The 118406-nt window shown below is 47.6% G+C and overlaps 1 pseudogene; it reads left to right on the top strand.

The window, feature by feature from the left end:
• Nucleotides 1-17106: 17106 nt before the first annotated feature.
• On the top strand, nt 17107-97400 carry LOC149469381 (uncharacterized; annotated as a pseudogene).
• Nucleotides 97401-118406: the final 21006 nt, after the last annotated feature.

The following is a 118406-nucleotide window of genomic DNA, read 5'->3' as shown; positions in this document are numbered from 1 at the left end:
GGGGGGGGGGTAGGTGATCTGTGTGGGGGGGGGGTAGGTGATCTGTGTGTGGGGGGGTAGGTGATCTGTGTGGGGGGAGGTAGGTGATCTGTGTGGGGGGGGGGGGGTAGGTGATCTGTGTGGGGGGGGGGGTAGGCCCATCAATTCACTGCTGTCTATAACTTCAGTGGTGTGTGTGTGTGGGGGAGGTAGGTGATCTGTGTGGGGGGAGGTAGGTGATCTCTGTGGGGGGAGGTAGGTGATCTGTGTGGGGGAGGTAGGTGATCTGTGTGGGGGGGAGTTAGGTGATCTGTGTGGGGGGGGGTAGGTGATCTGTGTGGGGGGAGGTAGGTGATCTGTGTGGGGGGAGGTAGGTGATTGTGTGGTGGAGGTAGGTGATCTGTGTGGGGGGAGGTAGGTGATCTGTATGTGGTGGAGGTAGGTGATCTGTGTGGGGGGAGGTAGGTGATCTGTGTGGGGGGAGGTAGGTGATCTGTGTGTGGTGGAGGTAGGTGATCTGTGTGGGGGGAGGTAGGTGATCTGTGTGGGGGGAGGTAGGTGATCTGTGTGGGGGAGGTAGGTGATCTGTGTGGGGAGAGGTAGGCCCATCAATTCACTGCTGTCTATAACTTCAGTAGTGTGTGTGGGGGGAGGTAGGTGATCTGTGTGGGGAGGTAGGTGATCTGTGTGGGGGGAGGTAGGTGATCTGTGTGGGGGAGGTAGGTGATCTGTGTGTGGGGAGGTAGGTGATCTGTGTGTGGGGGGAGGTAGGTGATCTGTGTGTGGGGGGAGGTAGGTGATCTGTGTGGGGGAGGTAGGTGATCTGTGTGGGGGAGGTAGGTGATCTGTGTGGGGGGAGGTAGGTGGTCTGTGTGGGAGAGGTAGGTGATCTGTGTGGGGGAGGTAGGTGATCTGTGTGGGGGGAGGTAGGTGATCTGTGTGGGGGGAGGTAGGTGATCTGTGGGGGGAGGTAGGTGATCTGTGTGGGGGAGGTAGGTGATCTGTGTGTGGGGAGGTAGGTGATCTGTGTGTGGGGGGGGGGGGGTAGGTGATCTGTGGGGGGAGGTAGGTGATCTGTGTGGGGGAGGTAGGTGATCTGTGTGGGGGGAGGTAGGTGATCTGTGTGGGGGGAGGTAGGTGATCGGTGTGGGGGGGTAGGTGATCTGTGTGGTGGAGGTAGGTGATCTGTGTGGGGGGAGGTAGGTGATCTGTGTGTGGGGAGGTAGGTGATCTGTGTGGGGGGAGGTAGGTGATCTGTGTGGGGGGAGGTAGGTGATCTGTGTGGGGGGAGGTAGGCCCATCAATTCCCTGCTGTCTATAACTTCAGTGGTGTGTGTGTGGGGGGAGGTAGGTGAACTGTGGGGGGAGGTAGGTGATATGTGTGTGGGGGAGGTAGGTGATCTGTGTGGGAGAGGTAGGTGATCTGTGTGGGGGGAGGTAGGTGATCTGTGGGGGGAGGTAGGTGATCTGTGTGGGGGGAGGTAGGTGATCTGTGTGGGGGAGGTAGGAGATCTGTGTGGGGGGGAGGTAGGTGATCTGTGTGGGGGGAGGTAGGTGATCTGTGTGGGGGGGAGGTAGGTGATCTGTGTGGGGGGAGGTAGGTGATCTGTGTGGGGGAGGTAGGTGATCTGTGTGGGGAGGTAGGTGATCTGTGTGGGGGGAGGTAGGTGATCTGTGTGGGGGAGGTAGGAAATCTGTGTGGGGGGGAGGTAGGTGATCTGTGTGGGGGGGAGGTAGGTGATCTGTGTGGGGAGGTAGGTGATCTGTGTGGGGGGGGTAGGTGATCTGTGTGGGGGGAGGTAGGTGATCTGTGTGGGGGGAGGTAGGTGATTGTGTGGTGGAGGTAGGTGATCTGTGTGGGGGGAGGTAGGTGATCTGTATGTGGTGGAGGTAGGTGATCTGTGTGGGGGGAGGTAGGTGATCTGTGTGGGGGGAGGTAGGTGATCTGTGTGTGGTGGAGGTAGGTGATCTGTGTGGGGGGAGGTAGGTGATCTGTGTGGGGGGAGGTAGGTGATCGGTGTGGGGGGGTAGGTGATCTGTGTGGTGGAGGTAGGTGATCTGTGTGGGGGGAGGTAGGTGATCTGTGTGTGGGGAGGTAGGTGATCTGTGTGGGGGGAGGTAGGTGATCGGTGTGGGGGGGTAGGTGATCTGTGTGGTGGAGGTAGGTGATCTGTGTGGGGGGAGGTAGGTGATCTGTGTGGGGGAGGTAGGTGATCTGTGTGGGGGGAGGTAGGTGATCTGTGTGGGGGGAGGTAGGTGATCGGTGTGGGGGGGTAGGTGATCTGTGTGGTGGAGGTAGGTGATCTGTGTGGGGGGAGGTAGGTGATCTGTGTGGGGGGAGGTAGGTGATCTGTGTGGGGAGGTAGGTGATCTGTGTGGGGGGAGGTAGGTGATCTGTGTGGGGGGGGTAGGTGATCTGTGTGGGGGGAGGTAGGTGATCTGTGTGGGGGGAGGTAGGTGATCTGTGTGGGGGAGGTAGGTGATCTGTGTGGTGAAGGTAGGTGATCTGTGTGGGGAGGTAGGTGATCTGTGTGGGGGGAAGTAGGTGATCTGTGTGGGGGGAGGTAGGTGATCTGTGTGGTGGAGGTAGGTGATCTGTGTGGGGGAGGTAGGTGGTCTGTGTGGGGGAGGTAGGTGATCTGTGTGGGGGGAGGTAGGTGATCTGTGTGGGGGGAGGTAGGTGATCTGTGTGGGGGGAGGTAGGCCCATCAATTCCCTGCTGTCTATAACTTCAGTGGTGTGTGTGTGGGGGGAGGTAGGTGAACTGTGGGGGGAGGTAGGTGATATGTGTGTGGGGGAGGTAGGTGATCTGTGTGGGAGAGGTAGGTGATCTGTGTGGGGGGAGGTAGGTGATCTGTGTGGGGGGAGGTAGGTGATCTGTGTGGGGGGAGGTAGGTGATCTGTGGGGGGAGGTAGGTGATCTGTGTGGGGGGAGGTAGGTGATCTGTGTGGGGGAGGTAGGAGATCTGTGTGGGGGGGAGGTAGGTGATCTGTGTGGGGGGAGGTAGGTGATCTGTGTGGGGGGGAGGTAGGTGATCTGTGTGGGGGGAGGTAGGTGATCTGTGTGGGGGAGGTAGGTGATCTGTGTGGGGAGGTAGGTGATCTGTGTGGGGGGAGGTAGGTGATCTGTGTGGGGGAGGTAGGAAATCTGTGTGGGGGGGAGGTAGGTGATCTGTGTGGGGGGAGGTAGGTGATCTGTGTGGGGGGGAGGTAGGTGATCTGTGTGGGGAGGTAGGTGATCTGTGTGGGGGAGGTAGGTGATCTGTGTGGGGAGGTAGGTGATCTGTGTGGGGGGAGGTAGGTGATCTGTGTGTGGGGAGGTAGGTGATCTGTGTGGGGGGAGGTAGGTGATCTGTGTGGGGGGAGGTAGGTGATCTGTGTGGGGGAGGCAGGTGATCTGTGTGTGGGGAGGTAGGTGATCTGTGTGGGGGGAGGTAGGTGATCTGTGTGGGGGGAGGTAGGTGATCTGTGTGGGGGAGGTAGGTGATATGTGGGGGGAGGTAGGTGATCTGTGGGGGGAGGTAGGTGATCTGTGTGGGGGGAGGTAGGTGATCTGTGTGGGGGGGTAGGTGATCTGTGTGGGGGGAGGTAGGTGATCTGTGTGGGGGAGGTAGGTGATCTGTGTGGGGAGGTAGGTGATCTGTGTGGGGGGGAGGTAGGTGATCTGTGTGGGGAGGTAGGTGATCTGTGTGGGGGGAGGTAGGTGATCTGTGTGGTGGAGGTAGGTGATCTGTGTGGGGGGAGGTAGGTGATCTGTGTGGGGGAGGTAGGTGATCTGTGGGGGGAGGTAGGTGATCTGTGTGGGGGAGGTAGGTGATCTGTGTGGGGGGAGGTAGGCCCATCACTGCTGTCTATAACTTCAGTGGTGTGTGTCTCTTCCTCATATGCGGATGTGTTCTCCACGTTGTGTCATTTGCCTATTGATGGCCGTCGTTTACTTGACAAACAAACGTTAGTAAAATGGTTTGTTCTTCCACAAGACTTCCAAGACTCCCCATAGGCTGGACACGGCTCTTTAATTCTTTCATGCACAGTCCCACAGTATCTGCAAGCTGTAGGGTTGGCAGTATTTGTGCTCATCAGGGGGCGTTGCTGCAGTTTGTTCCTGTTGCCATGCTGCATTGCAATGTTTATGCTGTCGGTCTGCTGTCTGTCCTGTTCCATAACTTTCAGACGTCTGTCAGTGAGCTCTGCTGTACGGCACGTCTCAATGGCTGTGTGTAGAGTGAAGTCATGTTCTCTTAGGAGGCGCCTGCGTGTGCTCTCTCGCTAGCTATACCAACAACAATTGTTTCCCTTATCAATTGGTCTCTGAGTGCCATATTCACAAGTTGCTGCCTTTTCTCTCCAGTGTGTAACAAAGTGATCCAAAGATTGTCCCTCTTCTTGTTTGCAGCATCCAAACACATCCCTTTCATAAATGACATTTGTAGCAGGTATGAGATCATCTTCCAGTACATTTACAATGGCTGTAACATTGTGTTGCTGATCTGCTGTGAGGGTCACATGGTGTTTATACACATGCCTGCATTCACTGCCCATGACTCTTCTCAGAGTTGCTGCCGGCACTCCTGCACATTTCTCATTCCAGCCTGTAGCCAGACAATAATCTTCACATTCAGCTCTGAAAGATTCCCAATTGCTGCTCCAATCCCCACTCATTGTCATCCCCTCTGGGGAGGTATGCCATTCATGGCAGCCATATTGTCAGGAAGCCTCTGAGCTATCAAATCTCAGACAATCCTCAGTCTCAGGCTGTAGTTCACAAACCTGTGTTTCCCAAAGCCTCTGTATAAATCTGTCCGCAGTCACTTCCTGTCCTGTATCATTTCCTGTCTATCACTTCCTGTCTGTGTCACTTCCTGTCTGTGTCACTTCCTGTCCCGGGAACACTTTCCTCCTTTCAGCCATTTTAGATCTGCTTCTAGAAGGTCCTGTGATTGTCGGTCTCCATCCTGAACACACGGCCACCATAGGGCCAGCATGGGATCTTCTCCATGTCAGATCACACGGGTAAGTCAGGTGGATCTCCTATTCCTGGTCCCGGCTCCTGTCCCTGCTATAGACGGACCAATCATCTGTGACTGAACTTTCCTCCTCGTCATCGATTATCTGGGTGTATTATTATTATTTATTCCAGGTACTTATATAGCGCCGTCAGTTTACATCTATATTGTACATTCCCATCAGTCCCCGCCCCCGAGGAGCGTACAATCTAAGGGCCCTAACTCACATTCATACATACTAAGGACAACTTAGACCGGGGCCAATTCACCTTCCAGCATGTCTTTGTAGTGTAGGAGGAAACAACAGTACTTGGAGAAAACCCACGCAGGCACAGGGAGAACATGCAAACTCCAGGTAGGTGGTGCCATGGTTGTGATTTGAACCAACAACCCGAGTACTGTCAGGTGGAAGTGCTAACCACTCAGCCACTGTGCTGCCCCGTGCTGTATATATCTCAGCATCTACTTCTCAGTGTTGGTTTCCTCCTCATTGCCGGCCATTAAATGGGCCTCAGAATGGCTCCGGTATTCCCTCCTAGGAAGGACATTCAGGCCGATCTCCCACCATGTTCCTCTGATGTGTCCGAGACAGAATAACAGGAGACACCAGGAGAACCCGCTGGGACCTGACACTCCGAGAACCAGAGTTATGGTGGAGTATAGACCCTTCCTGAGATACTCCTCCCTGGGAACGGTCATACCTCCGTACTCCTCTCCTGTACATACCCATCACTGTCATACCTCCGTACTCCTCTCCTGTACATACCCATCACTGTCATACCTCCGTACTCCTCTCCTGTACATACCCATCACTGTCATACCTCCGTACTCCTCTCCTGTACGTACCCATCACTGTCATACCTCCACACTCCTCTCCTGTACATACCCATCACTGTCATACCTCCGTACTCCTCTCCTGTACATAACCATCACTGTCATACCTCCATACTCCTCTCCTGTACATACCGATCACTGTCATACCTCCACACTCCTCTCCTGTACATACCGATCACTGTCATACCTCCACACTCCTCTCCTGCACATACCGATCACTGTCATACCTCCGTACTCCTCTCCTGTACATACCCATCAATGTCATACGTCCGTACTCCTCTCCTGTACATACCCATCACTGTCATACCTCCGTACTCCTCTCCTGTACGTACCCATCACTGTCATACCTCCGTACTCCTCTCCTGTACATACCCATCACTGTCATACCTCCGTACTCCTCTCCTGTACATAACCATCACTGTCATACCTCCGTACTCCTCTCCTGTACATACCGATCACTGTCATACCTCCGTACTCCTCTCCTGTACATACCCATCACTGTCATACCTCCGTACTCCTCTCCTGTACATACCCATCACTGTCATACCTCTGTACTCCTCTCCTGTACATACCGATCACTGTCATACCTCCACACTCCTCTCCTGTACATACAGATCACTGTCATACCTCCGTACTCCTCTCCTGTACATACCGATCACTGTCATACCTCCGTACTCCTCTCCTGTACATACCCATCACTGTCATACCTCCGTACTCCTCTCCTGTACATACCGATCACTGTCATACCTCCGTACTCCTCTCCTGTACATACCCATCACTGTCATACCTCCCTACTCCTCTCCTGTACATACCCATCACTGTCATACCTCCGTACTCCTCTCCTGTACATACCCATCACTGTCATACCTCCGTACTCTCCTGTACATACCAATCACTGTCACACCTCCCTACTCCTCTCCTGTACATACCCATCACTGTCATACCTCCGTACTCCTCTCCTGTACATACCCATCACTGTCATACCTCCGTATTCCTCTCCTGTACATACCCATCACTGTCATACCTCCCATACTCCTCTTCTGTACATACCCATCACTGTCATACCTCCGTACTCCTCTCCTGTACATACCCATCACTGTCATACCTCCACACTCCTCTCCTGTACATACCCATCACTGTCATACCTCCGTACTCCTCTCCTGTTCATACCCATCACTGTCATACCTCCGTACTCCTCTCCTGTACATACCCATCACTGTCATACCTCCGTACTCCTCTCCTGTACATACCGATCACTGTCATACCTCCGTACTCCTCTCCTGTACATACCCATCACTGTCATACCTCTGTACTCCTCTCCTGTACATACCGATCACTGTCATACCCCCCACACTCCTCCCCTGTACATACCCATCACTGTCATACCTCCGTACTCCTCTCCTGTACATACCTATCACTGTCATACCTCCACACTCCTCACCTGTACATACCGATCACTGTCATACCTCCACACTCCTCTCCTGCACATACCGATCACTGTCATACCTCCACACTCCTCTCCTGTACATACCCATCACTGTCATACCTCCGTACTCCTCTCCTGTACATACCCATCACTGTCATACCTCCGTACTCCTCTCCTGTACATAACGATCACTGTCATACCTCCACACTCCTCTCCTGTACATACCCATCACTGTCATACCTCCACACTCCTCTCCTGTACATACCCATCACGGTCATACCTTCGTACTCCTCTTCTGTAAGTACCAATCACTGTCATACCTCCGTACTCCTCTCCTGTACATACCAATCACTGTCATACCTCCGTACTCCTCTCCTGTACATACCCATCACTGTCATACCTCCGTACTCCTCTCCTGTACATACCCATCACTGTCATACCTCCGTACTCCTCTCCTGTACATACCCATCACTGTCATACCTCCGTACTCCTCTCCTGTACATACCCATCACTGTCATACCTCCGTACTCCTCTCCTGTACATACCCATCACTGTCATACCTCCGTACTCCTCTCCTGTACATACCGATCACTGTCATACCTCCACACTCCTCTCCTGTACATACTGATCACTATCATACCTCCGTACTCCTCTCCTGTACATACCGATCACTGTCATATCCTCCACACTCCTCTCCTGTACATATCCATCACTGTCATACCTCCACACTCCTCTCCTGTACATACCTATCACTGTCATACCTCCACACTCCTCTCCTGTACATACCCATCACTGTCATACCCCCACACTCCTCTCCTGTACATACCCATCACTGTCATACCTCCGTACTCCTCTCCTGTACATACCCATCACTGTCATACCTCCACACTCCTCTCCTGTACATACCCATCACTGTCATACCCCCCACACTCCTCTCCTGTACATACCCATCACTGTCATACCTCCACACTCCTCTCCTGTACATACCCATCATTGTCATACCTCCGTACTCCTCTCCTGTACATACCGATCACTGTCATACCCCCCACACTCCTCTCCTGTACATACCCATCACTGTCATACCTCCACACTCCTCTCCTGTACATACCCATCATTGTCATACCTCAACACTCCTCCACACCACCACCTGAACAGGAAGGACCTTCTGCCGAATGGAAACCTGACACCGTGCATTCCATGTGTAGTAACGGGTCACTAGACAAACTAGAAAAAAGAGTGTTCAAATGAAAACCAGTATGACTTTCCAATGCCCCATATACCCACTCTGCATAAGACATGCAGTGCAGGAAGGGGATGTCCAGAGCCCTCCCCACCTCTTTATACACCTCTATGTTGAAGGGACACTGAAGCAAGAAGTGGTCCATAGATTCCACCTCGCCCCCCCACTCCGTCCTCGGACAACCACGGTCATCCAGAGAACGGCACTTCAGGTTTCCCCTCACGTAGAGCCTGCCGTTGAACGCAAGCCAGGACTGGTCCCTAAACTTCAAGGGAATCCTTTCCATATTTAACAAACGTAGCCCCTCCCACAAAATATGGCCTGGGCAATCCTTCAAGGCCAATGGTGCATGAAACGCAGAGGCCACGACCCTTTCCCTCAGAAGTCTCCCCGTGTTCTCTCCTGTACATGCCGGCTGCCCACTGCACATGTGCGAGAAGCGCTGCTCTTTTTGAATTGCCCCGTAGTCTTCTGGGATCTGTCACGTGTCCCACTACTGGGGAGGGGACGACAACCTCTGCTTCCGATCGCCTAGGCAATTACAACGGAAGTGGAAGCTGCTACTTGCCAAACTCGGGCACCCGCTCCACAACCCCCCCCCCCCCACTTCAAAGGTCTGCAGTCTTTGGTCATCTCCTGTACTGTCTGCAGTCTCTGGTCATCTCCTGTATTATGTCCGCAGTCTCTGGTCATCTCCTGTACTGTCTGCAGTCTCTGGTCATCGCCTGTACTATGTCCGCAGTCTCTGGTCATCTCCTGTACTATGTCCGCAGTCTCTGGTCATCTCCTGTACTATGTCCGCAGTCTCTGGTCATCCCCTGTACTGTATCTGCAGTCTCTGGTCATCTCCTGTACTGTCTGCAGTCTCTGGTCATCTCCTGTATTATGTCCGCAGTCTCTGGTCATCTCCTGTATTATGTCCGCAGTCTCTGGTCATCTCCTGTACTGTGTCCGCAGTCTCTGGTCATCTCCTGTATTATGTCCGCAGTCTCTGGTCATCTCCTGTACTGTCTGCAGTCTCTGGTCGTCTCCTGTACTGTGTCCGCAGTCTCTGGTCATCTCCTGTACTGTGTCCGCAGTCTCTGGTCATCTCCTGTACTGTGTCCGCAGTCTCTGGTCATCTCCTGTACTATGTCCGCAGTCTCTGGTCATCTCCTGTACTATGTCCGCAGTCTCTGGTCATCTCCTGTACTATGTCCGCAGTCTCTGGTCATCTCCTGTACTGTGTCCGCAGTCTCTGGTCATCTCCTGTACTATGTCCGCAGTCTCTGGTCATCTCCTGTACTGTGTCTGCAGTCTCTGGTCATCTCCTGTACTGTGTCCGCAGTCTCTGGTCATCTCCTGTACTGTGTCCGCAGTCTCTGGTCATCTCCTGTACTGTGTCCGCAGTCTCTGGTCATCTCCTGTACTATGTCCGCAGTCTCTGGTCATCCCCTGTACTGTGTCCTCAGTCTCTGGTCATCTCCTGTACTGTGTCCGCAGTCTCTGGTCATCTCCTGTACTGTGTCTGCAGTCTCTGGTCATCTCCTGTACTGTGTCCGCAGTCTCTGGTCATCTCCTGTACTGTGTCCGCAGTCTCCAGTCGTCTCCTGCACCATGTCCGCAGTCTCTGGTCATCAGTCGGGGCAAACAGTATCTCTAGGCTGGGTCTCTCTCCACCAGGCAAAGGCCCCAGAAATGATGTGGAATTACTCATTTCAGCGCTGTTGCACTTTGGATGACAATGACTCCGTCACGGAACACTGCACCCCTTTGACATTTGTATCATTTGTTTCACACAGATGGAGCTTTCCTTTGGTGGTATTTAATCACCTCTGAGGGGTTTATTGTTTGTTAAATAAATGAAAGAAATCTGAAAATGTTGGGAAAAAAGGTTTTCTTAGTTTGTGTCATGAAATGTTGCAAATAGGTCATTTCTCGGTGTCACTGATGAGCATTGATGAGGTGTCACTGATAGGCAGCTGTGCCAGCACAGAAGGAAAGGAATGTCAATAACCGGCAAGTGATGAGCTGTGATTGGCTTTTCCCCACAATCTGCGATCAGCTGTGTCAGAAGGACCCCAGGGGGCCATGTGGGGGGCGTTGTTCTGGGGGGACGTCCACGGATATCCTCCCAGAATGAGAGAGCCACACTGCAGCCATCTTTCATTTAGAGCGCGGTCAGGAAGTGGTTAATAAACATCATCTTCCAAGTAAAGTCATATTTTACAGCCCCTCCCCTGGATAAACTCCTCCCCTGGATAAACTCCTCCCCCTCTATCTGACCAGTCTATTAAAGAAAACAATACCCCTCTAATGTAAAAGTCCTTTTATACTTTCCTGTATCTGTGATCACATGACTACCCCAAGTCTGCTTTGGGTCCTTCATTGGGTGACCACATTGGTGCCTGCCTGACACGGACACTCCCTATTGGATGGGCTCCAGTGGGGTCCTCTCAGAATAGAGAAGAGGATGATGTCATCACGGGGGGATGGCAGAGGAGAGATGATCTCAGGGGGGGAATCGCAGAGCTGGATCAGCAGTTCCCCCACCAGGACCCAGAGGTGAGGGACCTGTATGGGGGACTTGGGTGAGTATATCTGGTGTCACAAGGTGGGGGGGTAAATGTTTATTAGTATTGGTTGGGGGAGGAGGGCTATCAAATAATGTTTTTGGGGCTCCAATAACTTTTAAAAAAGCAACTGACACAACTTGCCGTTTAAAATGACTGTGTACCTGGCTCCACCCACATACCCAGGGGTGGACTGACCATTTGGAAACTAAGGCACTGCCCGAGGGCCCGGGGTCAGTAGGGGGCCACATGAGATGCCCCTGGTACCTTTTTCATAGGCTTTTTTGAGTTTGGTCAAGGACACAGATGCCCCATGATCCCCTATTGCCTGGGGGCCTCATGAGTTGTCAGTCCGCCCCTGCACATACCGCTCAACTACTATTGGCCATGCGCCTAGCGCCACCCACATACCGCTCAACTACCAATGACCGTATACCTGGCTCCACCCACATACCGCCTTATTATCAATGACTGCACCTGGCTCCACTCACATACCGCTTTATCATCAATGACTGTGCACCTGGCCCCACCCATATACTAACTTATTAATGACTGTGCACTTGGCTCCACCCACATACCACTTTAATATTAATGACTGTGCACCTGGCTCCACCCAGATATTACTCAATTACCAATGACTGCGCACCTGGCTCCATGCCCAGCATAAGGCAGCTCAGGCAACCATCCTAGGGTGTCAGGATGGGGGGCGGTTAAATTTGAATCTCCAGTCACTTGCTGGAGATTCGGATTGTTAACAATGCTGCAGACGTGTTATTTCCCCACAGTGCCCACCGCTATACAGCCGGGAGTGTGTGGACTTTAGTAAATCCGAATGTCGGCTGTCATGTGGAAGTGATACAATTGGCTGTGAAGCCACCTATCATTCCCACCACTGAGATGTGCCCCTCCCCCCCTGACACCATGTGGGACAGCAGAGCCCTGTGCTGTCATGGTGGGTGTCACTGGGAAGGGCGGCAGGAGCTCAGTGGACCTCCTATACACAGACCAGGATCAGTGCCGGGGGAAGTAGCTGATGGAAGGCGGTCTGTGTTCCATCATCTGCAGTGGAGCAGACAGGAGACATCCAGAGTCTAATAGACCCCGGGGGTCTCCATAAAGAGAGCCTGTCACCTATATGCCATCATATAGGAGGCAATTGGTCCCCTACATGATAGCAATACACATTACAGTGCCTTGAAATGCCCCCCCGTGTTGTCATGTTACAATGTATTTATTGGGATTGGATGTGATAGACCGACACAAAGTGGCACATAATTGTGAAGTGGAAGGAAAATGAGAAATGGTTTCCAACATTTGTGACCAATAAACCTGTGAAAAGTGTGGCGGCATTTGTATTTGGCCCCCCGGAGTCAGTACTTTGTAGGACCCCCTTTGGCTGCAATTCCAGCTGCAAGTCTTTTTGGGGATGTCATGGAAACGACCCCAGACTGCGCTTAACTACTTTCATTAGAATACCGCTTCCCCCTCCGAACACCGACCACAGACACCACAGACACCACAGCCGACCATACAAGACCAGACACCAGTCCTGAAGTAAACCAGGAGGTAGACTACTTTATTTGAACGCAGATACAAGATATATACACTCAGGGGACAGTCCCCCCTCCCTGTATTACATCACAGGGCGGGGCAGTCTACATTTAGTAACAAGAGACACACAGGTAATCAAACTTCACACCAGCAGACAGTCCCATCAGGGGGGAGGGATTCTAGAGACACCCCCTCCCCACTAGGCTAATACACAAACACATACATCCCATAATAGTTTGCTCCCAAGCCAGACAGACAATAGAACAATGGGATGCAACCACATGGCATTCAATAACAACCCCCACACAATATTAGGACAGATCCCCCTGTACCCCTAACAGGCACAGGGTGACTTACACATAAGAGGGATATGGGGAACGGAGACAGGGGTATCCCCACCTCTCCAAAGTGAGCTGTGTTCCATGGACCCTCCACCCAAAGTGACCACCCCTCACAGACCCCCCTCACGTGTAGAAAGAGGATGTGTATGGGGGAGGGGTGAGAAGCTGTGAGGGGATATGTATGGGGAAGGGGTGAGAAGCTGTGAGGGGATATGTATGGGGAAGGGGTGAGAAGCTGTGAGGGGATATGTATGGGGGAGGGGTGAGAAGCTGGGAGGGCTGTGTATGGGGGAGGGGGGAGAAGCTGAGAGGGCTGTGTATGGGGGAGAGGTGAGAAGCTGGGAGGGCATATGTATGGGGGAGGGGTGAGAAGCTGGGAGGGAGGGGTGAGAAGATGGGGATTGATGTGTATGGGGGAGGGGTGAGAAGATGGGGATTGATGTGTATGGGGGAGGGGTGAGAAGCTTAGTAGGGGTGAGAAGTTGGGGGGGGGAATGTGTATGGGGGATGGGTGAGAAGCTGGGAGAGATGTGTATGGGGTAGGGGTGAAAAGCTGTGGAGGGGGGAGAAGCTAGGAGGGGATATGTATGGGGGAGGGGTGAGAAGCTGGGAGGCATGTGTATGGGGAAGGGGTGAGAAGTTGGGGAGGGATGTGTATGGGGGAGGGGTGAGAAGTTGGGGGAAAAATATGTATGGGGGAGGAGTGAGAAGCTGGGAGGGATGTGTATGGGGGAGGGGTGAGATGTTGGGGAGGGCTTTTGTGACGGGAGTCACTTTGGGTGCTGGGTCCATGGAACACAGCCCCTTTTGGAAGGGTGGCGAGACCCCTGTCTCAGCTCCCCATATCCCTCTTATGTGTAAGTCACCCTGTGCCTGTTAGGGGTGCAGGGTGAGATGTCCTGATATTGTGTAGACATGTATAGGTGGGGTGGGGGGGTTGTTCATTGTTTAATGCCATGTGATTGCATCCCATTGTTCAATTGTGTGTCTGGCTTGGGAGCAAACTATTATGGGATGTATGTGTTTGTGTTTATTGGTTGGTGGGGGGTGTCTCCAGCGGCCCTCCCTCCTGATGGGACTGTCTGCTGGTGTGAAGTTTGAATACCTTTGTGTCTCTTGTTACTAAATGTAGATTGCCCCGCCCAGGGTCATTATGCAGGGAGGGGGGATTGTCCCCTGAGTGTATATATCTTGTATCTGTGTTCAAATAAAGTAGTCTACCTCCTGGTTTACTTCAGGACTGGTGTCTAGTCTTGTATGGTCGGCTGTGGTGTCTGTGGTGTCTGTGGTCGGTGTTCGGAGGGGGAAGTGGTATTCTAATGGAAGTACTCAAGCACAGTCTGGGGTCAGTTCCATTACAGTTGTGTATGGGGGAGGGGCGAGAAGCTAAAGAAGATATGTATGGGGGATGGATGAGAAACTGGGGAGGGGTGAGAAGTTAGGGAGGGATGTGTATGGGGGAGGGGTGAGAAGCTGGGAGGGATGTGTATGGGGGAGGGGTGAGAAGCTGGGGAGAGATGTGTATGGGGGAGAGGGTGAGAAGCTGGGAAGGGATATATATGGTGAAGGGGTTAAAAGCTGGTAGAGGATACGTATGAGGGAGGTTTGAGAAGCTGGGAGGGATGTGTATGGGGGAGGGGTGAGAAGCTGGGAGGGGTGTGTATAGGGGAGAGGTGAGAAGATGGGAGGGATGTGTATGGGGGAGGGGTGAGAAGCTGGGAGGGGTGTGTATGGGGGAGGTTTGAGAAGCTGGGAGGGATGTGTATAGGGGAGAGGTGAGAAGCTGGGAGGGATGTGTATAGGGGAGAGGTGAGAAGATGGGAGGGATGTGTATGGGGGAGGGGTGAGAAGCTGGGAGGGGTGTGTATGGGGGAGAGGGTGAGAAGCTGGGAAGGGATATATATGGGGGAGGGGTTAAAAGCTGGTAGAGGATACGTATGAGGGAGGTTTGAGAAGCTGGGAGGGATGTGTATGGGGGAGGGGTGAGAAGCTGGGAGGGGTGTGTATAGGGGAGAGGTGAGAAGATGGGAGGGATGTGTATGGGGGAGGGGTGAGAAGCTGGGAGGGGTGTGTATGGGGAAGGGGTGAGAAGCTGGGAAGGATGTGTATAGGGGAGGGGTGAGAAGCTGAGGAGGGATGTGTATGGGGGAGGGGTGAGAAGCTGGGAGGGATGTGTATAGGGGAGGGGTGAGAAGCTGAGGAGGGATGTGTATGGGGGAGGGGTGAGAAGCTGAGGAGGGATGTGTATGGGGGAGGAATGAGAAGCTGGGAGGGATGTGTATAGGGGAGGGGTGAGAAGCTGGGAGGGATTTGTATAGGGGAGGGGTGAGAAGCTAGGAGGGATGTGTATAGGGGAGGGGTGAGAAGCTGGGAGGGATGTGTATAGGGGAGGGGTGAGAAGCTTGGAGGGATGTGTATAGGGGAGGGGTGAGAAGCTGGGAGGGATTTGTATAGGGGAGGGGTGAGAAGCTGGGAGGGGTGTGTATAGGGGAGAGGTGAGAAGATGGGAGGGATGTGTATGGGGGAGGGGTGAGAAGCTGGGAGGGGTGTGTATGGGGAAGGGGTGAGAAGCTGGGAAGGATGTGTATAGGGGAGGGGTGAGAAGCTGAGGAGGGATGTGTATGGGGGAGGGGTGAGAAGCTGGGAGGGATGTGTATAGGGGAGGGGTGAGAAGCTGAGGAGGGATGTGTATGGGGGAGGGGTGAGAAGCTGAGGAGGGATGTGTATGGGGGAGGAATGAGAAGCTGGGAGGGATGTGTATAGGGGAGGGGTGAGAAGCTGGGAGGGATTTGTATAGGGGAGGGGTGAGAAGCTAGGAGGGATGTGTATAGGGGAGGGGTGAGAAGCTGGGAGGGATGTGTATAGGGGAGGGGTGAGAAGCTTGGAGGGATGTGTATAGGGGAGGGGTGAGAAGCTGGGAGGGATTTGTATAGGGGAGGGGTGAGAAGCTGGGAGGGATGTGTATAGGGGAGGGGTGAGAAGCTTGGAGGGATGTGTATAGGGGAGGGGTGAGAAGCTGGGAGGGATTTGTATAGGGGAGGGGTGAGAAGCTGGGGAGGGATGTGTATAGGGGAGGGGCGAGAAGCTGGGGAGACCTTGTAACACAAACAAGTCACATGACACTGGGGAGGGAAAATGGCTAATTGGGCCCAATTTGGACCTTGTCACTTAAGGGGGGACTCACTTTTGTTGCCTTCGGTGTAGACATTAATGGCGGTGTGTTGAGTTATTTTGAGGGGACAGCAAATTTCCATGTTATACAAGCTGTACACTGACTACGTCACATTGTAACAAAGTGTCATTTCTTCAGTGTTGTCACATGAAAAGAGAATCAAATATTTACAAAAATGTGAGGGGGGGGGGGCTCACTTCTGTGAGATACTGTATGTCTCTCTGGCAGAACTGGCTGGATATTCTGGGTGTTTCTCCCCCCCAGGTACGTCTTCAGACACTTTACAGGTTTAACTTTTTTAGCCACAAAAAAAAGACCGATCCAGTTCCATCCTACTAAATGGTAACTACTTTACAGACCAATACTTGGGGTAGACACAGGCCTCATTGATTGGTGTCAGCTATCTATGTATGGGGGGGGGAGTTACTTGCCGTGTACAGCTGAATTGTTCTAGGCTGTTTCTTCTTTTCTCTGTTCATTTGTTTATAAAAGGTAAAAGTGACACCATAGACAAAGCAAGTTATTGTTCTGTATGATCTGTAACAGTGCCACAACTGCCTATACATGAGAATGTATGACTCCATTGTCTGGGCTGAATGTTGGGAATACTGTGCGCACTTAGAAACCTTCCTAATCAAATCTATTTGATTAAACATTTATATAATGCTGTACATATTCTTTCTATGTATCAGATACATTTTAATAATTAACAGAACCTTTATTTAGTCCTTTATATAGAATTCTGATATTTATTTTTTATGCAGGTGGATGGGTGAACCAAATTTTCGGTCATGTTGGTCTTCCTAAATACAACTAAGTCACATGGAAACAAGACATATGGGTGTCCTAATTGACTGAAAGTCTTTATTGCAGTTCACTGGAGGATTCACACAGGATACAAGTCAGATCCACGTTCTAAAAGTCATAAAAGTTTTGGATCCTCTTCAACATTGATCCAGCCTCAGAGGACAAGAGAGAAGTCATTTCAGTGTTCTGGATGTGACAATGGAGGCAAAACATATCACTGTAGAGAAGTCATATCAGTGTTCTGAATGTGATAAAGCTTTTACATCGAAGTCAAACCTTATCAGACACCAGAAGATTCACACTGGAGAGAAGCCATATCAGTGTTCTGAATGTGATAAAGCTTTTACACAGAAGTCAGGTCTTATCAGACACCAGAGGATTCACACTGGAGAGAAGCCATATCAGTGTTCTGAATATCAGTGTTCTGAATGTGATAAAGCTTTTGCAAAGAAGTCATATCTTATTGCACACCAGATTGTTCACACTGGAGAGAAGCCATATCAGTGTTCTGAATGTGGCAAAGCTTTTACAGAGAAGTCACCTCCAACACTGGACATTTATTTCCTTTCAGTGACACCAACAACACAGGACATTTCTTTCCTTCCAGTGACACCACCAAAACAGGACATTTCTTTCTGCTGATTGTCTTTTTGTGGAAACCAATCATTCCCATCCAGGACTCTCTGGGTTTTCTCTATGGAAGAAACAAATACAGAGAGAGGTTGGCTGAGAGAGAAGTCCGCTTCTTTCAGTGTTTAGTCCCCGGTCACATGGGGTGTCACTCGGCATGCCATTTCCATGCTATGCTTCTTGCAGATCACAAGTCGCCCCCTACTGCCCACAATGATGGGTCATATCGGTGGGTGTGACTTGGTGGGAGTCACAGCGATTTCTAAAGTCGTCCCTGCACTACTATTGGTGGGATTGGCATAGACATCGGTGTCACTCCTGAAATCGGCATTTCCCCCAACTTGGAAATCGTACGACTTCACTGTAAGCTGGATGTGACCGGGGGGGTTAGAGGACAAAACCGGGAACTCCGCAAATGAGGCGTCCCACCATGATTAGTGACACCATCTTTCCTTCTCTTTCCCTCTCAATTCAATGAGCTTTATTGGCAGGAACAAATGACATTGTAGCATTGCCAAAGCAGTTTGTATGGTAAGAGGGGAAATATAAAGGGGGAGGGGTCCATGGGAAGGATTATGAAGTCCTCAGTGTTTCAATGCGGCCCATTCACAAAGTGCAGTGCGATTGGCCCATGAGCAGGAGGAAACTGACCGTGGGGAGTCATGAGAAACATACAATTCCTGGTGTGACCGGAGCCTGACCAGGAGAGTGATGGGAGATATGATCAAATACAATCTCATTACCTCCTCTGCTCACACTTCCAGCAACGTCTCCTCTATAATTCCTCCCACATGGAGCTTCCTGCCTGTGATATCTTCTACTTTGTTATAAAACATATCCCATAAAATCAGATTTCTTCATACATGTAGTACAACGTGTATTCTGCTCCGTGTCTTTGGTAGAAGCATAGCTGAATCCGTGGATATTGATTGGTCTGTGTGAAGTTATGGCGTCTACAAACTATGGGATATAGAATGGAATTTATGCAGCTTTTACGTCGCTGTTACTTTCTGACTGCCGATCACATTTCTTGAGGCACTAAAATGCCCGGACCTTACAAATATCCCCAAATGTCCCCTTTATGGGAAGGATACATCCCAAGGTATGTGCTGAGAGGCATGTTGTGTCCATGGAACATTTACAGTTTTTGCCATAAGTTATTGGAAAATGAAAATGAAAATCTATTTTTACACCAAGTTGTCATTTAATGAGCTATTTCTGGCACACGCCATGGGGAGATGTGGAATTACACCCCAAAACACATTCTGCTACTTCTCCCCAGTATGAGGACACCACAAGTGAGAGACTTTCTGGCAGCCTTGCCACATACAGGTCCCAAAATCCAATGACCACCTTAAGGAGGCTTAGGCAACCATCTTAGGGTGCCAACGTAGGGGGGTGGTAAAATATGAACCTGCAGCCACTTGCTGGGGATTTGGATTTTTAACAATGCTGCAGACGTGTTATTTCCCCCCACACTGCCCACCGCTATACAGCCGGGAGTGTGTGGACTTTAGTAAATCCGAATGTCGGCTGTCATGTGGAAGTGATACAAGTGGCTGTGAAGTCGCCTATCATTCCCACACCCACCACTGAGATGTGCCCCTCCCCCTGACACCATGTGGGACAGCAGAGCCCGGCGCTGTCATGGTGGGTGTCACTGGGAAGGACAGAGGGAGCTCAGCGGACCTCCTATACACAGACCAGGACGTGACATGTACATTGGGGTGCCTACATAGGAACACAGTGATCCCCACACACCTTACATATCAGCGCACACGCCGGAGGGAGAGCAATGATTGGAGCACCAGTGCTCCTGTGTAACTCTATACTGATGACCTGGAGGGGCTATTAAAGCGTTCCAAGTGCACACAGTGTTACGGCTTGACATGTTGGGAATCCCATTTCCTCGGCACAACCTCATCTTTTATATTTCACCAGAAAATAGGTCATGAATTGCATTTATGTGCTCAGAAATAAACGTTACTATATTGTTCCTGAAATGTTGCCTTTCATAAACTGTTGTGCTAATATCATGTAACATAGAAAATGACAACTCCCAACATTGTATTATATAGGGTGTCTGCTATCAAAGAATACATCAGATTTGGGGTTTAGTGATCTTCAGGAACAAAATGATTTTTAAAAAGTGTAAATAAAAATAAATGTCCCCAGGACTCCATGGACCCCTTCATTCCACACCGTTTCCAGGAACCGGGAAACCACAGAGAAGCCAAGTGTCCCCCGACTTCCTCTCCAGGCTGGGATGTCACTCTGGTCGGGCGCCACCTACAGTGGAAGAAGCAGACTGCACCGGCCTACATCTGCTCTATGCTTTGTCTGATCAGGATGGCGGCCATTTCTCCCTGAACACAGAGCGCCCTAAACACGAGGTAAACGTGGTGCAGCATTGAGCCCCGTCCAGCTGTAGTGTAGACTTTGACAGGCTGCAGGCAGCGGGGCTGGACGCTGTACCTGTGCCTACCAGGTGTATTATAATGACAGCATTGTACCCACAGGGGCCGGACCCCCCATGTACAAGGGGCCTAAGAGATACCATCAGCTTGTGTCCCATTCCACCAGACTCCTAGAACTGGAAGAGGACATTTTTGGGGGGATGTTGTAGAAGAACCCAGACCACGGTATTGTGCGGTGAAAATATCATCCAACTTTATTCATCATATATATGTGACACTTTAACAACAGAAGGAAAGAGATAGATTGTTTACATTTCAAGGATCTATTTATACCATATATATCATCTATTATAAGAAATGATTAACATATGACACACCCCTCATTAATACCAGCCCCGCCCACTTATGTAACCATCACTCACACTACACATTGTACATATCTCTGCACACACCAGAGGGAGAGGAATAACTCTAGGGCCATCATTCATGGTTCACTATATAAACTGATGACCTGTAAAGGCTTTTAAAGCGTCCCCTATGGACAATTTATGGTACTGAAGTTTGTCACCATTTCACAAGCACATGACATTTTAAAGCTTGACATGTTTGGTATCTATATACTTGATGCCAACCTCATCTTTCATTTTTCATCAAATTGGGTCATATATTGTGTTTTTCTGCACTGGAATTATTGTTAGTGTTTTTTACTGAAAATATGCATTTCATAGACAGCAGTGCTAATATTGTGTGATAAAAAATTGTAACCACCACCATTTTATTCTCCAGGGTCTCTGCTTTCAGAAAATAAAAGGGGGCTTTAAATAATCTTCTGGCCTAACAATGTGAATGTAATCATGTTTATAAACAAGCAAAATCAACTGGCAGCAAAAGACACAACAGCAACAATGTATACGATTATGATCAAATCTATAGTAGCAACTACGAAGCCTAAGAAGCAAAGCCGCCATATTACTCAACCAAGTTCCAACTAACCCCATCCAAGAAAATGGATCCCACTTCACCCCACCCAGGTGACTGTTGGAACTCCTTTACCTTGTGTAGATATCTCCTTCTGAGATCCTCATGATCTAATATAAATGAACAACACTCTCTGACACCAGTTTGTAGATTCCGCCTTGATCTTCTGAGAGATAGTCAGCCGCCATGCAGTTCTGTGACACCACCTTAGGTGATGGAGCCACTTCTGCTGTCAGCTCTGCTATACCATCAATGATGTCATTGGTTATCTGATCCATGACTCCAGTACACCGGTTCATCTTACTTATCTTAGATTACTTAGATTCCCCATCCCGTCTATGAAGGGCTCACTGCATAAAACATCTCCACTCCAGAGAAAATGTTTCTTCTCACTGGAAGGCCAGGGGAGTATTGGGAGAAATTGAGGCTTTCCCTTACAGATATGGGGGAGGGGCAACATTACCTAAAGTACAGCTATGGGTGGAATTGAAGGGAAGACATTTTAGGGCGCTCCTTCCACACATGAAACAATGTATATGGAAGGACTAGGAATCCATTGGACCAATGGGGATTAAACATTCTGCAATACATTGAGACACCATGAAATGTTACTGGCCTGTGATTGGCTCTCCTATTGTTAGTGAAGTGAGACTCCCCTTGTCGGTGTCATTAATGGAAAGAAACCATGTGTAATGTTTCCCCCCAAATCCAAAAAGGTGACCCCCCTGGGTAGGTATCCATCCTACTATTCCTAAAAACTAAAAAACTAATAGTTGTAAGTCAATATAAAGCACTTTATACTGTTTTTAATTGATTATATATATATGTACGTATTTTCTTTTTTCTATTTTTGTATATGCATTTTGTAATAAATTTTGGATTAAACCTTATTGTTAAAAGTAAATGTGACCGACTTCCCTGTTGCCAATTACATGCAGTCTATATAGCCGACGTATACAGGGTTGTTAAACAGTGGATATAACAGTTACATGTTTTCACACAAACAACATCACAATTAGCAACATTGTCTCAATTTGATCAATACAGCTGTCCGTAATGATAGCTATAAAGGTTTGGCCCCAAAAAGATGGCCGCGACCATACATACTTCAAGAAAATGGCGCCAAACTATTATAAAAGAAGTCCAGGCAAGGTGATTGTCCTATCACATCCCCCGGAAGAAGCCACGTGACCCTGTGGCGCAACACATTGGGGAGGGGCTTTGACGTCACCACAGCAACCCAACTTCAGTAACGGCGGGTATAGACAGTGTGTGTAGACACACGGAGGAAGCCTGTCACATCCGCATTTAGCGGTTTTATCTATTACAAAGCGCATTGAAATTGACATGTGAGGTCATATAGAGGGCATTAAATAAATCTTTTTATTAAAACGATAAGACACCAAATATCTCTTCTTTCTTCCACTATACTAACGAGGAGAAAAATAGGGAGATGGAGCCACATCCAGCATCAGAAGGAAGCAGAGATCATCATGTCCATACAAGCACATTAGAAGTGACCAATCCAGGAAAACCCAGGGGAGGTCCAAAGGATCTCATCAATACAAACCTCTTAAAAGCTGTGTCAGCCCAGCAATAGGCTAACAAGAAGGTGAGCCCATAAAAGGGTCAATATTCAAGCAAGGATTTATTTCTACAGTTCCTTATATACAGCAATTACTATTGTGGACACGAATAGAATACTCCGCTATTATTCATAGACTTTGGACACCATTTCATTTTTAGATTCTTTTTCATCTTTTCATTTTCAAAATTTTGTGATTATATTTCATTTATATTTTTTATTTTTATTTATTTGTTTATTATTATTTTTTATATATTTTTCTATTATTCATATTTATTATTCATTTCTTATTTAAAAACAAAAATTCACACATATATATCCAGAAAATCTTTTTGCTGTACTTTATAATGATTTCTCTTATTTTTTCATATGTGAATTATTCATGATAAAATCCAGCCAGTGTTTATTAATAACAATCTAATATATAATTTATATAGATATACCTTATTGTAAGGGCGCGGCCTATCTATTAACTTACATTTTATCATCCTACTATTCCTGATAGGAGTTTGTAGTCCCTGCTACTACAGGAAACATGCGGGCGATCATTTACACCTTTTACAGCAGGACAGTAAATATCAGAACACAATTCAAACATCAGACCAACAGCAGGAAGTCTGCTAACTGAATGTGTAATGCAGTCTGTCATTAGCATTCCCAGAGTTCCCTCTGAAACATAGTTGTATCAGCTGTTGGTCCTGTCTGTAGATCTGTTATTTTCCCACCTTCTGTAACAGGGTGACAACCCTGATCATTCTGCAGGAACATTACACAGCAGCGTTGTCACCCTGTACAGGGAAGTCTTAGACAGATTATAAGTAAGACACACAACAAGTAAAGCCCAACTTCAGCTAACGCTTCTACAGCAGTTACAGCAACAGGTTCTCTATAAGGTCCAACCCCCATATGAATGACAACTGACAGTTGTGAGCACCCCCAGCAGTGTTATAGGATTTGCCCCGACCCCTCCAACTGCCATTTTTCCCAAAAGACTTAGTCTTCTACAGGAAGTACAAAAAAAAACAATCTACTGGGAGGGACAACAAAAAAATAAAACAATAGGAGACTCGGAAAAGCAAAAACCTGCTCTGCTAATGACAGATTTCATTATTAATGTCATTACTGATTTTGCCCATAGTTACACTTTGGTGCCAACGTTGTAATATTTCCAGGGAGAAGAAGTTTTCTTTACAAACTTTCCACCAAAAAGAGATGTGTGCACTCAGAGTGATTATTGTGAACCCCAATCAGAGGAATGTCAGTCCCCCGGAAGAAGTGGTAGGAATATGACCGCACACTCAGCACTTTGTAAGTTCAGATCTCTGGCAGTTGTATTGTGTGATTAGTCTATGGAGAGGAGTAATAGCTGGAAAGAGAAAACATGGAACAAGGATTTCTGATCTTCACCTGATGGAATCCCATTTGGCAGAACCACATGGAACACAAGTGGCCAGCTGGGCTTACGTTTTACTGCTGAATACATCCCCTAAATCAGCAGTAACTCAGTATTGGAAGGCCTGCATCAGCTTGGGATGTTGTTTTCTCACTGAACAGACTTCTTTCTAGCTGGTGTCACAGCCGCAGACCTGCCTGAAAGGTTGTCACCCATGAGAGGATATCCTACAACCTCACAAACACCCCCTTTCCTCTCTATGATCACAATCTCATCACCTTCACACTTCACTTTCATCCACACTAGACTCATTTGTTCCTCTAACATGAAGCATCAGGCCCCGACCATTACAACCTTGGCAGACTGACAACACCAGAGATCTTAAACGACATAGTCGTGTGCTGGAGCGATTGTGGCGTAAAACCAAATCTCACCAAGCATTCACCCGATATAAATCTGCTTTCTTAACATATAATTCCTCCCTCCATGCTACCAGACAAGCCTACTTTGTCACTCTCATCAATACCTTGTCATCCAGTCCTCGTCGTCTCTTCTCTACTTCTAACTCTCAACTTTCTCAACCTCCACCCAGTACCTCACTCAGTGCTCACGAGATTGCAAATCACTTCAAAAACAAGATTCATGTAATTCGTAGGGGCATCTCCACTGCACAGACATCCATCCCACTTAGCATACCTTATACTAAACCTCCCTCAACACTTTCCTCTTTTGACCTTGCTACTACCAAAGAGGTCAACTAAGGTTTCTCAGAAGCCAGTCTCACTACCTGCCCCCTGGATCCTGTCCCCTCACAACTACTACAGTCACCTTCTTCTTCCATCCTATGCTCCCTCACTCACATCTTCAATCTTTCCCTCTCTACTGGTGCCTTCCCCTCCCCTCTAAAGCATGCGTACATCACTCCCATACTTAAAAAGCCCTCCCTGGACACCACAAACCTGAACAACTTAAGACCCATCTCCTTGCTGCCATTTACCTCTAAACTATTAGAACTCTTAGTCTACAATCGCCTGAGCTCCCATCTCACTGACAACCTTCTCGACCCTTTACAGTCTGGCATTCCCTCACTACACTCCACTGAAACTACCCTACTAAAACTCACTAATGATCTACTAACTGCTAAAACCAATGGCCACTACTCCATACTCATCCCAACCAATGGCCACTACTCCATACTCATCCCAACCAATGGCCACTACTCCATACTCATCCCAACCAATGGCCACTACTCCGTACTCATCCTAACCAATGGCCACTACTCCATACTCATCCCAACCAATGGCCACTACTGCATACTCATCCAAAACAATGGCCACTACTCCGTACTCATCCCAACCAATGGCCACTACTCCATACTCATCCCAACCAATGGCCACTGCTCCTTATTCTTACTACATGACCTCTCTGCAGCTTTTGATACGGTTGACCATCCCCTCCTCCTCAAAAAACTCCACTCTCTTGGCCTCCAAGACTCTGCCATCTCCTGGTTCTCCTCCTACCTATCACAGAGCTCATTCAGCGTTACCTTTAACTCTGCCTCCTCCTCTTCACTCCCTCTTTCTGTAGGGGTCCCTCCAGGTTCTTTCCTTGGACCCCTACTCTTCTCCATCTACACCTCCTCCCTTGGTTACTTGATAAACTCTCATGGCTTTAAGTACCATCTCTATCCTAAAGACACACAAATCTATCTTTCTACCCCTCACCTCACCCCTTCAGTCTGCTCCACACCTCACCCCTTCAGTCTCCTTTCGCATTACTACCCTACTAAGTGACATATCGGCATGGATGTCACTCCACTTCCTCAAACTCAATCTTTCCAAAACTGAGCTCTTAGTATTGCCCCCAGCCCAACCATCAGTCCCTCCCCTCATGCCAGGGTGCTAGGTTTAATCCTAGACTCCCATCTGTCATTTCAGCCCCAAATCCAATCACTGTCCAAATCTTGTAGACTTCACCTCCGCAACAGCTCCAAGATATGGCCGTTCTTAACCTCGGAAACCACTAAGCAACTTATTCACTCCCTTGTTATATCTCGCCTTGACTATTGTAACTCCCTCCTCATTGGCCGACCTCATTGCAGGCTATCCCTTCATCAGTCTATCATGAATGCTGCTGATATCATCCACCTTACAAACCATTCTGTATCAGCCATCCCTATCTGCCAATCCCTCCACTGGCCTCCACTCAGTGTCCTACACCCCTCTCTGCCAATCCCTTCACTGGCCTCCACTCAGTGTCCTCCACCCCTCTCTGTCAATCCCTCCACTGGCCTCCACTCAGTGTCCTTCACCCCTCTCTGCCAATCCCTTCACTGGCTTCCCATTGCCCAATGGAGAAAATTCAAAACACTAACAATAACATATAAAGCCATTTATAATTCTGCCCCAAATTACATCACCGATCTTGTCTCCAAATATCACCCAAACCATACTCTCCGCTCCTCGCACGACCTCCTGCTCTCTAGCTCCCTTGTCTCCTCCTCCCATGCTCATCTCCAGAGCTTCCCCCATCCTCTGGAACTCTCTACCCCAATTTATCAGACTATTGCCTACACTGCTCACTCTTAGGTGATGTCTAAAAACCTCTCTTCAGGGAAGCCTATCCTGCCCTCAGCTAATAATGGAATCTTCTACTCTTTCAACCAGTCCATCCCCCACAGTTACTACCTTTTGTACCACTAGCCCCTCCCTCCTAGATTGTAAGCTCCTATCCCTCTTGTATTAAACTGTATGGTTACTGTATTGTCTCCCATTATATTGTAAAGCGCTGAGCAAACTGTTGGCGCCATATAAATCCTATATAATAACAATAATAATAATATCAATGAGAGATGAAATGTGGAAAGAAGGCATTGATAATGGGAGAGGAGATGGAACAGGTAATGGGAGGAGTGGACAAGGTGGGCTTAGCTGGAGAACTCAAGCCTGGCTGATCATGTATCAATAGTCAGAAGAACCTGGAATGGACTCTCCCACTGAGGCTTCAGAGACTTGGTAAGATGACAATAGACCCCATCCTAGTCTCTGGTACTGAGGCAGTGTTGGTCATGTATTACCTCAGGATCCAGAAATGAAGAAAATGCTTGGAAACACAACTCAGTTGGAGAATCATGAAAATGCATTGCATGTTCATTCAAAGCTCCATAAAAAAGATAAAGATGAGAATCATGAGGGAAGCTGTTCAGTTTTTAATGCTTATCTTAAAACAAATTGTCAAAAGATAAAATATTCAAATCCCTTCTAGTTGTGTATTGATGGACATAAGCACTAAACTCAGTTCATCCAATCATTACATTCCAGTTTGCTCAGATTTTAGTTTGTTTCTTTTAGAGTAGCATTTTATCTTTTCTCTTCTTCTCTAGCTTGTGGGATGACATTGGGGATGTGAAACTAACTTGTGACACCTGAAACTTCTTTAATATCCCTTTTATTCCAGAATTTAATCTATGCTGAGATTTGTGAATCCTCCGGTGATAGATTAGACCAGCATTAACTGAAAAAGTTTTGTCACATTGAGAGCATTAAAATGGCTTCTCTCCAGTGTGACTCCTCTGGTGTGCGATAAGATATGACTTCCGTGTAAAAGCTTTATCACATTCAGAACACGGATATGACTTCTCTCCAGTGTGAATCCTCTGGTGTCTGATAAGATGTGACATATGAGTAAAAGCTTTATCACATTCAGAACACTGATATGACTTCTCTCCAGTGTGACTCCTCTGGTGTGTGATAAGACATGACTTCCGTGTAAAAGCTTTATCACATTCAGAACACGGATATGACTTCTCTCCAGTGTGAATCCTCTGGTGTCTGATAAGATCTGACTTCTGTGTAAAAGCTTTATCACATTCAGAACACTGATATGGCTTCTCTCCAGTGTGAATCCTCTGGTGTGTGATAAGATGTGACTTCACTGTAAAAGCTTTATCACATTCAGAACACTGATATGGCTTCTCTCCAATGTGACTCCTCTGGTGTGTGAGAAGACATGACTTCTGAGTAAAAGCTTTATCACATTCAGAACACTGATATGACTTCTCTCCAGTGTGACTCCTCTGGTGTGTGATAAGATGTGACTTCACTGTAAAAGCTTTATCACATTCAGAACACTGATATGACCTTTGTCCAGTGTGAAGCCTCTGGTGTGTGATAAGACTTGACTTCTGTGTAAAAGCTTTATCACATTCAGAACACTGATATGGCTTCTGTCCAGTGTGAATCCTCTGGTGTCTATTAAGATATGACTTCACTGGAAAAGCTTTATCACATTCATAACACTGATATGACTTCTCTCCAGTGTGAATCCTCTTGTGTTTAATAAGATCTGACTTCCGTGTAAAAGCTTTATCACATTCATAACACTGATATGGCTTCTCTCCAGTGTGAACTCTTTGGTGTATTATAAGGTATGTCTTGCGTGTAAAAGTTTTGCCACATTCAGAACAATGATATCGCTTATCTCCCTTGCAAGCCTTCTGGTGTGTGATATATTTTCTCTCCATTGTAAAATCTACAAACAAGTAGTATGAAATGACTCCTCTTATGTATACTGGGGTTGGACTTTATTGTAAAGCCATTGTCACTTCCAGAACACTGAAATTACTTTTCTCCTGCTGCATCAATGTGGAAGAGGATCCAAACCATGACTTTTAGAACACAGATATGACTTGTATCCCGTGTGAATCCTCCAGTGAACTGCAGTAAAGACTTTCAGTCAATTAAGACATCCATGTGTTTTATTTTCCATGTGACTCAGCTGTATTCATGAAGACAAAAAAGTCCCAAAAACCTGGTTCATCAATCTACCTGTACAGAAAGAAAAAAGATAGAATTCTATATAAAAGGGCTACATAAAGTTGCTTTCTATTTTTAATGTTCATTACTAAATATATCTTCTGAATAGAAAGAATATGTACAGCATTATCTACAGTATTTTTTAATCAAATAGATTTTATTAATAAAGTTTATAAGTGCGCACAGTATTCCCAACATTCAGCCCAGACAATGGAGTCATACATTCTCACGTATAGGCAGTTGTGGCACTGTTACAGATCATACAGAACAATAACTTGCTTTGTCTATGGTGTCACTTTTACCTTTTATAAATAAATGAACAGAGAAAAGAAGAAACAACCTAGAACAATTCAGCTGTACACGGCAAGTAACTCCCCCCAGTACATACATAGATAGCTGACACCGATCAATGAGGCCCGTGTCTAAAGGATCATACCCCAAGTATGGGTCTCCAATGTAGTTACCATTCAGTAGGATACAACTGGCCGTTCTCCTCCTATGGGGCTAAAAGAGATAAGATTTTAAAAGCCTATGAAGAACCAGGAGTGAGCAAGGAGTATCCAGCCAGTTCTGCCAGACATACATCTCCTGGGGGAATTACAATGTTGGAGAGTTCATTTTTCACATGTTAATGTGGAGTTCATCTGCTCAATCCACTGTTGTCTGCTGGGAGTTTGAGATGATAGCCAAGATCGGGATATTTTTTGTGGTCAAGCAGCCTCACTATTGCTCTATGACTTGTAATAGGAGGAGGTGTAAATAATTCCTCCTCTATTGACACCAAGAGGCACACCCGAGGAATATTGAATACCAACATTATAACACTGGTCATATCGTTCCACTTTTTGAATATCTCCAAAACACGTATCAAATCCCTGACATCACCGCTACAAGTGGGGTCAAAGGGGAAATCCCTCCTGTCCTAGCTGAACAATTGAGCTGGGGTCCTGAAAGCTCTATGCAAAAGAAATGACTGAGTTTCTGTGAAGAGGACAGAGATGAGAGGTATGGAGGTCACAATCATCTCCCACCACTTTCTCTTATTTTCTCTGTTTCCCATTTTTTTCTATAAGTCTTCGGTAAGAGTCAAAAGACTGGAATAAATAGATGAGAGATCATGCCTTTCCCACTGGTGCCATCTGAAGCCCATTAACAAGTGTGAGAGTGATGTGAAATCTGTATCTGATGGAAGTAGCAATCGATGGATGGGATCTAATGTGTCTACTAAGTCCCACCTGGTAAGATGCTGAAGTTGGGCAGCTATAATATAAAGTCTAACATTTGGTATTGCTAGGCCTCCTTGGTCTTCACCATACTGTAGAGTAGTGAGTTTGATTTTAGCTGACGGCTTCTTCTAAATGAGTTCCCCAAACTGGGAGTCTATACTGGAGAACCACTTACGAGGTGTCCACATGGGAGAATTGTGGAGTATATAGAGGAATTGTGGGGTCCATATCTTCTCTTGTTCATAGATGTTATTGGAAAGAGATAATAGTTTTACAAGGAGCTCATAATGTGATTGCAGGACTCAACAACAGTGTCAGGGAAGATCGCTGCAGCGCACGAATCTGCGCATGCGCAGGATCCTGACAAGGCATACAGGAAGGCGGGCACTAGGACCCAGGCGCACCTGTCACCAATGACGGCGGTGGGCAGGCACTAGGACCCAGGCGTGCCTATCGGTGACGGGCGGGCTATTTAAACGGGCCACTGCAGGATCCAAATTGCCGTATGGTCTTATTCCTTTGCCTGTGATTCCTGACTCGGAGTTGTTTCCTGTTGCCGAACCTAGCCTGCTCCTGACTACCATTGACCTTCTCCTGCCCTGACCCCTGTCTTGTCTCTGGATATTCTTCTGTCTGCTCCTGGTCATTCTGACCTCCTGTTGTTGAACCTGGCCTGTGACCCGACTATGCTTCTGCCTGCTGCTCTGGTCTGCTCTGCCTTTTGGGACACCAAACCCGGCCCGCCTGACTCCGCTACCTGCCACATGGATCCATCTGCATCCTGCTCTGATCTGCTCTGCCTTTTCACATCGGGCTCACTACTAAATTACGTGACACTAGAAGTCTCCTCTACCGCAGCTGGGCATACCTTGGGGCCACAACCTGGTCTCAGCCTGCTCCAAGTCCATCCCCACCATCAGGGGCTCTGGTGAACAAGCAGACTGGGGCTTAGACCCCGCGCCCTAGGGAACCCCAAACTGTGGATCTATAGAGCTACCGTTAGAGTCGTGACAGTACCATACGGCCATGTCTGAGCCTGGAAGAGGACCTTCTCCCCTGGATGAGATATGTCATCATTTGACCACACTTACCAAGGCTGTTAAGATCTTACAGGATGGATATGCACATTTGGAAGAACGTATCCAAACCTTGGCTACACCCGCTTCTGTACCAACGGATCCGGCTACTTCTCCTTCGGCCAGTGATTCCTCAGAAACCCGTACTAGTATGGTGGTCCAGTTACCTTCACCTTAACCTTGTGTGCCTACTCCAGAATGATTTAATGGGGATCAAAGTAAATTCAGGGCATTCAGAAACGCATGTCAGCTGTATTTTGACCTGCAAGCACAAACTTTCTCCACAGAGACTGTTAAGGTGGGGTTCATCATCTCCTTGCTGCAGGGAGAACCTCAGGGTTGGGCCCACTGCCTGCTCAAGAGTCACCATCCACACCTAAACACCATGACTACATTCTTCAATGCCATGGCCCAGCTATACGACGATCCACAGCGGACAACTACAGCTGAAGCAGCATTACATGCGCTTCAACAGGGTCGCCAAGCAGCAGAGGACTATGTCTCAGACTTTAGACGATGGAGTGGTGACACAAACTGGAACGATGCAGCCCTACGACATCAGTTCCACCTGGGCCTGGCCGAACCCCTCAAGGACGAGGTAGCTCAGATAGGCATACCTGGTTCCTTGGAAGATCTGATTGCGTTAGCCATCCAGATTGACCGTCGGCTACGTGAACGCAGGTTGGAAAGATCCAACCAAGCTCTGAGGCCTACCTGGGTGCTACCCAAGTTTCCAGCCCAGCACAATCCCCCTGCTAGAACCTTCTGATTCTGAGGATACGGATGCCCCGGGACCTATGCAACTCGGGCTAATACATCCTTCACTAACTACCGAGGAATGCCAAAGATGTCGGGTCCACAACCTCTGTTTATACTGTGGAGAACCAGGCCATTATGTGCATTCCTGCTCAGCTAAATTGCGTAAGTGCATCTTTGTTTCTTCAGCTGCTCCTCCATCATGTTCAAATAGTTCAACTCACCTGGCTGTTCCCATTTCCTTCCAGCATCCCGGAAGAACTGTGTAGGTGATGGCAATTATTGACTCGGGGGCCTGCAGCTGCTTCATAGATTTAAACTTTGCCGCCCAACAACATATCCCATTACTGCCAAAAGAACACGGGTTAAACATTTTTCTTGCTGATGGAACCCGTATTAAATCCGGACTGGTAGACAAAGAGACCCCACCAATCCATACTACGGTAACCACCCATCATCAGGAATTTTTACTTCTAGATGCTATCACCGCCCCACTGTTTCCTCTCATACTGGGGCTTCCTTGGCTACAGGCACACGAACCTCAAATTAACTGGAAGTCGGGCTCGATCCAATTTCCCTCTTCTTACTGCCAGGAACATTGTTTGCCCAAGGTATCCTCAGGTCCACCTACCCTACTGTGCATGGACTCTGATAAAGAAATCTCTCAAACAATTCCTCCAGCTTACCATGACTATCTTGACGTATGCAGTAAACGGGGAGCAGATATACTTGCTCCTTATCGATCCTATGACTGTCCGATCGATTTGCTTCCCGGATCTGAAATCTCCATTGGGCGGATCTGCCCCTTATCTGAATGGGAACTAGGAGTTCTAGAGGAATATATCGAGGAGAATCTTCAGAAAGGGTTCATTTGGCCCTCCACTTCACCAGCTGGAGCTGGAATATTCTTCGTAGAAAAAAAGGACAAGTCCTTGCTGCCCTGCGTGGATTATCAGAAACTAAATAAGATTACCGTTAAGAACCGGTATCCCCTTCCCTTGGTTCCTGAACTATTCCAGAGACTCAAGACTGCCACTATCTTCACCAAGTTGGATTTGAGAGGGACATAAAACCTGGTCCACATACGGGAAGGGGACGAATGGAAAACGGCCTTCCGCACCCGTTTCGGCCACTTTGAATACCTGGTCATGCCATTTGGGTTATGCAACGCGCCTGCTACTTTCCAACATTTCATTAATGACATTTTCAGAGATTACCTGGATGTTTTTGTTGTCATCTACCTGGATGATATATGTAAATCCTCCTGCGCTTCTATGTCTCCTAGGATGAGTAAAAGGAACAGCCGCTCACATCCAAATCTCACCTTAAGATAGAACTAATAAATCTAATATATAAATGATGTAGCGCTGTAATAACTCATGAGTATGGTTATAAACATATCACTCTACTGACATCCAAAAGATAGCAATTGTGACATATATAAGTGATGCGTGCAATATAGAATACACTTATATATGGTTGTACTTCTCTACGGTTGGTGAATCACAGGATTCCCAAACATCATACTTATGAGCATCCTACCATTGCCTGACTAAAGAGGAATAGAGGAAGGAGGAGGAGAGAGAGTATAGAAGGTGGTGGAGTCATTTCTGGCCTGGAGAAATCGTGTAGGATCCAGGGTGATCCAAGAGGCTTATTTGGCCCCTGTGGGTCGCAGGGGGAAAGTGAGCGGGCACGCCTGCCATATAGGAGTACTTCTCACTACCTGCACTGGCACAGCAGCACATGGTGTGATCATTGCATTGTGTGGATTTGTGAGACACAACTTGACACCGAATATAGTGGACTTTTTATCACCATTGTTTATATAAGTCACTTATCTGATGATGCATAACCCTGTATAGGGAAGCACTGTGTGACAATGATGATATGATCACTTGTTTATGATCACTTGGATATTTATAAGTGTATTCTATATTGCACACATCACTTATATATGTCACAATTGCTATCTTTTGGATGTCAGTAGAGTGATATGTTTATAACCATACTCATGAGTTATTACAGCGCTACATCATTTATATATTACATCTACCTGGATGACATTCTGATTTTCTCCGCATGTCTGGAGGTACACCGAGACCATGTGAGATGCGTTCTGGGATGGCTTCGCCAGCATGGACTATATGCTAAGGCAGAGAAATGCAACTTTGAGCAACAGAGCATTCCATTCCTGGGCCTGATCATCTCTACTGCCGGAATTGCAATGGATCCCCAAAAGATCACAGCAATTTTGGAATGGCCGGTACCCTCGGACAAAAAAGGAGTTCAGGGGTTCATCAGATTTGCAAATTTCTACTGGAAATTCATTATAAATGTTTATTAGTTTATCAATCAAAATACAAATCATATTCACATTTCTATTAAAATGACATTTAGACAATATCCTCCTATTTGCATAAATTATTTAAATCCCTCTCCTCAACCCTCCCTCTTCCCCCCTCCCCCCTCCTCAGCCTCCCACCCCCATCCCCCCCACCTCTCCCACTCTGCGTTTTTCTCTCTTCTCCTTCACACCATACATTTCTGTTATTTCTAAATCCATTTCAAGGGGTGTTATATCCTCATATATTTCACTTTTTCTCTATACTTTTCCCATTTTTTCCACTTTGTATTGTACATCTCCATCTTATCTATATGCATGTAATACAATCTTTCTAACCCGCATATCTGGTTCACTCTGCCCATCCAATCCTCCTCTGTTGGCACCTCTCTTTTTTTCCAGAACCTGCGTATCAGACTCTTCGCTGCACTCAAGTAATGCCATATCCCCAAGGCCTTATATAATTTCACTGGAAGCTCTGTGATATGGAGGAGACACAACTCTGGGTCTAATCCAATATTAATTTTAGTGATTTTCCTTACTAAATAAACTATTTTCCACCAAAACACCTGTATTCTTGAACACTCCCACCACGTATGATACCACGTACCTATCTCTCCACAACCTCTCCAAGTCATCCGTGAAATCTCCCCATTCAATTCATGCTCTACATTAGGTGTAATGTGCCATCTCACCAAACACTTGTCATTTTTTTCCACCTCTCGCATACTAATATTTTCGTGAATTAATCTGAACATTTTCCTTTGCGCCTCCTCATCTATTTCCCTTCCCATATCTCTTTCCCATTTCTCTATATATATTAATTTTATATCAGTGTCTAATTCGGTTAATATTTTATATATTTTTGCAATTCCGTGTCTCCCATCTCCCCGTGCGTCCAACAATCTCTCCAATGGATTCCACTCTTTTCTAGTTCTCATAGGCTTTGGGAGATTTTCAAAGAAATGTTTCAGTTGGTAATATCGGAATCTATCCATCTTATTGAAAACTTCTCCCTTTTTTTTCTCCAGCTCTCCATATGATCCCAATTCCTCCCCAACCATTATATCTCTCAGTTGTGCCTCTTGTTTTATAATCCATTTTCCTGCAATGTTTTCCTGCCCAGGGGTAAAATATTTTGTGTTCCTTAGTGGCATTAACTGTGAATTAAAAGCCCATCCCCTCTGTCTGTGTAACATTTCCCACACTCTCAAAACATTAAAAGTATACGTGCTTGTGCTTTCCTCTAATCCCCTATATTGTGCTGGCACCCATATAATCTTGCTTAAATTTGATCCACTCAGTGTATTTTCAATTGTGACCCAGCTTTTCTCTGGATTATGAGTCCAGTCAAAAATTCTCGCCATTATCACTGCTTTATAATATCTCTTAAAGTCTGGTACACCCAGTCCGCCTCTTTCTTTACTTCTAGTCAAGACTTCATAGCGTATTCTAGGCTTTTTATTCCTCCATATAAATCTTATTATCATTTTTTTAAGTTCTTTAAAATATGTCTCTGGGAGTTTAATTGGAATCATTTGAAATTTATACAATACTTTGGGCACAATTACCATTTTTATCAAATTTATGCGACCTATCCAGGACGGGTTTTTACCTCCCACTCTCTTCAGCTCCTCCTTAAGTTCGTTTAATAGTGAAATATAATTAGATTTATATAGATTCTTGGTTAAGGCTGACAGTTTTATCCCTAGATACTTTAGTTCTTTATCTCTCCAAACAAATGGGAATTCTCCTTGTATTTTTTCTTTTTCACTATTTTTAAGGTTTATATTTAAGATTTCGGCTTTTGTCGGGTTAATTTTTAAATTTGATCATTCCCCGTATTCCTTCAGTATCTTCATCAAATTTGGAAGTGACATTCTGGGATTTCCAACATAGAACATCAAATCATCCGCATAAGCCGCCACCTTATGTTCTCTATCTCCTATCCATATTCCCTTTATATCTATGTTCTTCCTTATCGTAGACAGCAGTGGCTCCAATGATAGAACATATAACAGTGGGGATAATGGGCATCCCTGTCTTGTACCATTTGACATCTTGAAAATCTCCGATCTTCCTCCATTAACCATGATAGCGGCAGTAGGCCCTCTATATAACCTTCCGATCCACTTCCTCATTCTATCTCCTATCCCCATCACCTCCAAGGTGTCCATCATAAATCCCCAACTCACTCTATCAAATGCTTTCTCGGCATCAATTGACATCAGTATCATTGGGGTTTTCCCTTTTTTACCTTCCTGTATGAGCAGCAGTGATCTCAAACCGTTGTCTCTGCCCTCTCTCCCTGGGACAAACCCCACCTGATCTTCGTGTATCCATTCCGGCATCAGTTCCTTCAGTCTATTTGCCAAAACCTTTGCATACAATTTAGTATCTACATTCAGCAGCGCTATTGGTCTATAACTCGCACACTGCGAGGGGTCTTTATCCTCTTTATGGATTAAGACTATATTAGCCTGTAAGGATTCTCCCCTCATTTCCATCTCATTTCCCAGAGCATTCATATACAGTGGGGATCGAAAGTTTGGGCACCCCAGCTACAAATGTGTATTAATGTGCATAAAGAAGCCAAGGAAAGATGGAAAAATCTCCAAAAGGCATCAAATTACAGATTAGACGTTCTTATAATATGTCAACAAAAGTTAGATTTTATTTCCATCATTTACACTTTCAAAATAACAGAAAACAAAAAAATGGCATCTGCAAAAGTTTGGGCACCCTGCAGAGTTAATATCTTGTACTGCCCCCTTTGGCAAGTATCACAGCTTGTAAACGCTTTTTGTAGCCAGCCAAGAGTCTTTCAATTCTTGTTTGAGGTATCTTTGCCCATTCTTCCTTACAAAAGTCTTCCAGTTCTTTGAGATTTCTGGGCTGTCTGTCACGCACTGCTCTTTTAAGATCTATCCATAGATTTTCAATTATGTTGAGGTCAGGAGATTGTGAAGGCCATGGTAAAACCTTCAGTTTACGCCTCTTGATGTAATCCCGAGGTGTGTTTAGGATCATTATCCATTTGTAGAAGCCATCCTCTCTTTAACTTCAGCTTTTTCACAGATGGCATCAAGTTACCATCCAAAATTTGCTGAAATTTTATTGAATCCATTTTTCCTTCTACTCGTGAGATGTTCCCTGTGCCACTGGCTGCAACACAACCCCAAAGCATGATTGATCCAACCCCATGCTTAACAGTTGGACAGAGGTTCTTTTCATTAAATTCTGTGCCCCTTCTTCTCCAAATGTACCTTTGCTCATTCTGGCCAAAAAGTTCAATTTTAACCTCATTGATCCACAGAACTTGTTTCCAAAATACATCAGGCTTGTCTATATGTTCATTTGCAAAGTTCAAACAATGATTTTTGTGGTGAGGACGTAGAAGAGGTTTTCTTCTGATGACTCTTTCATGAAGACCATATTTGTACAAGTATCTCTTTATAGTGGAATAGTGTACCACAACTCCAGTGTCTGCCAGATCTTTCTGGAGGGATTGTGCAGTCAAACATGGGTTTTTAATTGTTTTTCTCACAATCCTGCGAGCTGTTCTGTCTGATATTTTTCTTGGTCTTCCAGATCTTGCTTTAACTTCCACTGTTCCTGATGACTGCCATTTCTTAATTACATTCCGAACAGAGGATATTAACATCTGAAAACGCTTTGCTATCTTCTTATAGCCTTCTCCAGCTTTGTGAGCGTCAACTATTTTCAGTTTTAGTTTTCTAGACAACTGCTTAGAAGAACCCATGGTGCTGATTGTTGGGGCAAGGTCAGATGAGTCTGGGCATTTAAAACCTTTAAGATTGACATCACCTGGTCTTCCCAGACGATGATTGAGAACAATCCATGACACTGGCAGGTCTCAGCTTGGCAAAGGGGGCAGTGCATGCTATAAATTCTGCAGGGTGCCCAAACTTTTGCAGACGCCATTTTTTTGTTTTCTGTTATTTTGAAAGTGTAAATGATGGAAATAAAATCTAACTTTTGTTGACATATTATAAGAATGTCTAATCTGTAATTTGATGCCTTTTGGAGATTTTTCCATCTTTCCTTGGCTTCTTTGTGCACATTAATACAAATTTTTAGCTGGGGTGCCCAAACTTTCGATCCCCACTGTATATCTTCAACTTGGGTATTAATAACTCACCATATTTTTTGTAATATTTTACCGTATATCCATCTGGGCCCGGGCTTTTCCCCACCGCAGTACCTTTTAACGCTGTTTTTATTTCCTCTAATGTGATTTCTGCTTCTAGGGAATTCAATTGTATTTCGCTGAGTTTTGGTAGACCTGCCTCTTTTAAGTATGTTCTTCTTTTTTCTCTATTTACTGTTTCAGTTTTATTTATTATATCCTGCGGTATGATATTATATAACTCATTATAGTAATCCTTAAATGCTCTAGCGATGTCTTTAGTTGAGTGCACTAATTCACCCTTAGGGTTTCTTATTTTCTCTATATAATTCCTATTTTTCTTTTTCCTTAGAGTTCTCATTAAATATTTTCCCGGCTTATCTCCCCATCTATACCTTTCACTTGTTACTTTGTTAAAGACTCTTTTCTTTTCCTCCTCCATTACATTCTCTAGTTCTTCTTTCTTCTTTATTATTTTCTGCATTATCTCTTTAAACATTTCCCTTTTATGAGCCTTTTCGAGATCATATATTTCATTTAGTAGTCTATTAATCTCCTTTCTTTTTTCTTTTTTGCCCCTATTGCAATGAGTAGTCCTCTAATGTAGGCTTTGTGGGCCTCCCACACTGTTGCAATCAACACATCCTCTGTTTCATTTTCCTCAAAAAAACATTTAATTTCCCTCTCGATCTTTCGATCGGTCTCTTCATCCATAAGGAGTGCCTCATTCATCCGCCAGTCATAACCTCCTCTCTCTTCTCTACCCCATCTTGACTTCATTGCAACAGGGGCATGATCTGACAGAGTACTTCCTTCGATTTTTACTTCTACTACAGACTCTATAAATCGATGTTCTACCAATATATAATCCAGTCTAGAATAGATCTCATGTACATGTGAAAAAAAGGTATAGTCTCTATCTTTCATATTCCTGATTCTCCATATATCGACTAATTGACACTCATGCATCAGTTTCTTTAATAATCTCAAGGACCTGCTCTCTTCCCTTCTCACATGGGAGGTAGTATCCATCCGCAGGTCCATACAGATATTAAAGTCTCCAGCTATTATCATACAACCCCCTTTTAAAATCCATCAATTTTTTCAATACACCTCTCAAGAATATCTCCGGTTTCTTATTTGGACAGTATATACTAGCTATTGTACACTCAATTCTCTGTAATTTACCCCTCAAAAACCTTCCCTCCGGATCCGCAATTCTCTTCTCCACCTCAAACCTTATATTCTTTGCGAAACCTATAGCAACCCCTTTTGCTCTTTTAATTGGTGAGTCCGCATGATACCATGTCGGGAAATATCTAGTCTTCAGCCTAACCATTGACTCCACCTCTAAGTGTGTTTCCTGTAGAAATACCACCGAAGATGTTCTATGTTGTAGTTCTTTAAATAACCTAAATCTCTTCCCGGGACAACACAACCCCTTTACATTAGAAGTTATAAATTGGATTTCTTCCATCTTACCCTACTCCTTTTAATTCCTTCATCCTCCTGCCCTTCCTCTTTCCTATTTCTCTTATCTCGCAGAGTATCCACCCCCCTATTCCCCCCCTCCCATCCGTCCCCATCTCCCCCCTCCTTCCCCCCCCCCCATTAGGCCTACTATTTGCCTTCTAATCATTTGTGGACCTAATGCCACGTTTGATTTTTAACCCTGGGGTTGGTCTCTGACCATGTGCGGCTCACCTTCCCTCCATTCCCCCAATGCCCCCCTATCTGTCATTTCTCTATTTCTCCTTCTAACTAGCTGCCATTCCTCTTTTCTCATAGCACTTATCCCTTCTTCCTCCTCCCAACCTGGGATCTCTATTTTCTGAATATTAAGTTTATCAAAAAAGTCTCTTAGTTCTTCAGGAAATCTCAGGTATGCAGTGACTCCATTCTTCCATCCCATTAAACACGTCGGGCTACTCCGTCTATATTGTATATTCTGTTTTTTCATCTGTTCTAGAAGTGGTTTCAGTGATCTCTTTCTCCACAATGTTTCAGCTGTCAGGTCTGCAAAAACTTGTATATTTTTTCCTCCATATATAATACTGGCTCTTCCTTTTGTCTTCTTCCATACCTCTTCTCTATCTCCATATTTATAGAATTGTACAACTACATCTCTCGGTTTCTCTTCCACCCGATCCCGTTGGAACCTTCCTATCCTATATACATTGTCCAATTTATATTTCTCGGTACTGGGTTTATCCGTAATGGAGTTTAAGATTTTACATATTGTCCCTTTTAAATCTTCTCCTTGTGTGAGTTCCGGGACTCCTTTTATCCTAAGATTATGTTTCCTATGCTTGTTACCTTGTATCTCCAAGTTATATTGCGGCTTTTATTGTTCTTTCCTCATCTCCATTATCTGATTTTTTAACTCTGGAATAGCTTGAGCATGTTTTTTAATTTTTTCCTCCTTTTCTTCTACTCTGGATAATAAATGTCCCAAATCGTTCCGGATAATCCCCATCTCTTGTTTAATAGATTTTTCCAGATTTTTAAACATTTCTGCCATCTCCTTTTTATTTGGGATTTGTAATTCTCCTTCATTTTCTCTGGACTTTATTCCCTCTGATGTTTGTTGATTATTATTGTTCATTTCCTCAGAAGACCTGGTGCTCTTATCTAGGCTGTTTTCCATTATACTCCTTTCAGAAGCCTTCTGAGATCTTTCTGGGGTCACATTTCCCTGGGACGTATATTTCCTAATCGTTCCAGATTGGGGGTGCTTGGGACCACTCCCTTTACTATGTTTGCTCTTCATATTTATTATAAATTCAGTCCCTTTTCTCTAAGCTCTAGGACCTGTGCTAAAAATTATCCTTGGGAGAATTAAAATTTTCTTCTGTCCCCTTGGGAATCCCCCTATTCCTCCGTGTGTTCCTTCTTTGCTTCAACCTCTATATTCCACATACAGGATCAGTATACAGTCCAGACATTATCACTCACCCTCCTTCCAGCTGCTTTTTCAGTGAGGCGATTCTCCAGGTTCCTTCTCTGTTGTCTGTCTTTATTTCCCTTCTAGGGGGATTCCTCCAGGTCACATTCCTCTTCCTTCACCTGATCTCTTTGACAGATAGCAGGCAGAGTGCTTCTCTGTTAAGTCGGTGTCAGGGTCCTGCTTGTATCTGTCTCCACTCACAGCTGTCAGTGAGAAGCCGATGCCTCCCTTCTGCTTGGGAATGCCGGCCGGCTTCTCTTCCTCCCAGAGATCCCTTGCGGGGGTCACGTGGCCGCCCTGCATCCTCCGGGCTCCCAGCTGCTCTCTATCTCAGACAGGAGTCTCCAGCCATCCCACCTCAAACGACCCACGACACTCCGTCCTCCCCACTTCACCGGTGGGATCCCACTTACAGGTAGGGAATCCTAGGCATCTCCAGCAGCATTCACGGGGCGTATTGAGGGGAAGGTGACTGCCTTACAGAGGGAGATCCTACATCAGTCTCTCTCTTGCCGCCATGCTCAGGCTCCACAGCAGCCCCCATCTTAAGCCATGCAGACTCCTCTCTTCCTTACACCTTGGAAGTAGATGCGTCCTAAAACGCAGTAGGGGCAGTTCTTTCATGAAGGAAAGGCCTGAAGGAACTAATTCATCCGGTAGCCTTCTTCTCTAGGAAACTTACCTCAGCTGAAAGGAACTATGACATTGGGGACCGAGAACTCTTGGCAATAAAGACAGCACTGGAGGAATGGAGATACCTGCTGGAAGGGGCCATACATCCAATTCTGATATATAGCAATCACAAGAATTTAGAATATTTAAGGACTGCTAAACGTCACAAACCACGCCAAGCTAGATGGGAACTGTTTTTCTCCAGATTCATTTTTCACATCACCTACAGGCCAGGATTCAAAAACACTAAACCAGATGCGCTTTCACGTATGTTCGAGGATCCAAAAGAATCTCCAAAACTGGACACCAATCTACCAGCAGGGAATTTCTTGCTATTAAAGTCTGAACTTCTGTCTCAATTGCAGCAGGCCTCAGTAGGAGCCTCTAGTCCACCTGGAATCACTGTACAAAACAGGGAAGGGCTTTTATGGAAAGGGGAGCAAATTTTGGTACCCGAAGAGGCACGAATTCTTGTTCTGGGTTACTGCCATGATCACCCATTAAGCAGGTCACTTCAGGGTTTCCAAGACATTGGAATTGGCCCAACGCTTGTTCTGGTGGCCGAATATGGCTAAGGATTGCAAAACATATGTAAGGACTTGTGCCATCTGCAATCGGAACAAGACCACTCGAAACAAGGCCTGGGGTTTACTTAAACCTCTACCAGTGCCTGATAGGCCTTGGAAAATGATATCCATGGACTTTATAGTGGAACTTCCGCCTTCCCAAGGACATACTGCTATTTTTGTGGTTGTGGACCGGTTATCAAAAATGGCCCAATTTTTGCCACTAAGGAATACACCCTCTGCTTCTGAGACTGCTCGGATTTTCATTAAAGAAATCGTAAGACTCCATGGAGTTCCTGTGAACATTGTCTCGGACCGAAGGGTACAATTTACTTCGAGATTTTGGAAAGCGCTATGCGAAACCCTGGAAATCAAGTTATCCTTTTCCTCTGCCTACCACCCACAAATAAACAAACGGGCAAACCGAACGAACCAATCAGACCCTGGAACAATACATCAGTTGTTACACATCCTTCCTCCAAGACTACTGGGTGGCAATCTTACCTCTGGCAGAGTTCGCATATAACAATGTTAGCCATTCTGCCACTAAACAGTCACCATTTTTTGCTAACTATGGGTTCCACCCTACCTTTTTACCTGACCTGGTCCCAGAAACTTCCGTTCCTGCTGCTCAGAATATACTAAATTTCTTTGTCTCTAACAATAAATTGTTACAAGAGGCGGTCGCAAAAGCCCAGGAAGACAACAAGAGGGTCTTCGACAGAAAGAGAAGGGAAGAACTGATTCTGCATCTGGGAGACCAGGTCTGGCTGGCTACAACTAATCTGAAGATGGCGTGCCCTTCGAGGAAGTTGGCACCAAGGTTTGTGGGCCCATTCTTGATAAGACTCAGAATTAAAGTCACATATGAATTGGCACTTCCGGAGTCCATTAGAGTACACCCAGTTTTCCACGTGTCACTGTTGAAACCTGCCGTACCCGATCCATTTCCTAGTCATAGGTCAAGGCGCGCCGAGTCCATAGACGTGGACAGGGAAGAGGAATTTGAGGTCAAGGCTGTTGTGGACTGTAGGAAAAGGAGGGGTCAGACACAGTACCTTATTAAGTGGAAGGGGTATGGTCCGGAGGAAAACTCATGGGAACCAGCTCAGAATGTTCATGCCACAGACCTAGTTCAGGAATTTTTTCGCAGTCACCCGCAAAAGAGGAGCCAATTGGGCACCAGAGGCTGCCCATAAGGGGGGGGCAATGTCAGGGAAGATCGCATAAATATGTGCATGCGCAGCATCCCAATAAGACATACAGGCAGGCGGGCACTAAGACCCAGGCGCACCTGTCACCAATGACAGCACCGGGCAGGCACTAGGACCTAGGCACGCCTTTCGGCGCTGGGCGGGCTATTTAAACTGGCCACTGCAGGATCCAAATTGCCGTATGGTCTTATTCCTTTGCCTGTGATTCCTGACTCTGAGTTGTTTCCTGTTGCCGAACCTAGCCTGCTCCTGACTACCATTGACCTTCTCCTGCCTTGACCCCTGGCTTGTCTCTGGATATTCTTCTGGCTGCTCCTGATCATTCTGGCCTCCTGTTGCTGAACCTGGCCTGTGACCCGACTATCCTTCTGCCTACTTCTCTGGTCTTCTCTGCCTTCTTGGATACAAAACCCGGCCTGCCTGACTCCGCTACCTGCCGCACGGATCCATCCGCATCCTGCTCTGGTCTGCTCTGCCTCTTCACGTCAGGCTCACTACTAAAGTATGTGACACTAGCGGTCTCCTGGACATACCTGGGGGCCGCGACCTGGTCTCAGCCTGCTCCAAGTCCATCCCCACCATCAGGGGCTCTGGTGAACAAGCAGACTGGAGCTTAGATCCCGCACCCTGTGGAACCCCAAACTGTGGACCTATAGAGCTACTTCTAGAGTCTTGACAAACAGTAAGTCAGAAGGGGTACAACCCTTAGAGGTAACATACAGGTTGTAATTTGTACACTACAAATAATATCTTCATACATTAAGATTCATTAATACATTTTTCAAAAAATTTGAAAAAAAAAAGTTTGTTTCTATTTTAAAATTTAGCAAACAGGTAATTGTTCTACTTCACTGATGTGCGTTGATGAGGCTGCACTGATAGGCGGCACTGATAGGTGACACTGATGAGCTGGCACTGATAGGCAGCACTGATGATGGGTACTGATAGTCGGCACTCATAGGCAGCACTGCTGGGCACTGACTGGCGGCACTGCTGGGCAAAGGTGGGTGACACTGCTGGGCACTTGTGGGCGGCACTGGTAGGTGGCTCTGCTGGGCACCGATCCTCAAGGCACTGATCATCAATGATCGATGCCGATCCCTCCTCTGACAACTGCCAGCAGTACTTTCCTCATGCTCTGACAGGGTGAGGAAAGTGCAGTCAAGACCCGGCAATTGCATTTCCTGATGACCAGCGTGTCATAGGACACGGCAATCACGGAGATCACGGGGGGCACGCAGGAGAGCGCGTTCTGGGAGGACATCATAGGACGGCCTCCCAGGACTGGCCAGCCACAGTGCAACCGTCATTTGGCTACCTGCGGTCATCAACTAGTTAAAGCAGCACTTCCCCTTTTGGGTGGAGCTCTACTTTAACTTCAGCAAGAGATAACAGTGCTATAGTATCAAGGGAGGAGTGAATGTAGGGACTGAAACATGTTATATACTCTATAGTATCATTTCTGGTACTCTCACAGTGGGAGTATAGATACCATACACATCCCTCCTCAGCTTCTCACCCCTCCCCCATACACATCCCTCCCCAGCTTCTCACCCCTCCCCCATACACATCCCTCCCCAGCTTCTCACCCCTCCCCCATACACATCCCTCCTCAGCTTCTCGCCCCTCCCCCATACACATCCCTCCTCAGCTTTTCGCCCCTCCCCCATACACATCCCTCCTCAGCTTTTCACCCCTCCCCCATACACATCCCTCCTCAGCTTTTCACCCCTCCCCCATACACATCCCTCCTCAGCTTCTCACCCCTCCCCCATACACATCCTTCCCCAGATTCTCGCCCCTCCTCCATGTGCATCCCTCCTGAGCTTCTCACCTCTCCCCCATACACACCCCTCCCCTGCTTCTCACCCCTTCCCCATACACATCCCTCCCAGCTTCTCACCCCTCCCCCATACACATCCTTCCTCAGCTTCTCACCCCTTCCCCATACACATCCCTCCCAGCTTCTCGCCCCTCCCCCATACACATCCCTCCCAGCTTCTCGCCCCTCCCCCATACACATCCCTCCCAGCTTCTCGCCCCTCCCCCATACACATCCTTCCTCAGCTTCTCACCCCTCCCCCATACACATCCCTCCTCAGCTTCTCACCCCTCCCATATACACATCCCTCCCCAGATTATTATTATTATTATTATACAGTATTTATAAAGCTCCAATGGTTCGCTCAGCGCTGTACATTACAAAGGGGGACAGAACATGTGACAGAACAATACCAATACAATGCAAAACACGAGGGGATTGAGGGCCCTGCTCTTTCGAGCTTACAATCTAGGAGGGGGGGGGGAGTGGTGGCACAGGAGGAGATAGCTGTGGGGGATGGAGTAGTAGGAAGAGTGGAGGAGGTCAGCAGGTTAGCAGGGGATGGGGTAGGCTTCCCTGAAGAGATGGGTTTTCAGGGTGTGCCTAAAGGAGAGGAGAGTAGGTGATAATCTGATGGGTTGCGGCAGGGAGTTCCAGAGGATGGGTGACACCCTGGAGAAGTCCTGGAGGTGGGCATGGGAGGAGGAGACCAGGGAACTAGAGAGAAGGAGGTCTTGTGAGGAGCGGAGTGTGCGTGATGGGCGGTACTTGGATATTAGGTCAGTGATGTAGTTCGGGGCAGTATGGTGGACAGCTTTGTACGTCAGTGTTAGGATTTTGAATTTGATCCGTTGTGCAATCGGAAGTCAGTGGAAGGATTGGCAGAGGGGGGTGGCGGACACTGAGTGGAGGCCAGTGGAGAGATTGGCAGAGGGGGGTGGAGGCCAGTGGAAGGATTGGCAGAGGGGGGTGGCGGAGATGGAGCGGTTGGTAAGGTGGATGAGTCTGGCAGCCGTATTCAGGATCGACTGAAGCGGGGATAGCCAGCGGCAAGGCAGGCCAGTGAGGAGGGAGTTGCAGTAGTCGAGTCGTGATATGATGAGGGAGTGGATGAGCTGTTTAGTGGTTTCTGGGGTTAGGAACGTGCGGATTTTGGCGATGTTGCGGAGGTCGAGTCTGCACGAGTTTGTTAAAGATTGGACTTGGGGCTGGAAGGATAGGTTGGAGTCCAGAATGACACCAAGTACTCTGGCCTGCAGGGCGGGTTTGATGGTGGCGTTGTTGGATGTGACGGAGAAGTCAATGGGGGATGGTGTCCGGGCTGGGGGGGGGGGGGGGAGACAAGAAACTCGGTTTTGGAGAGGTTCAGTTTAATGAAGTAGAGCGACTTCCAGTCTGATATGTCGCTCAGTAGGCTTGTGATTCAGGCGGAGACCGAGGGGGTGAGGTGGGGGGTTGAGAGATAGATTTGTGTGTCGTCGGCATAGAGGTGGTAGTTGAAGCCGTGAGAGTGAATGAGTTGGCCAAGGGAGGAGGTGTAGATGGAGAAGAGAAGGAGCCTGAGGACAGAGCCTTGAGGGACCCCAACAGAGAGGGGGAGAGAGGGGGAGGTGGTAGCATTATAGGTAACGCTGAAAGAGCGTTGTGACAGGTAGGATGTGAGCCAGGAGAGAGCAGAATCTCTGAGGCCAAGGGAGTGTAGTTTTTTGAGGAGGAGGGAGTGGTCGACTGTGTCGAAGGCCGCAGAGAGGTCAAGGAGTAGGAGCACTGAATAGTGGCCATTAGCTTTGGCGGTTAGCAGGTCGTTGGAGAGTTTCAGTAAGGCGGTTTCGGTGGAGTGTAGGGGACGGAAGCCGGACTGTAGGGGATCGAGGAGGTTGTTGTCATTGAGGTGAGAGCTTAGGCGGGTGTAGACTAGGCGCTCAAGGAGTTTAGATGTAAATGGGAGCAGGGAGATGGGTCTGAGGTTGTTCGGGTCATTGGGGTCCAGTGAGGGCTTTTAAAGTAGGGGGGTGATGTGTGCATGTTTCAGAGGGGAAGGGAAAGTGCCGGAGGAGAGGGAGATATTAAAGATGTGGGTGAGGGAGCGTAGGATGGAGGGGGAGGGAGGTCATAGGAGTTGTGAGGGGATAGGGTCGAGGGGGCAGGTGGTAAGGTGGGCATCAGAGAGGATCTTGGAGGCTTCCTCGATGGTAATAAGGTCAAAGGTGCGGAGTGTTAGGGGGGCTTCAGTATGAGGAATGTAGGGTGGGGTGGAAGTGGGGGTCAGAGCAGTGGTGGGGCCGTGGGAGAGGGGTGATGAGGGGGTAGTTGAGTGAGGGGGAATGGGGTTGGAGGGAGTTTGAGCAGCGACAAAGTCCCTGTGGGTTATGTCGAGAGAGAGGAGGGATGAGGGGGTAGCTGTGTGAGGGGGAAGGGGGTTGGAGGGAGTTTGAGCAGCGACAAAGTCCCTGCGGGTTATGTCGAGGGAGAGGGGTGATGAGGGGATAGCTGTGTGAGAGGGGACGGGTTGAGAGGGCGTGTGAGTTACGGCGATGTCCTTGCGAATTGTGTCAATCTTGTTTTTGAAGTGATTGGCAATCTCAAGGGCAGTGAGTGAGGTGCTGGGTGGAGGTGGCGAGAGTAGAGAGTTGAAGGTGGAGAAGAGTCGGCGAGGATTGGAGGAGAAGGCCTTGATGAGGATCAGGAAGTAGGCTTGTTTGGCTGCGTGGAGGGAGGAGGTGTAGGTGTGGAAGGCAGATTTGTAGCGGGTGAAGGCTTGTTGGGATTAGGTTTTGCGCCATAGTTGCTCCAGGGCACGACTGTGTCGTTTGAGGGTTTTGGTGTGATCAGTCTGCCAGGGCTGGAGCAGTCGGGGTCTGATGTTGCGTGTGGTTAAAGGCGCTAGTGAGTCAAGAGCTGTTGACAGCGCGTTGTTGTAGGCAGTCATAGCCAAGTCGGGGCAGGACAGGGGGAGGATGCTGTCGTGGAGTTGATCAGCTGCAGAGTGGAGGGGGGCAGGGTTAAGGTTGCGGAGGTTACGGCTGGTAGTAGTGTGACATTTGGAGGGGTAGGCGTTGGAGGACGAGGAGATAGGGAAGGTGATCAGGTTGTGGTCAGAGAGAGGGAAGGGGGTGTTAGTGAGGTTGTGGGGAGCGCAGCGGTTGGAGAAGACGAGATCAAGGATATTACCATTGGAGTGGGTGGTGGATTGTATGCACTGTGCAAGTGCAAAGGAGGAGGTTAAGTGGAGGAGATGGGATGTGGCCGGGTTGTCGAGGTTGACAGGGATGTTGAAATCCCCAAGGATGATGGTGGGTAGCTCAGAGGAGAGGAAGAAGGGTAGCCAGGAGGAAAAGTCATCCAGGAAGCGGGGTATGGATCCAGGAGGCCGGTATATCACAGCAATCTTCAGGGGGGTTGGGGAGAATAGTCGGACGCAGTGGGCCTCGAAGGAGGAGAAGGATAAGGAGGGGGGTTTGGGAGGACTCGGAAGGTGCTCTGCGGTGACTGGAGCAGACCAACCGCACCACCTTTGCGACCGATGGGCCTGGGTGAGTGGGTCCAGGTGAGACCTCCGTAGGACAGTGCAGCAGGGGAGGTAGAGTCAGTGGGCTGGATCCAGGTTTCTGTGATCGCTAGGAGGTTGAGGGAGCGGGAAACAAAGAGGTTGTGGATGGCGGTGAGCTTGTTGCACACCGATCGGGCATTCAGGAGTGCACATGAAAATGGGGGGGAGATTTTAGGGAGCAGGGGGACAGATACTAAGTTGTGGGGGGTTGGGGCAGGACGTGGAGGCGGGAGGGTGTTGTGCGGGTGAGGAAGGTGGTGGAGGGCCAGGATGCGGGGAGATGTCCCCCGCGGTTAGGAGGAGGAGAAGGGTGAGAAAGGTGGCATGGGAGCGGGATGTGCAGGAGCATGAGAAACTACTAGTGGAGGTGTTTGGGTCAGTGGGAGAGTGGAGTAATAGGAGGAGGTGGTGGGTGCCGTAGAGCGGTGAGGGAAGCAGTGAGGACTCAATATACAAATGTATGGGAGGAGCAGAGGGATATAGTGAATGGATTTTGGGAAAGGAGGAGAGGAAAATGAGAAGGAGGAGAGGAAGAGGCATTGTGGGGAGGTGATGAGAGCAGTAGCAGGGAGATGATAGCAATGAGGGGGAGATGTAGGGAGATTCTCACCCCTCCCCCATACACATCCTTCCTCAGCTTCTCACCCCTCCCCCATACACATCCCTCCTCAGCTTCTCACCCCTCCCCCATACACATCCCTCCTCAGCTTCTCACCCCTCCCCCATACACATCCCTCCTCAGCTTCTCACCCCTCCCCCATACACATCCCTCCTCAGCTTCTCACCCCTCCCCCATACACATCCCTCCTCAGCTTCTCACCCCTCCCCCATACACATCCCTCCTCAGCTTCTCACCCCTCCCCCATACACATCCGTCCTCAGCTTCTCACCCCTCCCCTATACACATCCGTCCTCAGCTTCTCACCCCTCCCCTATACACATCCGTCCTCAGCTTCTCAAACCTCTCTCATACACATCCCTCCCAGCTTCTCACCCCTCCCCCATATATATATATCCCTTCCCAGCTTCTCATCCCCTCCCCCATACACCCCTTCTGAGCTTCTCACCCCTCCCCCATACACATCCCTCCCTAACTTCTCACCCCTCCCCCATACACATCCGTCCTCAGCTTCTCACCCCTCCCCCATACACATCCGTCCTCAGCTTCTCACCCCTCCCCCATACACATCTCTCCCCAGCTTCTCACCGCTCCCCTATACACATCCGTCCTCAGCTTCTCACCCCTCCCCTATACACATCCCCCCCAGCTTCTCAAACCTCTCTCATACACATCCCTCCCAGCTTCTCACCCCTCCCCCATATATATATATCCCTTCCCAGCTTCTCATCCCCTCCCCCATACACCCCTTCTGAGCTTCTCACCCCTCCCCCATACACATCCCTCCCTAACTTCTCACCCTTCCCTAGCTTCTCACCCTTCCCCCATATATATCTTCCTTAGCTTCTTGCCCCTCCCCCATACACAGCTGTAACGGAACTGACCCAGACTGCGCTTGAGTACTTCTGTTAGAATACCACTTCCCCGTCCGAACACCGACCACAGACACCACAGCCGACCATACAAGACTAGACACCAGTCCTGAAGTAAACCAGGAGGTAGACTAGTTTATTTGAACACAGATACAAGATATATACACTCAGGGGACAATCCCCCCTCCCTGCATAATGACCCTGGGCGGGGCAATCTACATTTATTATGTGATAGGTTAGTGTAGCGCTACAAACATAACAGCATAATAAAAAACATATAATAATAGACACAATATGAATGGCACACATCTCATAGTGCAATAAGGTGACCATGTGATGATAAAACAGAATAGATGTGAACATATGTGGCCCAAGCCCCACTCAGTAATGTGAGAAGTGAGTACTATATAGGTATGATAAGTGAGTACACAAAGAAAATGCAATAAAGGGGATCACATGATAAACTTCAAGTGATGGTCGTCACGATCCTGACGAAGTCACATGACGGTGACGCAACGCATAGATACGCGGTGACGCAGCATCCGGTCCGCGGTGACGTACGTCCGGTACGGCCGCCATCTTAGCCTACCTTGAATGTGAATAGGAAACCCATGCAGTACACCCATACATCCCTATGGAATGGTGGCTTCTTATACAGCATGTGAGTTTACAACTTTACTTTTTTAATAAAAGCACCTATTGTATGGCTTTATATGCTCTGAGAGATTCTTCCTGTGCTTTTATCACCCGGTTGAGAGGTTTATCCTGCTGAGACCAGGAGCCAGTGTACCCTGATTACTTACCTTACCGGATGAGATGTCCATGGGAGACTTGCTGGTGATTTCTGCAATTTTGGATCAAGATCCTGAGTGATCTTAAAGCCGTACAGGCCCTTTGGGCTGCTGAGTGGAGGTGAGGGGGCAATTTAGCCACAGGAGGAGAGTCGCTCACCATCACTTGACGTTTATCGTGTGATCACCTTTATTGCATTTTCTACTGCTTTGAGCTTGAGCACCACCTTATAGCCTAATGAACGTTTATACAGCGATGTGACTCCACTTGAAGCTTACTGTGTTCTCACCTACATTGTGTTCTGTCTTCAGCTGAGCGCCATCATATCGTGTGATGTACTTTGTGTACTCACTTCTCATACCTATATAGTACTCACTTCTCACATTACTGAGTGGGGCTTGGGCCACATATGTTCACATCTATTCTGTTTTATCATCACATGGTCACCTTATTGCACTATGAGATGTGTGCCATTCATATTGTGTCTATTATTATATGTTTTTTATTATGCTCTTATGTTTGTAGCGCTGCACTAACCTATCACATGATATTGATCTTTTGACTGTTGGGTACCAGTTTGAGTGCTAGCCGCTTAGTATTTCAGGGACTCCATTGAGCGCAGGAGGATTATATATACAGTATTGAATCTACATTTATTAACAGGAGACACAAAAGGTATTCAAACTTCACACCAGCAGACAGTCCCATCAGGAGGGAGGGCCGCTGAAGACCCCCCCACCAACCAATACACACAAACACATACATCCCATAATAGTTTGCTCCCAAGCCAGACAAACAATAGAACAATGAGATGCAACCACATGGCATTAAACAATGAACAACCCCCCACCCCACCTAGACATGTCTACACAATATCAGGACATCTCACCCTGCACCCCTAACAGGCACAGGGTGACTTACACATAAGAGGGATATGGGGAGCTGAGACAGGGGTCTCCCCACCTCTCCAAAGTAAGCTGGGTTCCATGGGCCCCCCACCCAAAGTGACTCCCATCACATATCTCCCCTTTTGGCAGGGGACCCCAAACAGGTTGACTCTGAAGTTAGTCTGTACTTCCAGTCCCCCAATGCCAGCACCCACACAGTACCCCAAACAAATTGTCCCAAACATAGCAATACTCACTCAGCCAACCTCTGCCTCTCTTGTAGAACATACCCACCGCTGGGGAGAAGTACGGACTGGTCCTTCTCCCTGAAGTCCTCTCAGCCTCAGCCACTGGAGAGAAGACAGGGTGGCTGGGCCGACTCCATCATGCTGTGGGGGATCTGGGCCGACTGCCCAGCATCCCCGGGGTATCCAGGTGGTGACTGTATTCTTATCCACTTTGACTTGATGGACATCCCTCAGTGTTCGCAAAGTAAGGCTGACATCCTCCTGTCCCAATGCCAGACCCTTTTCTGGGGTTGTGTCAGTGGAGACCGAAGTCCCATCCACGGACATCCTCATGCAGTTGTGAGGTGCCGATTGCATCCTCTTCCTGTAGCTCCTGCGGTGCTGATTGTTGTGGGCAGAGGTCAACCACGCCATGTCCTGATGACAGCTCTTCTGCTGGAGGTGCGATGACTGGATCCTCCTCCTCAGAAAAGTCAATCAAATCCCCAGTCTCTGGAACTGGTATCTGGGAATAGGCATTTGCCATCTCCTGTCCGTGGAACCCAGACGATGTTACCAGTGCTGGGCAGAGGCTAGCAGAGCTCTGCCCTTTAGTCAGCACTTCAGATTTGGGGACAGCAATCTCTGGAATTTCCACTGCCGATACTTGGGCATGCTGCTGAACATGTTTTAGCAGTTGCCTGTATGCCCTTTCCAGATCCTGTTCTTTCATCAGTAGGTATTCCAGATCTGATTCAAGCTCTGAGACCCCTGTGAGACCGAACATAGCCTCTCTGTATTCTCGCAGGTCCTCCAGGGTAGGTTCTCCTTCATTGCCAAACACAAAATGATTTGTAAGGCTCTCCCACAGCAATCCAGGACCACCAAAGTCCTATCCCTTCAGAGAGCATTCTGTTGTCACTCCTAAATATTTCTGCTTTTCATGCCATTACAGAGACCGATATCGGTTGTCCAGCTCTATCTCCTGCTGGACCAGCCTGTCCAACTCAGTCACCCATTGCTCCTGGGGTCGCTCTCCCAGGAATGGCATCCGTAACTTCCTATGGTCCCTGGCCCGTTCCCCTGGGGTTGTATAGCACTTGCCCTTGTACATAACAGCAACCTGGAGGGTTCCACTCTAAAGCTCCACCTGAATCCACTGTCTGAGCTCCAGGTACTCATCCACAGACACAGTCCTGGGGTATTCTGCAAGAACGATCTGCAGCAGCCCCGGGAACTCTGATGCCAGGTCCACATCTCCACTGGGGTGACCGACATCTACTTTCCTGATCTTGAATCCCGGTAGTGGTTTGGACGTGTTCACAGCCAGGAAGCACAACCTTGCCACCAATGTAACGGAACCGACCCAGACTGCGCTTGAGGACTTCCGTTAGACTACCACTTCCCCGTCCGAACACCGACCACAGACACCACAGCCGACCATACAAGACTAGACACCAGTCCTGAAGTAAACCAGGAGGTAGACTAGTTGATTTGAACAAATATACACTCGGGACAATCCCCCCCCTCCTTGTATAATGACACAGGGCGGGGCAATCTACATTTAGTAACAAGAGACACCAGAATATTGATCTGTCTATAGCAGGGACAGGAGCCGGGACCAGGAATAGGAGATCCACCTGACTTACCCGTGTGCTCTGACATGGAGAAGATCCCATGCTGGCCCTATGGTGGCCGTGTGTTCAGGATGGAGACCGACAATCACAGGAACTTCTGGAAGCCGATCTAAAATGGCTGAAAGGAGGAAAGTGTTCCCGGGACAGGAAGTGACACTAGACAGGAAGTGACTACAGACAGATTTATACAGAGACTGCAGCATGGAGAGCAGACACTAGATGGTGCTGGTCAGAAAAAAGCTGAATAGCATAAAACAGGGGAAAAAAACTGAAAAACAAAAGACGATGGCGGCTCCTAAACTTCTATTGTCAATGTATGCACAGTTATTACATTACAGTGGATTAGATCTCCCACCATTTTTTTGTAGCCCGCCTGTCCTTCCTCCGGCGGCCATTTTCCTTTAGTCTAATACAATGTACGCACAGTTATCACATTACAGTGGATTAGATCTCCCTCCATTTTATTGTAGCCCACCTGTCCCTCCTCCGGCGGCCATTTTCCCTTATTCTGATATGAATGCTGGCACATTTTGTCCCCTGATATTAGGCATTAGCCGGGTGATTGTATACACACAGCGGGCAGATCTCAATCAATGTCACCCACTAGTCTATACTGTCACGGGGTTGGCCAGCCAATCATGTGGCTCCTATTCTGTCCTTCCAATGACCATTCCTAGTACATAGGACTCATCTTCCATACTACATTCATGATACAACAAGATGGAAACTCCCAATATACAGAGAAAATCTCCCATAAAATACATAGAAATCACATCTGCCCTAAAGGGCCATAAACATAAGAAGATTGCCCCCGACGCCCCCAGATTCATCTACAATACTAGCCAAGGTGTCATTGGTCCCCCTAATACATGGATAGTACCCCAATCCTGCATTCATACATGTGACAATACACCATGGATTCCTCCCGCTCTATATTATGTCTCCATACAAATCAGTCGCCATCCAATCCATCCATCTCACAAAAGCTCCAATACCCAGCAAATGTTTCCGTCTCCTCCTAGTAATAACCATGTGATCTCCATGAGAATAAAGCGCCAATTTGTGTCCTTATCCCCTCCCCCTACGCAGGATGTACACCCCTTCATGGCCACGCCTCTTTATGTAACTGACAATTGTGCGGTCGTGCAACGCTGCACCCAAACTAAATATCCGTCCTTTCTTCACACAAATAGAGCTTTCTGTCGGTGGGATGTCATCACCTGTGCGCTTTTTATTTTTCACGCCATAAACAAAAAAAGACCAAAAATTTTTAAGAAAAACGATATTTTGTACTTTCGGCTATAAAATATATAAAGTAACCTCAAAGTTAGTTATAAATTTCACCAAAATGTCTCCCGCTCCATGTTTATGGGAAAAGGACCCCAATAAGTGGATATTGATTGCTGTGTGTGACCGTTATATCGTCTGCAGACTATGGGGAGATCATGGGGTGTACACAGCTTGTACTTCTCACTGCACAGCACATTTCTGGGGGGCTAAGATACCAGGACACCCCCAATACCAGGACAGGACACCCCCAATACCAGGACACCCCCAATACCAGGACACCCCCAAATACCAGGACAGGACACCCCCAATACCAGGACACCCCCAATACCAGGACACCCCCAAAACCACGACACCCCCAATACCAGGACACTCCCAAATACCAGGACACCCCCAATACCAGGACACCCCCCAATACCAGGACACCCCCAAATACCAGGACATGACACCCCCAAATACCAGGACACCCCCAATACCAGGACACCCCCAAATACCAGGACACCCCCAATACCAGGACACCCCCAAATACCAGGACACCCCCCAATACCAGGACACCCCCAAATACCAGGACACTCCCAATACCAGGACATCCCCCAATACCAGGACAGGACACCCCCAATACCAGGATGGGACACCCCCAAATACCAGGACAGGACAAACACCCCCAAATACCAGGACGGTACAAACACCCCCAAATACCAGAGCAGTATAAATACCCCCAAATGCCAGGATAGTACAAACACCCCCAAATACCAGGACGGGACTCCCCCAAATACCAGGACAGTACAAACACCCCAAATACCAGGACAGGACAAACACCCCCAAATACCAGGACGGGACTCCCCCAAATACCAGGACAGTACAAACACCCCAAATACCAGGACAGGACAAACACCCCCAAATACCAGGACGGGACTCCCCCAAATACCAGGACAGGACAAACACCCCCAAATACCAGGACGGTACAAACACCCCCAAATACCAGGACGGTACAAACACCCCCAAATACCAGGACAGGACAAACACCCCCAAATACCAGGACAGCACAAACACCCCCAAATACCAGGACAGCACTAACACCCCAAATACCAGGACAGGACAAACACCCCCAAATACCAGGACAGGACAAACACCCCCAAATACCAGGACAGGACAGTACACACCCCCTGTGAAGGGGGTAGGCAGGACAGGACAAACACCCCCAAATACCAGGACAGGACAAACACCCCCAAATACCAGGACAGGACAGTACACACCCCCAAATACCAGGACAGGACAGTACACACCCCCTGTGACGGGGGTAGGCAGGACAGGACAAACACCCCCAAATACCAGGACAGGACAGTACACACCCCCTGTGACGGGGGGGGGGGGGCAGGACAGAACACACAGAGCAGATGATAAACACACAAAGCTTTATTGAAAGATGACAATCACTCAATTGGGGTCAGCAGGTAGCGTCTCAGTGCCCAGTGTAGGGGAAGAGCAGGGAGAGGGCCCAAAACAATTGTAATCCGGCCCCAGGGGGCAAAGTCAGAGTCTCTGGCAGTTTGTAATCCAAACAGGGAAGAGAAAGGGGGGAGAGTTCATGGACGGTCCATAGGGGAATAAAACGGGTGCAGACACTCACGGGTCCAGCAGGGATGTCCTGGCAAACAGCAGACGACAGCAGGGGGGCGACCCTCCTCAGCACACAGCAACAGCGGGTAATCCGGGCCCCAGAGAATTAGGAGGAGTATCGTGGGGCCCAAAGCAGGTGGTCCTAGCACACAGCAACAGCGGGTTTTCCGGGACCCAGAGTATTAGGCAGAGTATAGGGGGGCCTACAACAGGCAGTCCTAGCACACAGCAACAGCGGGTAATCCGGGCCCCAGAGTATTAGGGAGAGTATTGTGGGGCCCACAGCAGGTAGTCCTAGCACACAGCAACAGCAGGTAATCCGGGCCCCAGAGTATTAGGCAGAGTATTGTGGGGCCCACAACAGGCAGTCCTAGCACACAGCAACAGCGGGTAATCCGGGCCCCAGAGTATTCGACAGAGTATAGGGGGGCCCATAACAGGTAGTCCTAGCACACAGCAGCAGCGAATAACCTGGGCCCCAGAGTATTAGGAAGAGTATAGGGGGGCCCACAACAGGCAGTCCTAGCACACAGCAGCAGCGGATAATCCGGGCCCCGGAGTATTAGACAGAGTATAGGGGGGCCCACAGCAAAGCAGTCCTAGCACACAGCAGCAGCGGATAATCCGGGCCCCAGAGTATTAGGCAGAGTATAGGGGGGCCCACAGCAAAGCAGTCCTAGCACACAGCAGCAGCGGATAATCTGGGCCCCAGAGTATTAGGCAGAGTATAGGGGGGGCCCACAGCAGGCAGTCCTAGCACACAGCAGCAGCGGGTAATCCGGGCCCCAGAGTATTAGGCAGAGTATCATGGGGCCCGCAGCAAAGCAGTCCTAGCACACAGCAGCAGCGGATAATCCGGGCCCCAGAGTATTAGACAGAGTATAGGGGGGCCCACAGCAAAGCAGTCCTAGCACACAGCAGCAGCGGATAATCCGGGCCCCAGGTATTAGGCAGAGTATAGGGGGGGCCCCCAGCAAAGCAGTCCTAGCACACAGCAGCAGCGGATAATCCGGGCCCCAGAGTATTAGGCAGAGTATCGTGGGGCCCCCAGCAAAGAAGTCCTAGCACACAGCAGCAGCGGATAATCTGGGCCCCAGAGTATTAGGCAGAGTATCGTGGGGCCCCCAGCAAAGCAGTCCTAGCACACAGCAGCAGCGGATAATCCGGGCCCCAGAGTATTAGGCAGAGTATCGTGGGGCCCACAGCAGGCAGTCCTAGCACACAGCAGCAGCGGATAATCCGGGCCCCAGGTATTAGGCAGAGTATAGGTGGGGCCCCCAGCAAAGCAGTCCTAGCACACAGCAGCAGCGGATAATCCGGGCCCCAGAGTATTAGGCAGAGTATCGTGGGCAAACTAAAAAATCCCAGCGCCAATCAAAGAAAGTGTACAATTATGCAGCTGTGCACCAGTGAAAACCACCATTAATGAATAACACAAAAAAAAAGCGCAAAAATTAAATAAAAAACAATCACAAATAAATAAATGTAAAATATATATATATAATATTTCAAACATAAGTCCTTATTCCCAATTCCCAAAAGGATTTTCAAGACAATGTTCCAAAATGTGCTTCCACCTGATCACCACGTGACACATCATATTGACCGCACTCACCAGATGGAGGTGAGTAATAAGCCTCATAGGATATAAGGGATCCTATAGCCCCTCAAGAGGAACTCAAATCTCCTTCTTCACCCTGCTTAGATACAGCAATCGACTCCACTCTACTTCTCCATGGAATCCTCAATCATGTGCAAGGAAAGAAAGGCTACATAGTGTAATCCTGCCACTCAATACCATAGAAATCCATAGAATAAGGACACTCACATGTTTCATACAATAACAGGCCTTGTTTAGTAGCCTCAAAGGCGTGCGTTCCAAATACCGGAAGTGACGTTGGAACGCACGGTATTTGGAACGCACGCCGTCTTTTGCGGTTCAAGCGGCCATCTTAGAGGTGGAAAGCTGGTCATCCTCTACAGTGATTCTTAAAGCGTGAGATCCCTATATTTACAATTTGGAATCTTGTTCCTTTGAAGCCTTTGAGGCTACTAAACAAGGCCTGTTATTGTATGAAACATGTGAGTGTCCTTATTCTATGGATTTCTATGGAGCGGGAGACATTTTGGCCGAAATTTATAACTAACTTTGAGGTTACTTTATATATTTTATTGCCGAAAGTAAAAAATATTGTTTTTCTTCTAAATTTTTGGTCTTTTTTTGTTTATGGCGTGAAAAATAAAAAGCGCGCAGGTGATGACATCCCATCGACAGAAAGCTCTATTTGTGTGAAGAAAGGACAGTTTGGGTGCAGCGTTGCACGACCGCACAATTGTCAGTTACATAAAGAGGCGTGGCCATGAAGGGGTGTACATCCTGCGTAGGGGGAGGGGATAAGGACACAAATTGGCGCTTTATTCTCATGGAGATCACATGGTTATTACTAGGAGGAGACGGAAACATTTGCTGGGTATTGGAGCTTTTGTGAGATGGATGGATTGGATGGCGACTGATTTGTATGGAGACATAATATAGAGCGGGAGGAATCCATGGTGTATTGTCACATGTATGAATGCAGGATTGGGGTACTATCCGTGTATTAGGGGGACCAATGACACCTTGGCTAGTATTGTAGATGAATCTGGGGGCGTCGGGGGCAATCTTCTTATGTTTATGGCCCTTTAGGGCAGATGTGATTTCTATGTATTTTATGGGAGATTTTCTATGTATATTGGGAGTTTCCATCTTGTTGTATGATGAATGTAGTATGGAAGATGAGTCCTATGTACTAGGAATGGTCATTGGAAGGACAGAATAGGAGCCACATGATTGGCTGGCCAACCCCGTGACAGTATAGACTAGTGGGTGACATTGATTGAGATCTGCCCGCTGTGTGTATACAATCACCCTGCTAATGTCTAATATCAGGGGACAAAATGTGCCAGCATTCATATCAGACTAAGGGAAAATGGCCGCTGGAGGAGGGACAGGTGGGCTACAACAAAATGGAGGAGGGAGATCTAATCCACTGCAATGTGATGTGTATAACTGTGCGAACATTGATATCAGACTAAGGGAAAATGGCCACCAGAGGAGGGACAGGCGGGCTATAACAAAATGGAGGCGGGAGATCTAATCCACTGCACTGTAATGTGATAACTGCACAAACATTTATACAGACTAAGGGAAAATGGCCGCCGGAGGAGGGACAGGTGGGCTACAACAAAATGGAGGACGAAAATCTAATCCACTGCACTGTAATGTGATAACTGTGTTTTTATTGATAACAGAAGTTTACGAGCCGCCATCGTCTTTTGCTTATCATGTTTTTTCTCTGTTGTTTTATGCTATTCAGCTTTTTTGGACCAACACCCTCTAGTGTCTGCTCTCCATACTGCAGCCTCTGTATAAATCTGTTGAGTCACTTCCTGTTCAGTGTCACCACCTCCCAGATCACTTCCTGTGTCACTTCCTGTCCCGGGAACACTTTCCTCCTTTCAGCCATTTTAGATCGGCTTCTAGAAGGTCCTGTGATTGTCGGTCTCCATCCTGAACACACGGCCACCATAGGGCCAGCATGGGATCTCCTCCATGTCAGAGCACACGGGTAAGTCAGGTGGATCTCCTATTCCTGGTCCCGGCTCCTGTCCCTGCTATAGACGGACCAATCATCTGTGACCGAACCTTCCTCCTCGTCATCGATGATCTGGGTGTATTATTATTATTTATTCCAGGTACTTATATAGCGCCGTCAGTTTACATCTATATTGTACATTCCTGGAGCCTGTCCCCATACAACGCCTTCGGTCACCCCCCTCCATCATTCGCTCCGTCACTCACATCTTCAATCTCTCCCTCTACTGGCACATTCCCCTCCCCCTAAAGCATGCGCACATCACCCCCATACTCAAAAAGCCCTCCCTGGACCCCACAAACCTGAACAACCTCAGACCCATCTCCCTGCTGCCACTCACTTCCAAGCTCCTTGAGCACTTCGTCTACAATCGCCTGAGCGCCCACCTGTAACATACATGTAAGATTTGAGTGGATAAAGATTTGATCAGTAGAAATATGGAATCGTAGCCATAACAGGTGGAATGGATAGGATATGATCAATAGGCTGAAAGCCGGGCTTCTGGGATGTGACATGAAGGTGCAGACTGGAGTAGATGAGATGAGGCCACGCCCTCTCATTGTAAAGGTGTGTTCAGGAACAGTCTGGTCATTAAGGATGTATATTGAGCCCCTGGGCAGTAGGGAAATGAATGGTCATCAATGGATCTGGGATACAGATGTGTATGTATACACAATGACTCCATAGGCCTTACAGACTCAATCATCATTTAGCATGAGTCTAAAGCCCCGCCTCCTGGAGGTGACACTTCTTGTGTGTCAATCAGGTTATCACTTTCTGGGGAAACAGGTTTGGAGTTAAATGACAGCAGACTGTCTGCCTGAGGTGGAAAGCTCTATAGGTAATATTCACATCAAAGAAGGATGTTTCATCTCTCATAAAAGCTGAAATATTAGTTGCAGAGATATGAACATACTCCCTTCTTGTAGGCCATTCTGTGCGCTGCACTTGCATATGACAATCATAGTTGTGGCTTGGGGGGAAAAGCCAGGAAAACACAGGAAACGGTTAGGTGACGCTGGGTCGCGACCATTGAACAGTGTTTGGTACTGTCGTGATCGGGCTGATGTACTAGTGTCAGAAATCCAATCCCCGACTTGGTGTTCAGGCCAGTCTTGGCCCAATTGGACTTGGGCAGGTCAGCATCCACAGCATATTGTGGGCAGATGCAAGAGCCGCCCCCCATGGTCGGTTGGCCGAGGACTAATGTCCCGCCTATGTCCTAATCCGAATATATTGATTACACGGACATTTGGACACTTGTGATTTATATGGAGCTGGTTCGATTGACCAATGGATTGCTAAGTTTCTGGCTTGCTCCCTGTTGCGGCCGCAAATGCGCGTCTTGGTTAGCTAGTCGCTGTGGGCATGGCGTGTGGGGGACACGTGACAGGGTGATCGTTGACAGATCCTTGACACCACCTCACTGATAGCAACCCCTACAGTCTGGCTTCCGTCCCCTACACTCCACCGAAATCGCCCTACTCAAAATCACCAACGACCTGCTAACCGCCAAAGCTAATGGCCACTACTCAGTGCTACTACTCCTCGACCTCTCCGTGGCCTTCCACACAGTTGACCACCCCCTCCTCCTCCTCAATAAACTACACTCCCTGGGCATCAGAGACTCCGCTCTCTCCTGGCTCTCCTCCTATCTATCCCAACGCTCCTTCAGCGTTACCTATAACGCTACCACCTCCCCCTCACTGTTGGGGTCCCCCAAGGCTCTGTCCTCGGGCCCCTCCTCTTCTCCATCTACACCTCCTCCCTTGGCAAACTGATACACTCCCACGGCTTCAACTATCACCTCTATGCCCATGGTACACAAATCTACCTCTCCACCCCCCACCTCACCCCTTCAGTCTCCGCCCGTATCACGTACCTGCTGAACGACATATCAGACTGGATGTCGCTCCATTTTCTCAAATTGAACCTTTCCAAAACTGAGCTCCTGATTTTCCCCCCAGCCCGCGCCCCCCCCATCCTTTCCATCACAACCAACAACGCCACCATGAATCCCACCCTGCAAGCCAAAGTCCTAGGTGTCACTGTAGACTCCAATCTGTCTTTCCAACCCCATATCCAATCCCTGGCAAAATCATGCAGGCTCCACCTCCGCAACATCTCCAAAATACGTTCGTTCCTAACCCCTGACACTACTAAACTACTCGTTCACTCCCTTATTATCTCACGTCTGGACTACTGCAACTCCCTACTCACCGGCCTCCCTCATCACAGACTATCCCCGGTTCAGTCTATCCTGAACTCAGCGGCCAGATTCATCTACCTCACCAACCACTCCGTATCTGCCACCCCCCTCTGTCATTCCCTTCACTGACCACTCAGTGTCCTCCACCCCTCTCTGCCAATCCCTCCACTGGCCTCCACTTAGTGCCCTCCACCCCCCTCTGTCATTCCCTCCACTGGCCTCCACTTAGTGCCCTCCACCCCCCTCTGTCATTCCCTCCACTGGCCTCCACTCAGTATCCTCCACCCCCCTCTGTCATTACCTCCACTGGCCTCCATTCAGTGTCCTACAACCCCCTCTGTCATTCCCTCCACTGGCCTCCATTCAGTGTCCTCCACTCCCCTCTGTCATTCCCTCCACTGACCTCCACTCAGTGTCCTCCACCCCCCTCTGTCATTCCCTCCACTGGCCTCCACTTAGTGTCCTCCATCCCCCTCTGTCATTCCCTCCACTGGCTCCCAATTGCCCAACGCATAAAATTCAAACTACTAACACTGACATACAAAGCCATTCATAACGCTGCTCCAAACTACCTCACCGACCTGATGCCCAAATATCACCCAACCCGTAATCTTTGCTCCTCACAAGACCTCCTACTTTCTAGCTCCCTGGTCTCCTCCTCCCACGCCCGACTGCAGGACTTCTCCAGTACTTTCCCCATCCTCTGGAACTCTGTAGACTGTCACCTACCCTCCTCACCTTTAGGTGCACCCTGAAAACCCATCCCTTCAGAGAAGCCTACCCAAGCCTCACCTAACAGCTGATCTCCTCCACTCCTCCTACCACTCCATCCCCCACAGCCACTTCCTCCTGTACCTCTACCTCTCCCTCCTAGATTGTAAGCTCGAAAGAGCAGGGCCCTCGCCCCCCTCATGTATTGTATTGTTACTGTATTGTCTCATGTTCTGTCCCCACTATAATGTACAGCGCTGAGCAAACCCTTTAGCGCTATATAAATACTGTATAATAATAATAATTCCTATCAATCCCCGCCCCCGAGGGGCATACAATCTAAGGTCCTAACTCACATTCATACGTACACATACTAGGAAACACTTAGGAGACAATTCACCTCCCAGCATGTCTTTGTAGTGTAGAAGGAAACTGGAGTACCCGGAGGAAACCTACGCAAGCACAGGGAGAACATGCAAACCCCATGCAGGTGGTGCCATGGTCGGGATTTGAACCAACAACCCGAGTACTGCCAGGTGGAAGTGCTAACCACTCAGCCACTGTGCTGTACCTTGCTGTATATATCTCAGCATCTACTTCTCAGTGTTGGTTTCCTCCTCATTGCCGGCCATTAAATGGGCCTCAGAATGGCTCCGGTATTCCCTCCTAGGAAGGACATTCAGGCCGATCTCCCACCATGTTCCTCTGATGTGTCTGAGACAGAATAACAGGAGAGACACCAGGTATGTATGGGAGAGGGGTGAGATGCTGGGAGGGATATTTATGGGGAGGGTGAAAAGCTGGGCGGGGATATGTATGAGGGAGGGGTGAGAAGCTGGGAGGGATGTGTATGGGGGATGGGTGAGATGTTGGGGAGGACTGTGTATGGGGGAGGGGTGAGAAGCTGGGAAGGGATATGTATGGGGGAGGGGTAAGAAGCTGGGAGGGATGTGAATGGTGGGAGAGGGGAGAAGATGGGGATTAATGTATATGGGGGAGGGGTGAGAAGTTAGGGAGGGATGTGTATGGGTTAGGGGTGAAAAGCTGGGGAGGGATGAGAAGCTAGGAGGGGATAAGTATGGGGTAGGGGTGAGAAACTGGGAGGGATGCGAATGGTGGAGGGGTGAGAAGTTGGGGAGGGCTTTTGTGACGGGAGTCACTTTGGGTGCGGGGCCCATGGAACAGCTCACTTTGAAGAGGTGGGGAGACCCCTGTCTCAGCTCCCCATATCCCTCTTATGTGTAAGTCACTCTGTGCCTGTTAGGGGTGCAGGGTGAGATGTCCTGACATTGTGTAAACATGTATAGGTGGGGTGGGGGGTTGTTTATTGTTTAATGCCATGTGGTTGCATCCCATTGTTCTATTGTCTGTCTGGCTTAGGAGCAAACTATTATGGGATGTATGTGTTTGTGTGTATTAGCTTAGTGGGGGGCGGGTCTCCAGCAGCCCTCCCTCCTGATAGGACTGTCTGCTGGTGTGAAGTTTTAATACCTGTGTGTCTCTTGTTACTAAATGTAGATTGCCCCGCCCTGTGTCATTATGCAGGGTGGGGGGACTGTCCCGAGTGTATATACAGTCAGGTCCATAAATATTGGGACATGGACACAATTCTAACATTTTTGGCTCTATACACCACCCCAATGGATTTGAAATGAAACAAACAAGATGGGCTTTAACTGCAGACTGTCAGCTTTAATTTGAGGGTATTAACATCCAAATCAGGTGAACGGTGTAGGAATTACAACAGTTTGCATATGTGCCTCCCACTTGTTAAGGGTCCAAAAGTAATGGGACAATTGGCTTCTCAGCTGTTCCATGGCCAGGTGTGCGTTATTCCCTCATTATCCCAATTACAATGAGCAGATAAAAGGTCCAGAGTTCATTTCAAGTGTGCTATTTGCATTTGGAATCTGTTGCTGTCAACTCTCAAGATGAGATCCAAAGAGCTGTCACTATCAGTGAAGCCATCATTAGGCTGAAAAAAACAAAACAAACCCATCAGAGAGATAGCAAAAACATTAGACGTGGCCAAAACAACTGTTTGGAACATTCTTAAAAAGAAGGAACGCACCGGTGAGCTCAGCAACACCAAAAGACCCGGAAGACCACGGAAAACAACTGTGGTGGATGACGGAAGAATTCTTTCCCTGGTGAAGAAAACACCCTTCACAACAGTTGGCCAGATCAAGAACACCCTCCAGGAGGTAGGTGTATGTGTGTCAAAGTCACCAATCAAGAGAAGACTTCACCAGAGTGACTACAGAGGGTTCACCACAAGATGGAAACCATTGGTGAGCCTCAAAAACAGGAAGGCCAGATTAGAGTTTGCCAAACGACATGTAAAAAAGCCTTCACAGTTCTGGAACAACATCCTATGGACAGATGAGACCGACATCAACTTGTACCAGAGTGATGGGAAGAGAAGAGTATGGAGAAGGAACTGCTCATGATCCTAAGCATACCACCTCATCAGTGAAGCATGGTGGTGGTAGTGTCATGGCGTGGGCATGTATGGCTGCCAATGGAACTGCTTCTCTTGTATTTATTGATGATGTGACTGCTGACAGAAGTAGCCGGATGAATTGTGAAGTGTTTCGGGAATATTATCGGCTCATATTCAGCCAAATGCTTCACAACTCATTGGACGCTTCACAGTGCAGATGGACAATGACCCAAAGCAGACTGCAAAAGACACCAAAGAAGTGGAATGTTCTGCAATGGCCAATCACCTGACCTGAATCCGATTGAGCATTTCACTTGCTGAAGACAAAACTGAAGGGAAAATGCCCCAAGAACAAGCAGGAACTGAAGACAGTTGCAGTAGAGGCCTGGCAGAGCATCGCCAGGGATGAAACCCAGCGTCTGGTGATGTCTATGCGTTCCAGGCTTCAGGCTGTAATTGACTGCAAAGGATTTGCAACCAAGTATTAAAAAGTGAAAATTTGATTTATGATTATTATTCTGTCCCATTACTTTTGGTCCCTTAACAAGTGGGAGGCACATATGCAAACTGTTGTAATTCCTACACCGTTCACCTGATTTGGATGTAAATACCCTCAAATTAAAGCTGACAGTCTGCAGTTAAAGCACATCTTGTTCGTTTCATTTCAAATCCATTGTGGTGGTGTATAGAGCCAAAAATGTTAGAATTGTGTCCATGTCCCAATATTTATGGACCTGACTGTATATTGTATCTGTGTTTAAATAATGTAGTCTACCTCCTGGTTTACTTCAGGACTGGTGTCTAGTCTTGTATGGTCGGCTGTGGTGTCTGTGGTTGGTGTTCGGAGGGGGAAGCGGTATTCTAACGGAAGTACTCAAGCACAGTCTGGGTCGGTTCCGTTACAGCTGTGTATGGTGTAGGGGCAAGATGCTAAGGAAGATATATATGGGGGAGGGGTGAGAAGCTGGGGAGAGATGTGTATGGGGGAGGGGTGAGAAGCTCAGAAGGGATGTGTATGGGGGAGGGGGTGAGAAGCTGGGCAGTGATATATATGGGAAGTGGTGAAAAGTTGGAAGAGGATATGTATGAGGGAGGTTTGGGAAGCTTGGGGGGATGTGCATAGGGGAGGGATGTGTATGGGGGAGGTTTGAGAAGCTGGGGGAGATGTGTATGGGGGAGGGGTGAGAAGCTGGGGAGGGATGTGTATGGGGGAGGGGTGAGAAGCTGGGGAGGGATGTGTATGGGGGAGGGGTGAGAAGCTGGGAAGGGATGTGTGTGGGGGATGGGTGAGAAGCTGGGGAGGGATGTGTGTGGGGGAGGGGTGAGAAGCTGGGGAGGGATGTGTGTGGGGGAGGGGTGAGAAGCTGGGGAGGGATGTGTGTGGGGGAGGGGTGAGAAGCTGGGGAGGGATGTGTGTGGGGGAGGGGTGAGAAGCTGGGGAGGGATGTGTATGGGGGAGGGGTGAGAAGCTGGGGAGGGATGTGTATGGGGGAGGGGTGAGAAGCTGGGGTGGGATGTGTATGGGGGAGGGGTGAGAAGCTGGGGAGGGATGTGTATGTGGGAGGGGTGAGAAGCTGAGGAGGGATGTGTATGGGGGAGGGGTGAGAAGCTGATGAGGGATGTGTATGGGGGAGGGGTGAGAAGCTGGGGAGGGATGTGTATGGGGAAAGAGTGAGAAGCTGGGGAGGGATGTGTATGGGGGAGGGGTGAGAAGCTGGGGAGGAATGTGTATGGGGAGGGGTGAGAAGCTGGGGAGGGGTGAGAAGCTCAGGAGGGATGTGTATGGGGGAGGGGTAAGAAGCTGGGGAGAGATGTGTATGGGGGAGGGGTGAGAAGCTCAGAAGGGATGTGTATGGGGGAGGGGTGAGAAGCTCAGAAGGGATGTGTATGGGGGGGGGGTGAGAAGCTGGGCAGTGATATATATGGTAAGTGGTGAAAAGTTGGGAGAGGATATGTATGAGGGAGGTTTGAGAAGCTGGGGGAGATGTGTATGGGGGAGGGGTGAGAAGCTGGGGAGGGATGTGTATGGGGGAGGGGTGAGAAGCTGGGGAGGGATGTGTATGGGGGAGGGGTGAGAAGCTGGGGAGGGATGTGTATGGGGGAGGGGTGAGAAGCTGGGGAGGGATGTGTATGGGGGAGGGGTGAGAAGCTGAGGAGGGATGTGTATGGGGGAGGGGTGAGAAGCTGAGGAGGGATGTGTATGGGGAGGGGTGAGAAGCTGGGGAGGGATGTGTATGGGGGAGGGGTGAGAAGCTGGGGAGGGATGTGTATGGGGAGGGGTGAGAAGCTGGGGAGGAATGTTTATGGGGGAGGGGTGAGAAGCTGAGGAGGGATGTGTATGGGGAAGGGGTGAGAAGCTGGGGACGGGTATGTATGGGGGAGGGGTGAGAAGCCTGGGACGGGTATGTATGGGGGAGGGGTGAGAAGCCGGAGACAGGTATGTGTGGGTGTTCTATCTCTCCAATCTAAGCATTGATAGTGTGATCTCTGTAACTTACAGTTGTGATGAGATGGTGATAACTTCATCCTCAGTTGGATACCACAGTCAGTGACTCCATCGATAAGACATCTTGTAGATCTTGTGAAGTTTCTTCCATAAACTGAGAGAATCTTACAACAATGAACATTCGATCGGTCAAAAGATCATAATGTTTCTGCTTCTTGCCATGAGGCTAGAACTGCAATGCATTTCTGGGAAAGGGGGAGGGGCTATCTATACAACATTAAACCAAATAAACTTTAGTTCAAGTCCAATATAAATAATGAAGATTCTTTCCGGGAACATCTGCAAAACAAGAGGGAAGGGAAGAACAAAGGAAAACAATGCAAACATTCAGCATAATACTTGCAGATGTTGGTGTGGAAAGTCCAGGCTGAGACATGGAAATCCATATTCAGAGGAGAAGGCAGCAACATGCACCTTCCTTCTTACCTCCCTGTAATTCAGGTGGATGACTTGTCTTCCTCTTTGGTTCCTTTATAGGCCTGAAGTAAAGGTGTGCAGAACCTTCTTTCATGACTCTAACTTCTACCTTGCGTACCTTTCCATCGTTACTTGGCATAGTCTTTGTAATAAGACCCATGGGCCAATGGTTACCATGGGAATCTGTCTCCTTCAAAACAACTACGTCTCCCACTTGTAGATTGGGTTTGCTAGTTTGCCATTTATTACGACTTTGAAGGGTAGGAAGGTACTCCATCTTCCAGCGATTCCAGAACACATTAGCAAGATGTTGAACCCGTCTCCATTGATGCTTGTAAATGTTGGGGTAATCAAGTTCCTCTGTGGGAATAGTGGCTACCCCAGTTTTTTGGGTAAGAAGAGTGGCTGGAGTGAGCAACACTGGGAACTCGGGATCTGAGGACACAGGGACCAATGGCCTTGCATTGATTATAGCGGACACTTCTGCAAGAAGAGTGACTAAGATTTCATGAGTAAATTGAGAAGTTTTCTGGTCCAGTAGCATAGAGTCCAGGATCTTTCTTGCAACTCCAATCATGCGTTCCCAAGAGCCTCCCATGTGAGGAATGAGGTGGGTTGAGTTCCCATTTACACTTATTGCCACTCAAGAAGATCTCTATCTTTTCTGCTCCTGTAAAATGAGTCCCACAGTCAGATCTCAGGGACTTTACAGGTCCTCGTACAGAAACAAATCTTCTGAAATCATTAATGATACAAGAAGAGTCCATTGATTCTATCACATCAATGTGCACTGCACCAATGCTCAAGCAAGTGAACAGCACAGCCCATCGCTTATTGTTAGCAACTCCGCCACGAGTTCTGCGTGTAACAACAGTCCAGGGGCCACATATGTCCATGCCAACATTAGTAAATGGTGCTTCAGTGCTTAATCAGTCAGCTGGCAACTCTGCCATTTGTTGTTGGGAAGCGGGAGTCTGACTGAAATACCCTAGTGCATTCGGGGTCCGGTTCCGTTACACTTCCCTCTTAGTTTTTGACACTTGACGCATTTGAGGAGTATGGACGATATACACCTTTTCATCCGGACGATCCAGAAACCTGCAGACCTTACTGCTCCCTCAGGAAAGTGATGACCTTGGTGCTGAACTCGCTCATGGAAATGTCTAACACAGCAGTAATGTGATGACGTCCTTGAATAATGAGGGGATTTCTCTCTTCTCTGGATGAATCGGATCTTCCAATGTGACCACCGACTCACAATAGCTTGTTGTGATCAATTTCTGGAATTCATTTGCACAGAGAGCTATCCTTAGGTTGAGTCCTTTTGATATGTTAGCAATCTCTTGTGAGTACACTTCATGTTTGACACATTGAATAATGACCCTTTCTGCTTGAAGGACCTCCTCCATTGTAGGGGGGGGGGGGGCTTTACAGATGTGCCAGTTGTGACACTTTTTTCAGTGCTAGAGCTGTTTGCAAACTGATGAGCAATGTGAACAAGACGTGCAATGGCTCGTACAACAGAGGACCACTTAGAAAAACATTCAAAACGGTGAGGACTCAGCCCTGCCCTTGCTTTCATAGAGGTGTTGAGTGTGATGGTAACAGCTCTGATTTCCTTATCAGATTCCGGATGAACCAGTTCAAAGGTGGAATTTGTTGAACTTGAGATAAGTTTATCATTCAAGAGTACTGGTGGATATAGCCAAGATGTGTCCAGAAATGCAGTGGTAGGTACTGCACGACTGCCGCTGTCAGCAGGGTTGAGGCTAGTTGGAACATAGTGCCATTGTTCAGGGGTAGAGAACTGCGTTATGCGTTCCACTCTGTTGCCGACATACACGTAGAACTGTCTGTGCGATTGTGTATATATCCTAGCATTATTTTGCTGTCTGTATAAAAGTCAAAGGAGTCTATTTCAACATCTGTGTCAAGTTTTATGAGCTCAGCAATTTCCACAGCTGCACTAAGTTCAAGCCTTGGAATAGTATGTGCATGTTTTGGTTTGAGCTTGGTCTTGCCCATGATAAATCCTACACCCACTTTACCGCTGGGATCCGTAGCTCGAAGATAAGCCACCGCAGCAAGGGCTTCATTGGATGCATCGGAGAAGACATGAATCTTTCTTCTGGTGGCATTCTTTAAGGATGCTTGTGTGTAAGAGCGTGGTATCTGGGGGAGTTCTAATGCTTTTAGAGACTGTTTCCAGGATTCCCACCTTTGTGGTTTCTCCTTGGGTAAGGGCGTATCCCAGTCTGAGCTTTCAGAAGTAAGTTGTCTCAGCAGTATCCTACCCTAAATGGTGAACGGTGTAATGAAACCTAAGGGATCATAAATGCTGTTCACTGTAGACAATACTCCTCACTTTGTGAAGGGCTTGTCACAGGCTGATGCTTGAAATGTGAATGTGTCTTGTTTAACATTCCAAAGCAATCCAAGACAGCGCTGTGTAACAGGTCAGTTCCTAGTTGGAATTTCTTCACACTGATAGCATGATCATCAGAAGGAAAGGCTATCATGACCTTGTCACTGTTAGAGATGATTTTGTGAAGTTTGAGGTTCGCAGTGGCAAGCATGTTCTGGGTTCTACTAAGAAGGTCAATAGCTTCTTCTTCATTGGGCAGAGATTTGAGTCCATCGTCTACATAGAAATTCCTTTCAATGAACTGTCTTGCATCAGATCCAAATTCTTTCTCACCCTCTTGAGCTGTTTTCCTCAGTCCATAAATTGCTACTGCAGGAGAAGGACTGTTACTGAAAACATGTTCCTTCATTCGGTAGCCTATGACTTCATTGTTGGCATCATTATTGCGGAACCTGAGGAAGTTTCTGTAGTCTTCGCAGACGATGAAACAGTGGAACATTTGCTGAATGTCAGCCATAACAACAATTTTCTCTTGTCTGAAGCGAAGTAAAACTCCTATGAGATTGTTGTTCAGATTAGGCCCATTGAGAAGATTGTCATTGAGGGAGACACCTTCATGATGAGCACTTGAGTCAAAGACCACCCTAATCTGATCAGGATTGCGAGGATGGTAGATGCCAAAGCATGGTAGGTACCAACATTCTTCTCCTTCTGTAAGAGGAGGTGCAGGCTCAACATGATCTGTCTCAAACAACTTCTGCATAAAGTCCACAAAGTGCTTTTTCATCTCAGGCTTCTGGTTCACACTGCGATTTAAAGAAACAAACCGTGATTCTGCATGTACCTGTTGTTTGGTAGTCTCTTTCTTGGGGTACGAAATGGTAGAGGTGCTATTAACTATTGGAATCATCTTGGTAGAGCTCTTTACTCATGGTGTCACGATATAAGGTCAGGTTCAGAGACCAGTTGCTATAGCAGTAAAAGGCTTACCTGAAACCAGCAGTATAGGTACACCAGCGGATCCCCCTGGGAATGACGCAGGCTCACCTGAGGTGCGGGGTCTAAGTATTAACCGGTATTCACCAGAGCTCCTAATGGTGGAGATGGATTGGGCTGCGTGTTAATACCAGGTCGCAGATCTCAGGATCACCCCACCAGGGAATGAGCAGACTGGGAACCAATAGCGGATCAACAGGTTAGGGATCAGACAAAAGCAGAGTCAGTCACAAGCCAAGGGTCGGTCACAAATGGTAGCAGATCAATCGTAGTATGTTAGGATGAGACGAAATCGTGGTCAGGAACAAGCCAAAGGTCAGTAGCGGAGGTGTAGACAGCAGCAGGAACAGTAGCGGGATATTGGCTGGAAAGGCACAATAATCTGGCAAGGAGGAAGTGCATGGACATGGCTTTTATAAGGAAGTTCATGGGAGGAACAAGGAGTTCAAGGTTCAAGAGTAATCAAGGCACAAGGCAGGATTATCCAAGAATTGTCAAGGGAGCTGTCCAGCATTCCAGATAGCTCAGTGAGAAGAGACATTGCCTCTCACTGCAGAAGGACCAGGTTCGATCCCAGGCTCTGACACATGGTTTTCAAGAATTCTTTGTCTTCTATGGTAGCTGCCAACTCAATATCTTTAGTGGTTACCTCGAACACTGTGTTGCCGATGTTGTCATCCCAGAGATTAAGAGCTTTCTTGTTGTCTTGTATGATGGGCCGTTGTGTACCTTTTTTCAAACAGTCTTTCTTTCATGATCTATTTATGTGCAGAACAAGTTGTTTGTCCATTTGACAGGACATGTGTTTTAAGGGGAAGAGACTGAGTAGGACCTCATGTCCTGGTCTAGGCAGACATTGCCTATGATGACCCATCCTAGGTCCAGACGTTGAGCATATGGTACATTGTGTGGACCATTGATTTGATGACGAACTTTGTGCACCCTTAGAACTGAGCTCTTAATATTCTCTCCAGCCCATGCCCCCTCCCCTGACTTATCCATCAAGATCAATAACACAGTCATCAGTCCTTCCCCTCATGCCAGGGTACTTGGTGTAATCCTAGACTCCCATCTGTCCTTTCAGTCCCAAATTCATTCACTGTCCAAATCTTGTAGACTTCACCTCTGCAACATCTCCAAGATACGTCCGTTCTTAACCTCGGAAACCACTAAGCAACTTATTCACTCCCTTGTTATATCTCGCCTTGACTATCGTATCTCCCTCCTCATTGGCCTACCTCATCACAGGCTATCCACTCTTCAGTCTATCATGAATGCTGCGACCAGACTCATCCACCTTACTAACCGTTCTGTATCAGCCACCCCTCTCTGCCAATCCCTCCACTGGCCTCCAATCAATGTCCTCCATCCCTCTCTGCCAATCCCTCCACTGGCTTCCCATTGCCCAACAGATAAAATTCCAAACAATAACAATAACATATAAAGCTATTTATAACTCCGCCCCAAATTTCATCACCGATCTTGTCTCCAAATATCACCCAAACCGTACTCTCTGCTCCTCGCACGACCTCCTGCTCTCTAGCTCCCTTGTCTCCTCTTCCCATGCTCCTCTCCAGGACTTCTCCAGAGCTTCCACCATCCTCTGGAACTCTCTATCCCAATTTAGCGCCTACTCTGCTCACTTTTAGGCGATCTCTGAAAACCTATATCTTCAGGGAAGCCTATCCTGCCCTCAGCTAATAATGGAATCTTTTACTCTTCCAACCAGTCCATCCCCCACAGTTACTACCTTTTGTACCACTAGCCCCTCTCTCCTAGATTGTAAGCTCCTGGGATCAGGCCCTCCTATCCCTCTTGTATTGAACTGTATTGTTGCTGTATTGTCTCCCATTATATTGTAAGCGCTGAGCAAACTGTTGGCGCTATATAAATCCTGTATAATAATAATTATAATGTCTCCACTGAGTAACAGCAGGATATCGACACTTTCATTGAGGGCTGGTATTCGGCTGGCTATGTGCTTTAAGTGAGAATGGTGATAAGCAGCTTCAGGAGTAGGGATCTCCTCTTTGGTGTTTGGAATCTGGTTGCACTCAGTGATAGTGGGCAAAGATATTTCCACATTGTCATTCAGAGGAGTAACTACAAAACCACTGGCTCTCCTACCTAAGACTTCTGTAGTGCTGGAACATGTGCTTAGAGTATAAGGCAGAGCATCTCCAGCTATGTCCAACAGTTCAAAAAACTGAGTTCTTGCAAGAGATCTGTTACTCTGATCATCCAGAATAGTATACAGTCTTATGGCCTTTTCAGGTTGACCTTTGGGGTATACACGGACCAATCATATCTTTGCAGAGGAGTTGTCACAGAATCCTTCTCCACAGACATCTGTACATGTGGAGAACACTTGGGTGGTAGGTGCTGCTTGATCTGGACGTTCCACGCCTTGTTTTGCCTCAGGAAGATTGTTTGTGAGCGTAGCAGAGTTGTGCGAACATTGATGAAGAGCTTGCACATGGTCATCACGGTCACACTCTATACATTTGATCGCTTTACAGTCTTTTGCAAAGTGTTCCATGGAGGCACAGCATTTGTAGCAAACCCCAAATTTCCTCTAAAATTCTTTATGTTCTTTGAAGGTTTTCTTTCTGAAGCCGATACATTTCTTAAGTGAATGTGGTTTGTTATGTATTGGACATTGGCGAGTTGGGTCCTCAATTCTCTTGTTTTGATCAGTCTTTTCAAGAACTGTAGCAGGTGCAGGTAGATCATTAGTCCTTTTCACTAATGCTGGACCTCTACGGTCTCTGCGCAACATATGTGTGTTCATAGGTCTTGGAGAGAGTGTATTGAGAAGGTTACAGTCCCCATATGAGAAACTTGGGTCATTCTCAGTGTCTGCAATTCTTTCGATGAACTCACAGAAGTAGGAAAAAGGAGGAAAGGCAACTCTATGTTATTCCTTATACTTTGATCCAAGCACTGCCCATCTTTCTTGTATTCCATATGGTAGCTTGAGAACAATAGGTTTGATGCCATGAGAGGTGTCCAGGTTACTGAGACCAGGTAAGTTGATGTCAGCCTTAGCAAGTTGAAGCTCTAATAGAACATTGCGGAGTTCTTGAAACTTTAGGTTGCCGTTAGCGGAAATCCATGGCAAACTTTGCAACCTTTTGAATAAAGCATCTTCAGTGGCCTCTGGGCTGCCAAAGGTATGTTCAAGTCTGCCCCAAGCAGCATTAAGGCCTGCAGCAGGGTTGTCAATATGAACTGCTTTGAGCCTCTTGATGCGTTCAGTAGACTGGTGACCTAGCCATCTGATGAGTAGATCTAATTCCTCTGTGGCATTGATGTCTAGGTCAGTCATTGTGGCCTTAAAAGTGGATTTCCAGCCTCTGTAATTTTCAGGCTTGTCATCAAACTTGGTGAGGCCTGTCTTAACAAGTTCTCTGCAGAGCATGTATTTAGCAGACTTTGACATGTCCGTGTTTTCTGATTTTGGGTGCATGACTGCAGGTGGAACAGAGTTGGTTGTGACGGTTGGGGAACTTACATGAAGTGACTTGGGAACATATGTTGCTGCTAAGTCATTCAGTGCTGGAACTGGCTTAAAGTCCATTGGCATGTTAGTTTGTAGAGTAGTGCATTTGCTAGGAGGTACTGTGTTGGTGCCAAAGTATGATGGACGGTCTATTAAATACACACCAGTGTCTGCGGCTAGCTGAGATGCTGCAGTCTGATGTATTGGAGGATATAAGGGCAAATCATCTTGAGGTACAGTAGGTGCAGAGAAGAGACTTTGAGTAGTTTGGCTGCTGTGACAGGAAGTTGACGTTCTGGAGAGGTGTGTGAAGAATCTGAGACTTAAGATACAACTGAGTGTCTGGAACTGTTGTCTCTTTCGTTTTCACTAGCGGCTTGTTCTAAGACCCTTAACCTTTCCATGGCTGTGGCATGCTCACATTGTTTTTCCAAAACTTCAATTTCTGCCTTTTGGTGTGTGGCTTCAGCTTCTTTCTCTGCTTTCTGATGTGCGGCCTGAGCCTCCATTTCTGCTTTCTTTTGGGTGAAAGCTGCCTGAATTTTAGAAGCTTCAGCATCAGCACGGGCTTTTATTAGTTGTTGACTGAGTGTAGAAGACCTTGATTGTATGGATTTGGAAGATCTTGAGGAGCGTCTAGTAAATGCAGAGCGATAAGATCTGGATTCATGGAGCTGTGTTATTCCCACTTCTGCCTTTGTCTTTGTTCGCTCCACTACATTGTCTCTTTCAGGATTGAGCGCCTCAAAACTCATTAATTCTTCCAATGACCTTTGAGTGTTGTACCACTTTAAGAGAGCAATATATTTAACTCACGGTCTTTGATAATTCTCATAAGCAACATTCAATTGCTGGATAGCGCCCCCTAGTTGTATTGGCTCATGAGATTGTTGGGAGGCAGCAGACATGCATTTAACAGTATTAGTTCATAAGTCATTAATATTAGACAGCAATTCTAACTTGTCAGCATGAAGATTCTCCTGCATTTTCCAGGATGGTTTTCTTAAGCGTTTTTCTCTTTTGTATAATTCAGGGTTTAAGTCCTGCTCTGGATGAAGCTCTGATTATGGTTGTGTATTAGTTTCTCCAGACTGTATATTACTTTTCTGAAACATCATGTTAGCAAGGAGAGGGGTTGATAGAAAGTTTACAGAGAAATGTATCAATTTTTCTGTGGGTGAGTTCAGGTTTCCTAGGCAATGATTGCAGAAAGGTTTTCTTTCTCTTATAATTTCACAGACAAGCCATGTGCTAATGCATACAGATGCAGTGTATAAACTTGCAGTTGTAAGACATTCACATCAATAATTTGTCCTGACACTCATGGGTGTTATGCTGAGATATACTTGCAGACATGTACAGGCTTGTGTAGAGATGGTGGCACTCTCTGTAGCTGCTATATCCATCTATGTAACATCTCACTGTGTGCAGATAGCAAGGATCCTGTGAAGACATTTCACTGATCTGTTGACTGTTCTGTCTCTCCAATCTCAGTTGGATACCACAGTCAGTGACTCAATCGAGATGATCTCTTGTAGATCTTGTGAAGTTTATTCCATATACTGAGAGAATCTTACAAGAATGAACATGTTAGGTCAAAAGATCACAATGTGCTCTGCTTCATGAGACATGAGGCTTGCTGAAATGCATTACTGGGAAGGGGGGTGGGCTATCTCTACAGCAGGAACTGAACCAGAGGAAAGGGAGGAGCAGAGACAAAATATAGAGAACACTGAAAGGCATATGACAGTCATGTGAAACATGACAGACATCCTGGTCCAAACTACCCCTCTCATGGATGGGTTTTATCACGGTTGTAAAAAATGACAATTCTGCCCAAAATATTATACCTTTTTTGGGTCCTACCCATATATATACCTTCCTGTTTCCTCTGCATATTTGTGTCACCCCACCACTTATGTATGGGGCACTATTAAGCTGCATCTGCCCAAATCCATCCGTACCTCACCGAAACTTAGAGTGGTCTGGGGCCAAACTTTGCAAAATATTTTCAAGCTGCACATCTTGCTCAACTCCCTAAATATCACGCAGTAAAAGTGACCCCCCCCCATGGGTTGCTATAGAGTCAGTAGATTGTGACCCCTTATCAGATGCCAATTTATTATGGCTACAACCATTAGGCCGTCACTCACTGCAAAACCCAATTACTCAACACTACCCATCTATCTGGGACAGTCTAAAGTTCTGATACACCTTACAGTCACCCCATAACCCACTCATGGCATACCTCCTCAATCCAGGCTTTTATCCGGCATGGATGCCTCCATCTTCTTTTCATGCTTGTCTTAGAGCTAGTCTAGTTCAAACTTACAATTTCACAGCACCAGACTCCTTTATACCCTTCCAAACCCTATGTGACTCCCACAAAATATCTAGACCTGAAATTTTTAGATATCTTCAGGTCAATCACTTTTGTTCCTCCCACTTACACACCAACCCCCTCCCTCCCAGACATGACAAGGTTTGAACACATATGTAAATGTGACTCCCATGTCAGAGGTTTGATTTCCACCTTATATACAGTGGGGATCGAAAATTTGGGCACCCCAGCTAAAAATTTGTATTAATGTGCATAAAGAAGCCAAGGAAAGATGGAAAAATCTCCAAAAGGCATCAAATTACAGATTAGACATTCTTATAATATGACAACAAAAGTTAGATTTTATTTCCATCATTTACACTTTCAAAATAACAGAAAACAAAAAAATGGCGTCTGCAAAAGTTTGGGCACCCTGCAGAGTTAATATCTTGTACTGCCCCCTTTGGCAAGTATCACAGCTTGTAAACGCTTTTTGTAGCCAGCCAAGAGTCTTTCAATTCTTGTTTGAGGTATCTTTGCCCATTCTTCCTTACAAAAGTCTTCCAGTTCTTTGAGATTTCTGGGCTGTCTGTCACGCACGGCTCTTTTAAGGTCTCTCCATAGATTTTCAATGATGTTGAGGTCAGGAGATTGTGAAGGCCATGGCAAAACCTTCAGTTTACGCCTCTTGATGTAATCCCCTGTGGATTTCCAGGTGTGTTTAGGATCATTATCCATTTGTAGAAGCCATCCTCTCTTTAACTTCAGCTTTTTCACAGATGGCATCAAGTTACCATCCAAAATTTGCTGAAATTTTATTGAATCCATTTTTCCTTCTACTCGTGAGATGTTCCCTGTGCCACTGGCTGCAACACAACCCCAAATCATGATTGATCCAACCCCATGCTTAACAGTTGGACAGAGGTTCTTTTCATTAAATTCTGTGCCTCTTCTTCTCCAAACGTACCTTTGCTCATTCCAGCCAAAAAGTTCAATTTTAACCTCATCGGTCCACAGAACTTGTTTCCAAAATGCATCAGGCTTGTCTATATGTTCATTTGCAAAGTTCAAACGATGATTTTTGTGGTGAGGACGTAGAAGAGGTTTTCTCCTGATGACTCTTCCATGAAGACCATATTTGTACAAGTATCTCTTTATAGTGGAATAGTGTACCACAACTCCAGTGTCTGCCAGATCTTTCTGGAGGGATCGCGCAGTCAAACGTGGGTTTTGAATTGTTTTGCTCACAATCCTGCCTGATATTTTTCTTGGTCTTCCAGATCTTGCTTTAACTTCCACTGTTCCTGATGACTGCCATTTCTTAATTACATTCCGAACAGAAGATATTGACATCTGAAAACGCTTTGCTATCTTCTTATAGCCTTCTCCAGCTTTGTGAGCGTCAACTATTTTCAGTTTCAGTTTTCTAGACAACTGCTTAGAAGAACCCATGGTGCTGATTGTTGGGGCAAGGTCAGATGAGTCTGGGCATTTAAAACCTTTGAGATTGACATCACCTGGTCTTCCCAGACGATGATTGAGAACAATCCATGACACTGGCAGGTCTCAGCTTGGCAAAGGGGGCAGTGCATGCTATAAATTCTGCAGGGTGCCCAAACTTTTGAAGACGCCATTTTTTTGTTTTCTGTTATTTTGAAAGTGTAAATGATGGAAATAAAATCTAACTTTTGTTGACATATTATAAGAATGTCTAATCTGTAATTTGATGCCTTTTGGAGATTTTTCCATCTTTCCTTGGCTTCTTTATGCACATTAATACACATTTTTAGCTGGGGTGCCCAAACTTTCGATCCCCACTGTACACAGCTACCAGCTCCACCACCTTACATTTCATACCATATACATCCAAGTGGGAATGGGATTAAATCTACATTTGGAAATCCTCCTCCCAAAATATAGTAGCCATGGAGACTAACCACAAAACTCTCATGCTCTGGTAAAAAAAAAAATCACACAGGCGGTGCAAACACCTAGCGCATTATCCAAGCTTTATTTTTTTAAAAAAAGAAAAAGACAAAAAACATCCAAAATATGTACATGGAAAAGCCTAAAAAGCCACAGTGATGGCCCAAACAGATGGCAGCGTCCGACTGGTGGTGCTGTCAGCCTGCTGATGCATTTCGGGGACATGTCCCTTTCCTCAGAGCTGAAGCCGACAAGAGTTGATGCCCTAATATATATATGTGTGACCAGTGCTGCCTATAGCAAAGACCTCTCCCCTCAGGTACCTGGTCCCTGCCCAGATTACTGCATTCATTCCATCCTAATCCCTGACTTGTTTCCATGGCTGCTTTGAAGCAGTTACCCACCTTCACATGTGGTGGACCTGCCCGCTTGTTCAAACGTATTGGTGCAAAATATTCCATATGCCTACAGTTCTTTATGAAGAAGTTACAGTATATATATCCATCCGGCCACTGCCTCATTTAATAACAAGCCCCAAGAAGTATACCTTATGGTGTGTCTCCAAGCTATGGATGGAAGGAAAGGGATCACCCCACCGGCAAGTGAGAAGAAGGGAGCATGAGTCTGAGCAATTCCAGTGTCAGCCAATACAAGTAAAGGGATGGATGCAGTGTGACCAAGCCCTAGTGGGCGGGGTGAAATGCATCAGAGGGCGTGGCTAGAATGGCAGCTGAGGCCATTCCTCAACACTGGACTGGGGTCGGTTGACCAGCGTCCATTCCTTTACTTGCATAAGGCCCAAGAAGTGACACACTGGCAATTCAAACTACTCCTGTAGGTCACCACCACGGCTTAGCAAACCATAGCGAAGGCCTGGAAATCCCCCCACCTCAATACCACTGGAACTAAGAATAGTGCCACTCGAGCCACGATACATGTCAAAGTAGAAGCCGTCCTATTAGACAGAGTGCATAAAAATGAACAACTATGGCAACCATGGGTTGACCATTTCCTACCCTCAAACTCTGATGAAACCTTACTCTCTTTGTAGTCCTGAGTCCATTAGGTAACCCACTACTCAGTTGCTACTCTATACAGGCACACACCCTCCCCCCTGGGACCTCCTCTCCTCCCCCCTTATCTGTACCCCTTTCTTCACTACTCTTGCTCTTATCTCTCCATTGCTCTCTTCCTTTTCACCTTTCCTCTCATTAGCTCTTTATCCCTTATGGGGTTTTCCCAATTGGGGGAACCTACACTATCAGTTTGAATTTTCAGTGAGGCGGACAGGTCACCCACTCGTCTGCCACTGATATCTGTATACAGGTTGAAGTACTAAATCTATACTCCCACTGTGAGAGTACCAGAAATGATACTATAGAGTATATAACATGTTTCAGTCCCTACATTCACTCCTCCCTTGATACTATAGCACTGTTATCTCTTGCTGAAGTTAAAGTAGAGCTCCACCCAAAAGGGGAAGTCCTGCTTTAACTAGTTGATGACCGCAGGTAGCCAAATGACGGCTGCACTGCAGGCGGCGAGTTCTGGGAGGCCGTCATATGATGTCCTCCCAGAACGCGCTCTCCTGCATGCCCCCGTTGATCTCCGTGATTGCTGTGTCCTATGACACGCTGGTCATCGGAAAATGCAATTGCCGGGTCTTGACTGCACTTTCCTCATGCTGTCAGAAAGTACTGCCTGCAGTTATCAGAGGAGGGAACATCAGGGCGCTAATCAGTGCCCTGAGGATCGGTGCCCAGCAGTGCCACCCACCAGTTCCGTCCACAAGTGCCCAGCAGTGCCGCTCAGCAGTGCTGCCAGTCAGTGCCCAGCAGTGCTGCCAGTCAGTGCCCAGCAGTGCTGCCTGTCAGTGTCACCTATTGGTGCCATCCTCATTAGTGCTGCCTATCAGTGTTGCCTATCAGTGCTGCCTATCAGTACAGCCTCATCAACGCCCATCAGTGAAGGAGAAAAATTTCCTGTTTGCAAAATTTTATAATAGAAAAAAACTTTTTTGCTTTTTTTTTTTTTGTTTATAGCACAAAAAAAATAAAACACCCAGCGTGGAGTAAATACCACCAAAAGAAAGCTCTATTTGTGTCTAAAAAAAAAAGATAAAAATGAGTACAATGTTGCATGACCACACAATTGTCATTTAAAGTGCGACAACTCTGAAAGCTGAAAATTGGCCTGGTAAGGAAGGGGGTATAAGTGCCTGGTAGGCAAGTGGTTAAGGACTCCACTGGCACCTTTTTGGGGGGTAACCGAAATTGACAGGTACCCGCTCCCACTTCTGCTGCAATCACCTAGGTGATCAGAAGCGGAGGTTGTCCTCCCCCCCCCCCCCCCCCCCTGTAGTCTTCTGGGACACATGACAGGTCCTAGAAGATTACAGGACCATTCACAAAGCACAGAGAAACTTGCACATGGTCAGTGGGCACCCGGATGTGAAGACGCAAACTGTCACAGCTGGGTGCCCACACTGAAGATGCCGGCACTGGAAACACAGGGCGGCCAGTGAAATGGGCTGTGGGCAGGACACCACGAGATCGAGGGACAATGTCACTCCAATTCCTCAAATTAAACCTTGCCAAAACCGAGCTCCTAGATTTCCCCCCAGCCCATGCCCCCCCTGACCTCTTCATCACGACCAGAGTATTAGGTGTCATTCTAGACTCCAATCTGTCTTTCCAGCCCCAGGTCCAATTGCTGACTCCACCTCCGCAACATCTCCAAAATACGCACGTTCCTAGCTCCAGAAACTACAAAGCAACTCATTCACTCCCTTATTATATCACGACTTGACTACTGTAACTCCCTCCTCATCGGCCTACCCCAACACAGGCTATCCCCACTTCAGTCTATCCTGATTTCTGCAGCCAGACTCATCCACCGTGTACTGTCTCCCATTATAATGTACAGCGCTGAGCAAACTGTTGGTGCTATATAAATACTGTATAATAATAATAGTGTTGTTGATCTTGATGGAGAAGTCGGGGGGGGGGGCACGGGCTGGGGGGAATACTAGAAGCTCAGTTTTGGAAAGGTTGAGTTTGAGGAAGTTGAGTGACATCCAGGCCGATATGTCACTTAGTAGGCTGGTGATGTGATTGGAGACTGAGGGGGTGAGGTGAGGGGTAGAAAGATAGATTTGAGTGTCATCGGCATAGAGATGGTAGTTGAAGCCGTGGGAGTTTATCAATTGGCCAAGGGAGGAGGTGTAGATGGAGAAGAGGAGGGGTCCGAGGACAGAACCTTGAGGGACCCCAACAGAGAGAGGGAGTGAAGGGGATGTGGCAGCGTTATAGGTAACACTGAAGGAGCGCTGTGATAGATAGGAGGAGAGAGCGGAGTCTCTGAGACCAACTACATTGGAGACCCATACTTGGGGTATGATCCTGGAGACACGGGCCTCATTGAACGGTGTCAGATATCTATGTATGTACTGGGGGGAGTTACTTGCCGTGTACAGCTGAATTGTTCTAGGCTGTTTCTTCTTTTCTATGTTCATTTGTTTATAAAAGGTAAAAGTGACACCATAGACAAAGCAAGTTATTGTTCTGTATGATCTGTAACAGTGCCACAACTGCCTATACGTGAGAATGTATGACTCCATTGTCTGGGCTGAATGTTGGGAATACTGTGCGCACTTAGAAACTTTATTAATAAAATCTATTTGATTAAAAAAATACTGTAGATAATGCTGTACATATTCTTTCTATTCATAAGATATATTTAGTAATGAACATTAAAAATAGAAAGCAACTTTATGTAGCCCTTTATATAGAATTATTTTTTCTTTCTCTACAGGTAGATTGATGAACCAGGTTTTAGGACATTTTGGTCTTCATGAATACAGCTGAGTCACATGGAAAACAAGACATATGGTTGTCTTAATTGACTGAAAGTCTTTATTGCAGTTCACTGGAGGATTCACACGGGATACAAGTCATATCTGTGTTCTAAAAGTCATGGTTTGGATCCTCTTCCACATTGATCCAGCAGGAGAAAAGTAATTTCAGTGTTCTGGAAGTGACAATGGCTTTACAATAACGTCCAACCCAAATATACATAAGAGGAGTCATTTCAAACTACTTGTTTGGAGATTTTACAATGGAGAGAAAATATATCACACACCAGAAGGCTTGCAAGGGAGAGAAGCCATATCATTGTTCTGAATGTGACAAAACGTTTATAAGCGAGAGAGACCTTATAGTACACCAAAGAGTTCACACTGGAGAGAAGCCATATCAGTGTTCTGAATGTGATAAAGCTTTTACTCAGAAGTCACATCTTATCACACACCAGAGGAGTCACACTGGAGAGAAGTCATATCAGTGTTCTGAATGTGATAAAGCTTTTACTCAGAAGTCACATCTTATCACACACCAGAGGAGTCACACTGGTGAGAAGTCATATCAGTGTTCTGAATGTGATAAAGCTTTTACTGAGAAGTCAAATCTTATCGCACACCAGAGGATTCACACTGGAGAGAAGCCATATCAGTGTTCTGAATGTGATAAAGCTTTTACTCAGAAGTCAGATCTTAACAGACACCAGAGGATTCACACTGGAGAGAAGCCACATCAGTGTTCTGAATGTGATAAAGCTTTTACTCTGAAGTCACATCTTATCACACACCAGATGATTCACACTGGAGAAAAGTCATATCAGTGTTCTGAATGTGATAAAGCTTTTACTCAGAAGTCAAATCTTATCAGACACCAGAGGATTCACACTGGAGAGAAGTCATATCAGTGTTCTGAATGTGATAAAGCTTTTACTCAGAAGTCAAATCTTATCAGACACCAGAGTATTCACACTGGAGAGAAGCCATATCAGTGTTCTGAATGTGATAAAGCTTTTACACAGAAGTCACATCTTATCACACACCAGAGGAGTCACACTGGAGAGAAGCCATTTTAATGCTCTCAATGTGACAAAACTTTTACAGTTAATGCCGGTCTAATCTATCACCGGAGGATTCACAAATTTCTGCATAGATTAAATTCTGGAAGAAAAGAGATATTAAAGAAGTTTCAGGTGTCACAAGTTAGTTTCACATCCCCAATGTCATCCCACAAGCTAGAGAAGAAAGGAGAAGATAAAATGTTACTTTAAAAGAAACAAACTAAAATCTGAGCAAACTGGAATGTAATGATCGGATGAACTGAGTTTAGTGCTTATGTCCATCAATACACAACTAGAAGGGATTTGAATATTTTACCTTTTGACAATTTTTTTTTAAGATAAGCATCAATAACTGAACAGCTTCCCTCATGATTCTCATCTTTATCTATTTTATGGAGCTTTGAATGAACATGTAATGCATTTTCATGATTCACCAACTGAGTTGTGTTTCCAAGCATTTTCTTCATTTCTGGATCCTGAGGTAATACATGACCAACACTGCCTCAGTACCAGAGACTAGGATGGGGTCTATTATCTTACCAAGTCTCTTAAGCCTCAGTGGGAGAGTCCATTCCAGGTTCTTCTGACTATTGATACATGATCAGCCAGGCTTGAGGTCTCCAGCTAAGCCCACCTTGTCCACTCCTCCCATTACATGTTCCATCTCCTCTCCCATTATCAATGCCTTCTTTCCACATTTCATCTCTCATTAATATTATTATTATTATTATACAGGATTTATATAGCGCCAACAGTTTGCTCAGCGCTTTACAATATAACGGGAGACAATACAGCAACAATACAGTTCAATACAAGAGAGATAGGAGGCCCTGCTCCTCGGAGCTTACAATCTAGGAGGGAGGAGCAAGTGGTACAAAAGGTAGTAATTGCGGGGGATGGACTGGTAGGAAGAGTAGAAGATTCCATTATTAGCTGAGGGCAGGATATGCTTCCCTAAGGGAGAGGTTTTCAGAGATCGCCTAAAAGTGAGCAGAATATGCAATAGTCTGATAAATTGGGGTAGAGAGTTCCAGAGGATGGGGGAAGCTCTGGAAACGAGCATGGGAGGAGGAGACAAGGGAGCAAGAGAGCAGGGGATCGTGCGAGAAACACATGACGGTTTGGGTGATATTTGGAGACAAGATTGGTGATGTAATTTGGAGCAGAGTTATAAATGGCTTTATATGTTTTTGTTAATGTTTTGAATTTTATTCATTGGGCAATGGGAAGCCAGTGGAGGGATTGGCAGAGAGGGGTGGAGGACACTGAGCGGAGGCCAGTGGAGGGATTGGCAGAGTGGGGTGAAGGACACTGAGCGGAGGCCAGTGGAGGGATTGGCAGAGAGGGGTGGAGAACACTGAATGGAGGCCAGTTGTTAGGATCCGCCAGGTGGTGCCTCAGGCTGCCAGCTGACAGACCTACCCAGAGCGTGGAGTCTAAGCCCGATCTGTGCTTTCACCAGGGCCCCAGATGGTGGGGATGGACTTGTAACAGACCCGGGCCAGGTCACGACCTCCGAGCAGGCCCACCAGTGGCAGAGGAAGCCTCCGGGGACGTATGCAGGTACCGGGAGAGCCAGATGTGAAGAGGATGGTGGACCTAGCAGGGTGGTCACGGGCCGTGGTCCCGAGGGGGTAAGCGGAGTACCGAATCAGCAGGCGAAGAGTAGTCAGGTCACACGCAGGGTCAGCAGGGTAAGTCAGTCCGTAGAATGGTCAGACAAGCCGGGGGTCAGAGTAGGAGAAGGCAGAGTAGTCAGGGCAATCCGGGTCAAATCACAGGAGAAGGCAGCGTAGTCAGGGTCACTTAACAGGTACAGGAACTTAGGATCACAGATAGACCTTGCGGCAATCTGTGACAGTGCAGGGCATCTTTAAATAGTGCGCCCTGCATTGTCATTGGCCGGCCAGGACGCGCCCCCGGCTGTCATTGGATGCCTGAGGCGTGCCCGCGGCCCCTACTGCACATGCGCGGCATCCTGTCAGCCGCGGCTCACCGGGACCTAGTGCCTGTGTCCCGGCGTGATCTGCCGCCAGTGCGCATGCTCCGGGAGGGGGGCCGCGGTCGCTGAACCCGGAGCCGCGATCCCTGACACCAGTGGAGGGATTGGCAGAGAGGGGTGTAGGCCAGTGGAGGGATTGGCAGAGTGGGGTGAAGGACACTGAGTGGAGGCCAGTGGAGGGATTGGCAGAGAGGGGTGGAGGACACTGAGTGGAGGCCAGTGGAGGGATTGGCAGAGAGGGGTGTAGGCCAGTGGAGGGAGTGGCAGAGAGGGGTGGAGTACACTGAATGGAGGCCAGTGGAGAGATTGGTGGAGTACACTGAATGGAGGCCAGTGGAGGGATTGACAGAGAGGGGTGGAGGGATTGGCAGATAGGGGTGTCTGATACAGAACGGTAAGTAATGTGGATGATGGCAGCAGCATTCATGATAGACTGAAGAGGGGATAGCCTGCAATGAGTTTGGCCAATGAGGAGGGAGTTACAATAGTCAAGGCGAGATATAACAAGGGAGAGAATAAGTTGCTTAGTGGTTTCCGAGTTTAAGAACGGGCGTATCTTGGAGATGTTGCGGAGGTGAAGTCTACAAGATTTGGACAGCGATTGGATTTGGGACTGAAAGAACAGATGGGAGTCTAGGATTACACCAAGTACCCTGACATGAGGGGAGGGACTGATGATTGTGTTATTGATCTTGATGGAGAAGTCAGGGGAGGGGGCACAGGCTGTAGGGAATACTAAGACCTCAGTTTTGGAAAGATTGAGTTTGAGGAAGTGGAGTGACATCCATGCCGATATGTCACTTAGTAGGGTAGTAATGCGAGAGGAGACTGAAGGGGTGAGGTGAGGAGGAAAAAGATAGATTTGTGTGTCATCAGCATAGAGATGGTACTTAAAGCCATGGGAGTTTATCAAGTGACCAAGGGAGGAGGTGTAGATGGAGAAGAGTAGGGGTCCAAGGACAGAACCTTGAGGAACCCCTACAGAAAGAGGGAGTGGAGAGGAGGAGACAGAGTTAAAGGTATTGCTGAAGGAGCACTGTGATAGGTAGGAGGAGAACCAGGAGAGAGCGGAGTCTTAGAGGCCAAGAGAGTGGAGTTTTTTGAGGAGGAGGGGATGGTTAACCGTATCAAAAGCCGTGGAGAGGTCATGTAGTAAGAGTAAGGAGTAGTGGCCATTGGTTGGGATGAGTACGGAGTAGTGGCCATTGGTTTAGCAGGTAGTAGATCATTTTGTGAGTTTTAGTAGGGCAGTTTCAGTGGAGTGTACGGGGCGAAAGCCAGACTGTAAAGGGTCAAGAAGGTTGTTGTTGGTGAGTTAGGAGCTCAGGCGATTGTAGACTAAGCGTTCTAAGAGTTTAAAGGTAAACAAGAGCAGGGGGACGGGTCTTAAGTTGTTCAGGTTTGTGGGGTCCAGGGAGGGCTTTTTAAGTATGGGAGTGATGTGCGCATGCTTTAGAGGGGAGGGGAAGGCGCCAGTAGAGATGGAAAGATTGAAGATGTGAGGGAGCATAGGATGGAAGAAGAGGTGACCGTAGTAGTTATGAGGGGACAGGATCCAGGGGGCAGGTGGTGAGACGGGCTTCTGAGAAACCTTGTTTGGCAGCATGGAGGGAGGAATTGTATGTGAAGAAAGCAGATTTATATCGGGTGAATGTTTGGTGAGATTTGGTTTTACACCACAATCGCTCCAGCACACGACTATGTCGTTTAAGATCTCTGGTGTTGTCAGTCTGCCAAGGTTGTAATGGTCGGGGCCTGATGCTTCGTGTTAGAGGAGCAAGTGAGTCTAATGTGGATGAAAGTGAACTGATATGGACAGCAGTGGCCAGGTCAGGGCAGGACAGGGGAGAGATTCTGTCATAGAGTTGGTCAGTTGCAGAGTGGAAAGGAGAAGGGTTCAAGTTGTGAAGGTTTCTGCAGGTGATTGCTGATTGGCGGGATAGGTGTTTGAAGATGAGGAGACTGTGAAGGTGATGAGATTGTGATCAGAGAGAGGAAAGGGGGTGTTTGTGAGGTTGTAGGATATCATCTCATGGGTGACAACCTTTCAGGCAGGTCTGTGTCTGTGACACCAGCTAGAAAGAAGTCTGTTCAGTGAGAAAACAACATCCCAAGCTGATGCAGGCCTTCCAATACTGAGTTACTGCTGATTTAGGGGATGTATTCAGCAGTAAAACGTAAGCCCAGCTGGCCACTTGTGTTCCATGTGGTTCTGCCAAATGGGATTCCATCAGGTGAAGATCAGAAATCCTTGTTCCATGTTTTCTCTTTCCAGCTATTACTCCTCTCCATAGACTAATCACACAATACAACTGCCAGAGATCTGAACTTACAAAGTGCTGAGTGTGCGGTCATATTCCTACCACTTCTTCCGGGGGACTGACATTCCTCTGATTGGGGTTCACAATACTCACTCTGAGTGCACACATCTCTTTTTGGTGGAAAGTTTGTAAAGAAAACTTCTTCTCCCTGGAAATATTACAACGTTGGCACCAAAGTGTAACTATGGGCAAAATCACTAATGACATTAATAATGAAATCTGTCATTAGCAGAGCAGGCTTTGCTTTTCTGAGTCTCCTATTGTTTTATTTTTTGTTGTCCCTCCAAGTAGATTGTTTTTTTTTTTGTACTTTCTGTAGAAGACTAAGTCTTTAGAGAAAAATGGCAGTTGGAGGGGTTGGGGCAAATCCTATAACACTGCTGGTGGTGCTCACAACTGTCAGTTGTCATTCATATGGGGGTTGGACCTTATAGAGAACCTGTTGCTGTAACTGCTGTAGAAGCGTTAGCTGAAGTTGGGCTTTACTTGTTGTGTGTCTTATAATCTATCTAAGACTTCCCTGTACAGGGTGACAACGCTGCTGTGTAATGTTCCTGCAGAATGATCAGGGTTGTCACCCTGATACAGAAGGCGGGAAAATAACAGATGTACAGACAGGACCAACAGCTGATACAACTATGTTGCAGAGGGAACTCTGGGAATGCTAATGACAGATTGCATTACACATTCAGTTAGCAGACTTCCTGCTGTTGGTCTGATGTTTGAATTGTGTTCTGATATTTACTGTCCTGCTGTAAAAGGTGTAAATGATCGCCCGCATGTTTCCTGTAGTAACAGGGACTACAAACTCATATCAGGAATAGTAGGATGATAAAATGTAAGTTAATAGATAGGGCCGCGCCCTTACAATAAGGTATATCTATATAAATTATATATTAGATTGTTATTAATAAACACTGGCTGGATTTACATATTACATAATTCACATATGAAAAAATAAGAGAAATCCTTATAAAGTACAGCAAACAGATTTTCTGGATATATATGTGTGAATTTTTGTTTTTAAATAAGAAATGAATAATAAATATGAATAATAGAAAAATATCTAAAACATAAATAAAAATAAAAAATATAAATGAAATATAATCACAAAATTTTGAAAATGAAAAGATGAAAAAGAATCTGAAAATGAAATGGTGTCCAAAGTCTATGAATAATAGCGGAGTATTCTATTCGTGTCCACAATAGTAATTGCTGTATATAAGGAACTGTAGAAATAAATCCTTGCTTGAATATTGACCCTTTTATGGGCTCACCTTCTTGTTAGCCTATTGCTGGGCTGACACAGCTTTTAAGAGGTTTGTATTGATGAGATCCTTTGGACCTCCCCTGGGTTTTCCTGGATTGGTCACTTCTAATGTGCTTGTATGGACATGATGTTCTCTGCTTCCTTCTGATGCTGGATGTGGCTCCATCTCCCTGTTTTTCTCCTCGTTAGTATAGTGGAAGAAAGAAGAGATATTTGGTGCCTTATCGTTTTAATAAAAAGATTTATTTAATGCCCTCTATATGACCTCACATGTCAATCATTTCAATGCGCTTTGTAATAGATAAAACCGCTAAATGCGGATGTGACAGGCTTCCTCCGTGTGTCTACACACACTGTCTATACCCGCCGTTACTGAAGTTGGGTTGCCGTGGTGATGTCAAAGCCCCTCCCCAACGCGTTGCGCCACAGGGTCACATGGCTTCTTCCGGGGGATGTGATAGGACAATCACCTTGCCTGGACTTCTTTTATAATAGTTTGGCACCATTTTCTTGAAGTATGTATGGTTGCGGCCATCTTTTTGGGGCCAAACCTTTATAGCTATCATTATGGACAGCTGTATTGATCAAATTGAGACAATGTTGCTAATTGTGATGTTGTTTGTGTGAAAACATGTAACTGTTATATCCACTGTTTAACAACCCTGTATACGTCGGCTATATAAACTGTGCATGTAATTGGCAACAGGGAAGTCGGTCACATTTACTTTTAACAATAAGGTTTAATCCAAAATTTATTACAAAATGCATATACAAAAAATAGAAAAAAGAAAAAATCCGTACATATATATATATTCAATTAAAAACAGTATAAAGTGCTTTATATTGACTTCCAACTACTAGTTTTTTAGTTTTTAGGAATAGTAGGATGGTTACCTACCCATGGGGGGGTCACCTTTTTGGATTTGGGGGAAACATTTCAGATGGTTTCTTTCCATTAATGACATCGACAAGGAGAGTCTCACTTCACTAACAATAGGGGAGCCAATCACAGGCCAGTAACATTTCATGGTGTCTCAATGTATTGCAGAATGTTTAATCCCCATTGGTCCAATGGATTACTAGTCCTTCCATATACATTGCTTCTTGTGTGGAAGGAGCGCCCTAAAATGGCTTCCCTTCAATTCCACCCATAGCTGTACTTTAGGTGATGTTGCCCCTCCCCCATATCTGTAATGGAAAGCCTCAATTTCTCCCAATACTCCCCTGGCCTTCCAGTGGGAAGAAACATTTTCTCTGGAGTGGAGATGTTTTATGCAGTGAGCCCTTCATAGACGGGATGGGGAATCTAAGTAATGTAAGATAAGTAAGATGAACCGGAGTACTGGAGTCATGGATCAGATAACCAATGACACCATTGATGGTAGAGCAGAGCTGACAGCAGAAGTGGCTCCATCACCTAAGGTGGTGTCACAGAACTGCATGGCGGCTGACTATCTCTCAGAAGATCAAGGCGGAGCCTACAAACTGGTGTCAGAGAGTGTTGTACATTTATATTAGATCATGAGGATCTCAGAAGGGGATATCTACACAAGGTAAAGGAGTTCCAACAGTCACCTGGGTGGGGGGAAGTGGGATCCATTTTCTTGGATGGGTTTAGTTGGAACTTGGTTGAATAATATGGTGGCTTTGCTTCTTAGGCCATTAGTTGCTACTATAGATTTGATGATAATCGTATACATTGTTGCTGTTGTGTGTTTCGCTGCCAGTTGATTTTGCTTGTTTATGCACATGATTACATTCACATTGTTAGAACAGAAGATTATTTAAAGCCCCCTAAATATTGTGTTTTATTTTCTCAAAGCAGAGACCCTGGAGAATAAAATGGTGGTGGTTACAATTTTTTTGTCACGCAATATTAGCGCAGCTGTCTATGAAATGCATATTTTCAGTAAAAAAACACTAACAATAAGTACAGTGCAGAAAAACACAATATATGACCTAATTTGATGAAAAATGAAAGATGAGGTTGGCATCAAGTATATAGATACCAAACATGTCAAGCTTTAAAATGTCATGTGCTTGTGAAATGGTGACAAACTTCAGTACCAAATATTGTCCATAGGTGACGCTTTAAAAGCCTTTACAGGTCATCAGTTTATATAGTGAACCATGAATGATGGCCCTAGAGTTATTCCTCTCCCTCTGGTGTGTGCAGAGATATGTACAATGTGTAGTGTGAGTGATGATTTCATAAGTGGGCGGGGCTAGTATTAATGAGGGGTGTGTCATATGTTAATCATTTCTTATAATAGATGATATAAATAGATCCTTGAAATGTAAACAATCTATCTCTTTCCTTCTGTTGTTAAAGTGTCACATATATATGATGAATAAAGTTGGATGATATTTTCACCGCACAATACCGTGGTCTGGGTTCTTCTAGAACACATCCCCCCAAAAATGTCCTCTTCCAGTTCTAGGAGTCTGGTGGAATTGGACACAAGCTGATGGTATCTCTTAGGCCCCTTGTACATGGGGGGTCCGGCCCCTGTGGGTGCAATGCTGGCATTATAATACACCTGGTAGGCACAGGTACAGCGTCCAGCCCCGCTGCCTGCAGCCTGTCAAAGTCTACACTACAGCTGGACGGGGCTCAATGCTGCACCACGTTTACCTCGTGTTTAGGGCGCTCTGTGTTCAGGGAGAAATGGCCGCCATCCTGATCAGACAAAGCATAGAGCAGATGTAGGCCGGTGCAGTCTGCTTCTTCCCCTGTAGGTGGCGCCCAACCAGAGTGACATCCCAGCCTGGAGAGGAAGTCGGGGGACACTTGGCTTCTCTGTGGTTTCCTGGTTCCTGGAGACGGTGTGGAATGAAGGGGTCCATGGAGTCCTGGAGACATTTTTTGTTCTTTGTTTACACCTTTTAAAAATCATTTTATTCCTGAAAATCACTAAACCCCAAATCTGATGTATTCTTTGATAGCAGACACCCTATATAATACAATGTTGGGAGTTGTCATTTTCTATGTTACATGATATTAGCACAACAGTTTATGAAAGGCAACATTTCAGGAACAATATAGTAACGTTTATTTCTGAGCACATAAATGCAATTCATGACCTATTTTCTGGTGAAATATAAAAGATGAGGTTGTGCCGAGGAAATGGGATTCCCAACATGTCAAGCCGTAACACTGTGTGCACTTGGAACGCTTTAATAGCCCCTCCAGGTCATCAGTATAGAGTTACACAGGAGCACTGGTGCTCCAATCATTGCTCTCCCTCCGGCGTGTGCGCTGATATGTAACGTGTGTGGGGGTCACTGTGTTCCTATGTAAGCACCCCAATGTACATGTCACATCCTGATCTGTGTATAGGAGGTCCGCTGAGGTCCCTCTGTCCTTCCCAGTGACACCCACCATGACAGCACCGGGCTCTGCTGTCCCACATGGTGTCAGGGGGAGGGGCACATCTCAGTGGTGGGAATGATAGGCGACTTCACATCCACTTGTATCACTTCCACATGACAGCCGACATTCGGATTTACTAAAGTCCTCACACTCCTGGCTGTATAGCGGTGGGCAGTGTGGGGGGAAATAACATGTCTGTAGCATTGTTAAAAATCCAAATCCCCAGCAAGTGGCTGCATTATCATATTTTACCACCCCCCCATCCTGGCACAGTAAGATGGTTGCCTAAGCCTCCTTAAGGTGGTCATTGGATTTTGGTACCTGTATGTGGCAAGGCTGCCAGAAAGTCTGTCACTTGTGGTGTCCTCATACTGGGGAGAAGTAGCAGAATGTGTTTTGGGGTGTAATTCCACATCTCCCCATGGCGTGTGCCAGAAATAGCTCATTAAATGACAACTTGGTGTAAATAGATTTTGTTTTTCATTTTCCAATAACTTATGGCAATAACTGTAAATGTTCCATGGACACAACATGCCTCTCAGCACATACCTTGGGATGTATCCTTCCCATAAAGGGGACATTTGGGGATGTTTGTAAGGTCCGGGCATTTTACTGCCTCAAGAAATGTGATCGGCAGTCAGAAAGTAACAGCGACGTAAAAGCTGCATAAATTCCATTCTATATCCCATAGTTTGTAGACGCCATAACTTCACACAGACCAATCAATATCCACGGATTCAGCTATGCTTCTACCAAAGACACGGAGCAGAATACACGTTGTACTACATGTATGAAGAAATCTGATTTTATGGGATATGTTTTATAACAAAGTAGAAGATATCATTTGTTTTCAATATTAAAAAAATACCCCCCCCCCAGTGGTGATCAAATACCACTAAAGAAAGCTCTTATGTCAATATCATTTGTGTGCAGTGTTGCATGACCGCACAATTGCCAGTTAAAGTAGTGCAGTGCTGAACAGCAAAAAATACCATGGTCATGAAGGGGGTAAAATGTTCTGGAGCTGAAGTAGGTAATAAATCTTCCTGTCATCCTACACAGTTTGGTTTAATTTTCTTACATTTCTCAGGCTGCAGTTCTTCAAGGTGGTGATCACACATATACAGAGACAGGAAGTGAAGTCAGGTACAGACAGGAAGTGATGTCAGGCACAGACGGGAAGTGAGGTAACACAGACAGGAAGTAATGTCAAACACAGACAGGAAGTGATGTCAGGCAGAGGTGGGAAGTGATGTCAGGTACAGACAGCAAGTGATGTCAGGCACAGGAAGTGATGTCAGGCAGAGCCAGGAATTTATGTCGGGCACAGATGGGAAGTGATGTCAGGTACAGACAGGAAGAGAGATCAGACACAGCCAGGAAGTGAGGTCAGGCACAGCCAGGAAATGATGTTGGGCACAGACAGGAAGAGATGTCGGCACAGACATGAAGTGATCTCGGGCACAGACAGGAAGAGATGTCCGGCACAGACAGGAAGTGATGTCAGGCACAGACAGGAAGTGACCTCAGGCACAGACAGGTAGTGAGGTCTGGCACAGACAGGAAGTGATGTCAGGCACACACAGGAAGTGACATCAGGCACAGACAGGAAGCTCCATGTGGGAGGAATTATAGAGGAGACATTGCTGGAAGTGTGAGCAGAGGAGGTAATGAGATTGTATTTGATCATATCTCCCATCACTCTCCCTTGTGTGACACCATATTTCTCTGTCCCTCTTTGCCCTGTAAATGTCCCTCTTTTCGGTGTGATGTACACACAGACATATGAACAGACAATAGAACGGCCCAAAGTCTTCATATGGCTCTCAGATTTCCCTCAGATTTCACATTATTTCCCGTATTGAAGTGAAAACTCGGATAGAAAAGTAATAGTGAGATCAGACATAAGTGGGTGTCACTGATCACATTGTCCCCAAACGTCACCCCAGATAAACGTTTTCCCGGTCAGGCTCCGGTCACACCAGGAACTGCACGTTTCTCATGACTCCCCACAGCCGGTTTCCTCCTGCTCATGGGCCAATCGTACTGCACTTTGTGAATGGGCCGCCATCCTCTGTGACCTGGGGGGAGAGAGGGAGGAGGACAGTACGGGGCCCCAAGTACTCATCAGTGAGGGACACTCACTTCCAGAGACTCTCCGCTCTCATCCCGGACTTCACTTCTATAGAAGAAAGGAGGAAACTCCAAATTCTACTGGGAGAAGAGGAGCCAATGGGGGAAATAGCTGCACCACATGTGACACCATGCCACAGACTGAGAGGGACATGAAACACTGAGGACTTCATAATCCTTCCCATGGACCCCTCCCCCTTTATATTTCCCCTCTTCCCATACAAACTGCTTTGGCAATGCTACAATGTCATTTGTTCCTGCCAATAAAGCTCATTGAATTGAGAGGGAAAGAGAAAGAAGGAAAGATGGTGTCACTAATCATGGTGGGACGCCTCATTTGCGGAGTTCCCGGTTTTGTCCTCTAACCCCCCGGTCACATCCAGCTTACAGTGAAGTCGTACGATTTCCAAGTCGGGGGAAATGCCGATTTCAGGAGTGACACCGATGTCTATGCCAATCCCACCAATAGTAGTGCAGGGACGACTTTAGAAATCGCTACGACTCCCACCAAGTCACACCCCCCGATATGACCCGTCATTGTGGGCAGTAGGGGGCGACTTGTGATCTGCAAGAAGCATAGCATGTGTAACGGAACCGGAACCCAGACCGCACTGGGTTTTCCGTTATAGCACAACTTCTCCTGTCCGAACACCATCCACGGACCACGCCCTCGAAATCCCTCAGGAAAAAAACAGCACCCAGCTCTTAAAACAGGAAGCCAACAACCTTTATTTTACACAAACAACATGTTTTATACAGAGGGCGGGGAAACACAACCAGGAACAGGAAATACATCATCAGCCCACCCTCTCAGTGGGAAGGGCTACAGTATAGGCAGGAAACACCTCATCACCCCTCCCCATCCAACCAGACACAGAACAATGGGATGCAGCCATGTGGCAAAGGACATTGACCAACCCCCACACCAATACACAAACAGTACATCCCATAATAGTTGGCTGGACAGGAAGACACAGCACCATGGGGGGGAGCACATGGCAAACAGACAATGGACAACCATGTGGCCGAGAACAAAGGAATGGACACATGGCAGTAGACAATGGGCAACCACATGGCAGGGACAAAGGAACACACACTATACACAATACTGGGACAATCACATTCACACCCTGTACCCCTTAACAGGCACAGGGTGGGTTAAACATAATGAGGGGGACATGAGCTGACCAAGCGGTCCCCCCACCCCCAAAAGTCACTCCCATCACAGCATGGAAATGGCATGCCGAGTGACACCCCATGTGACCGGGGACTAAACACTGAAAGAAGCGGAGTTCTCTCTCAGCCAACCACTCTCTGTATTTGTTTCTTCCATAGAGAACCCCGAGAGTCCTGGATGGGAATGATTGATTTCCACAGAGAGACAATCAGCAGAAAGAAATGTCCTGTGTTGGTGGTGTCACTGGAAGGAAAGAATGTCCTGTGTTGGTGGTGTCACTGGAAGGAAATACATGTCCCGTGTTGGCGGTGTCACTGGAAGGAAAGAAATGTCCCGTGTTGGCGGTGTGTCACTGGAAGGATAGAAATGTCCCGTGTTGGTGGTGTCACTGGAAGGAAAGAATGTCCCGTGTTGGTGGTGTCACTGGAAGGAAAGAAATTTCCTGTGTTGGTGGTGTCACTGGAAGGATAGAAATGTCCTGTGTTGGTGGTGTCACTGGAAGGAAAGAAATTTCTTGTGTTGGTGGTGTCACTGGAAGGATAGAAATGTCCTGTGTTGGTGGTGTCACTGAAAGGAAAGAATGTCCTGTGTTGGTGGTGTCACTGGAAGGAAATAAATCTCCCGTGTTGGTGGTGTCACTGGAAGGAAAGAAATGTCCCGTGTTGGTGGTGTCACTGGAAGGATAGAAATGTCCCGTGTTGGTGGTGTCACTGGAAGGAAAGAAATGTTCCGTGTTGGTGGTGTCACTGGAAGGATAGAAATGTCCCGTGTTGGTGGTGTCACTGGAAGGAAAGAATGTCCTGTGTTGGTGGTGTCACTGGAAGGATAGAAATGTCCTGCGTTGGTGGTGTCACTGGAAGGATAGAAATGTCCTGTGTTGGTGGTGTCACTGCAAGGAAAGAAATGTCCTGTGTTGGTGGTGTCACTGGAAGGATAGAAATGTCCTGTGTTGGTGGTGTCACTGGAAGGAAAGAAATGTCCTGTGTTGGTGGTGTCACTGGAAGGAAAGAAATGTCCTGTGTTGGTGGTGTCACTGGAAGGAAAGAAATGTCCTGTGTTGGTGGTGTCACTGGAAGGAAAGCATGTCCTGTGGTAAGCAGTACCGCCTGCTGGACGCCCCCCATTTCGGTGCAGGGGATGGTAATGAAATGATGACAGAATGGGAGGGGCCTGTGTTCAGGCTTCATAGAGACTCTGGGGGGATGGGAGGGGACCATACACGATACAATCTGATTGGACAATCTAATGTCCCACAAATTGTGAATAAAATGTTATAGATCTGTAACTCAAACATCATACATCCTCCAGCGTGCTCACATCTTCTGTGACAACAATGTTTGGATCCACATTCACCAAATGCTGAGAATTGATTGTTCCAATCAGGTTTGTGGAGTCGTGATTTCTATACAAGAAGGCTTTCTATTCCGTGTTATAATGTGAGAGGATCGGGAGCGTCGCTGGAGGAGGCAACGTTTTGTAGCCGCATCACGCTATTGGGAGATTTTTTTTTTTGCATTTTTCATCCGTCAATCCATCCGTCCGTTAATTCATCCGTCCATCCATCCATCCATCCATCCGTCCATCCATCCATCCATCCGTCCATCCATCTGTCCGTCCGTCCGTCTATCCGTCCATACATCCGTCTATCCATCCATCTGTCCGTCTGTCCATCCTTCCCTCCATCCATCCATCCATCCGTCCATCCATCCGTCTATCCATCCTTCCCTCCATCCATCCGTCTATCCATCAACCATCCGTCTATCCATCCATCCGTCCGTCCATCCACCCACCTATCCTTCCCTCCATCCGTCCGTCTATCCATCCGTCCATCTATCCGTCCGTCCGTCCGTCCATCTATCCATCCATCCATCCATCCATCCGTCCATCCATCCGTCCATCCATCCGTCCATCTATCCATCCGTCCGTCCGCCCGTCCATCCATCCGTCCATCCATCCGTCCATGCATCCATCCATCCATCCCTCCATCCATCTGTCTATCCATCCATCCATCCGTCCATCCATCCATCCCTCCATCCATCGCATATTCGTAGGTTATTTGTCTTCCTTACAATCACCATGTTACTTATCCAGCCAGTTGGGTCAGTCACTGGTGCCAAGTGTCCATTGGCCTCATACTGGTCAAGCTGTGCCTTAACTGCCTGTTTTAATGCCACCGGCACATTGCGTGGTGCACATTGGACTGGAGGGACACTCACATCGAGGTGGAAATGAACTTCCCCTGGTACAGATTCTACTGGCCCAGTAAACACATCACTAAATTCCTTTATCAGCAGTTGTTTTGTCAAGGGCCCCTTGGATAGATTGTCCATCACATTGCGCTCTGCAGGGACGGAGAAACGTATCAGCCCTAGACGCTCACAGGATGAGCCAGACAACAGTGGCTTTTGGCTGCTTCCACAATTTCACACTCCAGCTTGTGTGTTAGTCCACGTATGGCACATTCTGTCTTGAAGAGCCCCAGAGATTTCATCATCGCACCGGAGTATAACTTTAATCTGGTGTCACTTGGCAGTAGACGTGCTTCTGGTGCTGACACCATTTTGTCTCTGAAGCACATTACATCCCACGTTGTTCCTGAATGGAGGTGACAGGATTGGGGCTTATTATTTACATGTAAAGTGACAAACCATTTCTTTCCTCTGGATTGCACAGCACCCATCAATTCACTGCTGTCTATAACTTCAGTGGTGTGTGTGGGGGGAGGTAGGTGATCTGTGTGGGGGGGAGGTAGGTAATCTGTGCGGGGGAGGTAGGTGATCTGTGTGGGGAGGTAGGTGATCTGTGTGGGGGGAGGTAGGTGATCTGTGGGGGGGGGGAGGTAGGTGATCTGTGTGGGGGGAGGTAGGTGATCTGTGTGGGGGAGGTAGGTGATCTGTGTGGGGGAGGTAGGTGATCTGTGTGGGGGGAGGTAGGTGATCTGTGTGGGGGAAGGTAGGCCCATCAATTCACTGCTGTCTATAACTTCAGTGGTGTGTGTGGGGGGAGGTAGGTGATCTGTGTGGGGGAGGTAGGTGATCTGTGTGGGGGAGGTAGGTGATCTGTGTGGGGGAGGTAGGTGATCTGTGTGGGGGGAGGTAGGTGATCTGTGTGTGTGGGGGAGGTAGGTGATCTGTGTGTGTGGGGGGAGGTAGGTGATCTGTGTGGGGGAGGTAGGTGATCTGTTTGGGGGGAGGTAGGTGATCTGTGTGGGGGGAGGTAGGTGATCTGTGTGGGGAGAGGTAGGTGATCTGTGTGGGGGGAGGTAGGTGATCTGTGTGGGGGGAGGTAGGTGATCTGTGTGGGGAGAGGTAGGTGATCTGTGTGGGGAGGTAGGTGATCTGTGTGGTGGAGGTAGGTGATCTGTGTGGGGGAGGTAGGTGATCTGTGTGTGGGGAGGTAGGTGATCTGTGTGGGGGGAGGTAGGTGATCTGTGTGGGGGAGGTAGGTGATCTGTGTGTGGGGAGGTAGGTGATCTGTGTGGGGGGAGGTAGGTGATCTGTGGGGAGGTAGGTGATCTGTGTGGGGGGAGGTAGGTGATCTGTGTGTGGGGAGGTAGGTGATCTGTGTGGGGAGGTAGGTGATCTGTGTGGGGGGAGGTAGGTGATCTGTGTGGGGGAGGTAGGTGATCTGTGTGGGGGGAGGTAGGTGATCTGTGTGGGGGAGGTAGGTGATCTGTGTGGGGGGAGGTAGGTGATCTGTGTGTGGGGAGGTAGGTGATCTGTGTGGGGAGGTAGGTGATCTGTGTGAGGGGAGGTAGGTGATCTGTGTGGGGGAGGTAGGTGATCTGTGTGGGGGGAGGTAGGTGATCTGTGTGGGGGGAGGTAGGTGATCTGTGTGGGGGGAGGTAGGTGATCTGTGTGGGGGAGGTAGGCCCATCACTGCTGTCTATAACTTCAGTGGTGTGTGTCTCTTCCTCATATGCGGATGTGTTCTCCACGTTGTGTCATTTGCCTATTGATGGCCGTCGTTTACTTGACATACAAACGTTAGTAAAATGGTTTGTTCTTCCACAAGACTTCCAAGACTCCCCATAGGCTGGACACGGCTCTTTAATTCTTTCATGCACAGTCCCACAGTATCTGCAAGAAAGTTGCAGAATTTTCTTCTGGCCCATAACCTTTCCTTTTTATAAGGTACTGTGTCTGACCCCCTCTCTTTCTGCAGTTTAGAATCGCTTCTACTTCAAATTCCTCCTCTCCCTGAACGTCTAGGGCCACTGGTGGCTTTGATCTACGGTCCAGGAACAGATCTGGAGTGGCAGGTTTTAGCAGGGATACATGAAGCACTGGATGTATTTTGAAAGACTCGGGCAGGGCTAATTCAAAAGCCACTTTGTTAATTTGACGCTTCACCTGAAATGGGCCCACGACCTTGGGTGCCAATTTGCTGGATGGGCATGCCATCTTTAGGTTGGTAGTTGCTAACCAAACTTGATCCCCTGGGTGCAGGACCAATTCCCCCCTTCTTCTTTTATCAAAGGCCCTTTTGCTATCTTCCTGAGCCTTTGCCATTGCCTCCTGTAACAGTTTGTTGTTGGACGCAAAGAAATTTAAGGACTCTTGAGCTGCAGGAACCGAGTTTTCTGGGATCAGGTCTGGCAAGAAGGTGGGGTGGAAACCATAATTGGCAAGAACGGGGACTGCCTGGTGGCAGAGTGATTTGCATTGTTGTAGGCAAACTCCGCCAGGGGCAAGAGTGGCAACCAGTCGTCCTGTAGGAATGAGGTGTAGCATCTGAGATATTGTTCCAGCGTTTTATTGGTCCGCTCAGTCTGCCCATTCGTTTACAGGAGATAGGCTGAGGAAAAGGACAATTTCACTTCCAGACTTTCGCATAGCTCTTTCCAGAATTTGGAAGTGAATTGAACACCCCGATCTGAGAATATATTTTTGGGTACACCATGCAGTCTCACTATTTCCCTGATGAAAACTTGTGCTGTCTCGGAAGCAGACGGAAGGAAGTGGGCCATTTTTGAAAGGCGATCCACCACCACAAAAATTGCAGTATGATTCTGCGACGGTGGTAGTTCTACTATGAAGTCCATGGAGATCATGCTCCATGGTCTGTCTGGCACCGGTAAAGGACGTAACAGGCCCCAAGCCTTGTTCCTGGAGGGCTTATTCCTGTTGCAGACTGCACAAGTTCTTACATAGGCCTCGCAATCTTTGGCCATACTTGGCCACCAAAATGTGCGTTGCACCAACTCTAGGGTCTTGTGTACTCCGAAATGGCCCGCCAATGGATGGTCGTGGCAGTTGCCCAGGACCAAGGTCCGAGCTCCTTCCGGTACCATGATCTGTTTCCCTTTCCATAAGAGGCCCTTCCTACTCTGTATTGGAACTCCAGGTAAGTTGGGGGGCTCCAGGGACGCAGCCTGTAATTTAGACAGGAGCTCTGATTGTAGCAATAGGAAATTACCTGCTGGCAGGATGGTATCTGGTTTGGGCATTTCTTTGGGGTCCTCATACATACGCGAGAGCGCGTCAGGTTTTGTATTCTTGGACCCTGGTCGATACGTAATGTGGAAGCTGAACCTCGAAAAGAATAACGCCCACCTGGCTTGACGCGGTCTGAGGCGTTTACCGGTCCTCAGATATTCCAAAATTTTATGGTCTGTGTAGACCAGAATGGGAGGCAAGGCTCCCTCCAATAAGTATCTCCATTCTTCTAGTGCTGTTTTAATGGTTAACAATTCCCGATCTCCGATGTCATAATTCTTCTGACGCGGTAAGCTTCCTGGAGAAAAAGGCCTCCGGATGCATCAGTTCTTTTACACCCTTTCTTTGTGACAGGATGGCCCCCACTGCGTTTTCTGACGCATCTACTTCCAATATATAAGGTAGGGACAAATCAGGGTGACTTAAGATGGGAGCTGTCGTGAACAGCTTCTTTAGGGATTCAAAGGCGGCCTGTGCCTCTGGTGTCCACTGAAAGCGTACTCCCATCTTTGTGAGTTGGGTGATAGGAGATACCAGACCTGAGAAATTCTTAATGAACTTCCTATAAACATTGGCAAAGCCGATAAATCGCTGAACCCCTTTCTTATCTGTGGGTACCGGCCATTCCAGGATGGCCGAGATTTTTTGAGGGTCCATCGCAATTCCAGTGGTGGAAATAATTAACCCCAGAAACGGGATGCTGCGCTGCTCAAAACTACACTTTTCCGCTTTGGCGTAGAGCCCGTGCTGGTGAAGTCGTTCCAACATGCACCTGACGTGACCTCGATGTGTCTCCAGAGATGATGAAAAAATCAGGATATCATCTAAATAAACTATTACAAAGATGTCCAGGAAATCTTTGAATATGTCATTCACAAAGTGTTGAAATGTGGCCGGTGCGTTACATAACCCGAAGGGCATGACTAAATATTCGAAGTGCCCGAACCGAGTGCGAAAAGCAGTCTTCCACTCATCCCCCTCGCGTATACGGACCAGGTTATGTGCACCCCTGAGATTCAGCTTAGTGAAAATAGAGGCTGATTTCAACCTCTGAAATAACTCGGGGACTAAGGGCAGAGGATAACGGTTTTTAAATGTAATCTTATTCAGATCCCTATAGTCAATACGGGGCCTCAGGGATTTGTCCTTTTTCTCCACAAAGAAGATTCCGGCCCCTGCCGGTGACGTGGACGGACGGATAAATCCCTTTCGAAGGCTTTCATCAATATATTCTTTTAAGGCCCCCAACTCCTGTTCAGACAAGGGGAAGATTCGGCCGAAGAGAATTTCAGATCCAATTGGACAATCGGAGAAGGTCAATTGGACAGTCATACGCCCTGTGCGGGAGAAGGATGTCTGCTAAAAACGTCAAGGTAGTGGTGGTATGCTGTAGGAACCGTTTGTGCTAGCTCAGTGTCTGTGTTTATACAAAGCAAAGTCTGGGTGTCTGGTGGTGACCTGGGGTAGCAATGTTCCTGGCAATAGGGTGAATTAAACTGAATTGACCCAGTTCTCCAGTTAATTTGGGGGTCGTGTGCACGTAGCCAAGGCAGCCTCAAAATAACTGGGAATAGTGAGGACGCAATGGTGTCCAAGCGGAGGACTTCTTGCATATAGCAGGGGTCTCCCGATCTACCAACCCAGACTTAACTTGAGTCCCATCAGCCAAGAGGATGTTCAGGCCATGCTCCTTGGTCAGTAAGGGAATCTGCTGTTGCGCTGCAAAATTGAGGTCAACAAAACAACTACAGGCCCCTGAGTCAATAATGGCCGTCACCTGTACGGTTCTTCCGGGGAGTTGAAATGAGATTGGTATGGCTAAGAGAGAGGGTTTATCTACACAAGCACGAGTCATAGAAAAAGTAGGAGAAGAGCACTTACTTAACTTCTCCAGGCAGGAACGTACCACATGGCCTGCTGCTCCACAGTATAGGCAAAGGTTGTTTACCCGGCATCTCTGGCGCTCTTCAGACGTTAGGGAAGGCCGCATCAACCCAAGTTGCATTGGTTCGGCTCCCTCTGCTGGTTCCGGATTCCGAGTACTGGTAGGGGAGTTCGGAATGGTCAGAACCCGTGGTAGCATCCATGTGGGTTTTAACCCTGGACTGGATCTTTCAGACCTCCGTTCCTGAAGAACGCGGTCAATCTGAATTGCCAGAGTTATCAAATCCTTCCAAGGAGTCAGGTACCCCTACTCTGGCTAGCTCGTCTTTTAGAGGTTCAGATAGGCCTAGGCGGAATTGGTAATGCAAAGCTGCGTCATTCCACTGGGTGTCCCCGCTCCAGCGCCTAAATTCTGAGGCATAGTCCTCTGCTGCCCGGCGACCCTGCTGCAAGGTATGTAGCACTGCTCCAGCTGAAGCAGCTTGTTGCGGGTCATCGTATAATTCTGCCATTGCTCTGAAAAATTAGGAAACTGAGTCCAGATGTGAATGGCGACTCTCCAGCAGGCGATGGGCCCAGCCTTGGGGTTCCCCCTGGAGTAAGGATATAATGAATCCCACCTTTACAGATTCTGACGAAAAAGTCAGTGGCTGTAGGTCAAAGTACAGCAGACAGGAATTCTGGAAGGCTCTGAACTTCCCTCAATCCCCACTGAACCGCTCGGGTGTTAGTACTTGAGGTTCTGGCGGAGGCATGGCAAACACTGCTCCAGCAGAAGGTTCTGCGCGGCCCCTGGCCAGAGTAGGATCAACTGGAGCTGATGGTGTGGTTGCTGGCATGGTTAGGGTCTGAATACATCCCTCCAGGTGGGTGTAGCTTTCTTGGAGTGTTTTGACAGCTTGGTTGAGTGCCGCCACGTGGCATATCTCATCCCAGGGTGAGGGACCTCTTCCCGGCTCAGTCATGGCCGTATGGTTCTGTTAAGGACCGACTGGCAGTAGCCTCTAGCAACCCACAGGCCGGAATCCCTCAGGGCGTGGAATCTAAGCCTCAGTCTGCTGTTTCACCAGAGCCCCTGATGGTGGGGATGGACTTGAAGAAGCCTGAGACCAGGTTGCGACCCCCGAGTTCAACCAGCTGTGGTAGAGGTGGATTTGCCAGTGATAGGTAATAAGTGAGAACCAGATGTGAAGAGGTAGTGTGTAATGTAGTCAGACAGGCCAGGTCGGTAACAGCAGAGGCAGACAGTACAGATCAGCATGCAAAAGGATAAATGGGTCACAAGCCAGGTTCAGCAACAGAAGGTCAGGTAAACAGGAGAAAGCAGAAGAATGGTCAGACAAGCCAGGGATCAGGGCAGGAGAGAGTCACGATAATCCGGGTCAGGCAGGTTCGGCAACAAAGGCAATCTCAGGCACTAGGAACAGGAACACAGGAATAAGACCGGCAATGTGAGCATTGCAAGAGCTGGTTTAAATAGCCTGCCCGGTACTGACAGGTGCGACTGGGTCCTAGTGCTTGCCAGCACTGTCATTGGTGACGGGCGCACCTGGGTCCTAGTGCCCGTCTGCCTCTATGTATTGTTGGAATCCTATGCATGTGCAGATTTATGCGTCGTGGTGATCTTCTCGTTCCCTGATACTTTGACAGGCTGCAGGCAGCGGAGCTGGATGCTTTGCCTACCAGGTGTATTATAAGGCCAGCATTGCACCCACAGGGGCCGGACCCCCCATGTACAAGGGGCCTAAGAGATACCATCAGCTTGTGTCCCATTCCACCAGACTCCTAGAACTGGAAGAGGACATTTTTGGGGGGATGTGTTGTAGAAGAACCCAGACCACAGAATTGTGCGGTGAAAATATCATCCAACTTTATTCATCATATATATGCGACACTTTAACAACAGAAGAAAAGAGATAGATTGTTTACATTTCAAGGATCTATTTATATCATCTATGCTAAGAAACTGATTAACATATGACACGCCCCTCATTAATACCAGCCCCACCCACTTATGTAACCCTCTAAACATCCAAATCCCTGTAACTTCCCAGAAGACACTTTCATCTTTTATCCATAACAAGCTGATTGGGTACAAGAGAACCCCGAGCCCCTCCTGCTCATTCCCACACAAGTCCATGTCACCATCTACAAGGTGAGAGGACCTGAAGGAGAACAAGACCATGACCACCAGGACCATCACCTGACTGAAGCCATGCTCACATTTCTTTCTAATGCTGCTTCTATGGTCTACGCAGATACAGATTTGGCAGATGTACATTCGTGTCTTCAAGGAGCTGATCAAACATGATCTGTGCTTGACCATCTTTTCTGGGGTCCAGAGGTGACATTAGGGGTCTGATAGACCTCTTGTGTTTCTTTAAAGAGGATCTGTGACCAGCAATATGTTATCACATGCGAGGCTATTAACCCCCTATATGGCAATAATAAAGTTCAGAGAAAGAAAAGTGTAAAGTAACACACTGTAAATGAAAAAACACACAAAACACATTTTAAAGCCCCCAGTTCCCGTATACATGAGAAATTGCAAGGGTTGGGTGCGGTTATGTAGGAAAACATCAATCACACTACACATTGTACATATCTCTGCACACACCAGAGGGAGAGGAATAACTCTAGGGCCATCATTCATGGTTCACTATATAAACTGATGACTGTAAAGGCTTTTAAAGCGTCCCCTATGGACAATATCTGGTACTGAAGATTGTCACCATTTAACAAATACGCACAATTTTTAAAGCTTGGCATGTTTGGTATCTATATACTTGATGCCAACCCAATATTTTACATTTCACCAAACAAATTGGGTCATATATTGTGTTTTTTGTGTATTAAAATGATCTTTCGTGGGATTTTTTTCCAGAAAATATGCATTTGATAAACAGCTGTGCTAATATCCTGTGACATAGAAAATGGGAACTACCACCATTATATTCTCCAGGGTCTCTGCTTCAGAAAACAAAACTTTTGTGGGTTTCAAGTAATCTTCTGTTCTAAAATGTGAATGTAATCATGTGCATAAAAAAGCAAAATCAACTGGCAGCAAAACACACAACAGCAACAATGTATAAAATTATCATCAAATCTATAGTAGGAACTAATGGCCTAAAAAGCAAAGCCACCATATTACTCAACCAAGTTCCAGCTAACCCCATCCAAGAAAATGGATCCCACTTCCCCCCACCCAGGTGACTGTTGGAACTCCTTTACCTTGTGTAGATATCTCCTTCTGAGATCCTCATGATCTAATATAAATGTACAACACTCTCTGACACCAGATTGTAGACTCTGGATTGATCTTCCGAGAGATAGTCAGCCACCATGCAGTTCTGTGACACCACCTTAGGTGATGGAGCCACTTCTGCTGTCAGCTCTGCTATACCATCAATGGTGTCATTGGTTATCTGATCCATGACTCCAGTACACCGGTTCATCTTACTTATCTTAGATTACTTAGATTCCCCATCCCATCTATGAAGGGCTCACTGCATAAAACATCTCCACTCCAGAGAAAATGTTTCTTCTCACTGGAAGGCCAGGGGAGTATTGGGAGAAATTGAGGCTTTCCCTTACAGATATGGGGGAGGGGCAACATCACCTAAAGTACAGCTATGGGTGGAATTGAAGGGAAGCCATTTTAGGGCGCTCCTTCCACACAAGAAGCAATATCATCTGGAATGACTAGGAATCCATTGGACCAATGGGGATTAAACATTCTGCAATACATTGAGACACCATGAAATGTTACTGGCCTGTGATTGGCTCTCCTATTGTTAGTGAAGTGAGACTCCCCTTGTCGGTGTCATTAATGGAAAGAAACCATGTGAAATGTTTCCCCCAAATCCAAAAAGGTGACCCCCTTGGGTAGGTAGCCATCCTACTATTCCTGATATGAGTTTGTAGTCCCTGTTACTACAGGAAACATGCGGGCGATCATTTACACCTTTTACAGCAGGACAGTAAATATCAGAAAACAAATCAAACATCAGACCAACAGCAGGAAGTCTGCTAACTGAATGTGTAATGCAATCTGTCATTAGCATTCCCAGAGTTCCCTCTGCAACATAGTTGTATCAGCTGTTGGTCCTGTCTGCAGATCTGTTATTTTCCCACTTTCTGTAACAGGGTGACAACCCTGATCATTCTGCAGGAACATTACACAGCAGCGTTGTCACCCTGTACAGGGAAGTCTTAGATAGATTATAAGTAAGACACACAACAAGTAAAGCCCAACTTCAGCTAACGCTTCTACAGCAGTTACAGCAACAGGTTCTCTATAAGGTCCAACCCCCCATATGAATGACAACTGACAGTTGTGAGCACCCCCAGCAGTGTTATAGGATTTGCCCCAACCCCTCCAACTGCCATTTTTCCCGAAAGACTTGGCCTTCTACAGGAAGTAGACAAAAAATATCTACTGGCAGGGATAACAAAAAAATAAAACAATAAGAGACTCGGAAAAACAAAACCTGCTCTGCTAATGACAGATTTCATTATTAATGTCATTATTGATGTTGCCCATAGTTACACTTTGGTGCCAACGTTGTAATATTTCCAGGGAGAAGAAGTTTTCTTTACAAACTTTCCAGCAAAAAGAGATGTGTGCACTCAGAGTGATTATTGTGAACCCCAATCAGAGGAATGTCAGTCCCCCGGAAGAAGTGGTAGGAATATGACCGCACACTCAGCACTTTGTAAGTTCAGATCTCTGGCAGTTGTATTGTGTGATTAGTCTATGGAGAGGAGTAATAGCTGGAAAGAGAAAACATGGAACAAGGATTTCTGATCTTCACCTGATGGAATCCCATTTGGCAGAACCACATGGAACACAAGTGGCCAGCTGGGCTTACGTTTTACTGCTGAATACATCCCCTAAATCAGCAGTAACTCAGTATTGGAAGGCCTGCATCAGCTTGGGATGTTGTTTTCTCACTGAACAGAGACTTCTTTCTAGCTGGTGTCACAGCCGCAGACCTGCCTGAAAGGTTGTCACCCATGAGATGATATCCTACAACCTCACAAACACCCCCTTTCCTCTCTATGATCACAATTAGAGATGAGCGAAGAAATGAAAAATTCGATTCGACTGATTCGGCGAATTCGTGGACAATATTTGATTCGAGTCGAATAAATTCGCTGTGAATTTAACTTAAAAAAGGGTGTTTCTAGGCTTCAGAGAGACTTAATATTAGTGCAGAACACTGTACCTTTAATTTAAATGCCCTTGGAGTCTGCTGGGGAAGAGAAATAATACTGTCAGTCAGTATGACATGCAGATGAGTGCCGTCGATCTTAGAATCACTGCACACTTCACTCATTTGGCCAGTCACGGGGCCAAAACCAGTGTTTGGAGCCACAGTGTGGCGGTGGAGCCAGCAGCAATGGGAGGCCATACAGAAACCTATGACAAAATGGAAACCAGCAGGAGCGTGAGGAGACCTGAAAGTGGCACATGGCAGAGTGGGAGCAATGGGAGGCGGTACAGGGACCCAGGTCACACTGTGGGCCCAGCAGCAGCGTGACCAGGCGGTATGGGGGCCCATGGCCGATTTGGGGCCTGGCGGCATCTATGGGAGGCCTGTAATCTGCCAGCAACCTATGACAAAATGGAAAACCGCAGGAGTGTGAGGAGACCTCAAAGTGGCACATGGCAGAGTGGAAGCAATGGGAGGCCGTACAGGGACCCAGGTCACACTGTGGGACCAGCAGCAGTGTGACCAGGCGGTACGGGGGCCCATGGCCGATTTGGGGCCTGGCGGCACCTATGGAAGGCCTGTAATCTGCCAGCAACCTATGACAAAATGGAAAACCGCAGGAGTGTGAGGAGATTTCAAAGTGGCACATGGCAGAGTGGAAGCAATGGGAGGCCGTACAGGGACCCAGGTCACACTGTGGGCCCAGCAGCAGCGTGACCAGGCGGTACGGGGGCCCATGGCCGATTTGGGGCCTGGCGGCACCTATAGGAGGCCTGCAATCTGCCAGCAACCTATGTCAAAATGGAAAAGCACAGGAGTGTGAGGAGACCTCAAAGCGACACATGGCAGAGTGGGAGCAATGGGAGGCGGTACAGGGACCCAGGTCACACTGTGGGACCAGCAGCAGCGTGACCAGGCGGTACGGGGGCCCATGGCCGATTTGACCTCGTTCATCCCATAGTCCTGCCGACTCACAAATAGCGTGGCCTCCTCAAAGGGCCTGAGCAAGCGCAGGTGTCACGCATGAGCTGCCAATGGCTGACATCTAAGTTACACAGGGAGTACCTTTATCCGCTTTTAACATCAGGAAATCTGTGATGGCCTTTCGCTGTTCGTAAAGGCGGTCTAACATATGTAGGGTTGAATTACACCTTGTTGCAACGTCACAGCATGAGGAGTCGGTAAGGGGGCCCATGGCAGATTACGTGCCTGGCAGTAGCAATGGGAGGCCCGTAATCTGCCAGCACCCTATGTCAAAAAATTCAACACACCAGCAGTGTGAAGAGACCTGAATGTGGCACATGGCAGAGTGTGGCGATGGAGACAGCAGCAATGGGAGGCCGTACAGGGACCCATGAGAGACTCTGGACTTGGCAGCAGCATGAGGAGGCGGTATATAGAGGCCCATGGCAGATTAGGGGCCTGGCAGCAGCTATGGGAGGCCCGTAATCTGCCAGCACCCTATGTCAAAAAATTCAACACAACAGCAGTGTGAAGAGACCTGAATGTGGCACATGGCAGAGTGTGGCGATGGAGACAGCAGCAATGGGAGGCCCGTAATCTGCCAGCACCCTATGACAAAAAATGGAACACACCAGCAGTGTGTGAGGAGACCTGAAAGTGGCACATGGCAGGGGCATGATTCATGGCGGATTTAGTCAGTTGTGTCAGGAACTGGTGGTTTGAAATCCAGACTAATCCACGCCTGATTCATTTTCACAAACGTGAGTCTCTCCACACTTTGGGTGGACAGTCGTGTCCTCCGCGGAGTTACAATACCTCCTGCCGCACTAAACACGCGCTCCGATGCCACGCTACTGGCCGGGCATGACAGCCTTTCAAGGGCAAATTCAGCTAGTTGGGGCCAAAGGTCAAGTTTCGTTGCCCAGTAGTCAAGGGGATTGTCTACCTCGGTTGGCAGGGTGCTGTCCAAGTAGGCCCAAGCCTGTTGTTTGAGGTCCTGCTCCATGTCCACCTGATGCTGCTGCTGCTGCTGCTGCTGCAGCTGGTTAGTAGTTTCCTCACTGCGCTGGTGAAGAAAGCTACTCATCATCGACTGCAGACTGAGGCAGCCGCTGCTGGTGGAGCTGCCACTGCTCCTACCACCCCACCCCTCCCCTGCTGCCATGGCAGCGGAACGCGAGCGCACAGGGCCCACAGTGTCTGAGGATGGACGTTGGCACACAAAGGCAGAGACCAACTGACTACATAGGTGGTTTTTATAGTACGTAATTTTGGCCTCCCTCTCAGCAGGTGTGAAAAAGGCCACCATTTTGGAACGATAGCGAGGGTCCAACAAGGTGGACAGCCAAAAGTCATCCCTCTGTCTGATGGTTATTATTCGGCTGTCGCTACGCAAGCAACCGAGCATGCTATGGGCCATTTGTGCCAAGGAATGCGAGGGACTCCCTGCCTCCATCTCCACAGCATACTGCCACGGTGCGTCTGGGTCCTCTGTCTCCTCCTCCTCTACCAGATGCTCCTGCTCCTCCACTCCTGTCCGCTGAGTGGAAAAACCACCCATTTCACTCAATAATTCCTGAGCACAAATGTCCTCCTCTACCTCCTCCTCTTCTTCCTGTCCTGGCCCCACAGGGGTCATGTGGCGTTGAGATCTGTGCGCCACGTCTACCGCACCCTGACCAGCCATTGTTAACAGCATTTGTTCCAGGACGTGCAACAGAGGAATGACGTCGTTCATCCCATAGTCCTGCCGACTCACGAATAGTGTGGCCTCCTCAAAGGGCCTGAGCAAGCGGCAGGTGTCACACATGAGCTGCCAATGGCTGACATCGAAGTTACACAGGGGAGTACCTTTATCCGCTTGTAACATCAGGAAATCGGTGATGGCCTTTCGCTGCTTGTAAAGGCGGTCTAACATGTGTAGGGTTGAATTCCACCTTGTTGCAACGTCGCAGATCAGGCGATGATGTGGAATTCCGTTCTGCCGCTGCAGCTCAATGAGGGTGTGCTTTGCGGTGTAGGAATGGCTGAAATGCATGCAAAGTTTACGTGACATTTTAAGGATGTCTTGCAGTGGGATGGTGGATTTTAGGAACCGCTTGACAACCAGATTGAACACGTGAGCCATGCATGGCGCATGGCACAACCTTCCTTGACGCAGAGCAGACACCATGTTCTTTCCGTTGTCGGTCAACATGGTTCCGATTTTCAGTTTGCGCGGAGACAGCCATCTGTCGATTTCTCTGTTCATTACACTCAGAAGTTACTCCCCTGTGTGACTACGTTCGCCAAGGCATACCAGGTGCAGCACAGCGTGACACCGTTGCGCCCTGCACATGTGATATGCCGGTCGGGTAATGGGACTTGGCACGGGGGTGGCGGCTGAGGACACGGCGGAAAAAGAGGTGGTAGAGGCGGACATGTTTGCTGGACCAAGGACGTGCAAACGTGGAGGCAAAAGCGTCGTGACCTGTCCAAGTTGCTGGTGCGGCTGTGCCGGCACCACGTTCACCCAGTGGGCCGTAAATGACATGTACTGTCCCTGACCGTAGTTACAGCTCCACACGTCGGCGCTGCCGTGCACTTTGGCAGAGACCGACATGCTCAAAGACTGGCCCACCATCTCTTCTACATGTGAATGCAGGGCTGGCACTGCCTTTATGGCGAAGAAATGACGGCTTGGCACTCTCCACCGCAGCGCAGCACAAGCCATCATTTCTCGGAAAGGTGCTGAGTCCACCAGTTGGAAAGGGAGGGACTGCAGCATCAGCAACTTGGACAGGAGGACGTTCAGCTTTTGCACCGTCGGGTGCGTGCTCGCAAACTGTTGTCTCTTGGAAACGGATTCCAAGAAAGACTGCTGACGGAATCCGAGAAGAGGAGTAGCAGGAGAAGGAGCATCTGAACGAGCGGAAGATGCCAACGAGCGACAACTCCCCTCAGCAGAGGTGTTGGAGCCTGGACTGGCTGATAGAGGGTGATTGACGACGTCGGGTGACGGAGCAAGTAACGGAGCGGGTGATGGAGCGGGGGCTGGGGCAGGCAGAACCGCCGTATCTTTATCACGGTTTTCCCAGGCCACCAAATGGTGACGCTGCATATGCTGACGCAACGCTGTAGTCCCAACATGGGCCCCCTGGCCACGCTTGCATTTCTGGCCACATAGTCGACATACGGCTACGTTTACTTCCTCGGGCGGCTTGACGAAAAATTGCCACACCACCGAGTAGGAAACTTTGCCCCCGCTACTCCTCACTGGCTGACTGCTACTTCCTCCGTGCGCACCGGCACCACTACTGGCCGTGGTGGTAGGCTGCAGTGGAGCTGGTGCTCTACTCCGTGGACGTTTGGCTCCACTGACACTGATGCGACCCTGCTGCCTCCTGGGCAACCCACCGACTGTTTCGCTCGCTGCCAAACTGGCACCCTCTACTCCTGATGATGCGGAAGAAATTGCCTGATGACGACGAGGCAGCCAAGTGCGATCAACCTCCTCATCATCAAGTAGGGTCTCCGCCTCACTACTAGCCCCCTCGGCTGCGTCTGGGTCAGGAGACAGACCTGTCTCTAGACTGGCTACCGAGCCACTCTCCTCGCCAGTACTTGTTCGCCTGGCTGCTGAAAAGGCGGATGTCTCCCCCCGTTCCTGACCGCCCTCTCTTAGCTCTTCCTCACTGTACAGTGGGGCTGAGCCCACAGCATGCGATACTTCGCTTGGTGAGGGAACAGCAAAGGACAGGGGCAGGTAGAGGACATGTGATTTCAGTGGGCTTGCTCCCGGGCCATGCCAACTAACGGTTGTGTCTGACGTACCCACCGACCGTTGGCTGTAGGTGTCAGAGGTGACCTGGGAAGAGGAAGACAACCGAGCCAACCAATCGATGACGGCAGGGTTGTCGGTGGAGACACGACCGCTGGATGACACCGGGAGCACTGGCCTCTGGCTGTGAATAGTGCTGCCTCGACCCCTTCCTCTGCTGCCACGTCTGCTCGCTCCTAAAACATTGCCTCCTCTGCCACTCCTCTGCATGTTGTCTGACATACTCTTTAATTCAACGATTATGTGTCCCTGAGAAACAATTCTGTGTCCCTGAGTAACAATTCTGTGTCTGTCCGAGTAACAATTCTGTGGCCCTAAGTAACAGTTCTGTGGCCCTCAGTAACAATTCTGTGTCCCTGAGTAACAATTCTGTGGCCCTAAGTAACGGTTCAGTGGCCCTCAGTAACAATTCTGTGTCCCTGAGTAACAATTCTGTGTCTGTGCGAGTAACAATTCTGTGGCCCTAAGTAACAGTTTTGTGGCCCTCAGTAACAATTCTGTGTCCCTGAGTAACAATTCTGTGTCTGTGCGAGTAACAAATCTGTGGCCCTAAGTAACAGTTCTGTGGCCCTCAGTAACAATTCTGTGTCCCTGATTAATGTTTATGTGGCCCTAAGTAACGGTTCTGTGGCCCTCAGTAACAATTCTGTGTCCCTCAAGAAACAATTCTGTGTCTGTCCCTGAGTAACAATTCTGTGGCCCTAAGTAACGGTTCTGTGGCCCTCAGTAACAATTCTGTGTCCCTGATTAACATTTCTGTGGCCCCAAGTAACGGTTCTGTGGCCCTCAGTAACAATTCTGTGTCCCTGAGTAACAATTCTGTGTCTGTCCGAGTAACAATTCTGTGGCCCTCAGTAACAGTTCTGTGGCCCTCAGTAACAATTCTGTGTCCCTGAGTAACAATTCTGTGGCCCTAAGTAACGGTTCTGTGGCCCTCAGTAACAATTCTGTGTCCCTGAGTAACAATTCTGTGGCCCTAAGTAACGGTTCTGCGGCCCTCAGTAACAATTCTGTGTCCCTGTGTAACAATTCTGTGTCTGTGCGAGTAACAATTCTGTGGCCCTAAGTAACAGTTCTGTGGTCCTCAGTAACAATTCTGTGTCCCTGAGTAACAATTCTGTGTCTGTGCGAGTAACAATTCTGTGGCCCTAAGTAACAGTTCTGTGGCCCTCAGTAACAATTCTGTGTCCCTGAGTAACAATTCTGTGTCTGTCCGAGTAACAATTATGTGGCCCTAAGTAACAGTTCTGTGGCCCTCAGTAACAATTCTGTGTCCCTGATTAACGTTTCTGTGGCCCTAAGTAACGGTTCTGTGGCCCTCAGTAACAATTCTGTGTCCCTGATTAATGTTTATGTGGCCCTAAGTAACGGTTCTGTGGCCCTCAGTAACAATTCTGTGTCCCTCAAGAAACAATTCTGTGTCTGTCCCTGAGTAACAATTCTGTTGCCCTAAGTAACGGTTCTGTGGCCCTCAGTAACAATTCTGTGTCCCTGATTAACGTTTCTGTGGCCCCAAGTAACGGTTCTGTGGCCCTCAGTAACAATTCTGTGTCCCTGAGTAACAATTCTGTGTCTGTGCGAGTAACAATTCTGTGGCCCTAAGTAACAGTTCTGTGGCCCTCAGTAACAATTCTGTGTCCCTGAGTAACAATTCTGTGTCTGTCTGAGTAACAATTCTGTGGCCCTAAGTAACAGTTCTGTGGCCCTCAGTAACAATTCTGTGGCCCTAAGTAACGGTTCTGTGGCCCTCAGTAACAATTCTGTGTCCCTGATTAACGTTTCTGTGGCCCCAAGTAACGGTTCTGTGGCCCTCAGTAACAATTCTGTGTCCCTGAGTAACAATTCTGTGTCTGTCTGAGTAACAATTCTGTGGCCCTAAGTAACAGTTCTGTGGCCCTCAGTAACAATTCTGTGTCCCTGAGTAACAATTCTGTGGCCCTAAGTAACGGTTCTGTGGCCCTCAGTAACAATTCTGTGTCCCTGATTAACGTTTATGTGGCCCTAAGTAACGGTTCTGTGGCCCTGAGTAACAATTCTGTGTCTGTGCAAGTAACAATTCTGTGGCCCTAAGTAACAGTTCTGTGGCCCTCAGTAACAGTTCTGTGTCCCTGAGTAACAATTCTGTGTCTGTGCGAGTAACAATTCTGTGGCCCTAAGTAACAGTTCTGTGGCCCTCAGTAACAATTCTGTCCCTGAGTAACAATTCTGTGGCCCCAAGTAACGGTTCTGTGGCCCTCAGTAACAATTCTGTGTCCCTGTGTAACAATTCTGTGTCTGTGCAAGTAACAATTCTGTGGCCCTAAGTAACAGTTCTGTGGCCCTCAGTAACAATTCTGTGTCCCTGAGTAACAATTCTGTGTCTGTGCGAGTAACAATTCTGTGGCCCTAAGTAACAGTTCTGTGGCCCTCAGTAACAATTCTGTGGCCCTAAGTAACGGTTCTGTGGAACTCAGTAACAATTCTGTGTTCCTGAGTAACAATTCTGTGTCTGTGCGAGTAACAATTCTGTGGCCCTAAGTAACAGTTCTGTGGCCCTCAGTAACAGTTCGGTGTCCCTGAGTAACAATTCTGTGTCTGTGCGAGTAACAATTCTGTGGCCCTAAGTAACAGTTCTGTGGCCCTCAGTAACAATTCTGTGTCCCTGAGTAACAATTCTGTGGCCCTAATTAACGGTTCTGTGTCCCTGTGTAACAATTCTGTGTCCCTGTGTAACAATTCTGTGTCTGTGCGAGTAACAATTCTGTGGCCCTAAGTAACAGTTCTGTGGCCCTCAGTAACAATTTTGTGTCCCTGAGTAACAATTCTGTGTCTGTGCGAGTAACAATTCTGTGGCCCTAAGTAACAGTTCTGTGGCCCTCAGTAACAATTCTGTGGCCCTAAGTAATGGTTCTGTGGCCCTCAGTAACAATTCTGTGTCCCTGTGTAACAATTCTGTGTCTGTGCGAGTAACAATTCTGTGGCCCCAAGAAACAGTTCTGTGGCCCTCAGTAACAATTCTGTGTCCCTGAGTAACAATTCTGTGTCTGTCTGAGTAACAATTCTGTGGCCCTAAGTAACAGTTCTGTGGCCCTCAGTAACAATTCTGTGGCCCTAAGTAACGGTTCTGTGGCCCTCAGTAACAATTCTGTGTCCCTGATTAACGTTTCTGTGGCCCCAAGTAACGGTTCTGTGGCCCTCAGTAACAATTCTGTGTCCCTGAGTAACAATTCTGTGTCTGTCTGAGTAACAATTCTGTGGCCCTAAGTAACAGTTCTGTGGCCCTCAGTAACAATTCTGTGTCCCTGAGTAACAATTCTGTGGCCCTAAGTAACGGTTCTGTGGCCCTCAGTAACAATTCTGTGTCCCTGATTAACGTTTATGTGGCCCTAAGTAACGGTTCTGTGGCCCTCAGTAACAATTCTGTGTCCCTGAGTAACAATTCTGTGTCTGTGCAAGTAACAATTCTGTGGCCCTAAGTAACAGTTCTGTGGCCCTCAGTAACAGTTCTGTGTCCCTGAGTAACAATTCTGTGTCTGTGCGAGTAACAATTCTGTGGCCCTAAGTAACAGTTCTGTGGCCCTCAGTAACAATTCTGTGTCCCTGAGTAACAATTCTGTGGCCCTAAGTAACGGTTCTGTGGCCCTCAGTAACAATTCTGTGTCCCTGTGTAACAATTCTGTGTCTGTGCAAGTAACAATTCTGTGGCCCTAAGTAACAGTTCTGTGGCCCTCAGTAACAATTCTGTGTCCCTGAGTAACAATTCTGTGTCTGTGCGAGTAACAATTCTGTGGCCCTAAGTAACAGTTCTGTGGCCCTCAGTAACAATTCTGTGGCCCTAAGTAACGGTTCTGTGGAACTCAGTAACAATTCTGTGTCCCTGAGTAACAATTCTGTGTC

The sequence above is a fragment of the Staurois parvus genome, unplaced genomic scaffold, assembly GCF_062004578.1.
Source record: "Staurois parvus isolate SC_StPar_1 unplaced genomic scaffold, SC_StPar_1.0 ptg000072l, whole genome shotgun sequence".
Lineage (NCBI taxonomy): Eukaryota > Metazoa > Chordata > Amphibia > Anura > Ranidae > Staurois > Staurois parvus.
Note: the sequence above shows the minus strand (reverse complement) of the source record. Positions and strands in the feature narration are given on the sequence as shown.